Consider the following 144,179-nt stretch of genomic DNA (forward strand, 5'->3'; position numbering starts at 1 on the left):
GCAAATGAGGATGATAATATATTTGCCTCATCTTCTTAATGTGAGAAGTAAATATAGGAAGTAGATTAATGTCACCCATTCTTAGCAAAACACATAGGGATTGTCTAAAAAACTTTATTACTTTTCCTAGGCCTACCCATCTTTGTCCTTCATAGTAGCACTTTGTGAGTTGTAATTACTTTTGATTTCTTGATCTTCTCTCTCACCTAGGTCACTGTTTTCCTATGGTTTGTAGGAAAGCATTCCTCTCTCTAAGGCAATTTTATTCTTATAAGGCTGTCTGTATTTTAAAATTTATTAACCCTTACCAGAAGATTGTCTATGAAAAAAAATTTTTTTTCCAAGGAACTTATTTAATCTGACTTTTACAGAGCTCCAGAAATCTGCATTCTTAACAAGCCATTGATTAAAAGTATAGTTTGGGGAAGAGGAAAAAAATATATATATATATTTTGTTTGTTTGTTTAGTATTTTTATGTGGTGCTGGAGATCAAACCCAATACCTCACACACCTTAGGCAAGGTCTCTACCACTGAGCTACAACCCCAGCCCCCTGGGAAGTAATTTTAATCTTCCTATTGCTGAAAGCTCTGTCATTGTCCCTGATGCCAATCCAATAATGAGGACACGAGGACACGGTTTTGAGAAAAAGAAAAAAGAAGGATATTGCTTTGCTAGCAAAGGAGAAACACAGAGGGCTCTTATTCCAAAGGCTGTGATTCTGCCCATCTGCAGGAACAGGGGCTTTTATAGAAGTGATTCAGAAAAAATGAGATTAGGGAAGAGAGATCAGGAAGAAGATCAGGGAAAAGAAGAGATCAGGGAGGAGAAGTGTTGGGGAAAGAAGATTGGAAAAAAGAAAAAAACAGGTAAGCTTCAAAGCCACAAGGGATATAGTTCAAGCATCAAGTGAACCCCTGTTAAATTTCTTTTGTGTCAGACAGATTACATGATACAATAAAATTAAATTAAAAGACATAATTAACTGGGTGCATTGGCACACATCTAATTCCGGTAGGTCAGGAGGCTGAGGCAAGAGGATCACAAGTTCAAAGCCAGTTTCAGCAACTTAGCAAGGCCCTAAGTAACTTGGCAAGACCCTGTCTCAAAATAAGAAATAAAAAGAGCTGGGGAGGGATGGGGCTGTGGCTCAGTGGTACAGCATTTTGCCTAGCACGTATGAGGCACTAGGTTTGATCCTCAGCACCACATAAATAAATAAAGGTATTGTGTCCATCTACAACTAAAACAATATATTCTTATAAAAGGGCTGTGGATGTGGCTCAGTGGTTAAGCTCCCCTGTGTTCAATCCCTGGTACCAAAAAATAGTGATATAATTAACAAAAATTCTTTACGCAAATTATTAATAGATACCTAAATACAATCTGGTTTGGAAAATGAAATAAAATTAAATCATTTGTATATGGTTGTATTCATAACTTATGCTAAATCAGAAGCTATATAACAACAAGAAACATTAATGGGTCAAGTCCAAGTATAAATGAAGATACTCCTCTGAATTTCCATGTTTCATCAAGCATCAAAACCCACCAATATGGGGCAGTGGCTGTAGCTCAGAGGCAGAGTGCTTGCCTGGCATGTGTGAGGCACTGGGTTTGATACTTCGCGCTGCGTAAAAATAAACAAAGACATGCTGTCCATACACAACTACCAAACATAAATAAATAAATAAATAAATAGAAAACCCACCAATCTTTTAGTTCTTTTCTTGTACATTAGTTCGTATTCACATTCTCTGCTTCTGATTGGATTCCTGGATTTTATTTCATTTTTTGTGTGACATTCTCCATATACATATCATTGGCTGCTGCTTTTGGGGGTTGAATGTCCTTTTGGGTGTTCGCTGTTAGTACTTATACAGCACAGAGATGCTTCTCTGTATGTTTTTTATGAATTTTTTTTTTTAATTAGAAGGAAAGGGGAGCACATTTTCCAGTGCTCCCTGTTATGGGTTGAATTATTGTTTTTGCTACATTCCCTTATGTTGAACCCCTAACCTCCAGAATGTGAGAATATTGAGAGTAGGATCTTTAAAATGACCGTGAACACTAAACTAGGTCATTGGGGTGGGCCCTGATTCAATATAACTAGTGTCCTTATAAGAAGAGATTAGAATACCCACATGCACAGAAGGAAGATTGTGTGAAGACAGAGAAGAAAAAGCCATCTGAGCCAAGGATCGAGACCTCGAAAGAACCAACATTGCTGACAACTTGATCTAGGATTTCTAGCCTCTGCAACAGTGAGAAAAAGAATTTCTGTTGTGTAAGCCACCAGGCTGTGGTACTTTGTTATGGAAGCCCTAGAAAATTAATGTACTCCTTTACCCTTGTTATGGATCCTTTGTAGATTTAAGCTTTGAGCTTCTGGGACCAAATTCCAAATAACTTTCCTGAATTCCTTGTTCTGCTTTTTCATACTTATGGCAATTCCCAAAACTTAAGTTTATGGGCTCACAATTATGAGCCCATTGTAACTTATGGAATGAATTGAGCATCTACCCATGCATGGAATTTAATCATCATTATTACTTATGGATGATTATCATTACAGATTAGGAAGCTGAAGGTCATAGAGGTTATATATCTTAACTAAAGCAATCACTCATTCAACGATGTTTTTTTAAACATCTATGCCAATTATTTGTATGCCAGGCACTGTGATAGATGCTGCAGAAACCTCAATGTATCGAACTGACTTAGCTCTTGATTTCATAGACCTAAGAGTTTAGTGGGAAAACAGATGTTAAATAATTACAAATAATATAATTATGATAAATAATTGCAAATGTAATAACTTTTGAAGGAGCACAATGTACTAGTAGAAAAGCCAAATCAGTTTAGTTTCATTCAAAAAAATTTACTGAGAGTACATTATATGCCAATTGTTATGCTAAGTGATTGAGAAATGTCAGTGAACATGACAGATATGGAATCTATTCTCAGAGAATTTCCATGTCTAATGAGAAAAGAAGACATCAAACAATTTCCCAACGATAGAGCTATGTAATGAAAACCAGCTTCAAGATTAGGTGAGAGAATTTAGCAACGGCAAATAATTTAGCATCAGGAGTCAAGTTAGAGCATCTAGAGGAATCACCATGCATCCTGAGATCTGGAAAAGCAGGCAGCAGTGAGTAGGCAGAGGTCTTCTCCAGTCAGGCCATCTCCAGTTCAGACAGTGCCTCCTCCATGTGGCTCTCTCTGAAGGCATCTTTTCTTTGCCTGACCATAAACATGTCACTGGGCTCTAAACAGAGAGCCATTTCAACATTGAGTTGTCTGGAATAGGACATGACTTTTTATTAAAAAATTATTTATTTATTTTAATTAGGTATATGAGACAGCAGAATGCATTTTGATTCATTATACACAATTGCAGCACAACTTTTTATTTCTCTGGTTATACATGACGTAGTGTCATACCATGTGTGCAGTCATACATGTACCTAGGGTAATGATGGGACGTGACTTTTCTCTTAGGGGATAATCCTGGGAGCTTCCCACTTCAGTGGGTGACTTTAAGGTGTCTCTTCTCCCTTACAATTCTGTCCATGGCAAACACTGGGGGATGGCTTCTAAAGTCTTTTTCCTTATTGCCCTCTGCTACAGAAACTGTTTACCAAAATATGTGTCCTGACTTAAATGTCACCAGGGGTTACTAAATGGCTCACCTTCACCTGCCCCCTTCCCCCTGTTGTTTATTTGTAACTACACATATTCCTGTGTGGTTCATTCATTGCCCTACCTCCCTGGTAACAAAAAAACTGGAGATTGAATGATTGCATGTTAGCTTTGAAGGAGTGCAGATACTTTCTCTATTCTGTTTCATGTCAGGATGTTCTTGGTTAGAAAGCTCTAGGCATGGCTATAAACTCGAGCTTATGTTCAGGATTGCAGAACCAGCTAACTTTTGAAGTGCCATGATTTAAACACCTGGGGGCTCTCCTGTCCATGCTTCTTGTTGAAACAGGTAAAATGTATTCAGAAGAGTAGTTACTCTCCCAAGTCTGAACACAATAAAAAATGACTCAGATTAATTTAAAAACTTACAGCTAAAGAGAAATAGAAAAGGAAAATGTAAAGTGGCGGGGGGCAGGGGGATGGCAAAAGTACACAAACTGGTTTCAGGTGTTGTCAGATTGTACTTCCTTTGTCAGATATAAGTGAGTGGAAAACAGAGCCTCCTGAAGAAGAGCTTCCCTGAGATAGAAAGTCCCCCTGTCCTGTGTGACTCCCTCCTTCCCAACAGATGGCCTCGAGAGGGGTTTATAAAACAGATTTGACTCAGCAGCAGAATTTCAAAAGCATTCTCTTACTGAAAAAGCCCTTTTATTTGTAAGAATCGTTCCCCTTGGAACACAATCTTAGTGTTTGTAAAATAAAACTAAATGTTTACCTTATTAGGGAGTATATTCCCTGCGCCAGAATTTTTGATCTTTGTAAAACTGATCCTCAAAGAGCCAGATTAGTAGACACCTGGACTCAGTAGCTTGTCCTGCATGTCCCCTGCCTAACCAGTTGAATCAGAGAGATTGCAATGACTTGGGTTTATTGGCTTGGACAGAACCTCTCTGTGGGCAGAGAGGAAAATCAGAACAGCCACTTCTCATAGTCATTCACATATATTCCTGGTGAGTACCTGACATGGGCTAATGCTTTGGGTTAAGTCAGTAAAAAATCACTGCTTGATAAAGAGTAGAAAGGGTTCCTTGGTCTCCAGGAAAAGAGAGAGGCTGAAGGCTTCCAGGAGAGAAAAGATTATCATAGATGTACAAATGGCAGCCAGAAAGCTGATCAGTGTTGAGGCAGTTCCAGGGACTGGCTGTTCCTTTTGTTTCTCTCACGGCCAGTAAACTCTCCCTCTTGTCATCTCTCTGTTTTCTTTGTAATGTTCCACTCCCCCCCAATACTCCCTCACCCCCAACCCCTACCCCCACCCCTGCTCCAGTTTTGTTTTTGTTTTTTAATCAATAGGACTACTAATTCTTCAGTTCAAGTGCCAGAGAGAGGTAGTGTAAAGGACTTTGCTCATTGGCATTGCCTTTTGAGTAGAACTCTCTGCCCCAAGACATAGGCATAAGCATGAGCCAAACGATGAACAGACCACTTTGGGCCAGATATCTCTCTCTGGTCCACTCAGCAATTGCTTTTGCACAGATACTAGCCCAACCAAAATGACTTCCCTGATCCTGGATGTTATGGATATAGCAATTCGTACTAAAAGTGATTATCTTATAACACAGTCCCTGGGATGTGCATTTAGGCTGAGTCCCAGCACCATCACGTGCCTGATTTCCTTGACCAGTTGACAATCAAATTCCCTTATCTATACACAAAAATCACAATTAAAGCTATCTCATAGGATTGTGGTGAGGCTTTAGTAGGATAAGTGCAGAGGTAAAAGTGCTCTGTAAACTGTTTAATATTATACTAATGATATTGTTATCAAAAGGAATAACCTCCTGAGTCATTCTGAACAGTTCAGCTACTCGGAAAGGGCATCCATTCATCTAGAAAGGGAACAAGGACAGGATACAATGGGTGGGGGAGTGAGGTGAGCTGGAATCTCCTGTTATCCTGCATTAAGGGACATCCAGAGGTGGCTAGGTGGCTAACCAGGAGTCCTGGTCGCTAGGCTCTCACAAGGCTCTGAGTACTTGGTGTGTGTGTGTGTGTGTGTGTGTTTGTGTGTGTAAAACAAGTGACAGAATCGAGGAACCTTTTTCTATTTATTCAGAGCCTCTGCTCCCCTCCATGAGTGCCACCTCCTTCACTACATCTTCAAAATTTTTTAAAGACAAAGAGAAAAGCACACAGGAAGTAAGGAAATGAGAGCCGAAAAGAGAGAAGTGACAATGAATAGGCAGAAGTAATAAGATATTGGGTGTGAGTTCCCAGAAGGGCTGGGCAGTTCAGCCCACAGAATTAAACTCCTGGGGAATTTTGGCTCCTAACTAAACATCCTGCAGCTGCCGGTAAATATCAAGCCCTTTGTATGAAAAGTGGCCCTGACCTTGAGCAAAACTGCATCTGGCAACCCCTGGATCTTCTGACTCACTACAGAGGTAGCCAGTGAGGGTGAAGGCACTGACAAGGTTACATAGCAGCTTTGTTGTTGAGTTTACCAGGTCCTCTTATTTAATAAGGCAGAGAGGGGGAAGCTTGGCTGAACTAATACTTTAAAGCCTCCTGTCCCAAAGCCAAAAATAGGGTCCTGTCTGAATAGGCTCAGGTTGCCCACATTTAGTTTGTCATATAAAAATGAATTAATTAGTGTACAACCAGAGATATGAAAAGTTGTACTCTATATGTGTAATACGAATTGTAATGCATTCTGCTGTCATATATAACAAATTAAAAATTTTAAAAAAGGTTGTACAAGCCATCCAAATAGAAAAAAAAAATGAATTAATTAAAGTGTCCTGCAGAACTTTGTAGTTTTATCCATAGAAAGTAATTTTCAAAAACATACTGCAAACTGGAATGTCTTGGTCCAGTACAGACCATCTGCTGAATTCTGATGGTCAGGAAGGGCCTATGCAGAGCCATGTGGGATGGGAAGATTAAAAAGGAGGCGAAAAAAGTAGAAGCGAACTTTTGATATGTTCCTTTGAGAAGGATACAGAAAAGCTAAGCAAGGGGAGATAGGAAAGTGGAGAAGCAGATGAATCATTCTCCTCTATATTTGGCTAATTTGCTCATTGGCATTGGCTGATGTGACTGCTGGGATCCTGACTTTCTTCTTCTAGGGCTTTTCATTCTCTGTTAATTAGGACATTGGAAGAATTGTCATGATAATTATAGTGTCTAGACTTGGGAAACTATAGAAGGCAGTAAGAGAATATTTAATTGCAGAGTTGAGAAGACACATGAAGATGACAGGATTTTGAAAGTCCCTCCAGAGAATAATGCTATACTAAGCTGAGTTTCTCAGGATTGTCTTGACACCGTCTCTTATGCAAAGGGGCATCTTTGTGTTTTATCTGAACACTTGGAGTTCTCAAAATTCTCATTTCTGCTGGAGGTGATGCTTAGTGCTAGGACGCTTGCTACAGGCCCCGAGTTCAATCCCTAACCCTCTCCCCCATCACTGCCACATAAAATCTTATTTCTTCAAGAAGATTCTAAAGACTGGAGAGAAAACTGTGTTTCAATGCCCTGGTCTTTGTCAGTTTTGCCTTCAGGAAGTATCATTGAAAAGGATGTAGAGACAGATGCTCTCAGTTTTTAGACTAAAAGATATTAACTGTTTTTTAGAAAAAATAAGGAAAAGTGATTAGGCATGGAAGTCCCCTACCTTGCCAAGTCTAGTCATTATATTTTTCCCTTCCACAATTCCATTTCATGTTTTTTCAGCTGGTTGCTGGAAGAATTGAGCAGAATATTTTCTTATGCAACATCTAGTGAAGCCCTGTCTATTGGTATTTAATCAAATAGGAATCCCTGTTAATCAATATCTCTCCACTTGGAGATGACAAAATGATAGATGTTCATAATGATGCCTGGAGTGTGCAAAGCTATCCCTAATTATCTTTTAATTTTCCCAAATGAAAGTATCATTTGTTTCTGTTGATTATGTGTGTAAAACTAACTACCTTATTGTAAAAATTCAACATTGAAAAATGGAAAAGTTAAAAATCCCTTTGTAAATGGCTCACCTCATAGTTAAGCTCCCAATTATCAAATTTATAGATTAGTATAGATTCCCTGGAAAATATGATGCAAAATATGTTTATACAAATGAGATCATATTATTCATACTGTTACCTTTTTACTTTGTCATAAAGTTCCATTTCAAATAAACTTTGTAATGGTTACATTTTGTTCTATAGTATTGATTCATCATAAATAATTTCTCTAAGCATTCATTAATTATTATTAGGCTACTTCCTATTCTTTGCTATTATATTCAATTCTCCAGTGACATCTTCACAGTGCTCTAATTTTTTAAAATGATAAATTATATTCTTTTAAATTATTGAATACATAGCTTATGTACAATAAATTTAAATCTTTAGAAGTATACAATTTGATAAGTTTTGACAAATGTATCCACCATGCAACTACCACATAGAGCTATGGGAAGTTTCCATTACCTCAAAAAGTGCCCTCATGCCCCTTTGAAGTCAAAATCCATCTCTATTCCTGGCACCAGGTAACATTGCTCTGCTTTCTATTACTATAGGCTAGTTTATACATTCTAGAGTTTTATATATGGAGAATGTACATTTTTTGAGTCTGGCTTCTTTTACTTAGCATAATATTCTTCTCTTTTCTGTTTTTGTGATGCTAGAGATCAAATCCAGGGCCTTGTGCATGCTAAGCAAGCTCTATACCACTGAGCTACATCTCCAGCCCTAGAATAATGTTTTTAAGATTTATCTATGCTGGGGCTGGGTATATGGCTCAGTTGGTAAGTGCTTGCTTTGCATGCACAAGGCCCTGGGTTCAATCCCCAGCACAAACAAACAAACAAACAAAAAAATCATGCTGTTATGCTTGCTGTTGCCTTTATCAGTAGTTCATTTCTTTTTATTACTTAGTAGAATTTCATTGTGTGGATGCACTACAATTATTTATTCATTTGCTTGTTGATGGATATATGGAGTGCTTCCAATTTTTGCTACTATGAATAAACTTACTATGAACATTTGTGGAAAAGTCTCTGTATAGACATAGTTTTAATTTTTCTTACATATAAACTTCACAAAAAAATTTTCAAACTTTTTCAGAGGTCATGCCATTTTATTTTCCTATTATCAGTATTAGAGGTCCAGCTAGTCTATATATCTAATTTTAATTATTCTATATTGGATGCATAGTAATATATCATTATGACTTCAATTTGCATTTCCATGACTAAGGATGTTGAACATCTATCACAAGCATTTGACCATTGATATGCTTTATTATGCATCTGTTCAAATATGTTGCCCATTTAAAAAATTAGGTTGTTGGGACTGGGGATGTGGCTCAAGCGGTAGTGCGCTCACCTGGCGTACATGTGGCCTGGGTTTGATCCTCAGCACCACATACAAATAAATATGTTGTGTCCGCCGAAAACTAAAAAATAAATATTAAAAAATTCTCTCTCTCTCTGTAAAAAAAAAATTAGGTTGTTGTATCCTTATTCTTTTGTATTTTAGATACAAGTCTTTGTCAGATATATGCATTCCAAATATTTCTTCCAAAACTTGTGTTTTATTTTTTTAACAATGTGGAAAAGCAGTTAATTTAAATAAAGTCCATTATTTTTTTTTATTTTAAACATTTTATTTTATTTTAAATATTTTTTAAAACAGAGATAAAGATGGGGAGGGAGAAAGAGAGAGAGTATGTAAACAGTGGTCAGTATAGTTTTACTGATGAGTGCAGACACAATTTCAGTTACCTTGAAAATTGTCAACTATGAGTTAGAGTTTAAAAAGACACCTTGAAAAAATTGCCTTAGATAACAGAATTTGCTGTATTTATGTGTCCTCATGACTCTGAAATTTAAATGCCATCTTAAACCTTTGTTTTAAAATGTGACTTAAGTGGGAAATGTAGAGGAAAAGAAATATATTAGAACTTTACTGACCATTCATATTAGAATATCATTTACCAAAATGAGTAATCTACAAGAATGAAAACACAGGGCTGGGATTGTGGCTCAGTGGTACAGTGCTTGCCTGGCATGTGTGAGGCACTAGGTTCAATTCTCAGCACCACATATAAATAAATGAATAAAATAAAGATCCATCAACATCTAAAAAATATTTTTTTTTAAAAAAAAAAAGAATGAAAGCACAGTTCTTTCAGAAAGATCACACTCTCATGTGCAGGCACATTGCACACACACCTGCAAGACCCTTTGTAACTGTGATGTTGAGACTCCTAAAGAAGGCAAAGGAGGTTGTCTAAAGTCAGAATGATGATAAAAGCACTGAGTGCTAACTATATGTCAGGCACTATGCTAAATGGATTATTTCATTTAATCCTCACAACAATGGCCTATGAAACATACCATTATTATCCCCCTTTATAGATAAACTATCTCAGAATGAAACTTGTAAAAGTTCACTTTGGCAGAGATGGGATCCAAACCCTGGATGTACTTGTGTTCATGTGCTGTAGTGTCCATCCACTACTCATAAGTTTTTTGAGTTTCCATTGGTACATTGAGAAATATTGTATATCAATGACAAAATTAATCTAGAAATGTAAACTAAATTGTTGTACATAAAGATCATTTAACAGTCAAATCAATATTCTGATTTCCCAGCTTGTCCATCAATACTTTTGTTATACCAATGCTTCTATGCTATTAATAGATCTATACTAACCATCTATTATCTCTCTCTCTTTCTTTGTCTCGCTTTTCAATGTTGGGGACAGAACCCAGGTACTTGTGCATACTAGGCAAGTGTTCTACTACTGAGCTACAACCCCAATCTTATTCTTTATCTTTAAATATCTTTTCTATGACTATCTCATTATTCTTATTAGGCATTCATTTGTTGTGAGTATAAACTATTTTGAGATTTGTTTCATTGCTGTTGTTTTTATGTGTGTGCATTGGACGGTACAGGGTGTTTGTATTTGCTGGGGATGGAACAAAGGTCCTTGTCTGTGCAAACCAAGTACACATTCTACCATGGAGCTATGTCCCCAGTCCCATTTTGAGATTTTTGAATATTTCATTTCAGCCTCAAGAAGAATTTTTACAATTTGGAATTTAATTTTAAAGCTTACATTTGCCATTATTCTTAAGAAAAAAAAAAAAGAAGATCCTAGTATTGAACTTTCTAACTGATAAGGTATTAGGTCGATTTGAAGTGGCTAAGGGAACAAAGCACCATGTAACTGGCTCGTGGACGAAACAACAACCAATCAGGTGCCCACAAACAAGCAGTGATGGTGTCTCAACCACCTGTCAATCGGTGGGGTTCTCCTGATGAATCCTGGAAGGACATGGATCTCAGCAAGATCCCCCGACCAACCCCAGGAGGACAAGAGACTCTAAAAACCTCCCTTTCCTGTCCCAAACCCTCCCTTCCTGCTCCAAACTCAATAAAATTCCAATCCAGCTGAGCCTGGGTGTGATTCCCTAGTACCTGCTCTGTTGGACTGAAGGGTCTCTCCCAGAGCGAATCTCAATAAAGCCTTGTTCAGCAGCTTTTAACCTGCCTCCTTTTGATCACTGGTGCCTGACCTTATAGAAGGTACAGCTTACAAGACAAGAATCTGAAAGGATGGACAGAAATTGCTAAGGGAGATTAGGCTGTCCCTCATAAACAAGAAACTTTGCTGAGTCACAGCTAAAGATACTCAATGGAGGCATGCAGAAGTGAGCCCTCAGTGCCTCACAAAGCTGGTTACATTTTCAGATGGGACTCAGAGACAGTTACAGTTATAATACATTAGTGCCAAGGTTTTGAAGGTTGCCTATGAAGGGAAAGTGAGGAAGAGAGGCGGGTAAGCAAGAAATGAAAGATGAGACCAGGCAGAGATACACATGAGAGTTCATTTGTCAGAGCTGTTACAGATGGCCATTATAGGACGTGGAAGAGGACTTCTTCCTCATTACTTTGCATTTTTAAAACTACATGAATAGTCAAGTATACTCTTAACATTTTCCTTTCTGATTTCCTGAAGCAAACAGCAATAAACAAATTAAACAATAGAGAAAACATTTCTTTTGCTTCATTAGTGGACTAAACATCATAAAATTACGACCTTTCTCCCCTGGTAATTCATACCAATATGACAGGACATAAGAAGGCTCTGGGGAGAACAGTGTATTATGTAAACAGGAACATCTACTAACTTCTTTTGTAAAAGAGATCTCTCATTTCTAGGGCCAGGACACATGTTTGTCAAAAACAGCTGCCATCTGTATCAACTCTCTCTCAGGCAGCCTTGGGGTAAGGGTGGGGAGAGAGGAGAAAAGGGTAATTCCCAAAGTTACAAGTTTTGTTCACTGATCCCAGCCTTAGCAGGTAGATCCTGGAAAAAGCAGGTCTGACTCCATCCCAGCGGCAGTCCTCGTCTTCCCAGCCTACCCTCCTCTCTAGTTTTTCTTTTCATAATTCCTGAAAAGGATGTGGCTGGAGGAAGGTGATTGGAGTGAAGCAAAAGGAAAACAGCTTCTCAAGACTTAGGGTGGGGTATGTGTCAGAAGGCTATCGGGAGTAACCTGTGTGTGTTGGTGAGGGGTAGAAACCAACAGACCTGAGAGTTCCAAAAATTTCTGAAAGAGTGAAAGAGGAAAATGAATGGTTACAATGAGTAGGAAGGAGCCACATACTCCCATGCCTTAGGCATGTAATAAATTTTGTGTCCTTTTTCCTGTTAAAATAAAGTGTAATGGGCAGAAAATGCCACAGGCTGAAATATACACAATAAAATGACTTGTTTTCTTACACTAATGCTTTCACTTATTTGCTGAGTAATCTTGGACAAGTACCTTCAGTTTACCAGGTCTTCTTGTCCTCAGCTGAAAAGTTGGGAATAAAGGCAAATGATCCCCAAATACATTTCAAGACTTGACAACTTCACCTCCCCTCTGTGATTCTTTTAGTTCTGCCTGCCTCATTCAAGACAATGCTGAAAGCACAACATGTGCTTTAGGCAGGGATCTGTTAAAAATGATCAAGGGAAGTTTCTGTTAAATTTAATCATTTTCCTATAATCATGCAGTTCTTTTAAAACAAGGAAGAGAATTGTATCAATCTGAGCAATCTACTTTTAGAAATATTTGGTAGCAGGAAGCCACTGATAGATCAAAAGAATTGTTTCCTTCTCCTAAAGGAGCCAATGTAAGTTCAAAACCATAAGGCTCCAGATGCTCCCTCCCTACCCCCCACCCCACAGGGTTTTGCTATGTTGTCCAGATTGGCCTTTAACACCTGGGCTCAGGTGGTCTTCCCACCTGAGTAAGTAGCTGGGACTACAGGTTGTGTGCCTGGCTTTACTTTTCCATTTTTAAAGCTACTAATATACCCACTGTAAGGAATGATGATAAAACCATAGGAAAGGTGAAGTAAGTTTCCCTGTCAAGAGAGAAGAGGAAACCTAAAGGCAGTTATCTTCTACTGAGGCTCCACTGAAATACAAGTAGACATGTACAGAAAAAAAAAAAAATCACTATGGGGCTGGGGTTGTGGCTCAATGGTAGCACACTTGCCTGGCATGTGTGAGGCACTGGGTTCGATTCTCAGCACCACATATAAATAAATAAAATAGAAGTTTATCAACAACAAAAATAAGGGGCTGGGGATGTGGCTCAAGTGGTAGCGCGCTCGCCTGGCATCCGTGCAGCCCGGGTTCGATCCTCAGCACCACGTACAAACAAAGATACAAAGATGTTGTGTCTGCCGATAATTAAAAAATATTTAAAAAAAAAAATAATAATTTTTTTTTTAAAAAAATAGTATGTATTGGGGAGATATAGAAATAGAAACCAGCAGGCTGGTAATTTCAACCAATTTCTAAAAGAAAGTGAAAGTGGAAAGTGAATGGTTAAAGTGGACAGGAAGGAATCTAATACTCCTGTGTCTTAGGCATGTAATAAATTTCCTGTGTTCTTTTTCCTATTAAAATAGAATGGGCAGCCAGCTGGGTGTGGTGCACGACTGTAATCCCATTGATTTGGGAGGCTGAGGCAGAAGAAATGCAAGTTCAAGTCCAGCCTCAGCAACTTAGTGAGACCCCAAGCAACTCGGTGAGACCTTGTCTCCAATAAAATACAAAAAAGAGCTGGGGATGTGGTTCCGTGGTTAAGCAACCCTGGGTTCAATCCCTGATTAAAAAAAAAAAAAAAAGTGAGCAGAAAATACTACAAGCTGGAGTACACAAAATAAAATGACAATTAGAAACTTGAGGAAAAAAGTTTGAGCAATTAAGTCACAAACTGTACATGGAGCAAACTATGACCAGGAATAAAAATATCTCTTTCTTGAGGTTTATCTGACATTTTTTCTTACAATTGAGATGTGGTTATTGGTTCTCTAGTGAAGACCACAAAGGTAAAGTGCCATTTTCGTTACATTCGACCAAGAGTATATACTATACCTGACTTATCATTGTTGACGTTGACCTTGATCACCTTGTGTTTGCCAGGCATCTCTGATATAAAATCACTTCCTTCTCCTCCCTTGGCATAGTTTACTCTTGGAAGGAAATAGATAGTTTTTTAACTTCTAAAGTCAACCTAAAGATAAAGCAGAGAATGATTTTTTTTTTAATGGCTACAGCATACAATGCAAATGTTAACAATTTTGTTAGTGGCAAAGTGTAGCTGGAAAAAAATGAAAAGCAGAGGAAGAGTGGAGGAATGGGAAGAGGAACCACTACTTTTATTCTATAAAACAGAAATCCACAAATACTACATTAAAAGAAGTAGAAATTTGAATATTTATTTAAAAATATAAAAGTTTAGGCTAAGTGCGGTGGCACATGCCTGTAATCCCAACGTCTGGCATAGGGGAGCTGAGGCAGGAGGATCATGAGTTCAAAGCCAGGCTCAGCAATTTAGTGAGGTGCTAAACAACTCAGCCCAAAATAGGGCTGGGGATGTGGCTCAGTGGTCGAGTGCCCCTGAGTTCAATCCCCTGTACACCCCCCCAAATATAAATAAATATATATAAACATATATTATATGTACATATAATAGAGATATATACATATTATATATAATTATATAATATATGATATATAGACAATTATATAATATATAACACATAATGTATGCACACATTATATGTACATATGATATATATTATGTATACATATTATATATTTTATATGTCATATTTCCTATGGGGAAATAAAATACTATTGTTGCATTGAAAGCAGAGAGGAGGAAGGTAGGATGTGATGCATGTCCATTTTCATACTGTGGAATCTACTAATGCCAACTACATTGGTAAACCAAGAAGAAGAGATATAGAGTACGGTGGAAGTAAATACTATTATTATTATTATTATTATTATTATTATTTTAAGATAGATAGATAGAATTTTTTAATATTTATTTTTTAGTTTTCGGTGGACACAACATCTTTGTTTGTATGTGGTGCTGAGGATCCAACTCTGGCCGCACGCATGCCAGGCAAGCGCGCTACCGCTTGAGCCACATCCCTAGCCCGGAAGTAAATATTATTGATCTCACACCAGATAAAAAAGAGGTTTCCTTGCAGATAAGCTAAAACTGGACCAGGTGGGGGAAAACCAGCTACTTTTCACTGGAGCTCTTTCATTCTATGTGATTTTCCACCGAATGCACACAATTATTTGCTTTTAAACAAAAGATGAACTAGGCATAGTAGTGTGTGACTCAAGTCCCTGCTACTCAAGAGGCTGAGACAGGATTACTTGAGCTCATCCTGGGGAACATAGTGAATCCCTTATCTTAAAAAACAAGCAAACAAAAACACAAAACAACAACAAACAGCCCCAAAAGATGATGTCTGGGGTGTTTCTTCAGTTATACAAGCAAACCAGCCCACTGCCTAAACTACATCCACACAAACCACTTTATAATGTGGTGTTTTGTTAAGGCAGGCATCTCACTTCTATGAGAGTGAAAGATGTAATCTTCTTAGGTCTTTGATTTGAAGGAAAGTCATTTGAAAAATAACTCCTTTTGTTTCCCTTAGATGACAGATTAGAAAGATTTTAGGTGCAGAAGAGAAATTGACCAAAAGATTCATCAAATTGTCTCTGGTTGAGAAGTATTGGCAATCAGGGGAAATCCTTTGTGTATTTCCTGTGTTTAGCATTTATACAACATGTTTCAAGTTTAAAAGCCCTTTACTGTCATTAGCTAATTATCTCCCAAGGGCTGCAGGGTAGTTACAGGGAATCAAGCCAGCTTTTAGAGCTGCAGGATGTACACGTGTCTGTACCAGCCCTGACTCAGGGTGCAGTTGTTTTCCCATTTCTCAACAGATCAATCAGGGAATGTGTGGTTATTCAATCTTTTAACAGACTTGACATTTTCTCAAGTACAAGTTACTAAAACACAAAATAATTTATTTCAAATAGCACCTCTTAGAATGTCTTGAAAATAGTTAAACACTGATGACTGTGTTCAGAATCCTTGAAGTGTTCAGAATCCTTGAAGTGATGCTTGAGTATTGGTGCTTACTAAAAAATGCCCTGGATTCCACAGTGACTCAAATGGCCACTGGAACACCCCATCCCCCACCTTAACTATGTCTCCACAATAGTAAGTACAGTATTTGACTAAAGACAACTTTTAATAGATACTAGTCATTAATAAATACAGCATCTTATTTTATGTCAAATACATATTTTCTATTATCAAAGTGCTCAAGAAATTTGGAGAATGTAGAAGAATAAAACATGCCTGTGTATAGAAAAGGTCATTACAAATAGAATCACTATTCATGTTTTGGATTTTTTTTTCTATTTTATTTCTATACTTTATCTTTTAAAAAATTTTTAACATAGCAATGATCCAATTCCATATGCAATTCTGTATTTTCCTTTTCAAAATTTATCATTCTAATAAATAAGCATTTTGCATTGTTTCATGCTTTCAAAGTCATCTCTAAAAATGAAAGCTAATGAAGGCAAATGGGAACATTTATATTTATGATTACACTTTAATAGAAATACAGGTACCTGCAGAACATAGGCCCACATGAGTATTCTCTACCATGGTGTTTATTTGAGAACCTTGAGATCACCAGAATCTAGAACTTGTGCCCAAATTCTGTTGTCTACATTTGGTGTATGGTGCCCTCTACTGGCTATTCTAGGACTGTGCCCTTTTCTGTTGTAAACTATATCATCGGGAAGGACTCTACAAGTGGTTTAAATTGCATACCTTTGTGTTTAAATCTTATATGTCTGCATTTTTATTTCTAGATATTGCCTTAATGTATAATGGAACTATATAAATACAGGATCTGGCTGTAGGTCTTTTTATTTTTTATTTATTCAACACACATCAACAACCTACCATGTGCCAGATATGCTTCTAGGGGTCTGGCGATACGAAGATGAAATCTTTGCTTTCATGGGGATCATTATTTGCTGGGAAAAACAGGGCCAAGTGGGTTGACCTGTTCAACAAGACTGGGACATCCAAACGGAAGAACTTGATTTCTTGTAGACCCCAGTGCAGTTGACAGATGTCACAGCCAGCTTGCTTTCAATTTACTTGGACAATTAAAATTTGTGGCAGACTAAAACACATTAGTAGTATAAAACGAATGGCAGTAAATCATAGTTTTAACTGAATCCCTAAAAGAAAATTAACCTCATTTTCCAAAAAGAGCATACTTTATATAATATGTAGCTGAGACAGGAAAGTAACTGTTACATTTTGAAAGCACCTGTGCATTTGGAACTTCACCCTGCTTTCTTGGGAAGGAAATTCATACAAAGCTGTTTGGTTTTTCTAATTTGAGGAAGGCCTGGAGCATAGGGCAAAGCATTCATGATCACTTCTTTTCCTAAGTAGTTCTCTTTGACCACATTATGCAGAATGATGTGAAACCATCGGTCATTTCTTTTTTAAACCTAGGACTCTGATGATGATATTGGGTCTACAAGGTTGGCTTCACATACCAATAGACCTATGCCTGACTGTATAATATTTATCATGAATACGGAGCGTGTAACTGCTTGTTGTGTACTTTTGGGTAGATTATTTGACTTCTCTTCAGTTTTCCTCTTTTGAAAAAGGGTACAACCTACTTCATTGTAAAGATCAGAAATAAGGCACATAACAGGGTGTTCATCAAAATTTCTGGAACACAATTAGCTGCTCAGTAAAGCATAGTAAATACTTCAAAATGATAGATATACAAGTTTGGATTCTGGAACCAGCCTGGCTGGGCTGGAATCTCTGCTCTACCCTTTATCAGCTGTGTGACGTTGGGCAAGTAGCTTTACCTGTCTTGGTCTCAGTTTCCTCACTGGTAAGTTGGGGATGTTATTAGCCACTGCATCATAGGGTTTTTCAGGTGGCTAAAATGAGTTAATATATGTAAAGTGCCTTTAAAAGCATATTTATATTATAGGGCTTAATAATGGTTAATTATTTTTATTGCTATTCCTTTCAACTGGCAGAGATTCCCACACCTTTTTGAAGTTCTATATTAAAACCTGGGAGAAACACCTTGTCATATGTATAAAATACATTCCACCGCACACCATCATACTAGTTGATTTCAGTTTTCCATTGTATGGCCCTGTAACCAACTCTCCTTTGATAAGTCCTTCGAGTCTTCAGTGGGAATTACTTTTAAGTTTGACTGCTTTGCTGTAAGACAGTAATTCTTAAGTCTTGAGTTTATTCTTTAACTGTTTCTGGATTCCATAAAGAACATGGGAATAATAATTACTTGGAGGCAAAATAGGAAAGCATTGTGAAAACTGGTCTCAACTCTACTGTTACTCTCCAAAATAATTGTATAATGTAGTAGTTTCCTTTTTCCTTTCTTTTGCTTTTTGGTGGTGCTGGGGATTGAATCCAGGACCTATGTACATGTGACACAGGCACTCTACCAACTAAGCTATATCCCCAGCTCCAATGTAGTTTTGTGCAGATGAATCTCTGGGCAACCAATTTCAATCAAGTCTTTTTCTCAGTAGTGATTTAGCGAATGCTCCTCTCCCTCAACATATGTAGTGTCAGTGTGCTATGTATAGGCCACCTAAAGGGCACAAAGAAGGGTTTTCACATTCAAAAAGGATAAGCAAGGAGCTACAGAAAGATATAACTAGCTCACTCACTATAACAAGAATCCAACTGTGAAACTGCTAATAAGGTTACATAAAGTGAATGAGACTCTGATTGGGGAGAGGTTTAAAAAGAGGCCACATTTATAGTGAACCTAAAACACAGAAGGAAGCAGCAAGTTATCTCAGCAATAGCAGCAAGGTATAATTTGAGCAAAGGCACAGAAATGTGAAAATACAGAGTTTGTTCAGGGAACAGCTGATGGTGCTGGTTGTTGAAACAAAAGTTATATAGGCAGAAGGGTTAAGAGTTGAGGAACAAAGTTCTCTGTGTCCTCAAGGAGTCCATTCAGTGAGTTCTTTTCAGGTTCGGGGGTGGAGCTTCTCTGACAACTCCCTCAGGAACAGGTCCTACGTGGGACCTCTATTTCCTCCTTGTCCCTGCAGTTTGTTTTTGATCTCAGCCCCCATATCTTTTGCTACTCTGCAAAGTAAAAAACAAAACAAAACAAAAACCCTCTTTTATTTTTCCCATTAGACTTTGTTTCTCTGGGATTTATGAACCTGTTACTTGTTGTAATTTTGTATGTTTATGTCTTGGGCTGGGAATTGATCCCAGGGCCTTGTGCATGCTAGTCAAGTGCTCTACAACTGAGCCACACCTCCAGCTTCCACCTGTTGTAAATTATATGAAAAACAAAAGGGCATATGACTTTGTACAAAAGATTGAGATCTTAGGGTAAAAGTGTGTGAGTCTAGCAAAGTGGGAATCAGGTAGTCCCGTTTAGACTCTCCACAGTAGGGGTGGTAGGGGTGAACAATGACAATGAAGTGAGAAAATGATGCTTGGCATATAGGTGGTGCTCAATTAGTATTTGTTGAATAAGTGAGTCAAGGAAAAACTTGATGGCCTCTTGTGCATTAACTGCAAGGTATCTCTGGGGTATGACCATCTGTGAAAGAACATTTCCTATTTGGGAAAGAGGAAGAAAGGGGCAAAGAGCTATATGTATCCTGGCTGTCCATGTGATTATGGCCAGGCTTCCTCTGGAGTTAAGAATTCCTTGTCTGGCAGTTTTCTTTTTCAAGGGAGATGGGTATGTGTGTGTGTGTGTGTGTGTGTGTGTGTGTGTTACATAAAATATAGTGACCCAATGTTTATTTCCTTCTAGTCATGGTAAGATCTGAAGATTTTAGGTTATAAGACCATTCCTTTACCAGAGGAAGCTGTGGGTAAAAATGAAAACAAGAAAAAGATTTAAAAACAGGGAGTGGAGAGCTCAATTTTACTTGGCAAACATGTGTTTGGTACTAAGGATACAAGAAGACTTTTAGGGGGGTACTGGGGATTGAACTGAGGGTCTCATATGTGTTCATCCAGTGTTTTACCACTGAGCTATATCTCCAGCCCCAGAAGACTATTCTATAAATAAAGAGCTTTGATTGTGGAAAGTTGTAACACCAGAGTACTTGATGCATGGGAGACAATGCTGTAACAGAGAGCAAAGCCACCAGCAGCCGCCGCCCTTATAGGTTTGTTGGGAATGCATACTCTCTGACCTCATCTCAGACTGACTGAATGTGAATCTGTTTTAACAAGTCCGTAGGTGAATAACTTGCATAGTAATACTTGAAAGGTGCTGACCAAGAGGGCAGGGATGATGTCTGGAAATGTTTCCTAGAAAAGGTAAATCCTGAGCTGTGTTTTGAGGATGCCTTGATTTAACCAGGTGATGTTCCAAGGAGAGACAACAATGTGAGCAAAAGTTCAGTAGCATAAAAAAGCACAGGGATGTTTTGGAAGCCAGTAGTCTAAAACTGCTAATTAAAAGGAATAGTGTGGGAGAGAGAAGGGGGAAAATAAAGGGAGATAGTGGAGGTCAGGCTGTGGCCAGATCTTGCTGCACATGTTCTAGGTTAAGGAGCTTTGACTAGACTTAAGCCATGCTAGAGATGTGTAATGACATGTTCAGGTTTGCTTTTAGATCACTGCAGGCTGAGGAGGCTGAAAACAGGAGAGGCTGAAGGACAAAGAAATTAATTAGGAAGCTAAGGCAATAGATGCATACAGAGATAATGAGAGTTTTAACTCAAGTAATGGTAGTGGGGATGAAGAGGAGGGGACAGCTTTAAAAAACTTTAGGAGGTAATGAATAGATGAAAGACTTCAGTATGGATTGCAGGTGGGAGGCTGGGAGAAGACTGAGTGTTAACTGGATGACTCGCAGCCTTCTGGCAGGTATTAGTGGGTGGTTGCTCATGATGCCACTAGTAGATGAAAGAATAAAGGAGGATGAGCAGGTTTGAGGAGGGAAATTATGAGTTCAGTTTTAAACATGCTCAGCTCAGGTGAATAGAAAACATGTACAGGAGGGGTAAAAAGAAGAAAACAAATAATGGGTGGAGAACAGGATGAGTCAATCAAGGTGGAGAAGGAAAATGATGAGAAGGAAACAATGCTTTGTTCAGATATGGAGCTACAGTAATAATACATACCTGCGAATTTTCCTTCCAATTCACTTCCAGTTCAAAGGAGGCTGCCCGCTTTGACTAAAGCAAAGTCTCATTGGTGGTTTCCTATGTGGTGATGAATTCATTGTTGCCACCATTTGCTCTGTGGGGAAAAAAAGTTTCTAACGTGAGGTTCAAGACATTCCAGGGTCAGAATCACCAAAACAGCTGCCCCCCCCCCCCCCATATTGCCCCATGGGTAACTTTGCTTATGTCCCTAACACTGTTTCCAAAGTGGCAATAATACAATATGTGTGTGTGGGTTTGTGAGGGCCATTCAAGTTCTGAATTACTCGTGCCACAAATCTAACCCTGAGAACTTTTACAGTTCTTTTAATTGCACCTTAAAATTCAGAATCATTTGGACCATTTCCATAATTGTTTTCTGTTCAGTAATCTGTTCTTCTGCGCACGTTCCAGACTTCTGTGTCTCCAAGGCAGAAACTTGAGAAGTACTTAAAAATTTTTCTGATCGGTCATCACTAGCCAATAAAAAGCAGAAGGTTGGCGCGTGGTTTTATTAGTTCGGGCAGGAGGAAGATGTTCCCACCAGATCCTTTCGCTTTTGCCAGGTTCAAACATGGCGGGCCACAGCCAGCCCTTCCAGAACACTCAGCTCACTTTCCAGCAATCCCCTCCAGTCTTTGGAGCTCCTTTTTCACCTTCCGTCACACTCGGTAGCTCAGGGTGTTTAGAGCATGACAGCGACCCTGCTTCACGCCCCACGCAGAGGCCCGCCCATCACCCCGCGCCAACCAATCGCAGACCGCGCTGCTGCGGCAGGCAGCGCCGGCCCGCCCCGCCCCCAGCCTCGCAGTGGCCTGCGGCTTCCCCGTCCGGTAGCGCCGCTTTTGGTCGCGTGAACTGGTCTAGTGGGACGGTAGGTCGCGAGCTCTTGCTGCGGGCTGCAGCTCAACTATTCCCGCCGTGGTCGTCAGCCCGGAGCCTCCGCCATGGACTTCGAGGACGGTAAGCACCGCCTCGGGCTGGTGGTCGCGGCATGCGGGAGCGGGGTGGCCTGTGCTGGGGGTCTGTTTACCGTCTCAAGATGGCCGTGTGGGCTTTGTTCTGCCGGCCCGGAGGCCACCCGCCCTTCGCGGGCCCAGCGCCGGGACTTGGCCTCCTTGTCTACCCGCGCGCCGCTATTCGGTCCGCCGGGTGTCCACTGCTAGCGGGGATCTGAACGGTCCGTGCCGATCTCGGTGCCGAGAAGGAAGAGCACAGAGCCCTAGGGCCTCGGGGTTCGGGGCCCGGAATCGCCCTGCCTCCCTGGGCGTGCAGATTGCCTCCACTCCTCCAACTTCCCGGCCTCGGGCAGCAGGGCGAGCGGGCCGCCCCAGCGTGGCTCGGTTTGGCCCCAAGGGGCGGTGACCGAGATCGCCCGTTTAGTTAATCCTCAACCTGGGTGACTTCTTGCTAAATACAGTTTCCAGAAGCTTGTACGCGGTGTTGTTCCTGGTTGACTTAGTTCAAGATGAGTTTGAAGGGCGTCATATTTAGGTAGATATTTATACCTAACGAGAAGCAGTCTATTTCCTGGTTAGCAAACTGGGATATTTCATCCCCCTAAACTACCTAGACGTAAATACCTAATAGGCAGTAAATTTGTGAACCAAAGCACTTTTTTTTTTTTTTTTTTAAAGCTTGTGTTAAGTCAATCAGAATTCTGGCACAGGAAGCATAAGACGCCCTTCACATCAGTACACAGCAGCCTGTGTTGGATTTACTGATTAAATAAACGGGATTTTTACAAGACCTTTCAGTCATCTCTGACGCCAGTTCACAGGGTCACATAGTAGAATTATTGCGGTTGTCCTCAAATCTTGTCCAACTTTTATAGGACTTAGCATCAAGATAAAATGGTATGTAGTGACATCATTAAGGAGACATGGGAAAGAGTTTATATTATTACACGGAATTAATCCTGAGTAACCCGGCACTTATAAATAAAACCAAATCACTAGGAATTGTATGCATTCAATCCCACCAAAAACTGATCTTTAACATTGAATGAACTTTTGATCTTTTGTTTTCATACGACAGATAGTTAAAACTGCCAAATCTAAGTATGGGAAAAGTGATAGAATAACTCTTTTGTTATTGTTTATTTCTTTTCACCATATGCCTACAGTTATAAAGTGTTTGTAATTGCCCATCACTGCTCATCCTCAGCCACCTTGCTGTATTTACAAGATGGAATTTGAGTTAAAGGGTTTATCTGAATATAATCCTGTGTACTGTTGTAGTGTTCTTTTGTATCCAAATGACCCTTGAATTGAATTCTATTCTTTTCATCACTTGTAAACTTAAGTAAAGAATTTAACTTTGTGAAATTAGTTTTTGACAAAGAAATTGGCAATGTGGTTTTTTGTGATGGTACATCTTGGGTAGATGTAGCACAAACTCAAATATGCATTTCTCTGATAAAATCTTGAAATCTTTAGAGAGCAAATTAAGTGATAAAAGAAATATTAACTTTGAAAACAATTTGTTAACATAGAATCAATTCTCAGATGTATCTGATTTTTACATTTTTGTTACATAATATGTCTGCCCTTTTGTTACTTAATATAAATCAATACTGAATCCCCTCTTTTGACTGTTATCAGGTGTTACAAACTAATTTTTACATTGGCATAACTTGGATGATGAACCTGTCATTGGCTAGGTAGTGAAGAACATGAATACATGTTTTCCCAAATGGATATTGGTAATTATTTGTGCCCCAGCTGTTCAGATAATTGAGTCAATGGCATTTAAAAATCGTGTTAATAGATGGATTTATAAATTTGGGTTTTTGTAAATATTGCACTAATTCCTTTTTGTTAAATATGTCTTCATAGATTACACACACTCTGCTTGCAGGAATACTTATCAGGGCTTTAATGGTAAGTATTCTCTTTCATTTGCTATTAAAATTGTTGAGGGAATGCATTTCGTTTTTTTCTTTCATATCCATAAAAGTAAAGAGGCAATGGAAAAAGCCAGTCCCACCTTATTTCAAACATTGTTTTGGCTTGTGATTTATTAGGTTTCAGTGTTGTTATACTATCATTTAGGATCAGAAAAGGTTACTCAAATTGGTTTGAATTTTTGTCTTTTTATTTATATTATGATTATTTTAACTTATTTCAAAGACTACATTCTCAGTATAGTGGAGGTCTTTTTTTAAAATTGGTTTAAAAATAAATAAATAAGTGAATGAATGACAGTGGAATGCATTACAATTCATTATATTACACGTATATATGCATTACACATTAAATTACAATATATTACATATATCACAATTTTTCATATTTCTGTATATATAAAGTATTTTGACACCCCAATTTGTGTCTTAATACATGTACTTTGGATAATGATGTCCATCACATTCCACCATCCTTGTGGAGGTCTTTTTTTGATGTTTAGTAATATAGATTTAGTGGATTAATGGCGTGGTTCTGTATATCTTTACAGTAATGCATCTTGTTTTTGGTGGCTGGGGGAGGGTACCAGGGATTGAACTGAGGGGTGCTCAACTACTGTGCTACATCCCCAGCCATTTTTTGTATTTTATTCGGAGACAGGGTCTCACTGAGTTGTTTAGCGCCTGGCTAAATTGCTGAGGCTGGCTTTGAACTCAGGATCCTCCTGTTTCAGCCTCCCTCCTGTCTCAGCCTCCCCATCTGCTGGGATTACCGGTGTGTGCAGCTGCATCTTGTTTTTGAGGCCATTTTTTTCTCAGTGTGTTCAAATGTGTTAGTATATAAGAGCTGCCTGGAGAAGTACATGAAAAGACTGATTGTTCATTGACATAAGCATGATGTTAGGTGCTAGCTAGATAAAATCACAAGAGAGATGTAGAATAGAATTGAATGTTAATTTGATAGTTATTAGAGTTAAGTCCCTGCCAGGGAGGATAATAACACAAAAAAGAGCATAGAACAATTTAAAAAGATTAAAAAAGCATTATATGAAATACTTGAAGGAATGATATCCTGTCTGCCAGAGAAAGGCAAAATCCAGCTATGGTAGAGAATATAATGTGCTCACAAAATAAAACTTAAGTAGATGTACTACTAAGAAGACTGCCATTTTATAGAAATAATTACCATTCAGTTTTTATTTATTATCTCTAACGATTAAGAGAAACTTTGGATTTGATGTATAAAAAAGGCTCAACATGTAGGAAATAGTCAATATATATTAAATGAATGCTTAAGAATATGTTTTTGAGAGGAAAAGTGATGTACAATTACCAAAGGAAATTTAGTTTACTTCAACATAGCCACACATAGGTTAGATTGGGAACTGGAAAATTAGAAAACTTTACAAATTCAGATGCAGGGAATTTAAGACCTTAGACTTTTTTTTTTTTAATATTTATTTTTTAGTTGTAGTTGGACACAATACATTTATTTTTATGTGCTGCTGAGGATCGAACGTACTAGGTGAGCGTTCTACTACTGACTCCCAGCCCCAAGACCTTAGACTTTATTTTATTTTATTTTTAATATTTATTTTTTTGAAGTAGTTGGACACAATACCTTAATTTTGTTTATTTATTTTTATATGATGCTGAGGATCGAACCCAGGGCCTCGCATGTGCTCGACGAGCGCTTTACGCTGAGCCATAGTCCTAGCCCCAAGACCTTAGATTTTAAAGATGATGATGTTAAGAAAATTAATAGAACTTGTAAGCTGACTAATAATGGGTAAAAATTTGATAGGGTTGAGTAAAAATGAACTCAGGATTTTAAACTGAAGTGAGTAGGTCTTGTGCTTTTACCAAAGAGAGATTTGGAAAGACAGAATACCTGAAGAATTGGATTTACAATCTAAAGAAAGGAGTTGAAATGCAAAATCATTCAGGACCAGACATTTTTTTTTTCCTTATGAATGTACAATGTTACAAAAGAGATTTAATGCTGAATTTTTGTCTCTTTAATTTTAGTTCTAGTAGTGGTTCTCATCAGAGGGTGATTATTAGAGTCCTCTGGGGAGCTATTTCAAAGCATGTTTGTTCAAGTTATACCCTACACTTCATAAACTTAATTTTAGGGCAAGCTATCCCTGACTATATATGTGTTGCAAAAGTACCCTGAATGAATTATTTTGGCTTTCACCTCTGGTTAAAGACCACTAATTGAAAATACTTGAGGTCTTAGTTAATTACATATCACAGCGAGGAAGTTAACTAACTTTAGGAATTTGATTTGACTTCATTGGACAAATATTTATTTAGTGACTCCTGTGTATCAGATATTTTTCTAGGAGCTAGGACTGCAGCAGTGGAGAAAAAAAAAAAAGGATAAATATTCCTTCCTGTGTGGCACTTCAGTCAAATGGTATGAGATAGAAAACAAGATTAAAAAAGTAACAAATATTGTATGTTAAAATTGCTAGGTAAAAAATGCTAGGGAGAAAAATAAGGTAGGAAAGGGGGACAGGTGTGTATGTGTAAGTTGTGATTTTAAAGAATTTGGGGAAGGACTCACAAAACAGGTGACATTTAAGCTTAGACGCACCTTGAGGGCTATCTAGAGAAAGAACTTCAGGAAATAAAAGATATATAGGTACCCAATGAAACCAACAATATGCTTCATTGTTAGCACCATATTTTCTAGCTTTCTACTGAAATGAAGTATAAGGCATCAGAGAAAATGTCAAGATACTGATTTCCTCCATACTGTTTTTTGAAAGGAAGTTATATTTCCAGAGTTTCCATGCTTTCCGTTTTGTTCATAATAACTCTTTATATAAATAGCCAATAGAAAAAGGAAGAACTTTCCAGGTAGAGGGAAATGCATGAACAAAGATAGGAGTGAGTATACTGTGCTTCTCAGAGACTTAACTGGTTTGACCAGAATAGAATATTTTTGCTGACCAATCTTTAGACTAAGGCCAGAGAGGTGAGGTGTAGCCAGAAGGCATTGAAAATCAAAGGTAATTTACATATATATGGGAAGCTATAGAAAAGACCAGAAAGAGGTGAATAGTGCCAATAGGGGAAGAGTATTCCAGGCCTGGCAAGCTGCAAAGTGCACAAACTACCTGTTCTAGAAAACTACAAGGAGCCTAGTGTAGCTGGAATGCACTAGGGATGTTGAAGTGAAGAGGTAATGGGGCAGATCATATAGAGTAAATTTCCTCAACTTTGACACTGTTGACATTTTGAATTAGATAATTTTTTGTTGTGGGGCAATGTCTTGTTAGTTGAAAAGTGAACTCAGGATTTTAAACTGAAGTGAGTAGGTCTTGTGCTTTTACCAAAGAGAGATTTGGAAAGACAGAAGACCTGAAGAATTGGATTTACAGTCTAAAGAAAGGAGGTGAAATGCAAAACCATTCAGGGCCAGGCATTTTTTTCCTTATGAATGTACAGTGTTACAAAAGATATTTAATGCTGACTTCTTTTCTCTTAATTTTAGTTCCAGTAGTGGTTCTCATCAGAGGGTAATTATTAGAGTCCTCTGGGGAGCTATTTCAAAGTATGTTTGTTGAAGTTATACCCTACACTTGTTTAGTAGCATCCTTGTTCTCTGGCCCCAGTTGTAATAATCAAAAATGCTTTCAGACAGTGCCAGTGTCTCTGTGAGCCCCAAATTACCCCTGATTAAGAACCACTGATATATGACCTTTGGTTTTTTTTTTTTTTTTTAAGGGTTTGGCTTTTATTTGGAATAAGATGGAAGCTGTTGGAGGATATTGAGCATTGGACATGATATAACTTACATTTGCCAGAATTTTTCTGGCTTTTGTCTTCAGAATAAACAAAAAGCTAGTAAAAGTAGAGGTGGGAAAACCAGTTAGGAATCTATGATTGTGATCCAAGCAATAGCATGGATTTCATTCAAATTAATAGGTCCGTTTTATTAAGTCCTGAGTAAATTGGTCTTTTATCTAACACTAATAGTAAAGAGATAAAAGAAGTGTTATTTTTTTGTGTACTCTATAGTGCCTGACATAAAAGTGTTCAGTAAATGTTAGTTATTCTATGATAGCATAGTGAAATAAAATAAACAGAATTAAAGAAAAAGGAAATAACTAAAGGGTTTAGTACCCAGAGGCAGCCACTGCTAACTCAAAAATGGCAAAAACAACAAGATTTGTTGCTTTCTGTGTTTGACTAAACCTAGATTATATGTTTAAAAAAATTTTTTATGGACACAATACCTGTGTGTATTCAATTTAATTTATTTATTATTTTAATGTGGTGCTGATGATAGAACCCAGTGCCTCATATGTGCTAGGTAAGTACTGTATCATTGAGCTACAACCCCAGTCCTTAAGATTATATTTTAATGTGAGTCCTTAGAGGAAAACTTTTTTTATGTTAAACTTTATCTCAAAATTGTTATCTCTAGGAGAAAAACAGTTGTGTATTATACTACATACTTAAAACATTTAAGACAAATAATTGACTATTTTATTAATGTAGAAATGTGTTGCTCATACTGTGGTAGCCATTATCATAGGAAACTATTGAACACTTGAAATATGGGTAGTCTGAAATGAGAGGTTCCATGAATAAATTACGTACTGTATTTGAAGCCTTAGTATGAACAAACGATGTAAAAATCTCATTAGTGCTTTTTTATATTGCTAAATGTTTTGTACTCTGTTATATTAAAATCCATTGGTATGTCTTGTACTTTGAATGGACCTTTTTTACCATGTATGATTCTGTAATATTAGTTATTTATAAAATATTCATTTGCTGCATTATGCAGACAGGTTTTATTGTATGATATTTAAAAAACCACGTTAATACTAACAACAGTCTTATCAGAAAAACATTGAAGTATTGACACACTGTCAAACTGATAAAAATTTTTTTAATTCTAATTTTCACTTAAAGGTATGATTTTTATCATTGGCAACAAATAACATTTAGCTTTAGTTGTTTTCCTTGAAGCAACAATTACTTCGTTCATTTTTCAGAAAATGTTTGCTACATGCTCAAGTCTGAAAACCAGTTTTTGACTTTCAGTCTTTCTAGAAAAGAGCACTTTCCTAGTAAAAAGTGGCTAATTTAATTCATAAATGAAACACTTGAGGATGGCTTTTCTTGGAAGGATCTGGGATGTTTTGGTAGGTTGCAGAAATGGTTCATGTATACTTCCTCTTTCATTACATAGAATGTAAAAAAAATGTGGTTACATCAAAGATCATGATGTAATAAAAATAATTATTGCTTCATCAAGGGCACATTTAAGTGAAAGTAATATTTTTATTTATTTTTTTCATTGTGGGTGTGTGATATTAAGTCTGGTGCCAGCTACTGCCTTAATTTGTGGCTGAAATGCCACCAGTTTTACCCACCAGTACTTTGTACCTTCAATGTCAACACCCTGAAAAGGGCAAATAATGCCTTATTATTATTTATTAAAATATTTTTGACCTTGTGAATCCCTAGATTTGCTAACGGTCTTAGCGAATCCCAGGGATCAGCAGACCATTTCATGAGAATTATTCCTATAAGATATATAAAAAAATTAGTGGTCTCTCTCCTCTCTTAGAGGACCTGCCCGTCTCCCTTGAGAATGTTTCCCTTTTCCCTTTTTCTGTCTCTACTAATAAACTCATGCCTGTTTCTCTGAAACATAAGATTCTTAAAATATCAGATCCTTAGCACAAAACTGGTATTTAAGATAAGGCATGAACAATAGAATATAAGACTTAATATGATGGCACCACATAAGATATACAGGCTTTTGTAAATGGTAGAGAGACAATATCAGTAAATGTTTTATTGATCGATTATTTCAAGTAGACTTTAAAAATTAGAAGGTTTCACTAAGCAGGTGTTTGAGTGGTAGAAGAAAATGTTTCATATATAAGCAACAGTTTGAAGCTAGACAGGAGTATGCCTACGAGATTTGGGGGAAATCATTTCACATTTCTCAAATCTATAAAATGAGAAGATTAAATTTGATAGTTTAGGTTGCTTCCAGGTTTAAAATGACAAAACTCTCAATTTTTCAGTTCTTCTCATTATTAGAAATATTAAATTATTATAAGTAATGCTTTAAAAATATAAATTCAAGTATACAAATTCACTGTTTTACCTAAAATGTGGGGAGGGTAGTAATGAGGCATTTTAAGGGACTTTATAGGAAACATTTTAAATAGTAGTTTTAATTTTAAATTTTTATAGTTAATGTAAGTTAATTTTATTACCTCATTGTATTTATTTTTCATATCAGAGGTTATGATATAGGTAGAATTGCAGTGTATTAAAATATATCTAATACCCTTGTTGTGTCACAACTTTTTTTAGTGTTTGTATTGCTAGAATTCATATTCATTCCCTTTATTCAAGGGAATTTGAGTGTTTGTTGTTTGTTGAGTCATTATTTATAGACATGGTGCCAGTGATTGATCCCAGTCTGTGATTTTACTTTTTAAAATATCTGTTTCAGTTAATGTGAATGGAGCTAGTAAAAAATGTAGCTGCTTCTGAGTTTTTAGACATTTGAGGAGAATTACATGCAGAAGATTAAGTACAGTATGTTTATGTCACAGCATGCTTAGGACAAAAAATCATCTCTTTTCACTTTATTAAATGCTGATTTATCTTGAGAATAGGAATTGTGTATTATTAATTATATATGCTGTAATACCAAATATAAGACCTTATAGTAAACATAGTTTTTTTAGTCAAGTAAGTATTGGTTAAATTAAAAATAATTCTAATATAGAATTTTGTAGTTGATAATATGCTTTTCTTTGAAATACAAAGCTTTGTTAGCAAGTAGTTGTTTTGGTGTGTTCTCTTTCAATGTCTTATATTTGAGTTTAGCTTAATTAATGACAAAATTATTATCTCAGATGATTGATGTGAATATCTTGTTTTATGCCAAGTTTTCTGAAGAAAATGATATATTTTATTATTAAAGTTTCTTCATTGACTCTCTTTTAGGAATGGATCGTGATTATGGCCCTGGATCTTATGGAGGTCTGACATTCAAGGATATTTATCTAAAAATTCTTCTTTTGAGTGCCAATAAAGGTGAGCATCATTTAATTTTTTTCTTTTTAAACTCTTATAGGGATGGATCGTGACTATGGCCATGGATCCTATGGGGGTCAAAGATCCATGGATTCCTACCTAAACCAGTCATATGGCATGGACAATCACAGTGGTGGTGGTGGGGGTAGCAGGTAAATTGCTTAATCACTTGGCCAAATAATTAGACAACTATAAGATTCTGGATACATTATTTTAAGTATTCTTTAGGCATGTTATAATTCTTGAACTTTGTTGTTTAGAATTGAATAATCACCTTAAATATTTAAAGGTGTTAATGCTCATAAAAATTATCTCAGGAGCACTGCCAGACATTATTTTATGGAAAACTCAGCTAACTATTATCATTTCAATATAATAGAGTAAGATATTCTATCTTCAGCAGTGAATTCTTTTTTTTTTAACTTTTACTTTTAACTCCTTACCAAAGTGTCCTGAACAACTGATACGAAAATTTGTTTCTAAAAATATTACTTGTGAAGCTTAACAATTAAAGAAAAAATATCTTTTCAAATGTGGGGTGTTATGTAAAGTCGGAGAATGGGTTTAAATGAATCAGTTTAGCAACATTCAATTTCTATAAAAAACATTTCAGAAAGTTTTTTTTTTTTTAATTCTAAAGTAAGTTGTAAGAGCATATTGTGATAATAAGAGTGTTCTTTAAATCATATCCAGGTTATTTATTGGCAGTTACTGTTTACAAAACACTTGTTCTCCAGGTTAGGAGCACTGTATTAAAGCCTCATATACGGTACCTTCAATTACAGTCTAGATTGTATCTATATATCACGGTTGATACTTTGTAAAACTTAAGTTTATCTACACACTTCAGGATTGACTGAATTTCAGGAAAGGGGGGTCTACTTTTGAGGCACAAAGCTTCCTGCTGAATATTAAGTAAAACTAGTTAGGAGACATTTGAAATCATCGTTCCTTCTGCATAAATTGAAGTATCCGGATTCCTTAATGATGGACCGAATGATGCTTACTTTTCTTCTTTCTGCTTCAAGTGTGCCACTATGATTTATAGTAGAGAAAAATCAAGAAAATGAACAGTTAACTTTTTTCTTATGTGGAAGAAGTTTTGAAATACGTAGTTGAGAAGAAGAATAATTTTTATATGACTACTAGTATTTAAAAATGAATAGCATCTTCTATTTAGTGATCTGTAATTAATTGAAGTAATGTAACACATTTAAATGCTTGGAAATGTCAGTTATTGCCCTACTATGTTGTAAATGTAATGTGTGCATAGACTGTTTCTGTAGATGTTATCGTTTATCTCATGTAATTGTGGGCCTTTATAAAACTGTGTTGTAAGATAACAAGTAATTTTTGTAATCTATGTTTTAGTTTTGTGAGAAGTAAGATGACTTTTTTTTTTCTGTTGACTTAAAACATCAAGGAGACTGTGTGCTCTCCTTTTCTAGAGTAGTTTAATGTGATAATTTTCTGATAGGAAATAGTTTTTCAAATAATTGAAGACATTTTAAAATGTGTTCTTTCTCATCTGCCTTGAAAATTCATATGCAGAGGGTATATGTTGGTGATCTTTTACTTTTTATGTTTTAGTTTATGTGTTTATCCTTCTAGATTTGTTAGGTTTACTAGTCTACAAGTAAAAAGTGATTAGGGATTGATTATTCACCTTGGCCTAAGTTTGGCAGATTGTCAAAATTTTATAACCTGAGATAATTCCTTAAATTTTGATTATTACAGACACAAGAAGGCAGCTTTGTGATAATAGATTATTGGGGGTGCGAAAGGATCGCTCTCTGTCACAAATAGCCTACATCTATTTAGTCTTCAATTTGTGTCCCAATGGAAAGCCAAAACATTGTAAATGCTTTGTGATTTTCAATTTAGGGATGGTGTCAAAGAAAGTTTGAATAGTTTGTGAACTTTAGCAAATGACCTTTTCTAAGACTAGGGCTGGGCTTAAATAATCACAGACAAATCTTTTCTTCATCAAATTGAAATGCTGCTAAAAAGCAGATATTTAAGCTAAGGTATACTATTATCAATTCATATTTAGAAACTGACTCAGATAGCTTTCTATCTGGTGTCATGTTGAACTGCCCAGCCCTAATCAAGTGTGAACAAAAGTAGAACTGTGCAAATCAGTATGGTATAAATGAATTTTAGTTGATAAATGTCATCTGATAATTTGTCTTTTGAATTGTCTAACATTAGTAAGCTTACTTTTGTTTTTTCCCTTACTGTGCAACTTTTCCAGGTTTGGACCTTATGAGTCTTACGACTCCAGGTCTTCTCTGGGTGGGCGAGATCTGTACAGATCTGGCTATGGTTTTAATGAACCCGAACAAAGCCGCTTCGGAGGTAGTTATGGTGGTCGATTTGAGAGCTCCTACCGGAATAGCCTTGACTCTTTCGGAGGTAGAAACCAGGGCGGGTCTAGCTGGGAAGCACCTTACTCCCGTTCAAAATTGAGGCCTGGGTTTATGGAGGACAGAGGAAGAGAGAATTACTCTTCCTACAGCAGTTTTTCTTCACCCCATATGAAGCCTGCACCTGTAGGCTCTCGGGGGAGAGGAACGCCTGCTTATCCTGAAAGTACGTTTGGAAGCAGAAACTATGATGCTTTTGGAGGACCATCAACAGGCAGAGGCCGAGGCCGAGGAGTAAGTACAACAGAATCTTTTCAGATTCTTTTCACTAGTCAACTCTTTTAAACCCTTTCAAGACCATGGTTTTCAACTAGAATAAACACTGTTCATCCCAGTGTATTTTAAGCAAAAGCTGAGTCATAAACATAAGTTTTAGGTTGACTATAAAAGTTTTTCTAGCACCTCAGAAAATAGGTGGCAGTTTGAGATGAATGTTCATAAAATTATGCCATGTCTCCCTTTATTACAAAGGTGAGGATGTTAGGTTTGGTCTAAAAGGGGTTAAAAGGAGTTGCATTTTTCCTTGTAAACACTAGCAGTTTTGCTGGTGAGACAGTTCTTGGATTATTGTAAAAGGTAACTGAACCCTTTTTGAGCTTTTGAGTAGGTTAAAGGTGCAATGTATGATAAAATGTTTATTCTTTGTTACTAAACCCTAGCAGTTAGATTTTCTTTAGAGCTCTGTGTTTCACCTTAAACACAAGAGACTAAAAGTTGGTGATAAATCAGGAGAGCATGGTGAAGTCGATGTGTATAATAGATTGTAGAATGATTTGTGGTCAGTATAATTTTGATAACTTATTGTCTTACAATATGTCCTGTTGGTGGTTGCTTTATTTCCCCTTGTGTCTCTAGCTTTACTATTGAGAAATAATTTTCTACCTATAAAATGTAAGACATGTTTATGGCTCCTTCCTAGACAGTAATATTTTGTAAATAATTACTTAAATGAGTATATATATTAGTCCTCAGGTGTTTAATTTCAGGAAATATAGAGATTATATTTTATGTTTTTAGGTTATGGGATCGATATAAAATTTTACCTAGTAAGTGTATGTAGATTTTGGGATTATTTAGTTTGATCATATTAAAGACTATTGTATTTTTGCTATAATGTAAGAATTTCTTTGGAAGGCAATTGCTCTTAATATTCTCTTTGCAGAGGAAAGTACCTGTAATAAAAAATGTAGTAGAGCACATATTTTTGACTGTTCATTAGCCCTTGGTACGACAGTATAGTTTGTCATACTTGTGTAGAAATTTTGCAGTTTTAACAGTTACTCTTTACTTATGTAAAATGCATTGCACCTTTAATGGATAGTTAACAAAGATTTTTCTGATGTGACTACATAGATTACCAAAAAAGGTTAATATGAAACTACTAGGTTAGTTAGGTATACCTAAGCCATAATATACAAGTGTAAGCAACCGTGTTGCTCTTCCACCATATTTGATGATTGTAGGTTAATTGAAAGTAGTCAGAGTGGTAATAGACTTCCTTTGGGTTTTGAAATTGAAAATTCATTCCAGTTTGGAAATTGGAAAACACTTAACATTGTTAATATGTTAGGTGAAGGATTTTTTTTTCCTAATAAGAACCTCACATGTCAATTTTGTTTTCATGATAGTAAATCAAGTATTCCTGTACTTTGTATTTACATACATTCTAGTCTGAATGGACTTCTCTTTCTTTCCTCCTGTTAACCAAGTAGATGAGCCAAGTAGGATCTTCATTTTTAATCTTCACTTGTACAATTCCCATTGGGTCCTTCTCTTCAGATTACTCCTCAATCTTTACCTTCTAAAAGTAAGATTAGCAGAATAAATTTCTGTGTACATGTGACTTCTTGGTGTAGTGGAGTTTGCTAATGGTAAGAGAAGAGGAAGGGATATAAAGAGTCGTTTGGTGGCATGACTCTTCGTCTGTAAACTTTTGCTTCTTGGGCTTCTGGGTCAGAATGTTTCTCTAGGTAAGAATGTGAATGGAACGTCAGATGCAATTCTTTATCTGAAGTGTGTTTTGGAAGTTGATGCATGGTTATGCTTTAACTCTCCTATTTCATACTAATGTTCCATCTCGCCTTCTCATTCCCTTTTTCAACAGGGAGAAATCCTAAATGATTTCTGGATCTTTTTTACTTCAAACTACAAATATGATCTTCTTTGTGTATCTTAGCTTTTAGCCAGGTTTTAGTAAAATAAAGATTTCTTTTAAGGTCTTTTCATGGAAAAACATCAATTAGGAACTCTGAAGAGGAGTTGTCAGAGAGTTGTACAAGTGGTAACCTTCTGACAGGCACATATGTTGTTCATGATCTCAGATAATTTTGAATTGTAAAAATCAAAAAGTAGGAAATATTCACATTTGTTCTACTGGAAGTAAAAACACTAATTCACTGGATTCAAGTTCATGTAATACTTTACAAAGCTTTTTAATGTGTTTTTTCCAAGTGGACATGTAAAATTTAGTTACATTTCAGGGAATTTTCAGGTGAAAACTAGTAAATAGATAAAGTGAAAATTTTATATGAATTTATATTTTATCGTTGGACAAGATGCTGATATTTTTTGATTTCACAAATTTACAGCATATGGGTGATTTTGGAAGCATTCATAGACCTGGAATTGTTGTTGACTATCAAAACAAACCCACCAATGTGACAGTTGCTGCTGCAAGAGGAATAAAGAGAAAAATGATGCAGCCATTTAATAAGCCCGGTGGAACCTTTATCAAGAAACCTAAGCTAGCAAAACCTATGGAGAAGATGAGCCTCAGCAAATCGCCTAGTAAGTAAGAAAACATAATTGCTATGGTTTAGGATACTCTTTATTTTTTGAAATTTATTGCTTTAAGGTAATTTTTCAGTGTTTCAGTTTGGAAATTGGAAATATGCACATTAGATCTGTGAATCCCTAGTATAGTTACTAATTAGTTATGACTGCCCAGAAATACTTTTTAAATTTACACACCCTTGTCTAGATCTTTTTTCTGAGTAGTGTGAGGTGGGACCCGAACATCTGTATTTGTAAAAAGGTAATACACATAATTTTGATTCACACCCCTTAATTGGCTGTTATAGTTTTTGTTGAAGGCATTGTTAATGAAGAGTGGTTTGTTATGTCAGATAGAATCTCTTTGTGAGGACAAAGGAAAATTTTCCTGGTCCTTGATAATAGGGAAAACTGTTCTAGAAAACTCATTTGCTTTTAATCTTTTGGACATGATGACTCTTAGAGATATTTCTATTTATATATTGATGAGTGCAAATTTTTTTTTAAATTTTGAATTTGTCCTAATTAGTTACACATGACAGTAGAGTGCATCTTGACACATTATACACAAATGGAGCACAGCTTCTCTTTCTCTCTCTGAACATGATGTAGAGTCATACAGATAGTGCAATTCTACATGTATCTAGGGTAATAATATTTGTCTCATTCCACTGTCTGTCCCATCCCCAACATCCTCTCCTCTCCCCTCACTCCCCTCTGCACAATCCAAAGTTCCTTCCTCCCCCACTCCCACCCCATTATGGATTAGCATCTGCTTATCAGAGATAACATTCAGCCTTTGGTTTTCTTGGGTTTGACTTATTTTGCGCTTAGCATGATATTCTTCAACTCCATCCATTTACCTGCAAATGCCATAATTTCATTGACCAGTGCAAAATTTTGAGCCAAACTAAAAATGGAATTAAAGTTTTACTCATAATAGCATCAAGCCAGGCAGGGGGACGTGATCTGTAGTTCCAGCTACTTGGGAGGCTGTAGTCATAGCATCACTTAAACCTAGGAATTTGAGAAAAGCCTTGGCTACATAGTAAGACCTTATCTCAAAAAAAAAAAAAAAAAGGCATCAAGAATAATACATTACTTGGGAATACATTTTTAAAAAAAGCAAAACTAAATTTTGAAAATTATACAACGTTGTAAGATATTCAATCTAAACAAATGGAAAAACTAAACTAGGTTAGAAGACAAAATTGTCAGAATGACATTACTTTCTAAACTGATCTATAGATTCATCACAATCTCTATCAAAATTCCAATTGTGTAAATACTTACACCTCATGATTTCAAAACTTACCACAAAGTGATGGTAATCAAGACAGTGTATTTAGATCAGTGGAGTAGAGTTGAAAGTCTAGAAATAAACCCGGACATTTGTGGAGAACTGGTTTATAACAAGGGCATCAAGATTTTTCAATGGAGAGAGAATAGTTGTTTTTTTTTTTTTCTTATTTGTTATGTATGACAGCAGAATGCATTACAGTTCATATTACATATATAGAGCACAATTTTTAATATTTCTGGTTGTATACAAAGTATATTCACACTACTAGTGTCTTCATGCATGTACTTAGGTAATGAAGTTCATCTCATTCCACCATCTTTCCTACCCCCATGCCCCCCTTGCCCTCTCACCCCTTTGCTCTATCTAGAGTTCATCTGATCCTCCTTTGCTCCCCCTCCCAACCCCACTATGAATCAGCCTCCTTGCATCGGAGGAAACATTTGGCATTTGGATTTTTGGGATTGGCTTGCTTCACTTAGCATTATATTCTCCAACTCGATTCATTTATCTGCAAATGCCAAGATTTTATTCTCTTTTATTGCTGAGCAATATTCCATTGTGTATATATATATATACCACATTTGATTTATCCATTCATCTACTGAAGGACATCTAGGTTGGTTCCACAGTTTAGCTATTGTGAACTGTGCTCCTATAAACATTGATGTGGCTGTGTCCCTGTTTTGTGCTGTTTTTAAGTCCTCTGGGTATAGACTGAGGAGTAGGATAACTGGGTCAAAAGATGGTTCCATTCCCAGTTTTCCAAGGAATCTCCATACTGCTTTCCATAGTGGCTGCACTAATTTGCAGTCCCACCTGCAATGTATGAGTGTACTTTCCCCCCACATTCTCACCAACACTTATTGTTGTTTGTGTTCTTAATATCGCCATTCTGATTGGAGTGAGATGAAATCTTAGAGTGAGTTTTGATTTGCATTTTTCTAATTGCTAGAGATGTTGAACATCTTTTTCATGTATTTGTTGATTTATTGTATATCCTCTTCTGAGAAGTGTCAGTTCAGTTCTTGGCCCATTTATTGATTGGGTTATTTGTTTTTTTCATGTTTAGCATTTTGAGTTCTTTATATACCCTAGAGATTAGTGCCCTATCTGTTGTGCAAGTGGTAAAAATTTGCTCCCAAGATGCAGGCTCTCTATTCACCTCACTGATTGTTTCTTTTGCTGAGAAGAAGCTTTTTAGTTTGAATACATCCCATTTATTAATTCTTGATTTTAATTCTTGCACTATAGGAATCTTATTAAGGAAGTAGGGGCCTAATCCAACATGATGGAGATTTGGGCCTACTTTTTCTTGTATTAGATACAAGGTCTGTGGTTTAATTCCTAGATTCTTGGTCCACTTTGAGTTGAGTTTTGTCCATGGTGAGAGATAAGGGTATAATTTCATTTTGTTGCATATGGATTTCCATTTTTTCCAGCACCATTTGTTGAGGAGGCTATCTTTTCTCCAGTGTATGTTTTTGGTGCTTCACTCTTTTTGCAAAGGATTGCTTTAGCTATTCTGGGTGTCTTATTTTTACAGATGAATTTCATGACTGCTTTTTCTATTTCTATGAGGAATGTCATTGGGATTTTGATTGGAGTTGCACTAAATCTGTATAATGCTTTTGGTAGTATGGTCATTTTGACAATATAAATTCTGCCTATCTAAGAACAAGGGAGGGCTGGGGTTGTGGCTCAGCGATAGAGCGCTCGCCTCGCACGTGCGAGACCCTGGGTTCGATCCTCAGCACCACATACAAAAATAAACAAGTGAAATAAAAGTGTTGTGTCCAACTACAACCAAAAAAATAAACGTGTAATAAAAAAAAAAAGAACAACGGAGATAGGGAGATCTTTTCATCTTCCAAGGTATTCTTTAATTTCAGTGTTCAGTAGTTTTCATTGTAGAGGTGAAAATAGTATTTTTGATAACTGGCTAGCCACATGCCAAAGCTAAAATGCAAGACCTACTTGGAAGATCTAAAACTATAAAACTCTTAGAAGAAAATATAGGGATAAATTTTCATGATTTTGGATTTGGCAAGGAATTTGTAAGACAAGATGAACAACAAAAAATAGGTAAATTGTCTTTATCAAAATTAAAACTTTGTGCTTCAAAGAACACCATCAATAGAAAATGAAAAAACAACTTATATAATAGGAGAAAATTATTTCTGTATGTCGTGCATCTGGAAAGCACTTGAATCCAGAATGTATAAAGAATTGTTAGAACTCAGTAACAAAACGACAACTCAAAAGTGGGTAAAGAATCCGAACAGACATTTGTTTCAAAAAAGATATATAAGTGGCCAATAAGCATATAAAAAGGTACTCAATAATTAGGTATCAGATAATGCAAATCAAGACTGCAATCACATACATGGTTAGAATAAAAAAGATACTAAGTTTTAACAAGGATCTGGAAAAATTAGAACCTTTGTACACTTTTAGTGGGAATGTAAAATGGGGAAGCCACTTTGGAAAATAGTCTGGCAATTCTTGAAATGAATAAACAGAATCATCAAATGACCCAGCAATTCCACTTCTATGTTTATATCAAACATAAATGAAAATATCAGTTCAAACATAAACATACAGTCATATACTTCATAAAGATGTTTTGGTCAATGATAAGTACATATAGAATGATATATATCATATATTTTAGATGTGTAGTATACTATACCATCTAAGTTTGTGTAAATACACTCTGTGATGTTCACATAACAAAATAGACTAATGATGCATTTCTCAGAACATAGCCTGGTTGTTTAGCAACGTATGACTGTATATGGATGTTTATAGCAGCATTATTTATAGTAGCTAACTGGATAAAAATCCAGATATCATTATGAGATGAATGGATAAACAAAATAGGGTCTTTCCATATAGCAGAGTGCTATTTGGTTATAAAATGGAATGAAATACTGATCCTGCTATAACTTGAATGAACCTTGAAAGGATTATGGTAGTTAAATGAAGCCAGTCATAAAAGTCCATATATTATATGATTTATTCATACGGACATTTAAAATAGGGAAATCCTTTAGAGATAGAGAATAGAAAATGATTATTTTGGGCAGTAGGGTGAGGAGTTGGGTATTACCTGAAGAATATCCAGTTTCTTTTTTGAGTTGATAAAAATGTTCTAAAATTGATTGTGATAATGGTTGCATGTATCTGTGAATACATTGAAAACTATTGGATCGTATAGTTTAGAAGGAATTATATTCCATAAAGCTCTTTTTTTTTTAAAGCATAGAACCAAATTACTCTTTTTTTCTCATTACTTTTATTTATGTTTCTCTGTTACTTTTGTTGTTTAACATTGTGACGTATCTCTAAATGGGGGCAAGTATATCTGAACAAATTATAATAAGCCAAGGATATAAATAAAAAAGCTAAGGAAATATATTTATCAGCATTCTGTGAAAACATAATAGTAAAATTGTATACAGTAAATGTTTTGCCTGTGCATTGAATTACTTTTATTTTTCAAATTTTTGCCTTGATTACTAAAGTATTTTGTCTTTCTTAAGTAGGTGGTATTGCAAAGGTGCAAAAGTTACTCTCTTCAGGATTAATAATTAATTACATAACTCATTTGGAGCTGAAGAAGGTTTAGATAATTGTAATAAATGAATCTTTTCAAGTTCTGGTGAAAGTTTTTGATGTTTTTACACTTAGTTTTAAAAATAAGATGTAGTGAGGATTACAGTGAATGTTTTAGAGTGTGTTTTTTGCTGTCAGAATTGCTAAGAAAGTGGTGGATAGCCTTTAAGTAATTTCCCCAAAAAGGGAAGAGGGAGAAAAGCATGAAGACCTAAGTAAGTCCAGATTTTTTAAAAACTTGTGTTTATATTATATATTTTTGAAATACAGTATGTTTGTTTTTAAAATTTTGTCTCCATTTAAGTTGCTTAAGGATTGATAAATATCTTTATTAAAAATGGGATTTTAGTAATTGCTAATAATAGTAAGCTGGCACTAATTGAATGCTTATTGGACTTCAGACACTGTTAGAGAGCATAGTGTACATTACTTTTATAATTCTCACGTGAACTTGCTCAGGTATGGGTGTGGGTATCAGACCTCTCTACAGCTGACGCAGCAGGAATAGAACAGATAAATAATTTGCCACCTAGTTTAGATAATCAGTAAATGGCTAAAATCCAGGATTTGTTTCAGGGCAAGTTTTGGTTCACAGAAACCCTGCTCTTAAGCTTCCAAATGTTTATAACGGAAATTTATATTTCCTTTTATTTATTTATTTTTATATTTATATTTTAGTTTTAGGTAGAAACAATATCTTTATTTTTTATTTTTAATGTGTTGCTGAGGATCAAACCCAGTGCCTCATGCATGGTAGGTGAGCCCTCTACCACTGAGGCACATTAAGTAATACTTAATGCTACTAGATTGGACACTCCAGCCCTCTTTTTATTTTAAACAACTTTTTTTTTCCTAATTATGACATTATAGACATTTTGATTTTATATTTTTAAGATTGAAGTTACAATATTAGATTCTTTCCTCAAAATTTATGAACTATAATGTGAAACTTAGGATGAGGATTAAATACTATACTTTAATCTACTTTCCTGTTATGATACCTACATTATTTAATGAGAAATAACATTCTGGGACTAGAGATGTAGCTCTGTGGTAGAGCACTAGCCTAACATGCATGAGACCTGGTTTAATCCCCAGCACTGCCAGAAATATATTTTGACAATCTGATACCAAGTTAGTGGAGTACCTTTTTTTATACCAGAGATTGAACCCAGAGGTGCTTTACCACTGAGCCATAACTCCAGCCCTTTTTATTTTTTTATTTTGAGACAGAGTCTTGCTGAGTTGCTTAGGGCCCTGCTAAGTAGCTGAGGCTGGCTTTGAACTTGGTATCCTTCTGCCTCAGCCTCCCAGGTCACCAGGATTACAGGTGTGCGCCATTATGCCCAGCTGGGGGGTACCTTTTATAGTGTGTTCTTTGATAGATATTTATTTACCATGTAAGAAATTTTCCCTGGTATTAGTAGAATAAGATAATTCAGCTAATTGGTCTTCTTGGAACAGATTTGAAAGATGCATTTTACAATTACAATTACAGTTATGTAAATATTGCAAAGTTTGTTATAGAAACTGACTTACCATTAAGGCAGATATATGTCCTTTCCCTCTTATCCTTTTTTTCTTCTTAATAAAACTTGAGAGTAGTACAGGGGTAGCTAAGAGTGAAGCCAGAATTCTTTAGTTAAATCAAGCCTTCTCTTCAGGTATGCCTTCTCTTTTCAGGCATGAAATGGATAACTTAAAGGATATGTACTGAATTTTCCAGTATATGAGTTCTTCCTATGTTACAGTAGTATAGACTGTATGTTTGATAGAAAATTAATAAAAAAGGAACCATATTCTTTAATTTGCCTGGAGGTAAAAAAAAAATCAATATTTTTAGCATAGGAAGGGAAATTTAATTCTTGTTTGAAGTAATATATAAATGAACTTTACGTTGAGGGTGTGAGGGAAATCTGTGAATCATGAGGGTATTGAAAAATGGTTAAAAAACATACATTTAAGCTCTAATAAATCATGAAAAATTAGATATTAAATTTTAAGACATTGATTTTGTATAATTTTAAAACATCCCATTGTGTACTTAGCAAGTGTTTAAAATGTGTTTATTGTTAAGCTGAAAGGAAAAGTGTAAGGGCAAATGGGTTAGGATTTTTTTTTAGATTTTAGGTTTAATGTATTTTAAGAGAGTCTGCTTACAATGAGATACTACTCCATACCCACTATGGTGGTCCTAATTTAAAAAAAAAGTAACAAATATTGGAAAGGATATGGAGAAACTGGAATGCTCATACACTACTGGTAGAAATATAAAGTGGTATAGCCACTCTGGGAAACAGATGAGTGGTTCCTCAAACTGAATGGACCCGATAATTCCACTTGTAGGGGTAAATATCCTAAGAAATTAAAAAGAGGTGTTCAAACAAAGATTTGTAGAATAATATTTGTAGCAGTATAGTTCAGTAGCAGAAAGATGGAAATAATCTAAAATTTCATCAAGCAGGTGAATAGATTTTTAAAAAAACAGTATACATTATAACATAGTATAGCATGGATAACCTTTGAAAACATGTTAAATAAGAGAAGCTAAATAGAAAAAGGCAAGACAATGCTGTTTCTATTTAAGTGAAATAACCAGAAAACAGAAAGTAGATTAGTAGATACTAGAACTTTAGAGTAGGGTTGAAATAGGGAATAACTGCTTAATAGCTACTAAGGTTTTTTCGGACTGATGAAAAAGTTCTGGAACTAGATAGTGGTGATGGTTGTATAACATGTGCATGTACTTAAAGCTACTGGATTGGACACTTCAGAATGGTGGTTAAATGGTAAATTTTATGTTTTGTACATATTATCACAAAATTAGAAACATTTTGCAATTTTGGGCATGCTCTTATAATAAGAATATGAATTCTTGCATCTAGGACTTTCTGGTGTTCATTGGACTTCTATTTTCATTCTGGGTCAATTTCTTCAGTGTTAAATATATGTGATTTGCAAGATAATTTAAGGTAACAAGGATATTATTGCTTAGAGTAAGGATAAGAAAAAAATGAACAGATTTACTAGACGAGAAGCAAATATTGCAAGATTATGATCCTTAAAGCAAATGAAATTTATTCAGTGCAGTTTCTGAAATTGTGGGTAGTCTCAACTCTTAAATTTTTCTGATGAATTCAATTTAGATTGTGATCACTAAGGAATCTTTGTCATGTCTATACTTTATTATAATCTGGTACTTGAAAATGGAAAATGAAAAAAATGATTTTTAGTTCTGACTCTTTGTTTGATATCCTAGCAAAAACTGATCCTAAAAGTGAAGAAGAAGAAAAGAGGCGGATTGAGGCTCGGCGAGAGAAACAAAGGCGCAGAAGAGAAAAAAACAGTGAGAAATATGGAGATGGATACAGGTTTGTTTTTTTGTTTTCTTTTGGTACCAGGGATTGAACTCAGGGGCACTTGACCACTGAGCCACATTCCCAGACCTATTTTGTATTTTACTTAGAGACAGGGTTTCACTGAGTTGCTTAGCGCCTCACCATTGCTGAGGCTGGCTTTGAACTAGCGATCCTCCTATCTCAGCCTCCCCAGGCGCTGGGATTTCAGGCCTGTGGGTTTGTTTTTAGTAGAGTTACAAAAATAAAAAATGGGCTTATTGAAAAATAGTTTCCTGGTTAAGGCAAGTTTATGAATTGGAATATGAAAAAATTCTTAAAAGTCAAGTGAAAAAGTTTGATCAAAGATATATAGAATTTTTTGCTTTTTAATATTTATATGTAATCACCTATTAGTATAAGAAAAAAGATCCAATTCATAATGGTAACCCAAAAATATAAAATATATAGAAATAACTATTTTTAAAAAGAAATACTTGTTATAGAATTATTTAATAAATACTTATTACAGAAGAAAACTATGAAGTTTTGAATTTTGGCTATATGGAGACATAATGATATTTTTGGATAGAAAATCTGATTATTACTGATATTTTTGGATCAGAGAGCTGATCCTGTTCTTAGCTGGGTGTGGTGGCATAGCCTGTAATCCCAGTGACTCAGGAGTATGAGGATGACGCAGGAGGATCACAAGTTTGAGGTCAGCCGAGACAACTTAGTGAGACCTTCTCAAAAATGAAAAGGACCTGGGATATAAAAGGCACCTGAGTTCAAGTTCCAGTACCACCACCCCCACAACAAAATGAACCCAAATAATATGTTTTTTTCTATCTAGATCCCAAAACAGATTCTGAAAAAGAAGAATAAATGAGTAGATATTGGCTTTTTTAGATATTGAGACTATTAAAAGGCTATAGTAGTTTAAAATATGTGGTAAGGCTGGGAATGTAGCCCAGTGCTGGAGTGCTTCCCTAGCATATGTGAGGCTCTGGATTCAATCTCTGGCGCCACACACACACACAAGTGGTAATAGGCTAATCAATATAACAATTAGTAGCCTGTAAACAGATTCCCTTATATGTAGGAATGTAAACTTGTAATAAAAACAAAAGGATTTGGTTAAGCAGCAAAATAATAAGGAAAAAAATCAGTTTAGATTCTCGTTTACCGTTTGGAATAAATCCAAATAGATTACTAAAAATAATGGAAAATTACAGGAAAATAATTGGAGTACTTTAATCTCTTCAAGTATAAATTTTTTTCCCCTAATAAGTTTGTTACTGAATAAGTTAATAAATGAGATAATGAACAAATTTGGCTAAATACAGACTTGCAAAACAAGCAAACAATCTTGAAAATATAATCTTGGGAAATGTCTTATGTCTAAATTAGATAAAAATCATCCGATTTTTCTTTGGTAAAGATGTCTTCCTGTGTTGCCCAGGCTGGTCTTAAAATCTTGGGCTCAAGTTGATCCTCCCACTTCAGCCTCCCAAGTAGCTGAGTTCAAACTTTTTTTTAAAAAAGTATGAGAACTAAGATGTCCAGTACTTAACGTGGTCAAGGAACAACAGTAGTTAATAACTTGTGGAGAAATGTTGAGACAGTAATCCAAGGAACCAGAAAATGCAAATAATAATATGCTATTTTATTAGTGAAGAGAACGTATTTATTTGTGAACTAAGGTACAGTCGAAAGACACTTAAAATTCTGCTGCCGCCAGGTGTATTGGCACAGCGCTATAATCCCAGCTACTGAGGCAGAGAGATCACAAATTTGAGGTTAGTTTCAGCAACTTAGTGAAATCCTGTCTCAAAGTAAACTAAAAAGGGCAGGAGGTAGTTCAGTGACAGAATGCTTGCCTAACATGTACAAGATTCTGGGTTCATTACCCAGTATTGGGAAAAAAAAAAAAATCTGTATAATATTGTTACCATTGGAAAGCAATTAGCAGTTTCCTTCCTTCCTTCCTCCTTCTCTCCTTTCCTTCCTTCCCCTTTCTCTCTTCCCCTCCCTTTCCATTTTTCTTTGTTTCTTTCGTCGTAAATTTCTCTGTACCCATTAACCTTTCCAAGAAAATAATATAAAAACATAGAGAGTGTAGTCTAAACATATATGCCCATTGCAACATTTTTTTGTAATAGCTCTAAACAGGAAATAAAACCAACTATAGAAAGTGAGCAAGTAGATGGAAGTTTTGACACATTCCTTTAGGGTTTTTAGGTTGTTGTTAAAAATGAAGATGATAAAATTTATGATAGCATGGAGAAAAATGCAGGCAAAATAGAAAAATATATATATAAAATGCAAATTATGCATTGGAGAAAAGGACTAGTAGAAGTTTTTATTTATTTTTTTTTTTACCAAGTATAAAGGACTTATTTAATGACGTGGAATAACACTGAGGGTGCATGGAGCGGGCCACCTCCAAGAGAGAAAATGGGGCCTAGAAATTATTTCAAAAAGACTATCATTGATATTTTTTCCATCATTTTCTTGCAGTCTTCTCATAAGGTTCTACTTATGCTAGGATATAAAATTTACAATGGAAATTCAGTAAATTTCCCATTTAGAATATGCATTTGTTCTTTAAATGTTAACTTATTGGTGTAGCAAGAAGAGAAAGAAGTGTTTCACATAATTTTGTAAGTAACCAAAATTTCCTCTAAAAGAATTTAGAATTTGAAAAACTTTTAATATTAAGAGATCCTTTTTTAAAGAGTGAGTTTCTTCGATATTAAATAGGTAACTTTTTGTTAATCCTTGGTAATTATATAGGTATTAGTTTTATTTATGTAAAATGTGGAAAAGAAAATTCAGTTATATCTGAAGACCCAGATTATTTTGTATTTGTTTTTTATTTTAGTCTGTTAATTATACTTGTATAATATTTGTATCTAGCATTAATAACCTATTCTTTTTTGATTTGTTGTTCCTGGGATTTGTTATTGGAATTTGAGTAATAATAAGATTAACCTTATTAAGAATTGATCCATAAAAAGCAGTTTTAGTTTTAAGAGGACTGCTGTTTTTGGTATTTATGAATATCTTTTCCACTTCTCATTTCTTATAATTCCTTCTTGTGACAGAGGTAATGGGCATAGTTATTAATATGGAAATGAATTAAAGTCAATACTTTGTATCAAATGTTTAGGAGTCAAAAGATGAATTAGCATTTTAAGATTAATTTTTATGTTTAATTAACCTAGGAGTATTTTCCCCATTAAATTATAGATTTGAATATGACATTCATGTTAATATAATAAATATTGTGATTTGGAGAAAATCAAAGAACTCAACTTTCATTTAGCTGTTTTCTTCATAACTATAAATAAAAACCTGATGATATAACCAATAGAATGTCAGTTCAATTAAGTTGTCATATTAGGATAAGAACCCTTTAAAATAACCCCAAATTATTTTAATTTACCAGAGCAGTTTTTCTCTGAGTTAGAAGTATTAGAGATTGACTGTAAATGACTACTATTCTTGTGATATGTTCCTTTGATTACTTGAATGTTCTTAATATAAAGAAGATGGAAACGTAACTGTGTATATGTGTTTAAGTGAAACTAGGAAGAAAGGGATAGATGTGTGTGAGATGTATACAAATAACAGTATATGGTAAAGAGTGCAAGAAGACGTACAAGGTAGTTTTATGAGCAAGAACTTGTAAATAAGAGTGCAGGTAAATCAGGGAAGGGTACTTTATGAAAGTGGTATTTGTACTAATCTAGAAATGGTAGGATTGCAGGAGCTGTGAGAGGCAGTGTAGGTGGAGTGCTTGGCTTGAGATAAAAGCAAAGAAATGTGTGGGTTTTTTTTTTTTTTATATTCAGAAAATGAAAAGCTATATAGATTAAAGTGAGTGCAGTAGGGCAAAAGGTATAATGTAATTTAAACATTTAATAAAGACATACTGTGTCCTAGATTCCATTAAAGGTATTGGTATGTAAAGTCAAAAGAGGAGAGATTAGGCAGCTGAAAGCATTTTTGACTTTGTTTTTTGATGGACAAGGAGTCATTCAAGCATTTGAGCAGTAATTGTGGTATTATCCAGATTAGGAAGTAATAATAATTAATTGAACAATTGCTGTTTTAAGGACTTTATATGTAATAATTTTTCTTTTTTTAATCCTTATGGCATCTCTATGAGAAATCTCATTTCATAAAGATAAGAAAACTGAGCCAGAGTTAAATCATTTGCTCAATCTCACATAAGGGAGCCAGGATATAAACCCAGCATTTGACTCTAGAGCCCATAGTATGAACCAGGAAAATAAATCCAATAGCAGTGTGGGGAATTAATTGGAAAATGAAGATTGTGGTCAGAAACCATTTTGGAGACTATTGACATAATTCAAGGAAAAAGAAATGATATATTATGATAAAGTAGAAACAATGGGGAAATTCATTCTGATATGGCTCTTCAGCTTACAAATATATGCATTTGTCTAGGTTAGGCCTATTATTTTCCCTGAAATGTCGTATAGTGAGTAGAACTTTTGATCATCCAAGAGTTACGTTGTTTGGTTTGCTACCTGCTTTGTTGATGATACAAATGTAAAATAAGTTGTAGAACTTTGGAATTTAATAGTCCTCTGTTTGCTTTGGCCCTTTAATTGTATTAATTCCAAGGTGGGCCAGAAATGAAAAATGGTATAATAACAGTGCTGTTCAAATAGACTATATTTTTCTGACTTAAGTTAAATTAAAATAAGTCATAAAATGGAAAAAAGAAATGATTTATGTGGTAAAATTAGTTTCATTGGTGTATTCTCTAAGAGGAAATGGTAATATTTAAAGTAAAACTTTTTTTCTTCATAGAATGGCATTCACATGCTCATTTTGCAAATTTCGAACCTTTGAAGAAAAAGATATCGAACTGCATCTAGAAAGTTCTTCACACCAAGAAACATTAGATCATATTCAGAAACAAACCAAATTTGACAAAGTTGTTATGGAGTTTTTGCATGTAAGTAGCTGCTTTTGAGGTGATAAGCACTTTTATCTGATCTGAATTATCTTATTTCTTTTTTTATAGTTTCCCACCTTTTCTGTTCTATGTTTCTGAAAATTTAATAATTAACTTTATTGAGAGAAAGCTATTAAAATTAACCCAGACTTAGATGTGAATTCTTCTGTAATAGAGTTTGGATTTGGTATTTGGAAAACCATTTTACATTTCTCACAGAAATGGCAGAAATGTCAGAAAAGTAATTCCTTTACACTGTTTGTTCATGTAGTTTCAGCTGTCATCCACTGTGTATACATGTGGTTGCCACTTTAATTCATTATTTCAGTTGAACCTTATAGCAATTCATTTTTATCATAATTGTAAGATCATGCTCAGAGCAGCTAAAGATCCTGTCAGAGGCGAAGAACCTGGTTGTTTTAGTCAGCTTTTTTACTGCTATGACCAGAAGTCCTGACAAGAACAATTAGAGGAGGAAAAGTTTATTTTGGGGTTCCCAGTTTCAGAGGTCTCAATCCATAGACAGCTGGCTCCATTCCTTGAGGCTCCATGTGAGGCAGAACATTGTGGCAGCAAAAGAGCTTGGCAGAGGAAAGCAGCTCAGGACACTGGGAAGTAGAGAGAGAGCTCCACTCAGCAAGGACAAAATATATTACCCCAAAGGCATGTCCCCAGTGACCTATCTCCTCCAGCCAAACTTTACCTGCCTACGGTTAACACCCAGTTAATCCCTATCAGGGAATCAATACTCTAATCTGATTAGGTCAAGACTCATAACCGAATTATTTCCTCTAAACTTTCTTGCATTGTCTCACACATGAGCTTTTGGGGGACAACTCATATCCAAACCATCATCCTTTATATTATCAGTATGTGGTCATGCATTTTTTGTTTGTTTTTTTAATTTCTATGGAAGATGTTGTCAGGCACTGAAGACTATAGATACCACTCTTAATGCACCAATAATAAAACATATTGACAGATAAACAGATGATACATTTAAGAATAAATGGCAATAGTTCAGAAGTACAGTAAGGGCTTGGGCAAGAGAAAAGTTGTTGGGACCAGGAATGCAGGAAGAAGAGGCTTGAGCTGAACTGGTAATTGTACAGAAAATAGATTTAGACAGGAGTGATAAAAATTATTAGAGGGTCAGAAATACAGTGATCATTCAGACCTTGCAGAATTGTATCCCTTAATTACAATTTCTTTCTGAGGGGCTGGGGATATAACTCATTTGGTAGAGTGCTTGCCTCACATGCACAAGGCCCTGGGTTCAAACCCCAGCACCACAAACAAACAACAACAAAAAAAATCTTTTTGTAATTTCTTTCCTCAGTGGGTTGCTATGTGTCACTTATGACTTAAATATGCATTTACCTAAGAAGCCCTCTTGACTATTTCAGCTGTCTTTGATTTTTTTCTCTGTGTGTAAAATACATTTTGAAAAGTCAATACTTTTTGTAATTTTCTAGTATTTTATGATAGCCTACTCACCTAAATTGTAAGCTGCTTTTGAACAGATATTAATTCTTATAGAGCAGGTATTGTGTCTTCAATAAGATGAGCATGGTGCTAAGCATATACTGAAGTGCTTATTGAGAACTGTTTGGATTCTTTTTTATTTTCTAGGAATGCATGGTGAATAAATTTAAGAAAACATCTATTCGTAAACAACAGACAAATAATCAAACAGAGGTTGTCAAAATAATTGAAAAAGATGTTATGGAAGGTAAGTGGGCAAATTGTTTTAGGAAATTTACATGTATATTTAACATAACTTTTTTATCATAAATGATAGCTTTCTTGTTCTCCCCTACAAAGTGATATAGCACATAATTAAATATTTGCTTGCCTTTGTGGGTTAACAGAAGTGAATTTTGATTTCCTTTTTCAGTGCTTACAAATTTATTATTACCTACTGTTGCCTCCTTCATGTGAGTTTATAAGAAAATTCATCTTTTCCTGTAATTCCTTCTGAACTCCAGTCTTATTTGTCCAACTGCCTACAGACATCTCTTCATCAGTTAGACAAAATCAATATATCCAAAACAGTTTTATCATTTATTTCAGCATATGCCCCCTGCAGAGAAAACAAAACAAAAACCCACTAATATCTCCTTCATTTATCTTGAAAAGTAGTCCCACCATCTACCAAAACCAGAAGTATGGAGTTAATTTAAGATACCTCTTCCTTTCTGTGTTTGTAGCATTATTTCTTATAGGTTCTATCTTAAATATTTACTAAGTCTGTTCCTTAACCTCTCCTTTAGATTTTGCTTTTATTGAAATCCTTACCTGTTCTCTTGATAGTTGTAGTGTTTTCCTAACTAGTTTTCTTACTTCCAGTCTTTCTTATTTCTAATTCTGTGTAATCTTATTATTTCAGAAAATTGCAGTGGTTCTCCATTCTCTGCACTTTAAAGTTCAAATTCCTAGACATGGCACACAAAGATCTTTTAAACCTAGGCCCTTTTTAGTTTTTCTGTTCTCATCTTTTGTCCCTTAATTATAGTCTGTGCCCTAGTCATACTAAATTGCTTGCAATTCTTAGAAAATCTGTGCTATTTTCTCTATGGTTAGCAGAGAGAGACCCCAGTGCTCAGACCCTGCTTGTGATTTTGTTTATGACTTATGTTCTCTTTTCTACTTGTTTGTAATCCCTGACAAAATCAGATTTGATGGTGGGGCCAAAAAGGCAAATAGTATTTACATAACATTGTTATTAAAGTAGTAAGTTTTAAAATTTTAGTAAAAATAATTAAAAATGTATCTTGAGCATACACACAAAATATCCCTTGCATATATTTATACCTTTCCTTGAAATAAATTCTAATCATTTTCAAGATCTAAAAAAATATTTTTCCCCTTAAGAATCAAATGTTGACATCCTTTTTCCTCTCCCTACCCACCCATATTTATAATCATAAAAAATTCTTATTTTATTACAATATCAACTTTGTTTTCGTTTATATTTTGGGGAAGATAGATTTATAGGCCTCAGAGTATGAGTGTATAACATGATTAGGAAGTACAATGTAATTACACCTTGTAATTTTAACCAGTTATCTACATACCTAAAAAATCTGTGTAGATTTATGAGATGTGTTAAAAATCTCAACATAAACCTATATACTCTTATCCTTCTTGTGGTAAAAGGGGTACAAATGGTTATGAAAACTAAGCAGTAGAGTCTTGATTTGTCAGAAAAAAGAATATATTAGTTTTTTAATGATAGGATTTGTTTTGTAGGTGTTACTGCAGATGACCACATGATGAAAGTAGAGACTGTTCACTGCAGTGCTTGCAGTGTGTATATTCCTGCTTTACATAGTTCAGTTCAGCAACACTTAAAATCTCCTGATCATATCAAAGGGAAACAGGTAAGTTTTGATCTATCTTGAAATCCTTGAAATTTCTCAGTCCTTTATTATTTTTTGGCCATTGTTTTGTAACTATCTTCCTATATATAATACTATTAATCTCAAATGAGAATAATTAAAACTAGAAGCAGCATTTTATATTGGTTAAGACTGTGGGCTCTGGAACAAGACTTTCAGGGTTTAAATCCTCGATCAGTATGTAACAAGTAAATTAATCTTTCTAAGTTTCCTTATATATAAGGAAATAGGAGGGATAATGATTCTCTCTAATAAGATTATTTAAGGATTAAATAAATTAAAACATCTAAGGTAATTAAAATGGTGTCTGGTTATAGTAAGCATTGAGAAAATCAATTGTTGAACTATTTTTTTTATAGTTGATGCAAAATGGTTTGTGAGAGTAGGCATGTGTTTTAGAATAAAAATGAGTAAAGATTATAACTGATACATTTTTCTGGTGGTTATGAAAAATAAATTTTAAAATTAAGATGATCAGTTACTGTCTACTGTTCTTTTTTTTTTTTGAGAAGAATATCCTGGAAAATTTTTAGCTTATTTCTTCTGCATATTGGCTGTTGTTTTTGGGGTCAGATTTACTTCAAACAACACAAATGTTAATGTAGTAGGAAATTAACTCACTTGAGAACTAGATTTAAAGATTCATATATTAAAGCTCTTAAGTTTTAAATAGAGGATACCTGTCTCTTAAGTTCATATTTTGTATTGAAGTGAACTTCATTTAACTCAGACTTCTATATGCAGTTTGAGCACATAATAGTGTTTTCTTAATCTTTGCCCTTTCCCCCGCCCTTGATAATTCTTTGATGTTTTTTGCAGCCAAACATTTTATATTATTACCTTTTCTTCTCTGCTTAATACATTATTGTGATACCTGTAGCCTAGAGGAAGACTAATTAGTTACTCTTGTGGTATGAAAAATATTCTTTCACAAGATGTGGGGGGCGGGGAGGGAGGAGTAGGAGGTTCACTAGATTGGATAAGGAGGTTTGGGGAATGTGAGGGGGAGGGAATGGGAGAGATAGTTAATGAATTGGGCATAACTTTCCTATGTTCATATATGAATATACAATCAGTATAACTCCACATTATGTTCAACCACAGTAATGGGAAGTTATACTCCATTTGTGTATGATATATCAGAATACATTCTACTGTCATGTATAACTAAAAAGAACAAATACAGAATTAAAAAGCATATTCATTAATAAAAAATTATATTCATTGAGATAGCATGAAAATTAGTATTTGGGCTGAGAGATGACTTAGAGAGGAGAGAAAGCAACTGTCTAGTACATCTAGATTTATAGTGTTTAGGGATTTATTGTTTTTATTGAAACTAATTGGCTTATGAATCTTCATTGTTTTAAGTTCATAATCCATTAAATCGGTTAATGTTTAGTCCATATTAATCTTTATTATTTAATTTAGATTATGATCCCAATAGCTATTGCTCTATAGTTTTATTTGCCATAAGAGAAATCATTTAAATTTAAGGATTTGAGCATAAAATGTTTTTAGTTATACAAGCACTTTTTATGGCATGACATTCTAACCTTCAAATATATTCTGTTTTCCATAGGCTTATAAGGAACAAATAAAAAGAGAGAGTGTCTTGACTGCCACAAGCATTTTAAATAATCCAATAGTGAAGGCACGCTACGAACGATTTGTTAAGGTAAGATTTGGGGGCAAAAGTTTTTTAGGAAATACTGTCGTATAGTAGTAATTAAAAGTGACACCATAGTAACTTTTTGTGATATTTAAATACAGTACAAATTGGGTACCCTGGCCCACTTTACTACTCAGGGTTTTCGTCATATGTTACTGCTTGACTCCTTCTTTACACAGAATTTCTTCAAATAGTTTTTGTACAAACATGAACTCACACACACTGTTTTTTAGGAAATTAATAAACAAATTTTACAGGTTAGTTTTTGAGTATTTACAAAATATTTAAAATCATTCTGCACTAATGAGACCTGTTATATTGAAGATTTACAAAAGTCTGTTATTTGCATTTAGTAAATCTTTATAGAATAAAGAAGTTTATTTTGGCTTTTGTGGTGATTCACAGTTCACTACTCTTGTGAAAAAGCCTGATATATTTAATGGCTATTAACTATTATCAAGCAACTTCCAAGCTGAATAATCTCAGTTCTTTTGATTTATTCCTCAAGGGTCATTTTCTAATTCTAATTAATTGTGCTTGTTGCTGTTCACTACTTTCTTGACACTATTAAAAAAAAAAGACAGCTGTGAATTGAAATGTTAATTTTTGGGGGAGGTGTGGCATCAAAAAGACAGAAGCTTAAAAAGATAATAGCTAAATGAGGAAAAATTAGATTTTTATCCTTGCTTTATCACAAAGTTTCAAGACGTTAGTGATTTCTGTTGTTGAATGAAAGTAATTTCTAATGAAGAAAATATAAATTAGGAGTTTCTACATAGGGTTTTCAGGCTATCCAATTGAGTCTCATCATGGAATGGGAGACATCACTGGTGGAAGTGTTTTGCTTATGTGCATATTGTGGAGAAAACACCTGAACTGAAGAGATCTCTAGAACTTCAAATATGTTCTCTAGATCAGCATTCTAGACATCACCTTGGAGCTCATTAGAAATTCAGAATTTTAAATCTTATTATGCCTACAGAGTAAGGAGTAAGAATCTTCATTTAGCATGAACCCATTTGATTCATATGCATGTTAAAATTCAAGAAGCACTAGAATCACATTCCTCATTGATTTGCCTTTGTTCAGCATTTCTGTCTGTGATGTTCCTTGTCATTCCTGAGAACATCCTCTGCTCTTAATAGCTTTTGTCATGGCTTAAACCTCTTTTACCTTCAGTTGCTTTCACCCTGAGAAAAACACCTTTTTAAATCTTTGATCCCATCAAGATAATCAATTCATCAGTTTATTTTCCAGTTATATCATTATGTTCTACCTTTACTTCCTTCCTTGGTCATTCATGGTTAACCATTTCAACAAGCAATAGTGTTCTACAATTGCTTATTTGTTCTTCAACTGCTTACCAGTTCCCAGCATTTAGCTACCTCTAGTTAGCTAAACTATGTATCATGGAGCTGGGTACAGTTGCATGGGATCTGTACTCGCAACTACTCAGGAAGTTGAGGCTGGAGGATCATTTGAACCCAGGTGTACAAGGCCATCCTGGGCAATACAACAAGTCTCTGCCTAAAAAATGAAGAGAAAAGAAAAGAAAAAAAACTATGTTATTGTGTCAATCCTGTTTGCCAGTTTTTCACTCAATAATTTTACTTATTAATTATCAATATTGTATCTTCTGTAGTGAACATTCTAAACCCTTTTTCATTCTTCATATGTTCTATATTTCATCTTTATTTTCCTCACTTCCATGTTCTTTTCTCTTTTGTTAGGGAGATTAAGATTATTAGAAATGAGTTTATGCCTTAGATTTATGTACCTTTTCTTTTTATCTTTCTTGTTATCAGTAAGGAAAATATTCTTTTTTGACCTTCATCTATGTTCTTATTTTACCATTATCTCTTTTCTCATTTTACCCATTATCTCTTATTTTACCCATTATCTCTTGTTTTACGTTGCTTGCATCTGATTTTTACTTTGCTTATTATTTATTTTCTGTTTTTATAAGCAGACATGCTTATGAGTTCTCCAAACTAAAAATGACTTTATTTTTCCTGAATTTTGGCCCTCCCCATATTAGTGTTTCTTCTCATCTGACTGTACTTGAAAATATTGTTTTGTGGTGCTTTTTACTTTTTATTATTCACTCTTTAACTGAGTAGTTCTCACCAGGAGGAATGAAATCAGAATCACCTATGAGGCTATGATCAAGTAAAAAGTTTCAAGGCCTTTTTTTCAGATCTTCTGAATTAAGGTTTCCTCAAGCTTTTCATATTAACATTTTATGAAATGCTGCTCAAATATACAGGTTACCTTCTACCCTGGAAATTTTGATTCAGGAGGTCTGAAACTGATTCAGAAATTAGTGTTTTTAGTAAGATCTCTACTACTTGTCAATTAAAATATTGAGTGTGGACCAAGGCCTCTGGATTTTGTGAATTTCACAGGGAATTATGAAGATGGATTCTTTGAAAACTTGCTGTTCAAACTCGTGTGTGTGAGTGTGTGTATGTTTTGTGTATTTTTTTTTCCTTTTGTTTTGGTGGTGCTGGGGATTGAACCTGGGGCCTTGTGCATGCTAGGTAGTGAGCCACATCCCAGCCCTGTGTTACACTTTTGAAACTGCTTCTCCTAAGATTACCAGTGACCCAATTATTAAATCCAGTGGCCTTTAAAAAATTAACATACTATGGTTTATTTAACATGGAAAAGTAAACAGTTGGGAACCCTTATTCAGCTTTAATAAGTGATTGGCTTTCATGACATTTTTCAGTCCTTTTGTACTTTTATTTGTGTTCTTTTTTGACACTGCTGATTAATCACCATTTTTCTTGAAACTCTTTTGGCAGACAATATTTTACTATCATGAGTTCTTCTGTACTGAACAGTTCCTCTCTTCTGACCTGTACCCCCCACATATAGGCATTTTCATACGTTCTCTCTCAAATTTTGAGTTGCAAGTTCACAACTGCTTGCACCCAGTTCTCCTCTCCCTGCTCTAATTTACCTATTTTTTTAATGTTGTCACATCTTTTATGTTGTCCTTTTCTGGATTATTAGTGTAGCCCCCTCATTAGTATTTCTTTTTCACTTTTCTTTTATTCTCCTTTTTTGACAGTGGATATTGAACATAAGGCCTCCTAAGCACATGCTGTACTACTGAGCTACACTCACAGCCTGAGTATTTCTTCTATTCCTTTCTGGGCATCAGTCCTAATATTTTCCTGTTTAATAACTTTTACTGTCTCTCTATTTCTTACTACATTAATATATGGTCTTGTGATATGGTCCAACTTATATGAAGTTTGACTCAGGTATATAATTGCTAAAATTATTCCTATGAATGTTTACTGAATTAAAGACTTGTCTATTTTTAATTTATTATTATTATTTTTAATGACCTATGCTCATTTTTGCTTTTGTTCATTTATTTGAGTTAATTTTTCATTGGTGCATTGTAACTATACACAATAGTGGGTGTCTCTTTTTTAAAGTGGACAGAAATCATGGTATCTGGTAGGTAAAACAAGGTACCCAGTTTTCATTTCAGCTTTAAAAAGACCCTACAATAATAGTAGGTGATTAGTTATTTAAGATGCACAACTGTGTATTCTCTGTTTCTACCAAAACCTGCATATTTGCCTTTGTCTTTCACGTATAATTTTAGAAATTCAGTTAAGAAGAAAATATGATTTTGGGGCTGGGTTTGTAGCTCAGTGGTAGAGCACTCGCTCCCTACATGTGAGGCACTGGGTTCAATCCTCAGCACCACATAAAAATAAAATAAAGGTATGTGTCCATCTACAACTAAAAAAAATATTTAAAAAAGAAAATATGACTTTTAAGTATTCTAGTTTGCGGAGTGCAAAGCAGTGACTTAAGTATGGAGTTCTGAAATAGATATGAACATAGATTTAATGGACTTTTCATAAGTGAAAAAAACTACAGATAGTATTTTTCATGATACAGCAAATAAAAATTTCACTGGAAAAAATAAGTGTGCTGATTTTAAAAGGCATTACTCATGTTTTTAGGGTGAGAATCCTTTTGAAATTCAAGATCATTCTCAGGAGCAGCAAATAGAAGGAGATGAAGAGGATGAAGAAAAGATTGATGAACCCATTGAAGAAGAGGAGGATGAAGAGGAGGAAGAAGAAGCAGAAGAAGTGGGGGAAGCAGAGGAAGTGGAAGAAGTAGAGGATGTGGGAGAAGTTGGAGGAATAGAGGGAGAGGGGGATGTAGAGGGAGGGGAGGAAATAGGGCCAGTGGGGGAAGATGGGGCAGTAGGGGAAGTAGAGGGAGCCGCAGAAGCAGAAGAAGTGGAGGAAGAGTCAAAGGAAGAACCTGTTGACTTCCCTGTTGAGCAACCTGAAGAAAATTAAATATAAGGTAGTAGATTTAAAAGAAGCTTTAAATTTTTGTCCTAATGTGGAAAAGGGTAAGAATTTTAATAGCTTAAAATATGAATTAACATACATGTTGCATGCATTCCAACCCATTAAAATTTGTTTTATATAATTTGTACACGTTTGGTATTTGTTTAATAAAATGAAGGTAAGACTAATTTAGTTTTTATAGCTATCAAACTTAGATCTGATAAATTGTATAATTTTTAAGCTTAATTTTTATTACTTTATTATTGGTGTTAAGGATAATAGATGTGTATTATTAGTATATCTATTCTAATCATTTGAACTTAAAAGCTGCTCTTGGGAGTGAATTTTCAAGTGTGCATTGATTTTTTTGAATACTTACCCTAGAAGAGATAAATTGGGCAAGTATTTTGTGCTCTGTGTATTTTTTTACTGCATTGGACATTGACTAGTAATTTGCGTTAAGATAGCTTAAAAGCTTTTTGTGTACATGTTTCCCTTTGTAGTAATAAAATGTTTTTGTTTTTTTTTTTTTTTTACAAAATCTTTATCCTTGGATTAGCAATTTAAATGAATTGGTTTATTATTGAAATTAGTATCTAAAATCAGTATTTGCTCTAATGTATGAGTTCAGCTTGCAAGGATTTCAAGATGATTGAGAAGACTTGAATTAAAGAAAAATATTTCTCAGTCATATTTTTAAAAAGTGTGACTAAAGTATATTTTTAAGCATATTTCAAAGAGAGGTCAGTGTGTAACTGACTTTGTTTATACTTGTTTTAGTTTTTTCCTTTTGTTTCTGCCTGTGTCAAATCTTGAAATCTTCCTGAAAATACATTTGAATGCAAGTTAAGTGTGCCAGTTTTAGTTCTTTTTTCTTTTTTTTTTTTTAACTTTATTTTATTTATTTATTTTTTTTATGTGGTGCTGAGGATCGAACCCAGTGCCTCAACCGTGCTAGGCAAGTGCTCCACCACTGAGCTACAGCCCCAGCCCCAGTTTTAGTTCTTTTATCGTGGCTGTTTTTGCCTAAAGAACCAAGAAGCAACCTTTTTTTAAAAAATTCTTTCTCTTTCATATATTCTCTTTTTAACTTATGTTTTATATACCTATATATTCTACAAGAGAACATAAAACTGGTAGATATCTACTCTTCAGTCATTTATTTTCAAATGACAGTGTGTATGTCTCACTGAAAATCAGTGCTCTTACAAATCTTATATGAATCTTTTTGTGAACATGAATTGAAAGAGCAGCATCTTTAAATCTTTATTCTGGGTTCAATTTTAGTGAAATTAGCTTTTCAAAAATTTGAGGCAATTGTATAAGTGTACCATGTATTAGATAATAAGGCATTAAGTGGATGAATGTATGGGCATTTGTAGAATTTCACAGATAATTTCTCTTTGTATAAAACAAGGCTTTTAAAACTAGATTTTTCTGGACCATTGTGATTTTTTCTAAATGGTGAACTAGATTTGCTTACCTTTAAGTTGGAAAAATTCAATATTAGATATTAAATATTTGGAGCCAATTAAGAGAAGGGAATTCATATTTACTTAGTGGAAAACCTGTTTTGCTCAGGAGTTCATATTTTAACGTAATAGGACTTGATCAACCTTCTTAATTCTTTATTTCACAATAATTGTGTAAAGGCTAAGATAAAAGAATAATAGATTTCTCTGGGTTATTATTAGTATTTAGTTCTTTTGACACTAAATTGGGATTTTAAAATGTCATGTCTCTAATCAGATTAAGATACGAAACTTTTTTAGAAGAGTCCTCTATAATAAGAATTCAGTGTAACAACTTTCAGGTTAATGTTTTAGAGTGAGAGGAGGCAGGAGTTAAGTAGTAATTTTTATGGATGGCTTGAGGCTTTATACAGAATAGCTTATTTACAAAGTATTAATAAAATATATCTTGTTATTATACTTAATTGAGAAATTCAAGTTCATGTATTTTCCAGTGGATAATTTGTAGATTTGTAGTTTAGTTTGCAGGCAGATTAATTTTTGTGATCCCCTTAGTGTTTATATCTTCGTTGCTTTTATAAAAAAGATTTGTTTAAGAACTTTAACAATCTTTCAACTTCTGTTTTCTAAGCATTACTTGTTTTCTTTTTTTTTTTTTTGAAGAGAGAGAGAGTATTTTTTTTTTTTTTTTAATATTTATTTTTTAGTTTTCGGCGGACACAACATCTTTGTATGTGGTGCTGAGGATCGAACCCGGGCTGCACGCATGCCAGGTGAACGTGCCACCGATTGAGCCACATCCCCAGCCCCTGCATTACTTGTTTTCTTGATTAAAAAAGAAAGTAGTGGGCTGGGATTGTGGCTCAGTGGTAGAATGCTTGCCTAGCATGTGTGGGGCACTGGGTTTGATTCTCAGCACCACATATAAGTAAGTAAATAAAGGTCAATCAACAACTAAAAAAAAAATGTAGTTCTAATAACCAAAGAAATTAACTTATGTTCCATATAATTGTATAAATTATGTTGCTAGGGACCATCCTGTAGTCTTCTATTTTTATTGTTTTCTACGTCTGATCTATCAGGTAGTCTTGTCTGTTCTACTTCCAGAATTTATCTGCATGCTTTTTTTTAAATCTCTGCTGCTATTACCCAATTGAAATCATCATCGTCTTTGCTGGATAGCCAAAATAGCTTATAACTAATCTTGTTTCCACTCTTAACTCTGTTAGACTTAGTTTCCTACCACAGATTAAAAGTATAATTTTTTATTTTATTTATTTTTTGTAGAGGGGATTGAACCCAGGGGCACTTAACCACTGAGCCACACCCCAAGCCCTTTAGCACCTTGCTAAATTACTCAGGTTGACTTTGAACAGCCACTGGGATTACAGGTGTGTGTGCCACTGTGCCCAGCCACACAAAGTATAATCTTTTAAAAACATAATTCAGGGGGCTGGGGATGTGGCTAAAGCGGTAAGCGCGCTCGCCTGGCATGCATGCGGCCCGGGTTCGATCGTCAGCACCACGTACAAGATGTTGTGTCCGCTGAGAACTAAAAAATAAATATTAAAAAATTCTCTCTCTCTCTCTCTCTCTATCTCTCTCTCTCTCTCTCTCTCCCTATCTCTCTCTCTCTCTCTCTCCCTCCCTCCCTTCCCCCCACTCTCTCTTTAAAAAAAAAAAAAAAAAGACATAATTCAGGTAGTGTAGTCTCTTCTGTTTGGACCTGTGCAATCCAAACTCCTTATGGTGATCAGTCCTGGCCTAGGTTTCTAGCTTCATATTATGCCATTCTTCTCACCAGCCATGACGGCCTTCTGTTTCTTTTCGATGAAGCTCTTCTCTTCAGAGACCTTTCACATTTTTTTGTAGCCTTTACCTGACAGCTCTCTTTGGCTGACTCTTCCTCCTTAACATCACCTAAAATGTTAGAAAGGGGCAGTAGTTCTTAAAATTTTTGTAAAGTTAAGGATTTGGAGTGCCACCCCAGAATGACTAAAGAGTATTTTCTTTGGAAGTAATGTTTTTGTTTTTGTTTGCAGGGGGAGTACCAGGGATTGAACTCAGGGGCACTCAACCCCTGAGCCACATCCTCATCCCTATTCTGTATTTTATTTAGAGACAGGGTCTGATTGAGTTGTTGAATGCCTTCCCATTGCTGAGACTGGCTTTGAAGTCCCAATCCTCCTATCTCAGCCTCCTGAGCTGCTGGGATTATAGGTGTGCACCACAGCACCCAGCTGGAAGCTATGTATTTTTAATAAGTATTCCATGCGATTCTGAAGGTAGTGGCAAGTGATTGCAATTTTAGAATATTAATAGGGCCCTCAAGTAAATTTCTGGTACCTATGACTCTCATATCAAAGCAGGAGCTTTGGTCCTTTTGTAAATATGCATAGGTTTGGGGATTCTTCATAATAGTTTACAAAAGCATTGGAATGATCCGTAACAGACCTGTAGGAGTCAGAACTCTATCCCCCCTTTAAATTTAATCCATCATATTGTAAAGTCAGTAGTAGGACTAGTAGTTTTTTCCATGTAACAAGATCTCTCTTGTATACATGACAGAAAAAAGAACTACAAAGGCAATATTAGTATATATTAAAACATTTGAATGAGAGGGAGTGGTTATAGTGTGGTAACCAGATTTTTAAAGGACTAGTTAATTACTCTAGTTACTGGCTCAGAGCTGCTAGTCTACAGAATCCCTCCAAGGTAAAGGCATAACATTTCTTGCTGTTTACCAAATAAACTGAGACACAGAGCATATATGGAGAGAGTGAGTGGGTATGTGTGTGTGTGTATCAGAGTATGCCAGTTCCCCTGGTGTTTTGTGAATACTAGAGGGCTTTGATTCCTCATATTTCCACAAACAGCCAACCTGCTAGCTGTCTATTTTCCAGTTTTTCTACTGACTATTCTTACTTCCTTGCAAAATTAAAATGCTAGATTTCTTGCAATAAAAACCTGCCGGGGAATTTTTTCACTCAAGCTGGGAAAAATTAGGTAATGCTGAAAAAAATATAGTGGTTAGAAAACTACCATTTGCAGGCCTTCAACTGCCTGTATTTGTATAGATTTTTATATCCGGAAAGGGCTGGATAAAACCAAAACAAAGAACATGTGAATCATACCGTATGTGGATCTCTAGCCTAATCTTTACAGTAAAGATTTACTGATCAGTAAAGTGTCTTGCAAATAGAGACACACAACCAAGAAACAACACTTAGGAAGGAGCAACATGAAAGATAGGTGACATACATAAGCAGAGTGAATTCTTGGGGAAACAATGCAGGGAAAAAAAGTATAATTAGTATTATATGAAATAATTAGTACTAATTATAATTTTGAACTAAAGGAATCTTACAAGAAAAGATTAAATAAATGAAAATTATGAGAAAAGATAGGGAAGATGATGGAAAACACTATCTACTTAAAATTAAACTTTCAGAAATTAGGAACATGGAATTTAGCATTGAAGATCTTGATTACATCACAGTGCCAGGCACATGGTAAGTGTACAGTAAGTATTTTTGGACAAATGGATGTGTGTATGTTTATATAGGAGTTTCAAATGGTGAAAAAAAAAAACAGAAAAAAATTTTGGTAAAAGAAAAAAAAAGGCTGAAGGTGAGCAAAAATAATGAAAATGGAGTCATATAGGATAAATCCTGTTAAAATTTCTGTAATCTCAGGATAAAGAGAAAAATCTCAGTGTCTAAAGAGAAACAATTTTTCATTCTCAGACTTCTGTGTGTTGGGATGCTGAAGGATACTGCTATTTTTAAGGTTACGAAGGAAAATTATTTTAAATTTAGAAATCAACCTTAGGTCAAACTACCAACTGAGAATGAGGACACAAGAAGGACATTTTAGCAGTTGTAGAGTGTGTGAGAATTCCAGAAATAACTGTCAAAACCTATTTGCTAAATAACATCAAATTATATAAAGAGAATTTTGGATAAACAAGGAGATACTGACATTTGCCGTCATAGCTAAATAGTTGAACATAGCTCTAAGAAGTTGTCAGTTCAAAATTGAGGAAACAGAATTTTGAATGTAAATTTTAGTAGTTCTAGACTATATATTTCTTTTCAAACACCTTGAAAAAATGATCATGAAAGTGGGCCACAAAAAGAATTTTTGTTAGGTAAAATCAGGTTTCATCCTGTCATTACAGTGCAATAAAATGATCAACAACTGGGTATCAAATTAGCTGATTATCAAATCCAGTCAGTCATAAAAGTGTCCTTGCAGTGCTCATATTTAAAAGGAAATAAAAACTTAGAAAGATTTTTAAAAATTTAAGTCTAGATTATACAAGATCTTGAAACGCCTCAGTTTAGTCTCAGAAACTAACATGTTCTTATTCCAGGATAATATTCATTAAAGAAACTATACACCAGTCTTTCTTAGGAACAGATAGAATCATTGGAAAACATTACCAATTAAAGAATTGTGTCAAGGCAAAGAAAGCAACATAAAATGACAGTCCTTTAGAAAACATAGTACTATAATTTAAAAAACATAAAGTAGGGAAAAATAATGACTATTTTGATGGATGATGAAAAAACACATTTAACACTTAAATTTTGATTCATTTTTTTTTTCCAGGATAGGTTTCCTTTAAACCTTTTTAATATGGATAAGTAGGTCTATCAGAAAGCTTCAGCAAACATTCAAGTTCATGGCAGGATCAAAACAGTGAAGGCTGTTAGCAATATGAAGATCGTTTAACCCTAAGAAACATTAGGAAGAGACATCACAGTCACTGTTTCAGGCGGGTGACTGGAGACAGAACATCCAAGGGAATCAGTTGAAAAAGTATAGAATAACAAAAGGTAGTTTTGTGTGATAATTCAACAAATAAAACTCTGTTGCTTTTTATAGACTAGCATTGACCGTTGGAAGTATAATTTAAAATATCTCATTTCCAAAAACATAAAATCCTGAACTATGTATGATCTAGGAATAAAAAGGGAGAAAGGCAGTATCCATATGAGGAAACTATACATTTTAATGAAGGATGTAAAATGCCTGAATATTAGAGAACAGGTTTATGTGTAGATAGAACTGTCTATATTCCTGTCTATAAAAATATTACTTACATGTCAGTTATCTTCAGGTGATTCAGTTAATTTATCATTCTAGCTATTTAGGATTCATTAGAGCTGTGAAAATTAAAAATCACTGGTTTAAGGAAGATTGGGATTCTCATAAAAGTTCAGGTAGACAGTGGAGGGCCAGTGGAACTCCTCAAAGTGTCAGAGACTGAAGCCCTTTTGGTCTTGGCCTGCCATCTTAAAAACCTCTCCAATTCAGTTCATATTCTGTGCAATGAGAGGGCGAAAAGAAAGATATGCACCTTCACTTTAAGAACTGTTCCCAGAAATTCTGCCTATTTATCTACATTAATACTATTGCCTAAAATAGTTACATCAACACACCTGGCTTCGAGCAAGGCTAGAAATTATTCTCTTAAGATCATGTTTCCAGCTGTAAAAGTAGGGGTTCTAATATAGGAAAAGGTGAGAATGGATATTAGGATACTACTAGTAGTATTATGCTACTTAAGCTGATTCAGAACTTCCTGTGCCAATAAAAGAAAATAGAATCATGGCATTTGCAGGTAAATGGATGGAGTGGGAGAATATAATGCTAAGTGAAGTTAACCAATCCCCCAAAAACAAATGTGGAATGTATTCTCTGATATAAGGAGGCTGATTCATAGTGGGAGAGGGAGGGGGAGGGAGCATGGGAGGAATAGATGAACTCTAGATAGGGCAGAGGGGTGGGAGGAGAAGGGAGGGGGCATGGGGTTAGAAATGATGGAGGAATGTGATGGACATTATTATCCAAAGTAGATGTATGAAGACACGAATTGGTGCGAATATACTTTGTATACATCCAAAGATATAAAAAATTGTGCTCTGTGTGTAATATGAATTGTAATGCATTCTGCTGCCATATAATAACAAATTAGAGTAAAAAAATAATAAAAGAACTTCCCATGCCAAAAAAAAAAAAAAAACCAAGAAAAAATAAAGAACAATGAGGAAAATTTGATTTACATCTCTTGCTGGAAATGTATAACAAAACTACAGAGGTAAGTTATGAAGATAAATAGATCAAAAAAACATTAAAGAAATAGACACATGTAGCTGGGTGCAGTGGCGCCTGCCTGTTATCCCCAGCAACTTGGGAGGCTGAGACAGGAGAATCAGTTCAAAGTCAGCCTCAGCCAGGTGAAGTATTAAACAACTCAGTGAGACCCTGTCTCTAAATAAAAATACAAAATAGGGCTGGGGATGTGGCTCAGTGATTGAGAGTCCTAGAGTTCAATCCCTGGTACCAAAAAAAAAAGACACATGTAATATATTGATATACAGTGTTGGTACTAAGGAAAAATTTAACAACCCTTTAGCTTCACTTGTTTTTAATTGGGTTAAAAAGTCACTAATTTGGAGGTCACAGAGCTGGGCAATAATAATAGTCTCCTACTAGCTTTACTGTAGATTATACCTCTGATGTATAGGTTATGAAGATAATGGTTACCTGTGTTATTCTTCAGGGACCTGAAGGTAGTTTTTGCTGAAAACATGTTGAACTCTTCGTTTGGGCCTGTGGATGACTAGAATGGAATGAAAGGCTTCCTACTTCTTGCTTTCATATTGTGTCCTCTTTTGTTGCCTTAACCTTTGGGTCAGATTCTGTTCAGCTTTGTTTACACATAGACCTGTTGAACATTTGAGAAATAATTTGTCCAAAATTATAATATAGGGTCAACTTGAACTAGACCTGCCTCAACTCTTCCCACCCCAAGGCTAAAGACACCTAATAGCTACCATGAGTAAACACCAAACCACGAAAGGAATGACAACCAGCAGCACCTGAGTTCTTTGGAGATCTCCACTGATTCTCAGAAATTCAGAAAATTCATTATTATTGCTTGCCTTTATTAGCCTGTCTCCCTCATCATTCCTACCCTAAATCTGTAGTCTCTTAATCACTTGGATTAGAGAAGCTGATTTGTGAGCAGAGCTACATTTTCTCCATTATTTGGCCACTGAATAAAATTTTCCTTTATTCCCAATACTAATCCCTCAGACTTTTTTTTTTTTTTTTGGTAGGATTCGCATCTGAATTTGTATATGCTAAAAACAAGGGTAAGAAAGCCTATGGATGATTTAGAGACAGAATAGCCACATTGGAAGAGGACAGATATTACCTATACCACACTACACAAAAATAAGTGGATTAAAGAAAGGTTAAAATTCCACAAGTACTACGTAATGCTGAAGTAATAGACAGGAAAAAGTCATTTATTATTTTGTAATAGATGTGTCTCTAAGCAAGATGTAAACTGCAAAAGTCCTAAGGAAAAAGTATGATGAATATGGTAAATAAATAAAAGAAAATACTGCAGGGTGAATGACACCATGAACAAAAGTAACAAGGAGAGAAAATATCTATCATATATAAGAGACTAAAGAATAAAGTTGGTTTCTTCAATTTAGCAACTCTTATGTTGGTAAATATTTGGAAATTTATAATAACTATTTTAAGATGAAAATAAGCCCTTTCCAAGATTGATGGCTGTATAGATTGCTTCCCTATTTTGAGGGCAAATTGGGTACATCTAGCAAAATTTAAAATGCACATAAATGTCCATCAATCTCACCTATAAATAGCCATGTATTTGCCTGAAATTGTAAATGCCTGGAAGTATATATGAATGGAAGATACCTAGCTAATCTAAAAGGTATTGAGGTTAGGGGTTTTTTTATTCTTACAGGAAAATGTAAAAATAAACAAAAACTTAGACAGCAAATCCATCTGGCTGGCCTGGCTGACAGTAATGGTAACTTGCCATCAGCATGATAAGATGCATCCAAGCATCAGAAATGACAAAATATAGGGGATTTACTTTTTGTCTAAGAATTAATAAAACCGAGTATATAAGAATGGTCTTTGCACCATTATTTGTAGTGATGAAAAATTGAAAATATCCTGAATATTCAGCAGTAAAGGGAATAATTAAATTATGGTATAGGTTTCACAATTGAATATTGTTAGTAATGATGAGAAACCTGAATGTTTTGGCTTGGAAAAATCTCCAATATATGTTGTTAAAGAGGAAAAAGCAAGTTACAATATAATGCATATATTTGAATTCCACTTAGGAAAAGCTATATATATGTAAATATACAAATTCCAAGCTATCTATTTGTACAGCAATGTGTAAAAATATGTTGACCAAAAAAACAAAAAACAAACAAAAATACAAAAAACTGAGCAGATATACAAATAGTGTTTACCTGTGAAGAGAGAAGTCTCATTGAAAGGTATGGGTTGCTGTTTTTTATTTTTATTTTCAACACAATAAGAATATTTAGTATGGGTCATATTATAGTGCAAATGTTTTAAAAAGTCTTGGAAATACAGAGAAATTTAAAGAATAAAATAAAAATTAGAATCCAATCATCCAGATAATAATGCTAACATTTTTTGTTTCCTTATCTTTTGTATATTTCCTTAGTCTATGCAATGTTGACCCTGTTTCTTCAGGAAAGAACAATGAGAAGAAGAGCCAAGTTTAGGTGACGAAGATGATAATTTGATTTTGGGGCATAAGTTGGTGCTGTCTGTGGGACACTTAAATGGTATTATCAAGTAAACAATTGGATGTATGAGTATATTAATCCGAGGGAGGGAGCTCATGATCAACTTATAGTATTAATGCTTTCTCTTACAAGTGATGAATTTTAGTATTTTTGTGTCTGACATAAAAAATGTAATTTCTCATGGCAATATAGTATAAAATAATTTATTAGCCTTGGGATTTAGTAGATGTTCCTTTCTTGCTATTCCCCAGCCATACCATTTTTTTTTATTTTGTCCACCTTAAGAAAAACATTTAAATAAAGAAAAGCCTCAGTTTTGTCATCTATAAATGAAGATAGTTACTTTCTTTCTAAAGTTGTTATAAAGATTAAACAAATGTAAGTAAGCAGGTAGTACTGTCTGAGGTGCTTAGCTGGCTTTCAACATTTAATTTTTAGTTTTCCTACTGTTACCTAAAAATCAGAACTTCTTTATTTTTAATTAGAGATAAAAAAAAAACAATATTGGCTTGGTAAGTCATTATGTAAAGCTTCAGGAAAATGTAAAAAACAAAAATTTTTAAAATTTTTAAATATTCATTTTGACTCAGTTTTGGTTTTCATGACTTATTTTGAAGATTACCATCAACTCATTTCTCTTTAAGGTTTACATAGGGTTTTGGTCAAAATTAGCAAAACTTAGACCCGATGATTTAATATAGTTGAAGGGAAATAATTCACAAATGTCTCACATAAGAGAATTCATCATTAACGATTTTTTTCCCCTTTGGCATCAAAGGTCCTCAACTGACAAGAATATATCAATAAACTGCTAATCTTAGAGCTCCCAAATTAGTCACCCCCAAAGGGTTAAGTCACTCTACTCAACTGGGATTTGAATTGTTGTCAGTGCTGAGGTCACTGTTAAATGACAGATGTTTTCCTGCAAATCCTTTGTATCCCTTCTGCTGAAATAAAGTTCAGTGTCTGAAACAACAGGGTGGTATTCTTTAATAACTGTTAAATTTATTCTTCAGAGATTTTACAAAAGATGTCCTATTGCTTCTGGAGGACTCCCTTGACACCCTACTCTGCATTTTCTTTTTGCATAATGCCTACAATTTAAAGCCACCAGGCTCCCTGTTGTATAGCTCTTGTATCCTTGGTTCAGTATAACCAAAATACTCATAAATCTCCTTTTCTTCCAGTAGCTTTCTGCAGCAGCTGGGGTACGACAGTGATGTCCCTGATCTATAATTCCAGACAGCCCTGGGGTGAACAGATAGACCAATGGAAAGCCACTACGTCAGATAAAGTGATGTTGTTTGCACAACTCAGTGTCCTCAAGAGGTAGTCATGTAATACTCCCAATTTGTATTCTGCATAAAACTCCTTTTACAAGTTATAAACTTCCTATAGGGAACGAATGTATCCAGCTACAGGATGCTGACCATATGACTATGTAATGTAATTTTAAACTCAGAAAGAATGGTCTAAGCCTTTTCTATACCACAAGCTGAAAGCTATAAAAAAAACCTCACAATTTCTATTTAAGTATGATATTTTTCAGTTTGGAATTCTAATGAAGCAATGTTTTCCTGAGACACTGGGTTTGATATGTAATGTTATAAATATGACTGATTAATGTATTTGAATTGTACATACCATGAAATTTAAATGTTTTTCATAGTCATCACAAAATTTTAATTGATTATTTTATTGGTATTTAAATTGACTTATAGTTGAGGCAGCTAATTAAACAATTACTGTGATCATGTTAATTTCATTACAGAAATTCTTTCCTAAACAATGTATTTGTGTTTATATTTATATGGTACTTCATAATACTTTCATTCTGGATGAGGAATTCTTTGGCTTGACAGACTGTTGATACTTTGTTGTAGGAGGCTGTACTGCGCATTATAGGATGTTTAGCAACATCCCTAGCCCCTATTGCATAGAGTCAGTAGCATGTAGACAGTTGTGACAATCAAAAATATTTCTAGACATTGCCAAATATTCCCTGGGAGGTAAAATCACTCTTAGTAGAAATTAGGTGTGAAATTTCATTTCTAAAGGTATTAGGGTTTACCTGTAACAAAACAAAACCAAAAAATTGCTTAGATTAGGCTGTACTAGGAAGCATTCCTGGGTTTTTTTGATCTTCTTTCCCGCTATGCACCAATAACTTCCCAAGACCTCACAACCTGATTTATCAGAGCATGCGCAAAAATTCTGTAGAAACTTCTGTACTCTACAGTATTTCTCTGCTTCCCAGAAAGATCAGTATCTTCTTCTTTTTTTAAATTTGGAATTCCAATCAAGCAGTGTTTTCCTGAGACCCTGGGTTTGATGTATAATGTTAGGAATATGGATGATTTAACAGATTTGAATTGTGTATACCATGTGCTTCTTGCACAATGAATTTGTTGGATCAATAAGTATTATAATTATTTTTTTCTTAGATATAAATTTACAGACCTTAAAGAATGTGTAGCTATTGTCTTTTGCTTTGTAAATCCTTGTTCTTTGGAATCTTAAAGAAAATTAAGAGGCAATTATAATTTTAGAAATGACCTACATACCCAGATTTGTCAGGTAACGCTGGTGTCCAAACCAGCCTGCCTCTAGATACATAACATTAAGAAAAAATGCCCTGTAGTCCTCATAGGTTGCCCTCTGCTTCAGAGACCCCCATTGCTTTAGCAGTGATGCTGGTGTAATCATTAAGAAGAAGGAGGAGGAGATGCTCTGTTTTCAGTTTTTTTTCCCTATCAAGATAACTTCCAGCAATCTAGAGAAACAACATTCTAGGAAAGCAGATGATTGTGAGAAAAAAAGAAATGTTGAAAGGCTTCCTCCTTTCTCCTTCAATTAGAAATGTACCTCTAAATTTCATTAGAATCAATTAGCTGTCTCCAAGTATTGTCCGTGGATATAGTAACAAAAATAGGTCAAATTCTCATTCTTATCTCTGGCTGCTCACTGATTTACTCTCCAGTTTCTTGAAACAGCACTCCACACACACCTGCTTTCCACATACACCAGGAAGTGTCCCACATATGCTCATCAATATTTGCTCACAATTCAGGTGATCACTGACAGGTCCCCCACTGCATGACATCTCTAAAAACTTCTGGTGAGTTTAGATTTGGTATCATGCCAGCAATATCAAATGTAATCCTACCACTGCCTTTCTAACTTCATCTCCTACTGTGCTTCGCCTTACTCTGGGCTCAAGAGGACTGGCTTTCTTTCTGTTTCTCTGATACATCACATTTGCTTCTGCCTCATAGCCATTGTGTTTATTGTTTTCTCTGCCCAGAACGTTCTTAACCTTTGCATGACTGGTTCTGTTTTTATCATTCACCAAGGTTAAACTGCAGCTTCCTCAGAGAGGACATCTCACAATCACGCTCTGTCTCATTACTATGTTACCATGTACCACTGTTTGAAATTTTATTTCCTTGTTTACCATCTGTATCCTTCACTAGAATGCCAGCCCCATGCCTTTTTTTTTTTTTTTTTTTTTGCTTTTTGGTACTAGGGATTGAACCCGGGGTGTTTTACCACTGAGCTGCATCACCCGTAATTTTTGTTTTAAATTTTTGAGACAGGTTCTCACTAAGTTGGCAAGAGTTGATACATTGCTGAGGCTGGCATTGAACTTGCAATCTTCCTGCCCCAGCATCCTGAGTTGCTGAGATTACAGGCATGCACCACTGTGTCTGGCCAGTTTATTTACCTTTTAATTTAGCACTGGATCCTTAGTGAATTATGGAGCACAAAAATGAATTAAGTGTACATAAGTACAAAATTTCATAGTGCACTTATGAAATTTTGAAATAAAATTTTTAGTCTATAAGGAAAAGTGTAGTTTGGGTGCAGTGATGCACACCTGTAATCCCAGCAATTTTGGAGGCTGAGGCAGGAGGATCACAAGTTCAAGGCCAGTCTCAGCCATTAGCAAGATCCTGTCTCAAAAAATAAAAAGGACTGGCGATGTAGCTCAGTATTAAACAATTACTGTGATCATGTTAATTTCATTACAGAAATTCTTTCCTAAACAATGTATTTGTGTTTATATTTGTATGGTACTTCATAATACTTTCATTCTGGATGAGGAATTCTTTGGCATGACAGACTATTGATACTTTGTTTTAGGAGGCATCCTTGGATTTGATGTCCAGTGCCAAAATATAAAAACAAATAATTAGAAGGGAAAGTATGATTTATGCATAAAGAATCCCCCTTGGTGTCCATGGGGGATTGGTTCCAGAGAACATCAAAATCTGAGAATTAAAATGGCATAGTACTTGCATATATTCACATTTTTCCATATATATTAAATGATCTCTATAATATCTAATACAAGGTAAATAGCTGTTATACTGTATTTTTTAGGGAATAATGACAAGGAAAAAGGTTTAGTACATGTTCAGTACACATGTAAGTTTTTTTTCCAAATATTTTTGATTCATGGTAGGTTGAATATGTGAATGCAGAATACATGGATACGGGAGATTGACTGTACAAGTTGGAAAATGATTCATATTAGATTGTTAAATACACAAAGATAGGTATCTTGTCTGTTTTATTTATTTATTTTATTTTTTGTCCATTGTGTTCAGACCTGGTATATTCATATATATGATAGGAATTCAACATATGTTTACTCATTTGAAATACAGAGAGGAACAAATAGCGTGTGATTAGGTGTTAGAGAAAGATTTATTCCAATTGAAGGAATTAAGGAAGATTTTATTGAAGAAATGGTATTTGACCTACAACTTAAAAAAAATGCATGTGATTTGGATAAAAAGAACAGGTTAGTGGGAGCGGTGAAGGAAAAGACTTCAAGGAAGAAGTATCAGCAGGAACAAGGCACAGAAGAAAATAATCGACTAATCTAGGGAAGAGCATGTGCTTCATGAGGCTGCAGTTTGGGTCACTTAAACACAGTAGAACTGGTGCCAGATTAAGAGGTTTAGATTTTATTTTGAGGCAAGAGGGAGATTGACATGTGCAGAGGTATACTTAAAAAAAGATAAACCTGCCAACAATTATCAAATGCACTGAAGTGAATACAAGCTATATGAAGAAGCAATTGTAGTTTGAAGACTAGTGTAACATTCCAGAAAGAAATAGCAAGGGACCGGTGAAGAGCTATACCTGGGTCATAATGGAGAGGAGGCAATAGGTTTGGAAGATATTCATAGAATAAGATGGTGCCTGAAATTTATGTGATGCAGAAAGCCAGAGAAAGGAAAAATAAAAGCCCACAAATAAGCTTTTTTAACTTGAGTGATTATTAGTGATATCACTAAAAAAAAGTCAAGTTTCCTGAAGGCAGTGGTCATGTTGGCTGGTTAATGAGGAAAACTCTTGAGTTTGATTTTGGTCATTTTGAGTTTGAAGACTTTGTTGAGTATCTAGGTATGAGCAAAGCTTGGGTGATGAGGGTTGGAGATACCTTGTCAGTGTGGAAGAGATGGCTGAAGTCACAGATGTATTCCTGGAAGAGCATTGGCAGGAGCAGACTCTGGGAGATAGATCCATAGTGCCTTCATTCCATATGCTGAATGAAGCCTTGCTGGGCCCTAATGATGGATAATAATGGGGTTCAGATAGTAGAGGATATTTTGGAACCCCTAAGCTAGAGTAACATCAGTGGGCTTTGCTTTGGTGTGTGTGTGTGTGTATGTGTGGGCAGAATTGGGGGTGCATTTACTGTAATGATTTAGTGATTTCCATTTCTACCAAATGCAATTTTTGTAATGGACAGCAGGGGGCAGCAGAGCCCCACTTTTCAAAGGCTCAGACTGAAATTTCAGCAGAAAGACCACCCTCTGCCTTTCTGTGTATATATTTTTGGTTCTTGTTGTTGTTAAGGAAGTTATATTCCCCTTTTAAAGTTAAAGAAAATAATTTCTTTCCTAAGTTGCTGTCTTTGGGCACAGTGTATGGATTGAATCTTAGGGGGCCTGTGTCTCTAATCTGATTATGGTGATCTCTTTTATAAAAAGGAGTTAAGAATTTGTTTACTGGTGATGGTCTGATGCTGTTTCACTGGAGAAGGTAGGAGTGTGAACTGCAATTGGGAATTTTTAGCCTGAACGCTAATTCCATCCTGAAGACTCAGGTTTGTATTTAAAGAACAAAAATTATGGAGATGAGGCTGTACCCTACAACACACAAGGCAGCACACAGGATTGATCCCCAACACTGAAAAAACAAACAAACCCCAAAATAAACCCTATCATTGCTGTTAGACTTTAAAGATTTGTTTGTTATTATACAATCCATGTTGACTATAGTCTATTGTCCTTGTTGTTGCTATTGGCTGAGTTTCCTGAAATCAGGTTGACCTGGGATAGGGTATGAAATTAAGCCACAATAAACTAGACTTCTAACCTAACTTACTACTGCAGGACTTCCAGTTCTTTGCAATCTGTCATTTTACCTGTCTTTCCTACTGTCTAGATTGCCCACGGAGCCAGTGGCATGAGGTCTCTTGTTTCTAGTGCTTTGCTCTCTGTGTCAGGTGATGTGATGTCATTGCTGACCCCTGAGTGGTGGGTCTTAATGTTGTCCTTCAGTGTTCCAGAGCCATGCTGGGCCCCATGCAGGGATGAAGGGCTGCCTTTTCCCTTTTCTGGTTTGCTTTGTTAATGAAGAACAGCCTATCTATCATATATGTTATCATATCTGTAGCCTCCTTTGCAATAGGGTTTGATAATTTTTATTTTTTGTGTGTTGGTGAATTGGTATCAAAGCATTTTTAGCACAATGTCTTATGGAATTTTAATTTTTGTGTGTAGTGTTGGGGATCAAAACCAGAGCCTCATGTACACTGGGCAAGTAAATGGTCTGCAACGAGTTATATCTCTACTCCTATCTCTACATCCTTAACAGTGCTCTTTCTTCTGGTCACCCCACAATATCACAGCTTCTTTGATTATGCATTCCCCTTAAACTTGGCGGCATCTGTTCATACTATTTTTTTCCATTCAAATGTTCTTCATCTTTTCGTTTCATGAATTTCTCTTTCCTGCCCTACTTTTCTTTTTTCCCCCATATCATTTGCAATTTTCTAATAAGTTATATAATTTATTATGTATGCTCAGTAGTCTTCCTTCTTCCTCCTAGAACCCCACAAGATCAGGGATTTTTGTTTTGTTCACTGGATATATCCAGCACCTAGAATACTGCTGAGACCCCAACAGGTACTTAATAAATGTTTTTAACAATGTTTAAGTGAACAAGTGGATCCTTGAAAGCTCAACTCAAATGTCATCACCTCAATGAAGACTTCCATTCTGGCTTCTACTCCCAATTCTGGATAAAATTTGTTTATTTTTCTTGTATTTTACCATATCAATTTGTTTATATTTGCATTATAGTGCTTATTCCACTGTTTGAGAGCTGTTTCCTAGTTCATACAAGTGATAAATAATACAACATAATATTAACTTGGTAGTTGTTAGAGTCTGTAAACAAGTCAAGATGGCGCCTGGCATTTTGCAGAGGGAGTGGTTTGTGAAGTAACGCCAGTGAGCCATTAAGTGGGGAGATTCCTTATTGGTTGATTGCTGTATCTAGTTTATGTTAATTAAGATAAGCTGTGTGTAATGTATATATACCCCTCCGGTCCTACAATAAACGGCTCCCACTCCTGCTGTATCAATGTACACAAGTTGCTCATCACACACCCCCCCCCCCCCCCCCGTTATTTTGCTGCAGCCGGACTGCGGCAGGTAGTTTTGACTAAAACATTAAGTTGTAATAAATATGGAATTCCAAAGTGAGATGCTGTCTATTGATGCCCATTTTCATGAACTTCTTGACTCTTAAAAAACTCCAACCACATGGTGAATGTTAAGAGGTCAAGAAAGGGGAGATGAAGTGACACAGGAGGCTGAGTCAGGAGGATCGAGAGTTTAAAGTAAGCCTCAGCAATTTAGTGAGGCCCTTTAGCAACTGAGTAAGACCCTGTCTCTAATAAAATATGACAAAGGCCAGGAATGTGGCTTAGTGGTTAAGTGCCCCTGGGTTCAATCACCAGTAACAAAAAGAAAAGGGTGAGGGGCGGGGAGATGAGAGGTGGGATGAGGATTTCTCTTGGGAATGCTGGGCTGGGTGCTGCCCCCATGAGAGGGAGTGTGGAGAGTGCTTTTACCTTCAAGTCAAGAGAGGTTCCTAAGGGACCCTGGCTGTTGGGAGGCACAGCGGCTTCCTGAATCTTGCCTAGAATTTATAAAAGGCAAAGGGACAGATTGGTCAGTTCTCTAGTGGTAGAAGCCAGGGGTCACTCCCACAGTTAGCTGGTGAGAATTTTCTTGGAGTGAGTGTGAACCACTTGGGAGACTCACCTAGTTTGGAGTCATTTAAAATCCTTCCCAAGATTGCTGTTGGAAGGGGAGATAGGAGACCACCGGAAAAGATGGTGGCCAGGCAGAGTAGGATGCATTACTTTCTGTCAGGTGAAGAACAGTAGAATATTCCTAGGTTTTTGGAGGGGACTCTAAAGAACCCATAAAATTATTATTCATCTTTAAATACCCATTAGGCCCCCAAAGCAAGAAGCTGGCCCAGAAGTGAATCAGTCAAAAGAAGAATTTTCTGTCCCCCTTTGCCCCTCCTCCACCCAACTTTGTTTGCCTCTGGCAGGGTCATTAACCTGGTCAGCAACTGCTGGGAGAGCAGACAGGCCCAGGGCTGGAGAGAGAATGTGGGGTAGGGAGAGGATGAGACTCTTCTCCACTAAATGCTGTCAGCCTTGGGCACAATCTTCCCCAGAGGTGATTTAACATTAAATCGGATTAAAAGTTAAACTTCTTATGTGAACTGGACTTTCTGATTTTTGAATTAAGATAGTTTTTATGGCTTAAAGTGACTTGAACACTTTTCCTAGCACTATGCTGTTAATGAATTTGCCATTTTTCTGTGAAACAACTGTATTAGGGAGGAACTCCCATTCGACTTTACATTTAAGAAACTGAAGTGAAAGACATTGAATCAGTTTTCTGAGGTTTATACACTATTAGAAGTAGAATTAGCATCTGAATTAGCATCACACTAAACTCATTCACAGGTAATCTTCCTATCCTTTACTCTTTATTGGATTCACCTTTCTTCAAGAATTTATGTTCATATTCCCTAAGGCACCATAGGGCCTGGCATTTAGTCTCAACAAAATTTTAATTAGTGACTAGTACATAGTATGGTTGGTAATATTTCTTAGTAACACATGCAAAATTCAGGAAATACAGCAACAAGCAGCTTAGGCTTTGGAGTGTGGGTGGCCTTGAGTTCTGGGCCCACCTCTTCATAGTTGTTCTTCTTTAGGAAATTATTTAACCTGTCTGTACTCCAGTTTCCTCATTTGTAAAATGGAATAATAATACTTATATCAGCATTATGGTGAGGACCAAGTAAGATAATAAACATAAAGCACCTGATAGTACCTGGAAATTAACATATTAAAAGTACTTGGTGTATAGCTCAAAAATGTGATGATATATATTTTTTTGAATTTTGTTTTATTTTGTGTTTCTGAATTAGCAGAGGTAGATTTTGATAGTGGTATACAGTTACAAACAACCCTAATCCAAATTGTGAAGAACAACTGAAGCTTTCGAGCAACTCAGATGTATCTCTCCCACAGTCCTCTTTTGTTTTTAATTTTATTTTTTAATTTATATATGACAGTAGAATGCATTACAATTCTTATTACACAAATAGAGCACAATTTTTCATATTTCTGGTTGTACACAAAGTATATTCACACCAATTCGTGTCTTCATACATGTACTTTCCCACAGTCCTCTTGACTAATGTGATGCCCTTGCTGACTGACTGTTCCTGTTAGGTGGCTGTTCTCCCTCATTCCCATGTGTTTCTGTTCCTTTGTGAGGTATGCTTCTGGTGGGTCACTGTACTTGTTCTTAAATCTACTTTCTTATAAGTACATAAGTTAATTAAATATTATTTAAATGAAGTGTGAATGTGAAGACTTTATAGTTATCTCCTTAGCTTGCCTTTTCTCTCCAAGGGGACAGTCTGTCCTCATGATTCTTTCCCTTGTTTAGGAGAAAAAACTGACTAAACTCATTCACACTAAAGCATAAATGACTCTGTCCCTCTCAGTTGCAGTTGCATTTTAATAGGATTGAATGCTCTAGCCAAAGGAAGAAGGCTCTATTTGAGAGTTGGACAGGGTGACTGTTTTATCCTATTTAAAACCATGTCATAAATCCTCCTTGATCCCTGCATGCTTTGAAGTATAGAATTGTTTCTGTTATAATTGTGCATGTCTGTGAGGAATTATTAATAACATCTGGAATATAATAAGCACTCAATAGGTGTTGGAATTTCTCTTTATATTTATTAATTCATTTCATTCTCACAACAACCCTACAACGGGGCTGAGGATGTAGCCTCAGTGGTAAAGCACTTGTCCAGCATGTGTGAGGACCTGGATTTCATCCACAGCACCAAACTCACTAAGAGAGTTGGGTGTTATAGTGTGCACTGTCGGTCCCAGCTACTTGGGAGGCTGAGGCAGGGGCATCACTTGAGTGCAGGAGTTCAAAGCCAGCCCTAGGAATGGAACATGACATCATCTTTTAAAGAAGCTGTGACAGAAACATGAAGGGGCCAGTGGTGCAGAGCAGTTGTAGAGCACCTGCTTAGCACATGCGAGGTTGGATTCAAAAGGAACAATAAACAAACAAAAATGAAAAAAGGGAAAATATGAAAGTTATTAAATCTGTGAGGACATAAAAATTGTGACAAATCCCTAAGGACAGAAAAGGTTGATGAGCCCCTTTATAGGAAATCGATGGAGGTGCAGAGCAGAAGTAGGCTGTATGTCAAGTATAGGGAATAGACAAAGAAATTATGTGTGTCATTTTTCACCCCCATCTTCATATTGTCCTAAATAGGCCACGACCTGCACTGTCTGTTATCAGAAAAATTGTAGACTAGCCCACAACTGGTGGGAGAAGGGGAGTAACATGAGAGTTGTACTGAGTCAGGTGAGGGGGCCGTAAGCAGATAAAACCCAGAAGTATTCACACTGCCCTACCTACCCCTACTTATACCACAAAGGGTAAATAATAAGGAAGACCAGGGTGGCAGTTCTCTGAGAGGCATAGTTTTTTGGTGAATGAAATGCCAGTGGGACATAGTCAAATCTAGATTACAATACCAGACACACCACTCAAAGGCAATTTCCCCCTCTTTCACTCTCTAAATTCATAAAACAAGGAGTAAGTTAGGACTGGACTGTAGCTTTTCTCTTTCAGGTATACAATACTGGCCAGTGTTCTCTAGAAGGTTGGTTTCCTATGGGAATATGAAGAAAATACCAAAGAACAGAAAGATTACACTGTAATAGAAAATAAACTGAAAAGTATATGCTGGGTAAAGCAGAATAATGAAACTAACAGAATAAGAACTTAAAAATATGCATAATAAGTACCCTTAAATAGATAGGATTATATTGGAGCCATGAAGCAGTAAGAAGAACATAGTGCAAACACTGGGTATAAAATTATAATTGCCAAATAAGAATTAAGAAATTGAGTAGAATGAAAATAACCGAAGAATGAATTAGTGAATTTTATGATTAGTACAAGAAATTCTTTTGGAAGGCATGAAGAAGTATAAAGAGAAGGTATAAAAAAATGTTAAGAGATATGGAAGATTGGTGAAGAAATTTCTGTATCAGTCAGCATCCCCACAGGGGACAGGAGATGTACTAATCTGGAATATTAAAGAGAACTTAGTGAAAGCACTATTTAAGTAATTAAATTTAAGGTGAAAAAATGTAAACAGAATTGAAGAGGATATTGCATACTGACCAATAAATCAAGAAGATATAAAAAATTGACACACACATGGAGAAAAATGGATAAATCTAAAATTATAATTGTAAAGGAAGAAAATGATAAATCCTTTTAACTTATGAACATGATTTAAAATTATGAAGAAAATTCTAACTGAAAAATGAGTTAACAAAAACCTGACAGACTATGAAATGATACATTAAAACCAAGTAGAGATTATCTTTGAAATGCAAATATTTAGTATGTAAAAATTTATCAGAATTAATTACTACACTAAGAGACTAAAAGAGGGTTGGGGTTGTGGCTCAGTGGCAGAGTGCTTGCCTAGCATGTGTGAGGCACTGGGTTTGATTCTCAGCACGGGATACAAATAAATAAAAGTTGATTGACAACTAAAAAAATTTAAAAAAAAATAAAAGACTAAAGGAGAAAAATCACACGATAACTTCCTTGCAGAAAAAAATTTGATGCAGCTTAATACATGCTTAACCTAGCCTCCCTCCAAATATTGACAACAGAAAGGGTATTACACAGAAAAGAGCATATTTCAACAATCTTTTTGCTGTTTCACCAGCAACCAAGATATAATATTCCTTTTGAAATTCGGGAACATACAAGAATGCCCTTTATTACTGTTTTAATAGTGACTGACTATTGTTTTGGAGATTTAGTCAATATAACAAGAAAAAAGAAAAGATATAGAAGCTGGAAGGGAAGAGACATAAACCCCATCATTTGTACATGATATAATTATCAACCCAAAAAATCTTGCAGGGATTTCAGCAATTAGAGTTGATATGAAAGTTCAACAATACAAGTGATATACAATCAAGTTACAAAAATCAATGATGTCGAGCTATAAAATGATGGAAACAAAGATATTATTCAATAGTAACAAAAACCATGATATATCTACGAATAAAAGTATCAAATTCTTCCCCTCATTGTTTGTACAGTTTATGCAATTCCAAAAAAAGTTCTAATAGAATCCCCCCCTCCCCCCCCCCGCTAGGAGGAAGCTGTTTTATAGTAAACCATAGGGTACACCCCCTATAAGAACAAATAGAAAAAAGAAACAATGTATACAGATCCATGGATATGTGGTGACAAAATTATTTTTAGCCAAGAAGAATAGAACATCAGCTTACTAGTAAATCATATCTAATTAAATCATTTTATTTTACTGAAAAAGGTTATTTTATCAGTTCCTTAGAAGAAAATCATAATGTCTGAATGCTAAGAAAAACATTTGATTTAATTTCTCAAGTATTATTCCCTTTCCCTATATCCATTTTTTCTATACACATCATTCCACTACTCTTTCCACTACTTTTAATGGAGTCCCCCATTGCATGTATCTCTGAAATCTGAATACTACTTGCCTTTCTAATTTGTCTCATGAATAACAGCATTCCCCTCAGCCAGTTTTCCCCCCAACTTGAGAAAATTAGTTTCATTATACTTTATACATTTCAGTATATGTTTTTGGTATTTGACCAAGAATATCTTTGTTGCTGTTTCACCAAACCTTTTTTTTAATATTTGTTTTTTAGTTTTAGGTGGACACAATATTTTATTTCTATGTGATGCTGAGGATCGAACCCAGTGCCTCATGCATGCTAGGCGAGCACTCTACCAATGAGCCACAACTCCAGCCCATTATCAAACCTTTTCATTAAGAACTTTTTCTTCTTTAAAATAGCTCATGAGACACCATACATTTGTACTCTGATGTTTAGCACAATACCAAACTCATAGAGCTCAACAAATGTTAGTTGAATGAATGAATGATAAAACTTAAAAATATTTTCAAGACAATCCTGAACAGGCATTAGTAAAATTTGTTAGTTTTGAAATGGATTGCCAAATAATTAAGAGGAAAAATAAAACTGCTTTCATCAATTTTTGAGCTCATATTACATTTAAAACTATATATCATTGAAAACACAGCTAGAATTTTGACAGAAATATCAAAAATGTCCTATTACTATAAAGTGTAAAACATTGCTTTTTTTGTGTGTGTGGCAGGAGAAGTCTGTAGTAAGGGTAGTGAAAAACAGATTGACATTTGGTCATTATTTCTTATCAAGGGTGTTTTACTTGTAATGCTATTTGACAGCTATATTCTAGGTCTGACAGCATTGAACCAGCTTAATTCCCACTGAACTGCTCTAAATAGGCAGTATTGCAATCAGTTTAACAACCCCTGGAGGCAATAAAATCTCTCCTTTGAACAAATACTCAAGGGGAAGAAATCTAAGATTTATAAAGGGCAGCAAGTATTCAAGAAAGGGGCAAAGTTTATGTGTGAGCCTATAATTGATGTTTCCTTTGTTGGAAAAGAAAGCTTGAGGATGCTTTAAGAATTAATCTTTAACAAGTTCTAATTTGCACTAACAAGTATGTTCAAGATGAGTGAAAGACATATGTGATTCTGAGAGTTGTGTTGCTTCCAGCCAACTAAGAAAATTTGGAGGGGTCATGAAATATGAGAAAGAAACTTGAAAATGAAACTGGAAGACTTTAGCCATGCTTTTTTGATGTCTATGCCAGAGGGTCACCATCACTACAAACGGTGCTGATTAGGCTTTATGGTGGGCTAGTGGTTTGTACTTGCTTAATATGTATGTACTTGCATGAAGAAAATTTCAGTCAAATACCATATCATTTTCTTTCTAAATGAATGTGGCAGTTCTACTTCTGTTGGCAGTAATTTAGTTAAACACAGTTTAATCAGGATTTAAATTAATAGTCCTAGGTTTATATTGCTGTTCCCACTACTATTACCTGTGTATCCTTGGGGATATTACACCATCATTCAGTTTTCTGATCTATAAAATGGGGATGATAGTTTTTACTAACTAGGGAAATTTGAAAATATAAGGTTTAAGAAGAATGTTTAATTCAATTTCGGCTGAAGAATGATAAATTTGGGCTGAAGAGTGATAAGTGAACATAATCAAGATCTTATTGTGTGCTAAACAACGGTGCTAAAGCTTCAAATTTGATACAGTATAATACAGAAAAGGCTCTGAGCGTGGGAATGTTAGGAGAATAGGGAAGGATACATAATCAACCAATCTCTCTTGGATTAAGTTGCTGGAAAAATAACTTTGTCCCTGTAAATGGATTCCAAGGAGCTTGATCCTGAATCTATGGAATTCTTCAGCACATCAGGGTGTTCTTTTCCCTAGAGAGTAGTTCAGGCAGGCACTACCATTAAACTTCAGGGATATCTATTTGTACCTCTCCATTTTTTTGTATATATGCATATGTATATGTATGTATATGTACACATGTATATAAATGTGTGTATATGTGTGTGTATTTATATATATATATAAATATAAATTTTTTATTATATATATATATATATATATATATATATATATATATATAAATTTTTGGGTTTTTTTGCAGTGCTAATTATTGAACTCTGGGACTTTGGCTTGTTAGAAAGTGTTCTACCATTGAGCTACATCTCCAGCCCCTGATATATGTAAATATATATTTGCATACACATATATGTATATGTTTGCATGTTTGTATAATGTATATAGACTTATTACTAATTCTTAGAGCTCTGATGCTTTATTTTACTATTTATTTACTATTTTAGTTTTATTTCACTTTTGTTTGACACAGATTGTTCATATTTTGGGGTATATGCCTCATCCTTTAAACCAGTGTTGTTTGCTGTGACCTCCATAGCACCAATGGGAACCAGGTGGGGTAAATTCCTCCTGCTTTCTTAAACTTTCCCTTTAATGAGGACCCTTACCTTTCAGCATCTATTTAATTTATTGAATTCTACTCATCTTTTGGGTCTCAGATTAGACCCAAAGCCCTCCTTGACTCTCCTCTTATGTGCTTGGATGATACTCTGCCACATGCCATTTTGTCGGTCTTCCTGCACTCTCACTGTGCTGGGTATTGTTACTGTTTAGATGGTTCTGTTTCTATGCTTCTGAAAATACAAGAGGACTGTGCCTTCTTACCTTCCTGAATGTAGGTGTGGCCATATGGTTTGATTTAGCTGATGACTATGAGCAGAATTGATGTGCATTATTTCTGCGCTCAAACCACTCTCTCTCTTCCTCTGCCTTGGTAAATCTGAAAGTGTGTGTGGGCTCAGAGGTGCAACCATAAACCATCTTGTGGGGGGCAGCTGCCATGCAGAGTTACCAAACCGTGCAACAGGCTTTGCCCATGTGACATGTATACCTTTGTTGCTGTTTAACCACAGAGTTGTTGGTTACTACAATGTACCCTGACTGATACAGTTGTTGCTGAGCCTTTGTCTTGCTTTCTCACCTGGCTGTAGATCTAACTGAAGGAAGCAATTGTCTTGTTCATCATTCTCTCCCCAGAGTCTTGTTACAGGACTGCCTGACATATGGACAGCAACTAATAAATCATTCATGGAATGAAATAATGATTCTATATCAAGGAAGGATATATTTGAAGATTTAATTTCTACAGTGACCAAACACTTGGTGTGGTTCTGATGTAAGGAAAAGTAAAAAATACTATCTGAGGGGAAAAACAATGATCATGGATCCATATCTAAAGCTTTAGAAAATAATTTCTTTAGAAAAAAAAAAGAAAGAAAAAGAGAATTATGTATAGACAAGAAATACAATGCAACTTCTGCTTGTTTATGGACAAATAACAGCAGTGAAATATTCTAAGAACTGAAGAAAAAGGCTTGTGATATGAACTCACATTAGAACAGTTATTATGAAGCATTTATTCACTTAATGTTGTGTGTGACTGACCTGCGTGTGCTGTAACGGGTGAGGAGAGTAAACTGGTACTTATCCCTGAAGAGCTCACGGTCAAGTAAAGATAAACAGAGACCAAGATAAATAGAATACAGTGAAATAAGGGTAATGAAAGCAGTGGTCTTGAGAAGGAATACAGAAGAAGTCTGTAATACTTCTGAGATGACAGATCATCAATTCACAAAAGTCACATTTTAATTGGACCCCTCTGCATATACAAACTAACCTTTTATTTCCAATGACAGTCACCTGTATTCAGCTTCCTACCATGGCCATATAATGGCCTTTGATATTATCCAGACTGTACTGACTGTGATATGATGAAGTCCATGACCTCACTCTGACCAAACCCACCAGTCTTCTCGGTTTATTTATTAAGTTATGGTCGCTACAGCAGTTCCTGCAAACTTACTGAGACTTTCCCTCTCAGACACCTCCTCTTCAAACTTGTCTTTTCTCAGTGTAGACCTCCATGCATCAACACTCTGGCCTGTCTCTTGTTGTTATCTTTTATTCTTTTACTCCTTTATTGTCCTTTTGAGGGTTTTTGGAAAATCCTACCTTGGATTGAATCATTTGTGGCCTTTCAGGTTTACATTTAGATTGCTGGAGGTAATTTCAGGCAAATTGGGGACATCTAAAAATCATCATTCCCAACTTTATCTAGGACCTCAACATTTCCCATGATTCCTTTTATTGTTTTCTACTTAATGCTCTTTCTAATCCTTTGTGATGACTCCTTAAAACCTTTTTTGTCTTTCCTAATATTCTTGAACTCTACCATTTTCTACCACAAGTTCAGCAGAAAAAAAAAAAAAAACAGTTCTTTTTTTTTTTTTTTAGAGGAAAAATAAGCCATCAGACTGGTGTTCTCCCCTCATCCCTATACCAAGGATTGGATCCACGGGCAGTTTACCACTGAGATGCATTCCTAGCCCTTTATATCTTTAATTTTGAGACAGGGTCTCAGTAAGTTGCCAAGGCTGTCCTCAAACTTGAGATCTTCCTGCTTCAGCCTCCTGAGTCACTTGAATTACAGTCATGTGCCATCAGATGGGCCTGGTACTCTTTTAACTCTGACAGTCATAGTCATCCAATTCTTCTATCCTGCCAAAATGAAAGAATTGAACTTCTGTCTATCTTAGGCTAATAACTTGGGTATGGATTAAAAATACCAGGTGGAGGAAGGAGAGTGGATATATTTGTACAAAATGGCCTAAAAAAGAATTCTGAGGACTAGCAATAGAGAGGGGGGAGGTAAAATAAAGAACGTGTGAAGTTAAGGGTGACAAAAGAAGAGTACATTTCAAGCAAGAGAGAGAATTGACATTTCCAATCTGTAAAACCTGGAGAAGTTAGGCGAGATGAAAGCTGAGATATATCTTTTGGATTCAGCAAAAATAGTCTACTAAGGACCATGGTGAGAGTGCTTCAGGGGAAAGATAGGAGCAGGTGAAGAGGAAATGGAGATTGCAAGTATAGACTTTTAGCATTTTCAGCTCTGAAGGGGAGGAGGTAAACAAGACTATAACTGCAGAGAATTATGGAGTATACGAAAGCTACTTATTTTTTTGATGATAGAGGCTTAGTTTATTACAATGCCTCTGGAAAAGAATAAGTAGAAAAACAGAGGTTAAAGAAGCAAGTAAGAGAAGGTAGGATATTAGATGGAATAAGGTCCACGTGAAAGCAGGAAAGAACAGAATCCAAAGCTTTTCGCAGCTTCATCTTTTTCTACCTGTGCTAGACTCTTTTCTTTTCACTCTATATAACCCTTTTATGCTTTCAAGTATTATCTATGATAATGATAATGACTTCCAAATCTGTAGCTTTATGCAAAATCAGTCTCTTGAGCTCCAGGTCCTTTTATCCAGCTGCCTATTGGACAGTTCTGCCTGGCTATCCCCAGGCACCTTAGGCTCGTCACATTCAAAACAGAATTTATTATTGCTTCTTTCAAACATGAGTTCTTTTCAATGTTTCTTATGCCAGGAAAATGAACTACTGTTCAACCAAAATCCTAGTGGGCACCTTTGACTTTCCTTTATCTTCTTGTTGTCTCCTCCCACTTTCTTTCCTTGGTTAATTCCAATGCTTGACTCAGTTTTCCTCTTCACCCAGAGGCCTTCCTCTGTAGGCTCCACAAGTTAGGGCTAGGTGTTTTCCCCACATGTCTTCATTGTATAATGTACCTTCTGTTTTAGCACTTACCACTTATTCTGTAATTACCTTTTTACTAGACTCTAAACTCTATGCTGATAGGCAGGGACATTGTCTATTTCCCATTTGCATGTCCAGTGCCTTGAACACAGTGAGTGTTGAATATGTATCAGTGGAATGAATGAATATTTATGATTACTAATATTTGTATACCACTTTAAGGCATTTATACAATTTGTTATATAATTTAATCTTCATATACAAGCATGAGAGGTAAGTGTTATTTTCCCTATTTTACCAGTGAAGAGAAATGAGGCTTAGCGAGTTTGGGTAACTTTACCCAAGATCTTTCACCCCTAAGTGGTAGTTTTTGATTTGCTCTCACAGGACATTGTCTCTTGAAGGTCAGGAGGTCTGATTTGGATCAACACTGACTTGAGGCTGCAGGTTCTCCATGTGGACTGCTAGACACTGTCTGATTTTACTCCTGCTGGTACTTTATGATTCCAAGTTCCTAGTGTGATGGTAAATAGAGGGATGCTGGAATCATGCTGCATGTTTGGGAACCCTGGATGCTACCTTTTGTGGTACAGGGCAAGTGCTGCAACTTCTCCCAGGCTCAGTATTCTTAAAGGTAAAATGGGAAAAGCAAAAACTATCTCCTAGGTCTCTTGAAGAAAGCCTTAACAGAGAGCTTAACCTAATTTTGGGGATAAATCAGTGGTACTTGTTATTATCACAAACACAGTTGTGTTGTGCAGGCAAGGTGACAGACTCAGGAGTTCCTGTTTCCTGGGGACAAGTAAACAATGTCACTTGCCCCCAGCCCATGGCAGTTTGGTTAACATGTGCAGACTGATCTTGAGTTCCAGACCACTCAGGTTCTCTTATGCAGGATGGCATTCTGAGGAGGAATCCAGACTCACAGGAATCTCATAACCCTGGGGCAGCTCTAGGGAGGCCAGACTGGGTAGGATTGGAGCCTGCCAGTTGGAAGTACAGCCCAGAACCTGAATATGTAGACTTGGGGAAGGGTCAGAAGGAAATGTATTTTGCTTAGAGAGAAAAACAAAGGTAGAGTTTCCCAAAGGAAAGGAGGAGTTAGACCTGAGTATAGCCAGAAAAAATTTTAGAAAGGTAACTGTTATTGATTGTTATAATTGTTATCGATTGCATGGTATACATCTGGTACTTAAATCTATAACTTATTTAATTCTTATTACAACCTAGTCAATTGTGATACTATCACTATTCTTCAGTTGAGGAAACTGTTAGAGTCTGTAAACAAGTCAAGATGGCACCTGGCATTTTACAGAGGGAGTGGTTTGTGAAGTAACACCAGCGAGCCATTAAGTGTAGAGATTCCTTATTGGCTGACTGCTGTATCTAGTTTATGTTAATTAAGATAAGCTGTGTGTAATGTATATATACCCCTCCGGTCCTACAATAAACAGCTCCCACTCCTGCTGTATCAATGTACACAAGTTGCTCGTCACCCCCCCCCCCCCCCCCAGCCAGCTGGGCTGCGGCAGATGGTGGCCCGTACCGGGAGCCCCGGGACACTCGATAGGACGGAAGCAAATCTGCTTGTCCCTAGATAGGGCGAGAGGAAAAATGGCCATTTTGAGAAAATGGAGAAGATTGATACAGTATGTTTGTGTCTTGTTTTGTCTTGAAATGTTGTATTGTCTTTATGTCGAAAATATGGAAGGGGTGTTAAGTAAATTATTAAGGGAAGAAGGCACCCCAATGGAACCAAGAATAGGGCATGTGTTGATGGAAGCCCAGGAGCTCTAGTCAGAAAGAAGAAAGTTCAGAGGAGGAAGGATTATCAGGAAAAAAGTTGCAGCAAAAGGCTATTACTGAATATTTTTCATTACCGTAGGGTGCATGAATCTGTGCGGCGGCTGCCACGTGAGCGAGCCGGTCATGGCGCAGCAAGGACCAAGGACTTTCCAAGGGGTGGCAGCCAGCTCTTCCCCGCCCCCCCGCCCGGGGAGTGGGACGCCACTGCGAGAGCCCCAATCCAGACCTGACCCGGAGGCACAGTCTCGCAGGCTCTTGCTCCCTGTGCCCAGTGGCAGTTTGAGTCTGGAACACTCCCTGGACTCTCCCCGGGGCCATCTGGACGCTGCAGGCGAAGATGGCCCCGAGTCCCTGAAGTTTGATCTTTTCCAAGGCCAGTAACTACAATGGTTCTCCCACACCTGGAAGCTAATGAGTAATGAGCACCATTAAGGCCTATTTCAAATGTAAAAAACCTTGAGATAATGTACTAAATTGTTCAGAAGGTTGTTTTCTTAGCGCCTGCTGGAATACTACAGGATTTTCTTTAGCCAGCATTGCCGGAGTTCCTGCCTTCGTCCCAGTGCCGGTGAAAACGAGGGTGGAAGAATTTCCAGTGTTGCTGAGAACCGGACGAGACTTCAGATCTGCCTGCAGAACTTACCTGGACTGTGATTTAAGCTAGCTGCCTGCAGAACTTACCTGGACTGTGATTTACCTGGACTGTGAGTTAATCTATTGAGACACTGCTTTACCTGGACTGAGACAACAAACTGTAATCTACAACAAATTGTAACTCGGTATCTTTGCTAACGGTGTCATTGCTGGTATAATTTTTCCAAGGGCTTCTTGCATGGAGCCATCAATTGGCTTGGTATTGTGGCATTTTGTATCCTCCCCTTCTGCTTGTAGCAGATTATTAATGGTGTTTGTGTAAAAACCACTATGGTCGTTATTTAAATTAAACAAAAGGGGGAAATGTTAGTCTGTAAACAAGTCAAGATGGCACCTGGCATTTTGCAGAGGGAGTGGTTTGTGAAGTAACGCCAGGGAGCCATTAAGTGTGGAGATTCCTTATTGGTTGACTGCTGTATCTAGTTTATGTTAATTAAGATAAGCTGTGTGTAATGTATATATACCCCTCCTGTCCTACAATAAACGGTTCCCACTCCTGCTGTATCAGTGTACACAAGTTGCTCGTCAAACCCCGCCCCCCCCCCCAGCAGGAAACCAAGACTCAGAAAGGCTAAATAACTTGCCCAAGGTCTTGCAGATGAAACCAAAAGAAGACATCAGGAGAGCAGGGCCAGCATTGCATCTGGAGGTGATAAGGGTGTGTGAGCATGGTGCTCTGGTCAGTGCCCACCAGCAAGCTGCATTTGTTTCTGTGGGTTGTGTGATGAACTTTTTGTGCCTTTTCCCACTCAGGTTACCCCTGAAAGAAGCTGGCAAACTTGGCGTTCCCCTGAGGGATTGTTAAATTGACAGATTCCCTGGTCGCCCTCCCCGAGGTGCATATTTGGGTCTTAGGAGGTCCATCAATATCTTCTCCCCACTGCCTGATTTCTTTTAACTGAGTAATTAATTTTTGTCATATCTCTGATGACCACCCCAGAAAATTCAGAAATACCTGGTACCTGGCAGATATAAAAAACACTACTTTAAAGCCACTGACCCCAGCTGGAGGTGGAATGTGGTTTTCAGGCAGGCCTGCCTCCCACCAGTTAGTCATGGCGGCTTTAGCTGGAGTATATTGATGACTAAGCTCTGACTGGAGAAGGGTTGGAACTATGCCAAGAAATTCTCTTGGCTCCTGAATTCCAGGCTTTATAATGAAACCTGGATTTATAGGCTGCACATGTAGAATACAACATGGCAGTAATTTGGGCAGTGATGTGTGTTTCTGTTAAACCAACTTTATTTTCATAGAGGCTGCTGGTCTGTGAGGTTAGCTTACAATCCTGCATATCAGGTTTGAGTTTCACAGCAATCATTTGTGTTCTACATGAGTAAAGAAGCAATAAGCATTTTGTCTGCAGCAAGCTAAATCATCCTGAGGGAGCCGTTTACATCATTAGGATGTAATGAAATAAGTTGTCACCAGCAGCTGCCAACAATATTTCTGGTGACTTAGAAAAAGGTTATGTTTAGCACATATTTTCTGAGTCATATTTACTTTTGTTCATGGATGGTTCAGGGTAGGCTGGCAGAGTGATTTTCTTTCTAATTTCATGTACTTTTAATAATGCTTTGTCTAGGTAAGTATGGGCAAATCAAGTATAAAATATAAGTACTTGATGAAATACTTGATGTCAAAGCAATAATTTAATGCTTTACTAGGAGTCTTTCAAGAGTCTGGCCTCCTCAAAGAAGAAGTGGGTAGCATGCTAAATGCTACTCATCACCAAAATTTCTTTTCTTATTTCAGACACAGCAGTGAAACCCCTGACTAGGGGGGCCAATGCCTACCAAGTCTATATTTCCTTCATCTCCAAGGTCAAGTCCTCACCTGGATTACAGCAATACATTCTGCACTGGTCTCGTCTCCCTTCTTGCTTCTCTATACCCAGTTCTCCACTCAGTAGACCAGTAGCCAGACCAACTGTGCACATATATGTATATGTGTGTGTGTGTGTGCGCGCGAGTGCGAGAGAGAGAGAGAGAGAGAGAGAGAGAGAGAGAGAGAGAGAGTGTATCTCATCATGGTTAGTTATTTCTCCAGCATTTAGAACAGTCTTTGGCATGTAGTAAATGCTCAGTAATTATTTGTTTAAATGGATGAATAGCTGTTACTCTTCTGCTAAAACTTTTCAGATTCTCCTTTTGCCTTTAGGCTATAGACCAAAGTTCTTAACGGGGGCTATAAGGCCCCTGACTACCTACCATTCCTTGCTTACTCTGCTCTACTCTAGACCAGCATCAGCTCCTCCAGTTACCATCTCTTGTTTCTCAGCCTCCATACCTGCTATTCTCTCTGCTCACCTTCTCCCAACTGCCTGATTTCTTTTAACCGAGTAATTCATTTTTGTTCTTTGGATCTCAGCTTAAATGTCACCTCTTCCCACAAGTTCTCTGATCCTGCTATGATTGAATAACCTGAACCTTATTTGTGATCCATTAGCTCCTGAGCTCCCCACTCTGGCTGCACTGTGCTGCAATTGCTGATTTGCTTGTCTCTACATTCCACGAGGCCATGAGCTTCTGAGTGCAGTGATACAGTGTACAGGTCCGAGTACTGAGCATGGGTTAAGGTTAGGGTTAGGGTTAGGCATGTATTCAATAAATATTATTGTCTGATGTTGGGTGGATGAGTCAGATTGAAAATAACAGCCTTAAGTGACAAAGGCACATTCTTGATTTTTCCTCTCAGCTTGAGTTGGTTAGAAGGTCCTTCAGATGAATTCACAGGCTCTCAGTGGACTGTTTATTTCAACTCCCTCATTTGACATTGGGTCACCATCCTGACTCAAGCTATTAGTCATGGCCCGGGTTATCACTTTAGACCTCAAACTGATCTCCCTTTCTCTCTCTTTGCCCTTTATACACAGCTCTCTCCACTTAGCAGGCAGAGAAATTGAAGCCCAGACTTGATCAAGGTCTTACAATAGCCTAGCAGCAGAACAGAGTGAGGAACCACATTTTAGGAATGACTTTCTTCTTTCAGATGGGCTCTAGGCCCATCCATGCCACCTAAGGAAATCTAATTTGACTTGGACATTCCCCCTTTTAATCTCTGTTGCATTTTCCTTGAGGCCTTTGAAGAAATCCAAACCAAACCAAAAACCCACAAAATCATTATTTCTTTTATTTTATTAAATTATTTTTTTCAATTCAGCGAATATCTACTTTTTTTCATAAGCAACACCTGGCCCTTTGTTTAGTAAAATTTTCAGAGAGAGAGATTGATTTCATATGCAGAAAAATATACAATAAGTCTTAAATCTTGAGAGTACATATCAAGGATTAATGCCTCAAAAAGTCTTTATTCTCAGTGAACATATCTATGTGTGTATAACATACACATATATACTCTATCTGAATGCTATTTTTGCAATTTTTCTTTAAATCTGAAATTATTTCAAAGTAAAACAAAATCAAATGAAATGCATATCTTTTTATATATAACAAAAATGTAAAATAAAATTATTTACATATATAAATAATTTTTATTTATATATATATGTTTTATTTATATATGTGTCTGAAGACACAGATGGAAAAGGAGGGGCTGAGAATTGTTCAATTCCCAAAGTCTGTACTCTCTCTTTATAATTTGTTCTGTAGTGTTTGTTTCAGGGATCCCAGTGTCAAAGCTTTTCCCCTCTCTTTCTTTTTTTCATTCATTTTCTTAGTCAGTCCATATAGCTGCCATCTTGTTTTCTTTGTGGCCATTTTCCTGCTGCAACCTGTGATTGCTGTGATAGGGCACATTATAAAATATAATGGGTTTTGTAAGGGAGAGTAAGTTTTGTTCTAAAAGACCAAAAGACTCAAAGATTTTTCCCCTTCTTCTCTCTAGCAGTGACGCTGAAATCTTTGATCTATGATTACTTGCAATTTTGAATAACTCTATTTACTGTCTCCCAGTGGTAGCACCTGGGTTTTGCAATGAGCTGCTGCTGTCACATGGTGTACTGTACAGACCTCTAAGCAACTCCTCTTTGAAGAAGGTGTGGAGTTGTTTCTAGGGCTCAGGTCTTGTGAGCAGCTCTCAGACCTGGGCTTTGGCAGGAGCATAGGAGGGAGGATCAAGAGGAAGATGACTTGAGGAACCATGCAGTTTGACTGCCTTCAAGTAAATAGTTGGCAACACATAACAGGAGAATCTAACTGAAAAGTCCTGTCGGTGTTTAGATAAGTAAGCACACACATCTCAGGGCTTCTTCCCAGTGTATTTTCTTCCTAGCCCATACACTTTATCTGTCTTTTTTAAAAAAATATTTATTTTTAGCTATCAATGAATCTTTATATGTGGTGTTGAGAATTGAACCCAGTGCCTTACACATGCTAAGCAAGTGCTCCACCCCTATGCTATTGTGGTGTGAACTGATCAATGTAATCAATAAGTCATAGACATAAGTTATAGATTATGGGAATAAGATAAGATAACATAGATAAGCAACAGTAAGACATAAGTTTATAGATAAGTTCATCAGGAGTAAGCCTAAGTAATAGTAATAAAATCATGTAACTATAAGACGTAGGATTTAAGCCATAGGAAAAATATATGGAACAGTGAAAGGTGATAAGTCAGTATGCCAGTATAGTTACAGATAAATATAGGTTGATAGCTTTTTATAGATATACACAAGGTTAAATCAATATAGTTGTGAACAATTGTATTAGCTTGATTATGTAGACATAAGGCTTATAGATATCAGTAGTAAAATGATGAGTGAGATAACTGCAAGCATCAGATAAGTTACTAGTACTAGGGTAGTGGTAATGGAGTCACTGTGGCTATAAGAACAAAAAGTGTGGCCATAGGGACGCCATCTTAGCTGTTCTAGACTTCATCTTAGTTTTTCTGTTATTGCTCCTCTCTCTCAGAGAGAGACGGAGATTGATTTCATATGCAGAAAAATATATAATGTCTTAAATCTTGAGAGTACATATCAAGGATTAATGCCTCAAAAAGTCTTTTATTTTTTTAAAGAGGGAACTACATGACCCATTTCTGAGAAACAGAAACAAAAGCTGTCTTCTTTAAAAAAAAATTGTTTTTCTGTACTTTGTTCTGCACAGAATGTACCCAACTCAGGATATGGTGGTGGTCATGGTCAGCTACACCCTGGGTTTGAGTACATTTATGGGTCTACATGACTTTGAAATAGATTATCGCCCCCACTCAGCTGAAACTCAGGATAGAGTTGTCTAACACTCGTTAGGACCTGAGATATGGTTAAGCTAACTGCTTTTTTTAGCTTCTGTAACTTGCTTGCTTGCTAACTGGAAAATTCCAGTTCTGTTTAGGTCCTTCTAATTAGTATTTTACATTCTGTGATTGGCTTGCTTACATGACACTAAACAAGCCACTGAGTTGTGTTTTTCATCCTTAAATTCCCAAGACACAGGCCAGGAAATTGCTGTTATCCCACAGAGCATCAGTCTCTATGGGTGGGTGACAATTTCTGGCCAAGTAAATAAAGCTCTCTTTTGTTTGAATTTGGACATAGAGTTTTTCTGAGGTGGCTCCCCATGACACTATGACCTCAGTGCCTCTCTTTTCTTTTTAATTTTTAAGTAATTTCAGATTTACAGAAAATTACAAAAATAGTACATCCTTACGCCTTTCCTCTAGATTCTTCAAATGTTAACTTTTTACTATATATGCCTTAATATTCTCTTTCCACATACATATATGCACATATAAAAATGTATTTCTTCTGAGTCATTTAATAATAAGTCACAGACATACAACTTTATCCCTGTATTCAGTGTATATTTCCTAAAAACAATGACTCTGTCTTCCATAACTATAGTAAGTGTAACTATCATAATCAGGAAATTAATATGGATACAGTGGGGGTTTTTTTTGTTTGTTTTTTTTGGTTTTTTTTTTTTTTTTTTTTTTGGTGTGTGTGTGCCTGAATGGATTGAACCCAGAGCCTTGTCTATGCTAGGTGAACCCTCCACTGAGCTACATCCCCAGATTGGATACTGTGTTAATTAAAAAAAATTTTTTTAATTAAAAAATGTTTTTTAAATTAAAAAATATTTTAAATAAAGGTTCAATGAACCTTTATTGTATTTATTTATCTGTGGTGCTGAGAATTGAACCCAGGGCCTTACACATGATAGACAAGCACTCTACCCCTGAGTCACAATCTCAGTCCCTGTGTTAATTATTAGTTAATCTATAAACCTTACTTGAATTTTGCCAATTATTCTGAATGTTCTTTAGCACAAAAGGAAAAGAATTTCCTGTTTAAGATACAATCTATGATGTCTCTGTATTACATTTAATTGTTACATTTAGTTGTTATGTCTTTTAGTCTTCTTTAATCTGGGACAGTCCCTTAGTTTTTCTTTGTCTGTCATGACCTTGATATATTTGAAGAATAGAGGCTAGTCATTTTTTAGAAAGTCCCTCAGTTTGCATTTGTCTAATATTTCCTCATGATTAGATTCAGACTATACATTTTGGCAGAGAAATCACAGAAGTGATGTTGTGTCCCACTCAGTTCCTCACATCAGGAGGCATATGATGTCAATATGTCTCCTTAATGGTCATGTTGGCTTTGATCACTTGGGCAACATGGTACATGGCATATTTCTCCACTAGAAAGTCACCTTTGGTAATTAATAAATATTTCATGGACAGATACTTGGAGACAAATGCAAATATCTTATTTCTCACCAAGGTATATATCCATAATGATTTTTGTCTCAAACGGTAATTACTGTGGTAATTGTAAAATGGTGATTTTGAGTTTCATGATTGCTTTTGATTCATCAGTTGGCATTTTACTTTAAGCAAAAGCTAGATTTCCTTCCTCTCTCCCTTTTTTCTTCCCTCCCTCCCTCCTTCCCTCCTCCCTTCTTTCTTTCCTTTTCTTTCTAACTGTATGGGTTCACAGAATTTTATCATATTCTGTGAGTTGTAATTTGTTACTACAATTCATACTCAGAATGACCCGGATTTTTCTAGTGGGGAGTTTTTTGAAATTGGCTTATGTCTGACATGTTCCCATCAGTCTTTGAATACTTCCTTCTTCTCTGGTATAGTAAGATGTTCTAGAATCACCTTGTATGTATTCCACCACAGCCCTGGAACCAGTCTTTTCATCTTGGAATCGTAATTCCCTCTGGTGAAGAATGGCATTTAGAAGTCAAGATCTGAATGTTAGGTGTGCTCATCAGTAACGAGATATCATCTTTCTTAGCAGATGCAGCTAAAGAACACACACACACCTGCACACATCCATATGTACCTATCTATACATGATTAAGGCAATGGGATATAATTTTTTACTTTGTGTTTGGGTAGTACTTTAAAAAAATTCTATGTCTCATATTCTCATCAAGTTTAAAATGGATCATTGTTTTCTCCCCAATTTTGGCACACATTTCCTTCATCTCTTTAAAATTGCAAATTCTAACACACGTGCTATACATGCACAAAACAAAACCAACCAACCAAACAAACAGCCCCCCCCCCCCCAAACAACAACAACAACAACCAATATAGACCAATGCAAGTGGGCAGAAACAATAGAAGGAAAGCCTTACTGCATTTCAATGCTACCTGCAGAAAGTTATGAAGGTAAGTCCATGTCTCTGCTAGGGCATGCGAACTTATTCCTCCAATGAGGCAGGTAAAATTGGAAAAGTTCATTTATTTGGACCAATGTAATCAACAATGCTCTAGGAAAAACAAGAACCAGTGTTGTATTTATATTTAATTATTATACTAGTATAGTCTGAGATTGTTGGCTAATATGTTGGTATTCAATGAAAGAATTTTTTTTTAAATGAAATATGTAGAATATTTAATATGCTAACGGTTTTTATGACTCTTCAAAAAGAGCATATGGTATAAAGTTTCCCAAAGTTTCTTGTCCATGGAATCCCATTTTTATGGAGCATCTAGATGACTTTATGTTCCATTAAATTTACTCTGAGGAATGTTGTTACACATACATTCACTCATATGATAAATGGCCTAGAGTCATACTGTTATAAAGGCCCCAGAAAACATGATTAGCTCTGAGCCCTAGACTCTGCTGGATGAGGTCCTAACGGAGCTTTCTCTCTGCCCTGTTTTTTTTTTAATATTTTTTTTTAGTTATACATGGACACAATATCTTTATTTTGTTTATTTTCATGTGGTGCTGAGGATCAAACCCAGTGCCTCACATGTACGAGGCAAGTGCTCTGCCACTGAGCCATAAACCAAGCCCATCTCTCTGCCCTATTTTGTCTGATCAGCTTTTTATGTGTCCCTCATCAAATGTATGATTTTCATATTCCTCTATCAATGAGATCTTGGAGATGTTTAAAAATTAGCAAATGTGCTAATTAGTTTGAGTATTTATTTCTGGTAGTTATATCTCTAGTGTGCTCTCATTCCCTCTTGGTTCTTGCCCCATCCTCCACCAAAGTCTGCCATGATCCTGCCCCCGAAGTGAATTTTGAACACTTTGGCACTTGCAAATAAGTGAGAGGGGTGACTCTCACGTAAGTAAATGTTAAATGCTTCCTCTACATCTTACATTCCCACCTGTATTCCTTTTTAAAAAATATTTTTATATTTTTAATTATAGATGGACATAATACCTTTATTTTAGGTATTTATTTTCATGTGGTGCTGAGGATCAAACCCAGTGCCTCACAAGTGCCAGGCAAGAGCTCTACCACTGAGCCACAACCCCAGCCCCTCCATCTGTATACCTTTTAATAAAATCTTATTTATTCCGGGTAATAAATTGATCACTTCAAGATTTTACTTTTCATCGATTTCATTTTTCTATAAACCCACAGAAAATGCAAGTTAAGATAGTTTTTCCAAATAGATTACATTATACAAATATTTTAGTATTCTGTGCATTTAGAATAATGTAATTGACTATCAAATCATTTTTATACTCACATTTTTCACTGATTGACAGATATTTACTAATGCTACTAAATACATTCCCCCAATATTTAAAAAAAATCATGGACAAAACATTTTGGGTCCCAGAATGGGCTTTAGATCTGTAAATCAATCCCATGGATCGTTTTAAATTACTAATCATAAGCAAATAGATAAGCAAAAATGACTATAAATTGGGTTAATTACTGTAGCTCAAGTTTTAGCTCATAATTTTGACTTTCAAAGGCTACACAAACCAATTTTGTACTCTTAGATTATAATGAGCAGTCTTTATTCTTTAATCAGCTCGCCCCGTATCTAGCTGTCTAATGTAACATTCCTTTGAAGTCTAGAAAGATCTAACATAATTGAAGAAATGTCGAACTACTTGACTCTTTTTTTTAATATAAAGGAATTAAACATTAATCAGGTTTGTGCATCTCAATTAAGCCAATTAAAATTATCACAGAACGTAGTGCATATCGCAAGAGGTAGCTTTAATGCTTGAATACATTATCAACTTGCCCCTAATATTCCCATTTTCATTATGTTTATTACACAAAAAGTAAATACAGACCTGAAGTCCATATTAGAAAGCCCACCAGTTCATATGGTCTGGCTAAGCACTGGTGAAAGCAGCTCTTATTGTTTATGATGTTTATTCTATGACTGCTGCTAGTGCTGGAACCTACCTTAAATCTTGCTGCCAAAGAAGGAATTCTGTAATTACGGTGATGACTGGAGCCTTCATCCAAATAGCCCATTAACTATTCAATTTGCTTCCCTAACAACTGGGAAATGCAGTTTTGGTCTTGTAGGCTATAGAATATACACAAAGTCCATATAATTACTAATAATTTGTAACAAGTGTTAATTGATAAACAGCTCCCTCTGGTAGCTTAATTAAAGCTGTAGGATAGCTAGGCGATTTACAACTGGGATTGATCTCAATTAGTCAACAAAATCTGTGTAGTCTGTTCAAAGAAGAGTAAGGAAATTTAGCCTAGTGAGGCTTTGGGGATTTTGTCTTGTCTTCTGTTTCTTTTTCCTTCAAGGAGAGAAATACAATCAGAAGAGCTGCCTTGCTTTGTCAGGAGCGATCTACCCAGCTTATTCGGTGCATTACTTGCAGGCTCTTTAGCATTTGTTCTTCCATTTGTTTATTCTCTGTCAGGTTACTGAAAAATATTCAAGCATTTGCTTTTATTGCACCCGGTGGTACACATTGCTGAATACCAACCCGGAGGGACCTAAAAGTAGAAGGGGAAAACAATTTTTAAAACGTCAGGTTTTCATCTTGCAGATCTGTTTGTAAACTGGCATTTTGGGGCCATAATTAAAAGGAAGCCCAAGAAAGGTGGCATGGGGGAATCACCAGAGAATTGGTGGCCTGGGGATCTTGTAAAGCCATCTTGGCTGCTTCAGGACTCGACTTATTTTATCATGTGGGCTAATAGAATAAAAACCTAATCTGAGCATTGCTGAAACTGCCCCTATGGAATAGAAGAAGAAAAAGTGTCATCTGTGCTCCGTGAGATCACAGACTGGCTGCAAACAGCTGCTGAAACATTAATTAATCTGTTTGCAAATAAATTGTGGATCTGTGCTAGCTGAAATTGCTGTTATAAACAAGTTGGGATGCTGTACTTCCCAGGTTTGCCTGTATTTTAGGATTGTTTTTTCCCGATGCTGTAAAATCACCAGGGCCTTGATCTTGTGTATTTTTCTTCTGGAAGTTCTGAGTGTGTATACCCAGCTTGGGGGCAGTTTGTACCAGTCTGTACCAGTTGTGGTACTTTTGAAGGTTGTACAATACTGTGTCAAAGGGTCCGCATCTCATTTAAGTCAGATTTGTTAATCAAAGAGAATGAAATATTCTACAGAGTAAATGGATATGGATTTAGTAATTTTGTAGTTTTTAAACATTGCATAAGTGTCACAGCTGCTTAATTTGTTCTAACTAGGCTATGGAAAATTCTTGTTGCTGTGACATTTAGGAGATTAATGTTGATTTCCAGTGTTTACTCATTTTTATGAAAGTGACAGTATCTGTAGCTGGAACAGGAAACCTAAAAGAGTTTGTCTTGCCAAAGTTAGAAGTTCTGATGTTCTCTGTTCCCTGTTTTTTTCCCCCATTTTTCTTGAAGATGATTTTAATCTGATAAACACTCATGTGTTTTTGTTTATTTAACATACATGTATTGAATGCCAAGTATGAACCAATTACTCTGCTATGTGCTGGGTTACAGAAGATACCAAGAATATAATTCTCATTCTCAAGGAATTTATGGGGTTGACAAACTTTTTCTTAAAGGATTACATAGTAAATATGGACCTCTTTGGGGTCCAGAGAGCCTCTGTTACAACTACTAGATTCTGTTGTACCTTAAAAGAACCAGTAACAATGTGTAAGTGAATGATCATACCTATATTCCAAAAAAACTTTTATTTACCAAAACTTGGTATCAGTCTGGATTTAGCACTTGAGCTAGAGTTTGCCAATCCCTGGTCCAGTGGGAAAGGTCAAGTATAAAGCCAAACTGCAATCCAGTGTGACCATGATCTCTTATGGCTAATAGATTAAGTGGGACATATTGAGGAGAACTTTATGCAGATTTGCTGGTGGTGGTGACTATAGGCTACAGTACACCTAGCTTTAGAGGAGCTGTAAGTGGGAAGGAGGAGCTCCAACTGAGATGAAGCTATTCAAATGAAGGGACAATGTGGGCAGGATGTCCTGAGCAGAGGTGACAAATGGATCAATGTCCATGGTGTGATATGGCATGGCGCATATGGTGATGAACACAAATTAAGATGTTCATCATTCTTATTTTCCTTCTTTCAACTGCACTGTAGGATCACACTTTTTAAATCTGCCCTAAAAGTAAGCATGGCCACATGACTTGTTTGGACAATGAAATATGACAGGAAGTGTCATGGTTACCTCTGGGTGGAAGTCAGTGTTCAATCTCCACATTCCCATCCTTTGCTGGAGGGATCACAGAAACTCGTATTAAGATAGAAACTCTATTGACCTGGTTCCTGAGAGATTATGGTGGTTCCCCCTGTCTCTCCTAACTTCCACTGGACATTTAGTGTGAGATTCTGATGAACTTTTGTTGGTTAAAATCAATGAATTTCTTTTTTTTTTTTTTTAAATTTCAAAATAGCCTAGTCTATTCTGTTGCAATGTGTTCCTGAGACTAAAACTGTTTGTGGAAGGCTTTGTCCCCAGTACTGGGATAAAGACAAGGACATCAAGGAGTTTACAATCTCCTGACACTCAATTATGACACAAAGGCAAAGTGTGGTAGGACCTTTGAAAGAAGTAAAAATGCCAGAGTATAGTAGAAAAAAGGCATCTCCTAGAATCTACTGAAAAAGATTCGTTAAAAAACTGTCTGAGCTAGGTTCAGTGGTGCATTCCTATAATTCCAACAACTCAGGAGGCTAAGGTAGGAGGATCACAAATTCAAAGCCATGCTCAGCAACTTAGACCCTGTTTCAAAATAAAACATAAAAAGGTCTGGGGATGGGACTCAGTGGTTAAGTGCCCCTGGGTTCAATCCCTGGTACCCCCTCCCCCTAAAGCTGTCATTTGAATTGAGTTATAAAGATCAGCTAGTTTTATCAGACAGTTATATACAATAAGGAGGAAAAAAATATAGGTAGTTAGAAGAGAATGACGCATGGTATGAAAGCCAAACATTACAACTTATTATTAATTTGTCAGTCAGAAAAGACAATTGAGGTCAATCAATAGGGATTCTTACCGAGGAGTTTGAACTTAGGTATAATGGGTAGAAAAATGGATGGAGAATACGAAGATATGGTTTTTGATCCTTTTTGTACTGGTGACCAGCTGGGAAGCAAAAGGTTGTCTGTCTTCACCGCCCTCTGCATTATATCCAAGAAGCTACTAACTGGGCTTGTGCTGAAATTCTGCTCTCAGGCTGATCTAGTTTAGATTAAAGTCAGACCGGGGATGGTTGGAGGAACATCTGCCCATGAGAGCAAAGGAATTATGATATACATCTCATCTTGGTTCATGGTAGTCAAAATGAAGATATAAATAAAAATCCGTAATTCCCACAGACTGCAGTCTTATGCTTCTGTTACTATCCATTTATGGGATTAAACTTCTTTTGTTGTTAGTTTGTTTTTGTGGTGCTGGGAATCAAACTCAGGGCCTCACACATACCAAGCAAGTACTCCACCACTGGCTTACGTCCCTGGCCCCTATGATACTTGATATTTTGCATATATTTTCAGAAACTTATTTATAGTTATGTCATACCCGTTTTAGTGCCAATACAATATTCTAGGAGCAATGAGTTTTCAAAGTTTTACCAATGGCTATTTGTTTCAGAGGGTATAAGGTGTGGAATATCATAACAGTTATCAGACTACATGGGTTTAGTCTAGGTTCCAAAACTTGTCAACTTGAATATTTTTGTAAAGACTCAATCTTTTAAAAAAATTTTCTCATCTGAATCCTTGAATGGGCTTAAGAAACTGCTGTCAAATATTTGTAAATCAAAAATATTATTTTTGCTGCTGTCAATTTTAAGAAGTGTTTCCAAGTTCAACTTGGAAGAGATGCTTCTCTGAGATGCTGGCATTACCTGTTTAGGATGGTGGGCCTGGGTTAGGCCATTTCACTTTTCTTGGGAAGTCTCCTATCATCTTCAGTGTGAAGACAACTACATCCTTTATGCCTCCACAAGATCTTACTTTTTGCTAAGGGTCTGTTACATATGTGTTCTTCTCTGACACTTATGAGAGCTCCGCAAGAAATATGTCTTACTAATCTTTGGGTCTTCACATAGTGAAGTCATACCTATCTAGATGTATGTAGTTGGGTGGAGTCAGAAGAGGAAAGAGAGGGAAAGAGGGAGAAAGATTTGACAAGGGCAAGGAAATGATGCTAGTCACCAATGCATTTAATGGGCTCCTTGTCCTGAATCAGCAGGGAGATCATTATCTATCCTCCTTCCTCTCATCCAGATCCAGTTTCCCTGAGCCTCTTGTGTTGTGAGCATATTGATGTTCTGGTGGTGATTCTCCTGTTAAAGATATGTATTTTTCCTACAACACAGCCTCTTCAACAAATGGTGCTGGGAAAACTAGAAATCCATATACAACAAAATGAAATTAAACCCCTATCTCTCACCATGAACAAAACTCAACTCAAACTGTATCAAGGACCTAGGAATTAAACCAGAGACCCTGCATCTAATAGAAGAAAAAGTAGGCCCAAATCTTCATCATATTGAATTAGGCCCCTACTTCCTTAATGAGACTCCTATAGTGCAAGAATTAAAATCAAGAATTAATAAATGGGATGGATTCAAACTAAAAAGCTTCTTCTCAGCAAAAGAAACAATCAGTGAAGTGAATAGAGAACCTACATCTTGGGAGCAAATTTTTACCACTTGCATATCATATAGAGTACTAATCTCTAGGGTACATAAAGAACTTAAAAAGCTAAACACCATAAAAACAAATACCCCAATCCATAACTAGGTCAAGGAACTGAACAAATACTTCTCAGAAGGTGATATATAATCAATCAACAAATATATGAGAGAATGTTCAACATCTCTAGCTATTGGAGAAATGCAAATCAAAACTACTCTTCACTTTTGTCTACACAAGCCTTCATGTTTACACATAATGCCAGCACCTTAGGGCATTGCCAACATCCCCAAAGAATTGTCCTAGACACAGCTCTGACTCAGGGGGTACTAGAGAGTCTTTGCAGTTCAGCATCTTGGCTGAAATCTAATGTACCAGCTGTCTATTCTGGAAGACCATTTCCATTCTCTAAAAGGGACTTTCTTGTTGCTCTTTCCTCACTTGGCTTAAGAATGGTCACCCCTGAGGAACATTAAGGAAGTGATGCAGTACTGCTGACTCTGTCAACAGCTTTAAACTTCAATAAGTCTCTGAATCTTCCTTTAAAATAATATGTGTTTTCTTATAAGCTTGGAGTGAGTCATGGTACCAGTTTTTCCATTGTGTGGTCTTTCCAGGATGTACATTGCTTTTGCATTGGCTGTATGAATATATGTTATCAATTATGTTCCTCTTTGGACCTTAGTTTAAATTTAAAGATGACCAGAAAGTCCCTTTCAACATTTGATCCAATAACATTTGGATTTTTTTTTGCCTTGCACAGTGATTTTAAGAGCCAAATTTCCATGTCTATGATTTTACCATATATGTTTATGTTTAATACATATGTGAAAAATAAACTCAGCCTGTATCCATTCTTGGGGTCATGCCAAGGGAAATCATGTGGCCTCAGAAAATCCTTCACTGGTTTGAGATTGACTTTTAAAACAAGAATTATCCCTTTTGCTAATTTTTAGAAAAGACTGCAAGCATAACAGTAATTCTAATATCTGTTAGCATAAAAAATGCATAAACTTTTCTAATGGATTAAAAACACTTTCCTAAGTAGAACATGGCAAATGGAATCCAAAGCAACAATAGAATACATTTAAATGAGTTCATTTTAAGAATGCTAGTTTTTTATAAGGTGATCTATTGACATAATTTGTTATATAAATAAGTCAAAGGAGAAAAGAGTCTCATCAAATAGTGAAAGAAAATTTGAAAATTTAAGCTTCTATGCCTGAATTAAACTCTTTTTTGTGGTAAAAATACATGGATCCTTCCTTAACATGATAAAAAATGTTTAACTTTAAAATCCAGCATTATTTTCATTAACTAAATGCTAGAAATTTTTATTAAAATCAGGAACAGGTTGCCAATAATCACTATTATTGCTTAACATTGTTTAAAAATATTAGCCCATGCAATAAGAAAAGAAAAAGAATTAATATACAAATGTAATAGGAAAAATCATTATTTCTTCTTGATATCATTATATATCAGGAAAATCCAAGAAAAGCAACTAGGGGGAAAAACCCCTATAGAGACAAGAGAATCCAGTAAATAGCTGGTATGTAATTAATTAAAAAAATCAATAATAGCTATCACAGAAATATAACAAGTTAGAAAATATGATGGGATAAGACATTCCATTTGCCTAAGATACAGATGTGATTACTTAGAAATAAATTCAACAAGATGCAAGACAAATATGAAGAGAACTTCAGGTAAGCTTCCTTGAGGGAGAACATGATCCTAGTTTGTAATAACTGAGAATTACTCTTCTTAACTCTTAACCTCTGAAGTACAAAACTACAATTTCGCCAAATAAACTTTGTTGAGGGACACAAAACAAGACCAATAAATGGCAAAATATATTGATCTTGAATAGGGAGAAATGAATATGGTAAGCATGCCAGTTCTCCCTAAATTAACCCAAATATTCAAGTAATTCTCATAAAAATACCAACTTCATTTCAATCTTTTTTTTTTGTGTGTGTGTGTGTGTGTGGGGGGGGTAGTAACAGGAATTGACCCTAGGAGCACTTAACTACTAAGCTACATCCCCAGCCCTTTTTCATATTTTATTTAGAGACAGGGTCTTGCTGAGTTGCTTAAGACCTCACTAAGTTACTGAGGCTGGCTTTGAACTCACGATTCTCCCAAATTGCTGAGATTATAGGCATGTGCTACCACATCTGGCTCTTTATTTAATCTTGCCAGAGTATTACTATAATTTTTTTGGAGAATAAACATGAAAAATTCAAGAGATTAAAGAGAGAGGACAAGCCTGGCTAGATAATAAACTGTATTACAAATCTATAAATAAAAAAGATTTTCCAAATAAATATTGGAAAAATTGAGTACTTATTTAAAGACTTAGTTGGAGGCAAGTGAGTAACCATTTGGAAAAAAAAATATTCTAACCAAATTTCTACTTCATATCTTATACTAAAGACTAGATAACTTGAAGACCTAAAATAAAAATCACATTATAAATGTTCTCTAAAAATAATTCGGTTTTAATGTTTTTGAATAGAGAGCATTCTAAGGATGAGCATTCCAGAAATCATTAAAAATTGGTAATTTTTATAACATAAATGTTGAATACTTTTTTTAAAAAAACTTTTTTTTTTTAGTTGTAGATGGACACAATATCTTTATTTATTTATTTAATGTTATGTGGTACTGAGGTTTGAACCCAGTGCTTCACATGTGCAAGTGCTCTACCACTGAGCTATAGCTTCAGCCCTTAGATGTTGAATACTTTTACAGAGCAGAGAAAAAGTTATAAACAACAATATAATACAATACACAAATTGAGAAAGTATTTGCTTATAAAGAGTGCATTTGAAATATAACAAAATATTTCTAATATACAGTGCATTAGAAAGTTGGATGTGAAGACACAAAGAAATATGGTTGAATAACTTCATTGATAATAACACACACACACACACACACACAACAATGATATACCATTTTAACCTATTAATTTGCCTAAAATTAAAGAGAGATTATTTCCAGGAAAATAAGTATGTGCACTTGTGCACTGTTGGTAGAAATATAAATTGGAGTAGTGTAGTTTAGAGATTACTTTTGGCATGATTAAACAAATTTTAAAATGTGCATATTCTTCGAATATTTCTACTTGTAGAATTAGGTGTATACTTCCTATATATACATATATGTAATGTTCATCGTTGTCTGCAGGTTCTATATCTATGTTGTAGATGATGTTGCCGCATTGTCTGTCACAGCATAAAGGTTGGAAAAATACTTAAATGTTACAAGTGGTAATAGGCCAAAGGAATTATGATATGTTCCAACTAGTATCCTTTAAAAAGTTTGAGGCATATGTAGAAGTATTGATATGCACAGATGTCCATGATATATTATGCAAAACAAGAAAGCAATAGAAAATTATGTCAAGTATGACTTCATTTATGTGGCAGTAAAAGGATGTCCAACCAAGGTGTGTGTGTGTGTGTGTGTGTGTGTGTGTTTATGCCAAGGTTTTATAGAGAGTCACAAGAAACTAAAAAGTGATTAGCTCTGAGTAAAAAATATTTGTGCTTTTCTATACTGTTTACATTTGTTGTTATTTTACATGAGTCATTTTACTTGTATAACTTAAAACCTAGCTATAAAGTTTCAAAATTAATAGAAACCTAAGGTCTATGGCAGAGGCTGTGAGTCTCTTCCCATCTCTCCTTTCCCACTTCAGTGCTTGATGCCTGGCTTCCAACTTCCAGCATCACATTTTTTTCTGAGGACTTTCTGTGGCTCCTGAAGCCCTCTGCCTACCCATACAATAGGCTGGAAATGCCAAGGAATTAATGTCCCTCAGGACCAGTCTCAATCAATGACTATTAGGAGAGTATGTGCATACTTCAACTCCCTTACTCCTTGAGGGGGCAGTCTTAAAGTTTGTGTTCTATTCTGGATCTGGGTATCCAGCGGGATTAAGTTCCACATACCAGAGGTGATAATTAGCTTGATAAATGCACCTTTACTGGATGCCTTTTTTTTCCCCTCTGTGTTACTCTCTTATCAGTGTTTTCTTCTTCCAAATATACTACTAGTACCAAATCCTTGTCTTAGGTCTGCTTCTGCAGGAACCCAGACCAGGATATGGCCTCAATATTGTTACAGTGCAGAGAGAGATGTGCTCAATTATGGAACTCAGTGGTTGAGCAGATCTGGCCAGGACCATTTTGTGAAGATATTACCCAGGTATGAGCATCTATAAATCAATGAAAGGAGTTTTGGTTTGTGGATATGACATCCTTCATTCATTAAACCCAAAGCTACTCAGACTGCCATGCTGATGATCAAGTGTGGGCTCCTTTGATTTCTCCTATGTCTTTTGGGAAGCAGAGGAGAGCTCAGGGACTGAATAACTAGACTAAAGGCTTCAGAGAGCTCATCTGCAGGGCTTGTTGGCATCTCCCATTTCCCTAAGCACATGTATTTACTCCACACAGGATGGTTGGAAGTGTGTTGTGTGGGGGAGGGGTCTGGTTGCACAATCTGAGGATCTTTTCCACAGCCTGTCGTGGAGGTGTTTGTCCCAGGCCCTCAGTGTCCCAATCACAATTCGGTTTTACCCACACTTGTGTTCCACCAGGATTTATAGAGCTGTCAGCTTATAATTGGACTGAAGGGCTGAGTTCAGTTATGGAAAGAGAATTTTTTTTTTTTTTTTGGTTCTTATGTTTTGAACAGTTGAGCATTTTACAGCTGGGTTGGTGAAAGGTTTTTATGCTACTGGTGTCATGAAACATTTTATAGGGAAGGATAATTGAGTTTTTATTTTTACTAGAAAATAATGCTATCAGCCTGGCTTTGGGGACCAAAGTAGAGAAGAGCTCAATTAAGGACTGGAATTCAGAGAGGCCCAGTAATTATGAAAAATACATAGAGACAATGCAGGAAAACAACAAGACCAGAGGAAGCACAAACTAATTTTGATTCATCTGTAAGATTCTGACCAGAACAATGAAACAGTCAAGGACACTATAAATCCATTCATTTATTTCAAAATTTGCAAAACAAATCCCTTCTTACACATAGTATTTGTACAACATGAAATTATTATTCAATAAGTTGACATTTTAAACCTATTACTGCCTAAACCCATCTATTACTGAGCTATTCAGAGCACTAAGTTAACATTTACCAGAACATTCATCCTCACATCATGGGGAGATCAAGCTGAAATCCTTTATTTCATATTCAGATCTTGCCGGGTCAGGATTGAAATCGGCTACCTTTCTGATACTTTACTGAAAAGCCACTGTGAAATCCACAAAAGAATTATTATCAAGTTACTGCAGTTATTCAGCTAGATGTTGACTTTGATATGTCAAATCTCTGATCTTTAATAGAAAATTGATGGTCGTGCCCTGAGGGTCAGTCATATGCATGACCAGGATAGGCCAAGGTTTGCATTAAATTACATCCAGTCTTGTGGTCTCATTCCCTGGCAGCCAAAGTCAAACAAAGCAAATGGATCCCTTGCTAGTTGGGTCTCTTCATTGTTTTGTGTTGGCATATGGATTTAATTCTGTAATGGAGGACTGCTGGGCACAATCTGCCTTATTGATTTTCTGGAGAGAGTTTTTTTCTTAGAGCACCCGGAAGTGCAATAAAAGAAAAGCAACTGGTGCAATTTTTCTTTTTCTCTGCCTTGGACAGCGGTGTTAGCAGCAGATTGATTCTGCCACTAGAAATCTTATGAAGATATTAAATTATATCATCAATCAATTTGTTTTTAGAGGTTTGGCTTTCTCTGTGTTAGCAGGTTAGAGAAAAGGAAACAGTAATTCCCTTACGTCTCAATCTCGGGGCAAGTTATTTGGCCATTGTGTTCCCTGAATTTGAGCTGTGCTAAAATGGACTCTTTCAGTAATGGTAATGGCTGACATGCTCCCATTGCCAGTGCTGGAGGTGGGAAGGCTGGGAGAAATTGGAGAGGAAGAATATTCTCTAAGGTTTGCAGTTTTCACAGAGATCCGAGTGTCAGCAGAGGGATGGAGACGGACAGCTCAGACCTCTTGACATGGATCATAGACCATATTGCTAGAGTGGAGCAGCACATCTACTACCCCCACCAAGGGATGAGAAATTTGAGACCTGGAGAAGTTGAGGGATACAGAGCCTCAGAGACTCTGAGTGTCCTTGTTGAGTCCAACAGGTTACTAACTGGCAGTAAATTTCATTTTCCTTATTTTACATCTCAATTTTTTAACCTGTAAATTATAGTCATTTTGAGGAGTACATGAGAGGGCCTGGTTTCTAGTAGGTATGGTTAAATTTTAGCAGCTGGTGTTTGGTAGCTTCTCCTGGGATGGAGCCTACTAGAGATGGACCCTTGGCAGAGGAGGACTGTGGCCTTTGTGGGATGGGCTTGGGTCTGGGGCCTCATCTCCCCTCTGCCTGCTCAGAAGGAGTGGTCTTTATGCTGTACTGAACTGAGTTGAAATCTATGAGGAAATGGGCACAGCACTGTAAATCTGTTTAACCGGCTTATCATTTGCCAGGTTAAAATAGGCAGGCCCCACTTTGGCTGTATCCTTGGTTTGCCAAATCCAGGTCAAGTTGTATTGCTAATAATGAAGAAAAGGAGGGCTTACCTCTAATTAGAGAACAATTATATGTGCTGGGAACAACAGCATATTATCAGACCAGAGGAGGCCAGAAGGTTACATCATTCACATCACTATGGGGATTCAGTTTCAAATTGTATCAATCACTATTTCTAAAATTCCCTTCTGATGACTCCATGTCGTAATTTGTTTTGGAGGCAATATTAATCATAGCAATATTGCTAACAATAAGAGTTATTTTTTTTTGGAAAGTTTTACTGTTTGCCAAACACCGTGCTAGGCACTTTTTATGGACTTTTCTTACCCTAGAGAGGAAGTTCTTTTTTTAACACCCATTCTGCAGATGGGGAAAATAAAGCTTAGGATAGGGAAATAAGTTGCCCAGAGGCCTATGGTATGTGGCTACGTAGTGTTCACTTCTAAGTGTGTCTGATTCCAAAGTACCAGCTCTCTTCAACTATGCCTGGCCACGCTGCTTGCTAGTACAGGAGGCAAGTGGGGGGTAGACACAGACTTTTGCTTTCTTTGTGCAGCATACCTCCGAAACTTTGGATGGAGCTACTGAGAATAAATTGGTATCCATCCTGTCATTTCCTGGGGTCATTCATTCACTCAACAAACATTTGTGAAGACTTTGGTTTATGTTGCAAACCCTGTGCTTGTGGCTGGGGAAAGAAAGATGAAGACTTGTTTCTTGTTTAATTAATACAAAGTGCAGGCTTGGTAACATGGCCTGATATGGCTATGGATGGGGTTAAAAGCTGAAATTTTGCCATAGATCAGAATATGAAGAAATTGGGTTGGGTTCTGTAGGGGCACCTTTTTCCCTTTCATTCCTGATCATTAACGTTCTTCAAGACAAATATTCAGCCTTTACCTCTGGGGGAAGAAAACACCGTGAGGATCTTAAAAATGTACTTTATAGGAAGGTCTTCTTCCAGGTTTGTGGTGGTGAGCCCTGGAAATGACATTCATCTGTGTCCAAGTAAATACTCATTAAGTCATTTCAAAATAAGCCATGGGAGGCTCTTTTAAATCCAAGGTCAACTGAAGCCACCCAAATTTACACCTGGCGTTATCCCTCCCACCCCCCCCCCCCCCCCAAATCCGGAGTGTGTTTTAATGAAAGAGGAACACTAAATGTTTTCGCTGCATTTGAAGGCATCCAACTCTGAGGCTGCGGAGTTCTGCCTCACAGCCAGAGCTGGCCCCGTCCTCACCCTGCCCCTTTCATCTCCCTTTGTTCCGTGTCTACGCTGAGGCTGAGATTTCCCCACCTCTCCCTGTCTTACTGTGGCTCTGAAAGATGATTGCCTTCTGGTGAAGCCCTTTCCCCTTCTTCTGTACCCAAGCTCCGTGTTCAATGAACATCAAAAAGCCTTATCATACCCTGATGGTTTAAATCTTTAAACAGAGCGTAACAGCCGGAGTACATCCAGACCGCTCACATCCCAGAGCCTTGTCACTCTGCGTTCCTGCAACAATTACCAGGAGAGGGAGGCTGCGGAGTGAATCAAGTAGCGCGTGTTGTCTCCCCGGACTCCATGCTGATGCTCTGATCAGGACTTCAGCAAAATTCTGTTTGAAATGAGAATAGACTAATTTTCATCCGACTCTTCTCAGAGGAATCCCATGTGGTCCAACACGCCAAGGGTCATCATTAGAAAACCGCCTTCAAAAGAGCGGAGGCTTCTTGTGGCAAAGCTCTCTCCCTTTGTTAAATTTATAAACATTTATGTAAAAATGTATACATTAATTGTTCAGGCTCTTCTTAGCCTGGAAAGCTATGCCCAGGAATGTACTTGGGGGAAATAAACTCATAAAAATACCCCAAGTCAGAATGAAAATGGCCTCGTTTTGACTGAAAATTCAGAAGAATTCAGTGATCAAAGGCAATTCTTACTCCCAGCTGTTCAAAGGGACTTATATTAAAAAAAAATCAGATGTGACCAAGAATAGAAAAGAACTCATTAAGAGCTTAATGAGACGGTGACAGGTGAAGTCATCAGTTTGCTTAAACACTGTAATTTTTTTTTCCTTCCATAGGCGTTACTCATTTGTTTTGCTGGATTCAGTTTAGATTTTTCTATAAATCATTATAAAACATAGAAGAGTTCATCAAAGGAGGAACATCTTTCAGTCTCGAGTCACTGGCCATCTATGTAATTAAGATGTCATCTGCCCCACTTGCCCTGTACCTCCATGGAGATGTTTGCAAACACATCCAGGGAAACAAAATATTGAATGTTACTACTTTCCTCTCTTCATCTGTTTCCTGGGGAGGGAGAACCCATAGGAGTGAGCAAGTATGCCAGAAAATGCCTGATTGGAGGAAGTTTAACAATAAGCCCCTTAACTCAAAAGAGAAGGTAAGTTTTTGGTTTCCTCAGAAGCCAAAAAAGAAAGAACTCTAGAGGTTTATGATTGGATTTTTTTTAGCCAGTTTTGTTTTGCTACTCTGGTGTTTATAAAATATCCAAACAAAGCAAAAATTTTTCTTTCAATTTTTTTCCCTTCTAATTCTCCTAAGCAGCTTAAATCCCCTTTCGCTTTCCCCAGGCAAGACCGGATTCTCTTGCACGTTTCCAGGCTCTGACCTTCCTGGCGTTGGTCTCCCCACACTAGTAACCAGTTTTTTTTATTCTTTAAGTGCTAGAGGAATCATGAAAAATTCAGACACTGGGTTTCCCTGAGACCAATCTGGTGGCTTTTTCTTTGTGCTAACTGCTGCTTTCTATGCATCATTCAAAAGGTACATACCAAGTCGTCAGCCCCTGAACTGCTACTTGGTGTTAAACATGAATATTTGTAGCTTAGCAAGGGACTAAATTTAAAAAAAATTAATATTTGACAAGCCCAAAGAAAGGCATAACAGGTCCAGAAGTATCCATTTGAAAGGTTTTTTATTTGTAAAAAGGCAAAACTTTTTGTACAACTGGGGTGATTCTGAGCCACAAAAGATTCACTTTGAAAAAGCCCTGATTACTAGACTTCTTTTAGGAACATCGATTATGATTACACCACCACAAATGCACAGCAAAGTTTTTTTTTTTTTTTATGTAGATGGCTGGAGGAATATTCATTCCATGCATATGCCGCTAATCTCATATGACCAGGAAGCTGAGCAGGATGATCTAAGACTTATTCCAGTTGCACATCAACTATACCTACAATGGCAAAATTGCCTTTTCCCACATTTCTTAATTAGAATTAGAATCAGCTTAGAACTAATAGAATCTCTTATTAGTAACAAAAAGAATGGCTGGCTCTCCAGTTCAAGTGGCATATCTGCATAACTTATAGCCTTAAGAGCTTACAGTCCCTGGTACTCTTGGCTGACTGCCTTTAACTCTCTCATATTAATGAGTTGTTCTAAATTTAGTCTGCTGTGACAAACTAATATTAATACAGTATTTTATGGCCCAGAGCATTGTTAATACATAGGAATGAAAGCCAGAGTCAAAGGAAGGGGGAGAGATAGTGAGATTACTTTGTGTGATTGTCAAGATATAAGATAATCCAAGTATGTAGATATTAAGACTTAAATATAATACACTGCTTATGGATTTATATTATGTGAAACATTTTCTATTATTTTAAATCCTAGCTGCATTAGTTTCCTATTTTCAGGGGTTTATAACTTGGCCATACAAATTCACTCTGGGCTGAAACTTGGAATGCAGGGTCTTAACCTGGGGACAGTTTATTTATTTATTTATTTTTTGCTTAACCAAATTAAAAGTCAGTTTGGACATTTTTAACCCAGGCATGTAGCAAAGGAGGAGCACAGGTTTAGAATACGATTTTGTACACAGAGCTCCAGTTTATTTCAAAAAATGAAGATCAGAAAAGAAAACAATAAGTGAGAGATGGGGGGAATTTTCTAAAAAGGAAAATGAAAGCTACGAATGCAGCCAATAAACATAATGAAGGGACTTTTTTTCCCTTAAGTGCAGATTGTACTCTTAAAGCACTTGCTTGGAGTAGCAGTTGGTGTATGGGTGTTGGTTTGGGTTGCCACCATGGGTAGACAGCAAATATACAGAATTTGCAGGACGTGTAGGTGTGTGTGTGTGTGTGTGTGTGTGTGTGTAAATATAACAAGTAATAGAAACATTCAGTGTGGGAGTGGGATCAGCCCACTCACTAGCAAGATGCAGTGCTTTCTTTTTAATGAATCCACAACTTCAGAAGAAGAAAAGCGAGTGTCACAGTTATTATCATAGGCAGCTCCAGGCTGCCAGACGCATCAGTTGGGGGAAATGGTGAGGTACATGTGAGGAAGCTCACATGTAGGGTGGGAGCTCCTGTCAAAGGTTAGTTGTGAAACTCATTCTTAAAGTCCTGAAGGAGAGAGAAAACAGTCCAAATGAAGCAGCATTTTCAACCCAACTAAAAGCACTAAAAGCTTACAGCAAAGCTAGTTCCATAGGTACCTCTCAAGATGTGTGGGTGTCTGTTAGGCAGGTGTTTTAAAGAAGTCTCTTCATGTCTTTTAAAGGGAAGCCTGTGTGGGAAACTGTCTTTGTATTTCCAGGATCTTATATCTTTTTGTTTATAGAAAAATGTTCACTGACTATAAATTGAGACCTTTCCTTTTTTCTCTCTTCTTTTTCTTTTACATATATTTAATTCTATGACACTGAGGCCACTTGGTAACATTTTTTGCTTTTCCTGTAAATGTCCATTCTGTTAGGTCAATATGATTAATCCATAGAGCATTCCTTTTCGACATCAAGCTTCCCAGGGACACTCTGGAGAGTTCTTTTTTTTTTTTCCTGGAATTTCAGTAAGAAAATTTCATCATAAGGGAAATGGAAACTGTTGGCTCTTCAGAGAAAAAGAAAAACCCAAATGCTCCAACCCAGCAAGAGATTGTCAAATGGCTTCCCAGAGTAGAAATAGCTGAGCAGCCCCTGTGCAGAGAGGCTGGGAGACCCTCTGGAACCAAGAAGCTGCACTCATAATCATTGGCCTCCTGTAGTGGACCATGATATATTAATGGGTGGCAGTGTATCTGAAGAAACTGAAAATAGCAACAATAAGAAAGACAGAATATTTAGACATCTCAAAGTTATTGATTTCTTTCTTTAAAAATGTAGTCAAATATCACTGAAAGCCAGAAACATTTACTTTGAGGTTTCCAGTTGAAGGTGTCTTCTTGTAAAATTCTTAACCTCATAGCACTCTTTCTGCTAATTGGTTAAAATAAAGCATAAACCAATAATCAGATGCAAATTAGTGGTAACTATCTGCTAAGGTGAGCAGCTTCCCTCAGGGCTGCTTATGATAACATTTCAATCCCTGTTGCTTCATGACGCCCAGTTATAAGGCTTAAGCTTTGAATATGTTGGATTTCACCTACTTGAGATGTGCAGCTCATGTTGTTTAGATTTAGCTGTTGATTCTACATTACAGAGGTTGATATGTTTTTGAGCTAAGAAGATGAATTTTTATTTTGTCAAAAGAGAAAATAAATTCTGCATTTTATGTTATACCTGCAGAATTTAACAAAGTGAGAATCAGGTAAGGAAAGAAACCAATAGATTTTTAAGCTTTGTTACAAATTTGAATGGGAGTTTCATTCAGCAGAGGTTGGTCGAGCATATTAAATTTGGCTTGATTTTAAGAAAATCTGGGTTTATTTTGATATGGAGGATTCAGGTGGGATAAACTGTTAGAACTGACAAAATGATTCTGTGCTTGGAGGAATTTTTTCCTCCTCTATCTTCCTTGGAATGTAATTCCTCTTTCCATGTCTTTTTATTTTATTTTATTAAAAATTTTTTTTGAAGGGGGAGTGGTAACAGGGTGGTTTCTCTTTACATTTACTAAAACAATCTGTTAAAATTTAGGATATCTTTCAAAGGTTTCCCACCATTATAACTAAAATTATGTAGACAGTTATATTTTAATTTAATTTTCAAAAGGAAGTAGCACAGTCACAGTCTCAAAATTCAAAATACAGTATACAGGAGAAAATCTACCTTTTAATGCTATTCTCCAGATACCTACCCTGTTTTCCTCAGAATCACTGCAACTATAATTTCTAGTCTCTCCTTTTAGAAATATCTGATGCCCATCTTGCCCTTTCTTTTCATATAAATTGTAGTGTCCTCCCACACTGCTCTGCACATTGGTTCTTTCTCTTTATAATTGACTTTGAAGATTTTTCCATATCAAATCACAAGAATTTACTCATGCTTTTTTTGGAAGGGCAGCACTATTTTCCATTTTATAATTCTATTATAATTAGGTAGTCTTTAACTGATGGAAATTTAAGGTCTTTCCAATATCTTGCAATTAAAACCTGTAGCAAGCATAGCCTTATATATGTCACATGCAAAAATATCTATAGGATAAATTCCTAGAAATGTAATTACTGATTAAAGGAAACTTACACTTGTAATTATATTGTGTAAGGTTTGTTATCAATTTCCAATTCCTTCAATATTGGATGAGGGTGCTTGACTTCCTACAGCCTGGTCATCCAGTAAGTGGCCTTTTCAAACTTAATTATCTTTATTAATTAATCTGACAGGTTAGAAAAGAAGATACTTTAGTATAATTTTAAAAATTTTCATCATTGGTTCTTCTTAATTATATGACAATAGGATTCATGTAGACATAATCATAAAAGCATGGAATATAACTTGTTCTAATTCAGTCCCTTCTTCTCCTTTCTTTACCCTCCTCCCTCCTCCCTCTCACCTTCATTCCCTTCCCTCTGCTTATCTTTCTGCTATTTACTTATATGTATATATATTTTTAATTAGTGTATTGTGGATGTACATGATGGTGGGATTCACTGTGGTATATTCATATATGTATATAAGAAAGTTAGGTAAGATTCATTCCACTGTCTTTCCATATCCTATACCTCCTTCCTTTCCTTTATTCCCCTTTGTCTTCAGTATAATTTTAAACTTCATTTCTCCTATTATAAATTGAGGTAAGTTAAATATATTTGAAAATAAATTTAACAACTATTTATTTTTAAGCTTCTGTGAATCATTTGCTTATATTTTAAATCACTTCGATTGAATAAATCAAATCCCATATTTTCCTACTTGATTTTGAAGGATTGTGAATCTGGAATTTGAAATTATAAATTTGTCTATTTCTAATTAGAAATACTGGGAGGAACATCTGGGGCCGATATCAACATGAAGAACATGATAGGGTTTGGCTGACCGCCTCCTCTTTAAAAAATTGTAAAAGTTCTGATATAATTTGAAGACTTTATGATAGATCAGGAAAGAATCTTTGGTGTTAAGTTTGAAAAAAATGTTCAGGTTGTCTGGAATTGAAATTTGGGCACCTAAGAAAATTTTCTTTTAGTAGGATGCATCTCTATATTTACACTCCAGTTTGCCATCATCTCTTGTTCAATATAGACTGATCCTGTAGTCAGATGATCTCATATGTTGACCAGCAGGTAAAGATCATAAAACAAAGATTGGAAGGAGCTAGTCATGCACCAGCCCTATCTTTTTAATTTAAAATATTAAAAAATGAAACCTAAAAGTTTTTTTTTTTTAAAAAAAGATATTCCCAATGAATAAGGAGAGTACACCCTCATTCCCATTACTCACAATGAATGGTTAACTTTGTCATACTCACTTCCAGTCTTACAACAATTCATAATTAGCTGAAAACCTCTTTAATCTTGAGTTTCATTTCTTTTCCTCCACTGAAGGACAACCACTGTCCATTTTTTTAAAAATTCATAGGTATACATATGTAACATACATTATAACACACACACATTTAAATAATCCTTAAGCAACATTTAGTATTATTTTGGGCACTTCTAAAAATTGTAAGTAGTTCAATGACAATATCATCTTGTATTTGTATTTTTAATTCTACATTACAGTTTTTTGAGATTTATCTACGTGTGTGTATATGTATATGTATATGTATGTATTATAAAGTATATATTTCTATCTCCAGGCTCTTCTTTTTATTTATTTTTTTTGTGGTATTTCATTATATTAGAGTCTCAGATCTTGTTTGTCCTCTTCTCCATTGATGGATGTTTAGGTTGTTGCCAATTTACTGTCATTTTCAATGTCCATTCATAAAAATTAGCTCATGGGATCAATGTGTAAACTCAGGGACACATGTGAGATGGGAAAAATGAGGGAATTCAAACACAGAGACATTAAGTGATTCAGCAAAGGTTTGTTAAGCTCTCAAATACAAACCAGGTTTCCTGATTCTTCATGTAAGGATCTTGGTGTGACTTTACACAACTCTCTACTCCTTAAAGCTTGGGGTGACATTTAAAAGTTGTAACTGAGCCTAATTACACAGTTTGGGTTGGGAATAGCCCATATTTTACTCTGTGTGGCTCTGTTTTAAAATTCTTTTTTTTGCACTCAAATTGATTTCAAGACATTTGTCAAGAAATAACTGTTCATAAAATGGGTGTTTTAATATACAACAAAAATCTCAACAAATTTTTCCTCATGCGTGTTTAAGTTTTGTGAAAATGTTATAAGGAACAAAAAAGTCTTTCACAGCAATTTTTCCCAACTTAATTATTCTTATAGAAATATATTCTTGAAATATTGCTGACATTTTTATACAGAACCAGGACTTTAGTAGATTCCCCCTGCAACTTCAATATCTATTTCCTTTTTCAATGACTAAAATTTTGATGAGAAAGGATAAGATTAAATCTTTCTCAATCAGGAATTTTTCTCCTACATACTATGAAGGTGATTAGAGGCTGAGAAGTTGAAAGTTGTTGAACAGTTCCCAATGAATGTAATTTTTTAGAACAAAGGGCATATTTTACATATGGTGCTGCTTATAGACTTACAGAACATTCTGGCTGAAAGGATCTTATACCATAAAAGCATGACTTGCTCAAGATTACACAGGATGCTAGCAGTTACATCAGAGCACAGGAGGACCATGTAATTACAAAACAATGTAATTTTAGCTTTCTTCTATTTCTCAGAAAAAGACGGGGCGTAATATTCTATAGATATGTTTAAAATTTAAAAAAGGAACAAAAGTTTCTGTTAAGTAAATATATCAAAATAGGAATATTTTACTCTATATTTTTGGAGTTTAACTCAAGTACCTGTGTGATTGGTGCTGCGTTTGGAACCTCCATCACTGAATATCTAATTGCAAATGATATATTGATGAATGCACCATGTCATAGTCTTGGTGGAATTATTTCTGTGGAAGGAAATTGGTCTTTCTGGCTAGTATCAGCTTTGGAGGGTTTCAGTGGCTGTAGGGCCCTGGGGAAGCTCCAATTCAACTCCCTTGGGGAGCCAAGTGTACTTGCCTTCGCAGTATTGGATTAGGTGCCCTTCCTATGTTCTCTTAGAGAGCCCCTTGTTTGTCCATTTGTGACAGTGTTTCGTAATTACCTGATTGCATGGTCTGTCTTCCTCACTTGGCAGTCTCTGCTGTAGGGTACTTATATTTTGGAATTGATTCCATATTTTTCACCATTACATTCCATGTGACTAGCAGAGTATGGGGTTAGAGTAGGAAATCTTTAGGGTTCATAAAAGTTGTAAAACGTGCATAAATGTTCTAATGGGAAGATTGTTCTAATGGGAAGAAATGTGTACATTAGGATTTACAAAGTTTAGCATACAAGTTAAAACATGCTAAATACCTGTCACTGTTAAATGAGTAAAATTAATTAAAATTCTGTGAAGAGGTTCGAAAGGACAGAACTTCCCTTTTTACCTTTGCTAAAAAGTGACTAGTTCCATTTTCTATTTCTATTGTTTAATACTCTTGTAGTAAGAACATTATCATTCTTGATTTTTACAGCAAAGTAAGTCTCTGGAAGTAAATTGTTGCTTATTATCACAAACATTCTGTGGTATATCCATCACTTCGTATGTTTTTTTAGTTGACAGAGCGGGGATCCACATCATTGCCTGTAATGGTTTAGTTTTGAGGGTTGCCCAAAAACTTTTGTGTAAGACAATGCAGAAATGTTTAGAGGTGAAATGGTTAGACTCTGAAAGCTGTAACCTAATCAGTAGGTTAATCCATTTGATGGGCTAATAATTTTAAAGTACTGGGTGGTGACTATAAGCAGATAGGAGGTAGCTAGAAAAAGTATATTTAGCTGTACCACTAGCCTAAAGAAATAAATACGTCAAATCTCAATATTAATTAATATTATTAGATTATCAAATGTAAAAATCTAAAAATACCTAAATGTTCCATGAGTAAATATTACACAATAATATTTTACCTGTTAGAACATTAAAATATCGAGATATTAATATTAAATATTAAAATACTTCTTTCTAAAACATTTTAGAAAGAAAATATTGGCATTATCAACAAGGTAAAAATGAAATAAATATCTTAATATGGAACAACTGTGGTTTCTGCTTGCAGGTTCTACCTGATTATATCCAGGTGTCTGTCTTTTCTTCGAAGCCCATGAATAGCTCTGTAATCCCAGGGCCTTGAGTAGCCTTTTAGAGTTTCCTCACTAGAGGGCAGCATTTGACCAAATGTCCAAATAGGTTTCCAGGCAAACTGGGAATATCATGCAGATCACTTTAATAACTCAGTTAGCAGTCTTACATGGATTTCTAATTCGATTTGTTGGGCTGGGACCCAATTTGGTTTGATAAGCCTTTATAAAAGAATTTTAGGGATTTATTCCACTAATAAATATGAATTGTTTTTAGATGGGTTTCATATCAAGTTTGTGAAAGTCATGCTTACCCTAGACCTTCTATTACCTAGGCTTTTAAATGCACATAAATTATTATATTAAATTATTTATTATTGTAACCGAATAAAACATAAGTGGTGTTACCACTTTAGCAGCTCTCTGTTTTTTTAACCTCTCCAATGGCATCTATTTCCCAGTTAGTCTTTTCTGTGTTGTTTTGCTTAGAATTCTGATTTTTCAACATGGCCTGCAGAAGTGTTGCTGATGCCTGCAAAGGCAGCTGATAGAGGTTCACCCTTGTAGAAGGTGCTCTTTTGCTGATCTGGGCCTTGAGAATGACAATATGTTCCACCCCCTGGAGAGCATGCTCAAAGGCTGTCCCATGGAGTGAGGTGTAGGACCTCAAAAGAGTCTCATCATGATTTTATGGGGCAAGGAGAGTAATTTCTTGGTACTCATCATTTATTTTGGTGTTGTTGTTGGGGGGATAAAACCTTTTCTCTTATTTTCTAATACAGAGTTGAATGTATAGTGAAATTATCTGGTGTATTAATCAGCTTTATGTTATTGTTACAAATACTTGGGATAATAAACTTGTGAAGAGATAAATTTTATTTTGGCTCATGGTTTTGGAGGTTCCAGTCCATGACTGGTGGACATATTGCGTTTAGGCCTCCATTTGGCCATCAGCACATTGTGGTGGGAGCGTGTACCAGGGCAAAACCAATCACCCCAAGGCTGGGAAGTGAAAAAAGAAGAAAGAGAAAGGGGCTGGGGTCCAGATATCCCTTTCAAGGGCATGCTTTCAATGACTGGAAGATCTCCCACCTTTTAAGTCTACCTCTCGAGAGCACCAAGATGGGGACCAAGTCTTAATGCATGGACATTCGGGGGACATTTAAAAGCCAAATGATAGTATCTGGGATATACAATTCTTTATGGAAACTGTATATGACAGCTAATTACTAACTACATCCCACGATTTGTTAATAGGAACATTGCTACAGAAGCCAGTGTCAGAAAAAAAGGCATATCTTAAATAACCATTTAAATAGTCTTTCTTTTCACTATGCTTTATTGCTCAAAGAAACCGTTCAAATTGTCTAAGCAGAAATTTGCATCTGCAAACATACATACATAGGTATATGTTCATTTATGCATATATTGTGCCATTGATTTGTATCTTTGAGTTTTGGTACAAACTTATTTTGGTGGTGACATATTTTCTTGGTGTAAGTGATAATCATATTTGGCTCCCTACAGCATTGAAAAGAGGTAGTTTTCCTATTCTACTTTTTATTTAGCTGAATTATCAAAAAATTGCCTTAAAAAGACTCTTGAGGTGTTAAACTGAGCTTCTAATGACTATGTAAGCAGAACTAAATTTCTTGAACATTGTGATTGTTAGATAAGGCAGTTTAGGAGCAAATATTTTTCTCAGAAAGGTCAGAGAAAAATTTGAAAGCAGAAATGCTACTGCATGAGGTGCACAAGATAAATTTTTTCATTTTTATGTTCTTCAACCCTCCTGCCCATATTCAATAATAACTACCAGAGCCCGCCCAATTTCTTCTTCATGTTAGGAGATCAATTCAGGAGAAATAGACCACTTCCATTCCATTTTATGTGTTTCCAAGAGCTTGACTAATTAGCATACTTTTGCAAAAAAATGTATAATTTAAACAGTTTATCCAGTTGCTCCAGGGCCAATCCCATTTTATTTGGTATTCAGAACATATTTGAGGTTAATATTTACATATTTTTTTTAGAATTAGAATTCAGTCCTCTAACTAGTAAAGAACATTATCTCTCTTTTACAAAAGATCAATTGGAAATAATCTAACCAATTAGATCTGGTGAATAACAACTCTTAGATGTAGGTAATGGACCAAATGCTAACTTTCCATTCAGATTTACTACTTTTAATGAATGTTTTTTTTTTTTTGCAATCTCAGAGAATTTAAGGAACTGGTAAACCAAAATGATCCATTTCCATACCATTTCCTGAGTATCTGAGGTTTATTTTTGATCCTTCCAACAGCTTTTTCTGCCTCTCTGTACAGACACTGAATGTCTATGGATGAAGTGAGAGAAACAGAAGTTGGAGGGCAGATATAGACCTTCCAAACCTTTGTTTGTTCATGGAATAAATGTATATAGAGTCCTGCTCCATGACAGACACAGTGCCAGCTACTGATGATACAGTGATGCATAGGAGACAATCCCTGCTCATATTTAAGTACAGGTAACAAAGAAAGCGATCAATTATTGTGGTCCAGTGTGTCAAAAATTGCCTGTATATTATGGGAAGGATGGTGAATGGTCATCTAATCTCTAAGGATCAGGGAAGACCTGCTTAGTAAAAGAATGCACGAAAGAACTGATTGGAGTTAAAAGGAAGAGGGAGATAATGAGGGGGGCAGAGAAGAAAGTTTCAGACACAGAGAAGCATGTGTGATGCAATGGTAGCAGGAGACAGGATCAGAGATTTAAGGATATGGAGCAGTCACATTAGAAAGAAGAAAAAGAAAAAAATGTAGTCACCTTTGTTTGGAGCAAAGGGATTTTGTGGAGTTGTGGATGGTGAAGAGTTAGGCAGGAGCTGCATCATGAAGTGCTTTGCTAAAGACTTTAACACTCTTTTTCTTCTCTACAACTGTCCTGGTTATTACCACGTAGGGGTAGTGATTTGGGCTCCCAACATGTTACTTTGGGGAAAGACTGTTGACACCATAGTTTTTTTCCTAAGAGTTCCAAGAGAAAAGTCAGCAATGGGGAGGGGGAGAAATCATACTTGGAGTAGTGACTAAAAGTATGAAATTTGCCTAAGTTCAAATCTTACCTGTCACATACTGTCTGTGTCACCTTGGAAAGTTGTTTAGCTTCTCTATAACCCAGTATCCTTATCTGTAAAAACGGGGCTAAAAATGATGCCCACCTTCATAAGATTATTACGAGTATCAAATGAACTTTTGATAAAGTTGTAAAGCTATTAGCACCCTCACTTATTAGTGTATCAACGAACATGCTTATAAATAAAATAATGAGTGCTTTCTGTGAACCTGGCTTTTGCATAATGTCACTTCAGTTTGGTCTTTAGCTCTTGTGAGTAACTATTATTCACCTGTGTCATAGATTTACACAACTCAAGTTGAAAAGGAATTGATAAATGGCTGAAGAGCACATGAGGGTAAACCAGGTCAGAGCCCATGCTACCATGGTCCTTTTCTGTGGAAAAAAATAGGTAAGTGTTATGTTAAACACAGCCACTATGGTACACATGGGAGGCCCACTCCTGACCATGAGCCTCTCAGGATTTGGCCAAACTCCTTGGAGAGCTGGAGCCCACATCTGTGGTGAAGGAGATGCCAGGATTCTGAATCTGATTCTTGCTCCTCATGGTTCTGTGGGGTCCTCACCTCAGGAGACCTGAGCCCTCATCTCAGAGAAAATCTGCCCTTGAGTGTGGGCTCCCAAGCCCCTTAGTCGGAAATGTGCTACAGAAGCTGTGGTTCAAGGGTAAAGCCTCCTTTAGGAAAGACCATGGAAAACCTAAAATGTTCCTTGCTATTGAGCCAGTCCTGGCTTTTGTTTTCTTTGTGTTTTTTTCAGGTCTATGTTTGATTGGCATCACAGAGATGGAGTTAAGAGCTTTGGAGTGAGTCTATGATATTCAATACTGTTATTAATACCCGACACTGGACAAGTATGCAGTGAATGCATACCAGGTACTGGGCAAGGCCCTGCACACCACTTGCCCTTGTTAATCCTCACTGTAATTCTAAGAGGTACTGTTATCATCTCTGCTTCCCATCTGAAGAAGCCAAGGCTCAGCTGTATAAGTCATTGTCCACAGATAATAGCATGATAGCGTTGGGTGCTGGCTGCAGCATCAGTTTGCCCAATGATTTATCGTGAAATATCTTACAGTCTGCACAAAGTATGGGGGCAACAGAACCTCTTGAAGCTTGAGTTTCCTTATCTGTAAAGCAGAAAACAAAAAGTTATTTCTCAGGTTGCTAGGACACTAAATGAAAGAGCATATGTGTGGCAGCTTCCCGAGCAGTAGGCGGGGAAAGAGGTAAGCTGCTGGCTGACTGTCCCCCTATGCCCCTGCTTGTGGTCAGGAGCACTCATCTTGGTGTCTGCTTAGATCAGTGTCTCATGTACTTGCTTTCTCCTCATGATCTTCATCATTGTTCAGTGAGCTTCTACTAGGTGCTAGGCAGAGCTGGGAAAACCAGACGTACTATGCATGAAGCTGATAATGTGTTACAGAAAGTCAGAGAGCAGTTGCACCATCCTGGTATGGAGTAGGCTGGGAATACTTCATGGAGGGCAATAATAATGGTTAATACTTATGTGGCACTTCCTATTTGCCAGATCTGGCATGCATTTTATTTTTTATTTATTTATTTATTTTTAAAAACTGTCTTTTATTAATAAGGTTAAAACATTAGATGAAGATTTTTTTAAAGCATGTATAATATCCAAAGTATTTTAGCAAATGATATTTTTTTTTCTTTTTTTTTATTGGTTGTTCAAAACATTATAAAGCTATTGACATATCATATTTCATACATTAGATTCAAGTTGGTTATGAACTCCCAATTTTGCCCCAAATACAGATTGCAGAATCACATCGGTTACACATCCACATTTTTACATAATGCCCTATTAGTAACTGTTGTATTCTGCTACCTTTCCTATCCTCTACTATCCCCCCTCCCTCCCCTCCCATCTTCTCTCACTACCCCATCCACTGTAATTCATTTCTCTCCTTGTTTATTTTCCCATTCCCCTCACAACCTCTTATATGTAATTTTGTATAACAATGAGGGTCTCCCTCCATTACCATGCGATTTCCCTTTCTCTCCCTTTCCATCCCACCTCATGTATCTGTTTAATGTTAATCTTTTCTTCCTGCTCTTCCTCCCTGCTCTGTTCTTAGTTGCTCTCATTATATCAAAGAAGACATTTGGTATTTGTTTTTTAGGGATTGGCTAGCTTCACTAAGCATAATCTGCTCTAGCGCCATCCATTTCCCTGCAAATTCTATGATTTTGTCATTTTTTAGTGCTGCGTAATACTCCATTGTGTATAAATGCCACATTTTTTTTATCCATTCATCTATTGAAGGGCATCTGGGTTGGTTCCACAGTCTAGCAATTGTGGATTGTGCTGCTATGAACATCGATGTAGCAGTATCCCTGTAGTACGCTCTTTTAAGGTCTTCAGGGAATAGTCCAAGAAGGGCAATAGCTGGGTCAAATGGTGGTTCCATTCCCAGCTTTCCCAGGAATCTCCATACTGCTTTCCAGATTGGCCGCACCAGTTTGCAGTCCCACCAGCAATGTACAAGAGTACCCTTTTCCCCACATCCTCTCCAGCACTTGTTGTTGTTTGACTTCCTAATGGCTGCCAATCTTACTGGAGTGAGATGGTATCTTAGGGTGGTTTTGATTTGCATTTCTCTGACTGCTAGAGATGGTGAGCATTTTTTCATGTACTTGTTGATTGATTGTATGTCCTCCTCTGAGAAGTGTCTGTTCAGGTCTTTGGCCCATTTGTTGATTGGGTTATTTGTTTTCTTATTGTTTAATTTTTTGAGTTCTTTGTATACTCTGGATATTAGGGCTCTATCTGAAGTGTGAGGAGTAAAAATTTGTTCCCATGATGTAGGCTCCCTATTTACCTCTTTTATTGTTTCTCTTGCTGAGAGAAAACTTTTCAGTTTAAGTAAGTCCCATTTGTTGATTCTTGTTAACAACTTTTGTGCTATGGGTGTCCTATTAAGGAATTTGGAGCCCGACCCTACAATATGTAGATCGGCGCCAACTTTTTCTTCTATCAGACGCAGAGTCTCTGATTTGATATCTAGGTCCTTGATCCATTTTGAGTTAACTTTTGTGCATGGCGAGAGGAGGGGATTCAGTTTCATTTTGTTGCATATGGATTTCCAGTTTTCCCAGCACCATTTGTTGAAGATGCTATCCTCCCTCCATTGCATGCTTTTAGCTCGTTTATCAAATATAAGATAGTTGTAGCTTTGTGGATTAGTCTCTGTGTCCTCTATTCTGTACCATTGGTCCACCCTCCTGTTTTGGTACCAGTACCATGCTGTTTTTGTTACTATTGCTCTGTAATATAGTTTTAAGTCTGGTATCGCTATACCGCCTGATTCGCACTTCCTGCTTAGAATTGCTTTTGCTATTCTGGGTCTTTTATTTTTCCATATGAATTTCATGATTGCTTTATCCATTTCTACAAGAAATGCCGTTGGGATTTTGATTGGCATTGCATTAAACCTATAGAGAACTTTTGGTAATATCGCCATTTTGATGATGTTAGTTCTGCCTATCCATGAACAGGGTATATTTTTCCATCTTCTAAGATCTTCTTCTACTTCTCTTTTTAGGGTTTTGTAGTTTTCATTGTATAAATCTTTCACCTCTTTTGTTAGGTTGATTCCCAAGTATTTTATGTTTTTTGGAGGATATTGTGAATGGAGTGTTTTTCCTCATTTCCGTTTCCGAGGTTTTGTCGCTGATATACAGAAATGCCTTTGATTTATGCGTGTTGATTTTATATCCTGCCACTTTGCTGAATTCATTTATTAGTTCTAGTAGTTTTTTTGTAGACCCTTTTGGGTCTTCTAGGTATAGAATCATGTCATCTGCAAATAGTGATAATTTAAGTTCTTCCTTTCCTATTTTTATGCCTTTAATTTCTTTTGTCTGTCTAATTGCTCTGGCCAGTGTTTCGAGAACTATATTGAATAGAAGTGGTGATAGAGGGCATCCCTGTCTTGTTCCAGATTTTAGGGGGAATGCCTTCAATTTTTCTCCATTGAGAATGATGCTAGCCTGAGGCTTAGCATAGATAGCTTTTACAGTGTCGAGGTAAGTTCCTGTTATCCCTAGTTTTTCTAATGTTTTGAACATAAAGGGATGCTGTACTTTGTCGAATGCTTTTTCTGCATCTATTGAGATGATCATATGGTTCTTATTTTTAAGTCTATTGATGTGGTGAATAACATTTATTGATTTCCGTATATTGAACCATCCTTGCATCCCAGGGATGAATCCTACTTGATCATGGTGCACAATTTTTTTGATGTGCCTTTGTATCCGATTCGCCAGAATTTTATTGAGGATTTTTGCATCTAGGTTCATCAGAGATATTGGTCTGTAGTTTTCTTTCTTTGAGGTGTCTTTGTCTGGTTTCGGAATCAGGGTGATGTTGGCCTCATAGAATGAATTTGGTAGAGCTCCTTCTTTTTCTATTTCCTGAAATAACTTGAAAAGTATTGGTATTAATTCTTCCTTAAAGGTTTTGTAAAACTCCGCTGTATACCCATCCGGTCCTGGGCTTTTCTTGGTTGGAAGTCTTTTGATTGCTTCTTCTATTTCATCTATTGTTATTGGTCTGTTTAAGTTGTGAGTATCCTCCTGACTCAGTCTGGGCAAATCATATGACTTAAGGAATTTATCGATGTCTTCACTATTTTCTATTTTATTGGAATATAGGTTTTCAAAATAATTTCTAATTGTCTTCTGTATTTCTGTAGCATCTGTTGTGATATTGCCTTTTTCATCCCGTATGTTAGTTGGCATGCATTTTATATCTGAGATCATTGAGGCACAGCTAAACAGAATAACTTGCCAAGGTCCTACAACTTACAAAAGAATGACCCAGGATTCAAAATTGGGAAGTCAACTCCTGCATTCCTTTGCTTGTGAGCTGGTGGTGAATGACAGTAATTATGATATCAACAACAGTAGTAACAGTAACTTATTACTTTTGAGTAACTACCATGTTACCATGCCAGGAAATTTGCTTTAGTATGTCATCATTTTAATTCTTACAATAACTCTGTGTAGCAGGATCATGATTCAGGCTTTGAAGATGAGAAAAGAAAACTTAGAATTGCCATCTAAGACATGATGGAGAGAATTGCCCAAGGATTTGCAGTTAGTAAGTAGCAAACATGGATTCAAATTGAGGTTGAACTGCCTCTGAAAGTGAGGTGACTGTTCTTTTCCCTTAAAGTCCTTGTCTCACTTGAATGAATACAAGTGAAGAAGAAAACCATTCTAGGTAGCTGTGGAGATTGGGCTGCATAGGGGGTTACAGCTACCAGTAGGCTGGAGGTGAGCGGTGTGTGTGTGTGTAGAGGCATGATGGAAGAAAAAGTTTGAGAAAAGGCTTTAAGTGCTACTGGCATTTAAAGCAAGACTCAACTATTAATGTCCTTCAATAATCCAAGGCAGTTCATGCACAGGTAAGAGGGTGTTTTCAGATAAGGGGTGATTTCTTCAACCACTCCGAGTCTATTTCTATTGACTGTCCTACTCTTATTCCAAATCTCTTCAATTTACTTCCTTGTCTCTTATTTTCAGCTTGGTCTAAGAGTAGCATTACCAGATTTAGTAAATAAAAACATAGGATCCTATCAATTAAATTAGAATTTCAGATAAGCAACACATTATTTTTCAGTACAACTATGTCTCATGTAATTACATATATGCAACCACATCTAGGAGGCCCATGGAAAGGCACATTTCTCAACTGTGAAGCTCGGACAGCCCTGGTGACAGCTTAATAAACTGCTACCTACATATTTCACAGAGGGCTCTTCCATAAATGGTGCTATCGTCTGTCCTATGTGTGGTCACCCAGAAAAAGTCCTGTCAACTAGGCTTTACCTCCTCTACATTCAAAATACCATATCTGGTGACCAATTAGAAAAAGGGATTCAGAATGAAAACTGGGCTTAAAGATACTGTGCCAGCCACCGCCAGTAGATGTGTTGCCTTGTAATGCAACCGTGTGTTCCTAATTCAGCTTTGTTTGCTACCGGAAGGTCTTCTTGCAAATAAGGCATCATTGCATTTGCTGAGCTTACTCTTGAAAACTCTCCTTGGTTGCTATCCACACACCCCAACCCCCATTTGATCATGGCACACCACCTCTGATGTGGGCACACTGCCAGCAGAGCAGATGGCTGTGAACCTTGGCATGCCAGGAAACCATTAGGTTCATCAGTGTGAGCAACAGGGGGCAAGTTTCTATCTGCAAATGTGAAACTAACAGCCCTGCAGGACCAAGGGGCAGAAGCCCTCTTGATCTAGGGGGCTGACCTTTCAGTCCCAGGTACTGTCTCTGCAGAACTGCAAGTTTAGAGCTCTGCAGGAAGGAATGGCCTCAGGAGAGACTGAGCAGGAGAGGAGGAGGCTGCTGAAATCGACAAAAAGCTCCATTTCTACTTGGCTAGAGGGCACTGAGGGCCCGGGCTGCTTGTGGGTGACAGCAAGTGGATTCAGCAGGAGTCTGCTTCCCATTTCTGGTGAGTAATCCCCTGTAGAGAAGCAGAAGTCCGCCAAAGGACAGGCTGTGCTCTAGTTTCTTACCCTGGTGGTGGTGGTGGGGTGTCACATTGTTTCCCCTAAAACCAAGATTCTTCTCATTTACTGGTCAAACTAACACAGATAGGTAAAATAAAAACATCTGCCTTTAAACAGGAGCTGAATATTTAGGAAAGCAGCAGAGAAAGGGTAATTATTAGAAAGATAGGTAGGTGTACACTTTGTTTTCTTTTAATTGATTTTTTTTTCTGTTTAAAAATACTTTATCATTAGAAAAACCTCAACTCCTATAAAAATGTACGAGAAAAAGGATGTGCCTTCTTACCCATGGGCCTAAAAGATACTTAGTATTAGTAATTTGCTGTATATTCATGAAAATATTTTTTCTTGAGTAGTAGATGCCCATTTTGAAATCATAGTTTTCTTTTGATGAAACAATCTAGTTTTCTCCCTCATCATTGAAATATTCTTGAGGTATAAGTCAATAAAATACATATAGTTGATGTTAATACTGCCAGACTCAAATCATTTATTTATTGTTAATGCTATTGAAACTGTTATTGTTGAGTGTTAATAAAATTGCTGAGCTCTCTTATTTCTAGTTCTAATGATCACATTATCAATTTCATGCTATTCATAGTAAATGGTTCCTTATTTACAAATATTAATGTGGTTGATGTATCATTCAATTTTCTTGTGTAAGTAGTGTCCTACTTACACAATCTGTTGCTCAGATTTTTTCTTGGCCCACTGTTCTAGAAATAATTTCTTTTCTGACTTCTGATCCATTTATTCAAATGCATGCAGACATTAATACTTAGATATTTTACATGCACCTTGAATCCTGTACCTCCCCAGTTGGTGCCCATCCATTAACATTAAATATACCATCATCCATCAGATCATTGATATCGGAAATCTGGTCTTTATTCACTTTCTCTTCATATTCAATCAAATGCCAAAAGATTTTATTACCTAAATGTTTCTCAATTCTTTGTTTTCAAAGATATCCATACTGCCTAAATTCACTCCCTGAAAATAGACCCCAGTTGCTTCTTGCCAAAATGCAATTTCAGTAAAACCATTTTGCTGTAGTCAAAAGAAACAAATGCTGTCCAAGTACCCAGTTCTCTGTGACCTGGCTTAACCCAGTAGTAGAATTTAGAGATCCTGGAGAGATGGATCAACTCTTTCCTCTAGGAAAGGCTTCTAAATGTCATTCCTTTCAGCTGAGGATTTGCTGAGATGTACTCCCTGAAAAGTATCTCAGCACAGCTGGTATACGGTGCCACGTAAATAGTTATGTCTCTTTTAACAGACAATTAAGCAAGGGTTAAGGTTGAGATTCCCTGTGGAAGTTGAACAAGGAAGGCTGCCTGGAGAGAAGGGCTGTCTCTGCTTTAGATGAGCAGCCAAGAGAGTATCTGTAGGTAGGTCAAGATTTCAACTCAGAAAAGAGTTTTTAATCTGTTCTAATGTCAAAACAAACGTGTGATCAAGGGTCCAAAGTTGTACTCCATATAATAATGCTAATCTGGAAAAATGGTAAAATAGATGTAGCTAGATTCTTGACTTCATCGTAAAACAAAACTCAAAACCTTCAACAGCTGCAGCATGTTCAGCTTTAGCAAATCCTGAGTCCTGATATGTCATAACCTCCAAGGTGAACTGTGATGATATGTGAACCAAGGTAAATGAATGTAGCTGCTTGGTCCCTGCAATGATTATTTATGAATCAGTTAAGAGCTGGGTCTGTACTACAAAATGTAATATCTGTAGATTTAGAATATCCTTTCTGACAACCAGGACCAATTATCTAAGGCAACATCTAAGTTTAAAAAAATTGCTTGTCTTTTGTTGCTCTAAATACCAGCAGGCAGAGATGCTAGTGGCAGCAGGGCAAGTCTCCATTCCTTTGGTTTAAGTGCCCCATATTGTTCTTTTCCCATCTGAAAAGCAGCTATTGTAAAAGAACAGTTTTCAATGATTATCAAAAAATTGGAAAGTGGAAAGTGGGCCGGTGGTATGCTATTGCAATAACAGATTATTTTTTTATATTGGGGACTGAATCCAAGATCTTGAGCATGCCAGGCAAGTTCTCTGCCTCTGATCTGCAGCTCTGACCCTAAAAATAGTCTTTTGAAAAAAGCCAAGATCAGAACCATTTGATGGCCTCAGATGGATAATAAACTAATTATTCTCCAGAGTTGTCTATATTTGGTTTTGAGTAGATTTTGGTCTTAAAAACAACATGATTTGGAATGGTAATCCTGGAGGGGGATGAGTGGTGAATGGCCATGCTTGGACTATGCTAGAACCATTGTCCACTGAAATCCTGAGCTCAGCAAAACCTACGCAGCCTCCTTGTTGCATCTTTCTAAGGCCTTTGGTTTCTCCAGGGTTTAAATAATAGGTAGCTATGTGATGGTGAATGACAGGTCTGCCCTGGAAACACTCACTGTGTGAATCACCTGATATACAGACCAAAAAGATGGAAGAGTGATGTTCCTTTTGAGTAAACTGAGTCACTGTTCACCAAGTTATGGCTGTACATTTATAACCTAGGAAGTGGCTCTATTTCCTTGGTGTTTAGTATTAGACTTTGGCTTGAGGACATACACTTATTATTTATCTTTGTGTTCATCACAATATTGACATAGAGCTGATGTTCAATAAACTTTGGGAGAATGGATGGTGGAGATGAGGACATGCCCATAAAATCCCCCAGGTGGTGTAAAATGCACACCATTAATACAGCAGTGGAGAGAGGCAGACGGATTGAGGTTTCCTCTGAGATGCTTATTTGTATTAAAGAAGCTTTCTTACCTGAAGAAGGAAAGAAGAGAGACAGTAAAGAATCAACTGTGGTTAAATAAGAGTTACTGCACCAGCTTTGCTGTCAGCACCAATGAGGAAATTGCCTATGAACAGGTGGACTCTATCGCCTCTGTGATGCGAAATATGCAAGTTAGCCTAAAAATCCAAAGTCTCATTTAAAATAAAAAAGCTAATGCAGATAACAATCAATTTGCCTTAGGTTAGCTCTGTATCACATTTTACCAAGGTTCTAAGTGTGAGATCAAACAGGACATGGTATCTTAGGTTAGCCACAATTGTTATGCAGTGAGGCTGGCTGCATTCCCACACTCATGGCTTTCCCAAGGGAGGGGAAATACCAAATTGTCCAAACCAAAGCAAAAAATTTGCAATATTTAATTCTGTCATATCAGCTTCTTTAATGTGAAAATGCAATGTTCATGATTTTTCAACTTTCCTTAAGTTTTATGAATTCCTGAGTAGTCCTAAGGACAACTTTTCTTTTTTTATTATACTTCTAAGTAAACCAAGTAGTTTGCTCTTATACGAAGAGTTTATCATGCATTTGACAAGAGTTGGAGACCAAAGTAGACCCAACTTCAGCAGAGAGGTTGGAAGGAAACCTTAGACTATGACACGGTACAGGAAGTCTGGGAGATTGTAACCTCTCTGTCATGAAGTAGTGTGAAGTACTGCTTTCATTCTGCATGTGGGGCAATAAGTGATGTTGCCATGGAACAGCATATTTGCCACCTCCCATACTTAAGCAGACTGAACCCATCACAGATATTTCAGCATAGCTTTGCTTTTGTTCTTTCAGATCAAAACTGCCTTTTCTTAAGCCTGGTATTTCAGGTGGTAAAATGTGAAATGGATTTTTGAAGGAAAAATGTTTATTTGGTTTATCACTTGTTTATGTCCTTGAACTTTCTTACAAAAGCAGAGTCAGAATACATACAAACCATCAGTTGGATTTCTGGTTTGGAAGAGTATAGCAAACAAATCTTTTGTTTCGCTGCATCATAAAAATTCTCCTATTTGACATAATTAACCACTGCAGCCAGTGTTCAAGACCTTTTATTAAGAGTGTAACTATAAAACAAAACTTCTGTTTTTATTTCTTTTTAAATATTTGTTTTGTACTCCAAAGAATCCTTGCCAATAGTCAGTGATCCATTTGTAATAAAATTTGATACTGTATTTTTAAAAGAGCCTTATTAAAAACGTGGTCATCTGGCATGCAATGATAATAACACCAGGTCCAGAACTGATTGGGTGCAGAGTCAATGCCAAGCAGATTTTTGTAGAATAAAGAATGTGCTTTGATTCTTTGAGGTTCGATCTAAGTGGTAATTAACATTAAATAATGTTTTCTGCAGCTGCTTCTGGGATTAATGCTTTCTTAAATATATACACATTTTATTTATTTATTTTTTATTTTTTAGATGAATTCTAGATAGGACAGAGGGGTGGGAGGCAAAGAGAAGGGGTATGGGGTTAGAGACGATGGTGAAATATGATGGACATTATTATCCAAAGTACATGTGTGAAGACACGAATTGGTGTGAAAATACTTTGTATACAACCAGAGATATGAAAATGCATTCTGCTGTCATATGTAACAAATTAGAATAAAAAATTTTTAATTAATTTTTTTATTTATATATGACAGTGGAATGCATTACAATTCTTATTGCATATATAGAGCACAATTTTTCATATCTGTTTGTATACAAAGTATATTCACACTAATTCGGGTCTTCTTCATACATGTACTTAGGATAGTGATATATGCACATTTTATATAAAGAAAACAGTGTGTGCAAATTTCTTTCCTAAACCCCAGCTAAACTTCACCTCTTTGCTTTTGCCATGAGGAGAGAGCAAAACTGGACTATGCTTTAGCTTTAGCAAGACAGAATCTAGTCAGAGACAATGAAGAAGCCCCCAGTAAAATTTATTAAATCCTGTACTGAGTGACTGGTGATGAATCACATGTACAGAAAGGATCAGAAAAAATCGCCAAAATTCCCTCTCTGGATTGGCATCAATCAGATCTTGACTGCAGGCAGGGATGAAAATAAATGGTAAGAAGACCACCTATATCTCTCTGAGACCATGTCTGTTCATTTCTTTGTGGAAACCTGGTCATTGGAGAAGTAGCAGTGCTGGGTGCTGGGTGTCGGGGGTGGGCCATCTCCACACCACTCTGGGCTGGCTTCTCAGCTCCATGTCCACCTCTCTCAAGCAGCCCAACACTCTGGCTCTTCTCCTGTCCCTGAGATCTCCAGGGAGGGAGCGTTTCCTGTTGCCAGTGTGTTGCTGCGTGAAGATTTCCCAGGATTTAAGTGTAATCCCCAAGGTGGTGTTAAACACACAGCATTAAGTGCAGCAGCGGAGGGAGGTAGAAGGATTGAGGTTTCCTCTGAGACATTCACTTTTATTAAAGGAGCTCTCTTACCCAAAGAAGGAAAGAAGAGAAACAGTAAAGAACCAACTGTGGTTAAATAAGAGTTACTGCACAGGCTGTTTGCCAAGAAGAGTTAGAGAAATATCAGGAAATAACACTGGGCGCAAGGGGAACAGGTCAAGTAATTAACAGCTCAGGTTTGTGATGCCATGTTTAATGTGGTCCTTTGGGGCCACTTTTCTCTAGAACTCTTGGATTGAATTATCTACATGATATGTCATTTCAGGAACACAAGTTAACATACAGATTAAAATGTCCTTATATACCATTAGACTTATAACAAGCAATATCTAGTGACTGCCCTGGAGTAGCAGAGTTGTGGTGCCATGTTTGGTGTGGAGAGATATTCATATTTCATTAAATAAGATTCTAGATGGCTAGGGTGGATGGAATAAGTCTATATATTGGTCCAAGTGATCCTGATGCAGGGGTGAGAAAATTAATAGAGACACAAAGGTTAACATTCTCCAATTTTGAGGCAGTAGGATTGACATGAACTCATCAACGAATCCTGAAAAATAGGACTAGTTGGCCCATTCCTTGAACTAGAAATAAAATAAATTTCAGTTGAATGAGAAGTTTAAACATCGAATTTCCAATTCTAGGAAGTAAAAATAAGAGACAACTTCTTGAAAAGGTAAAAGACAAATTCATGAATATTAGGTTCATGAAAGCTAATTAAAAGAAATATTGCTGTTGAAGAGGTTATTCTTAAACCTCAGGATGATGTTGGAAAGATAGTCTTCATTTCTTTGAACTAGACCTTCATTGCCATAATTTGAGATTTTTTTATTCCTTAAATAAAAAATTATTTTCTTTTCACTTTGGTTGATGAACTCTTATTCATACTTCACAACCCATCTCAGTTTGTCTTTGTGAAACTATCTGAGTCTTCCTATCCATCCTTCCTTTTCTCAAGTATACTTTATGTACAAACCTCAGTGGTGGCATACACACTGCATTTTGATAATTTTTTTTTTTAACTTTTCTCCTCTCTTCCTTGCTTGACTGCAGGGCCCCCATCTGCTGTCAGCATTGAGCATGTTCTAGAAAAGAAGCCCAGTGTTTACAACATTTTAAAAGCTAAATGGCTAAAATTCTCTTTCACATTTCAAAATTTATTACCTAGAAAATCCATTTGTTCTTCTTCTAATTAGAAAAAATAAATAAATAAAATCTCATGGATTTATTGACTTAGGCCTTCAGCAAAATATTCCAAATGATCCCTCTAGTAGTCCCTTCTTCCTCAATATCCTTGAAAATATTCTTTCAAAATCTGGGTGGAATTATGTCATCCATTTTCCCAAATATCCGGAGCTCCCCATTATCAGTAAAGTCAAACTCTTCAGCATGGTACCCAATCTCCACAGGGCATGGCCCCCTCATAACCTTTCACACTTGTTTTCCTGCCACATCTTCTGTTCTCACTGTTCCTTTGTCAGATCTCTCAAAATACCCCTTTGCTCTCTTGCCTTTGGTTTTCCTCCATTGTCTGCCTAGTTTTCCTTCTCTCACCTTCCCTTATAACTAAGTGCAAGTACCCCTCAGTTGGTCTCCCATATCTTTCTGCCTCAGTGGTGACTGTATCTCTACTCAGCACTTATTTCTTAAATAACTTTTATGTCTTCTTCCTCACCAGACAGAGTTCATTGAGCCTTTGAAATCCTGAGCAAAGAACCCAGCACCAGGTTGACAAACAATACAGTAGTTGTTGTTATTATCCCTGGCCCTTGAGATATTTTCCAAGGATGTGGGGCCAAGAGTTCCAAATATTGAGAGGAAGAGGTTAAAAATATTAGGCTGAAAACTGAATATCCTTCTAGTTCATGTTCCCTCAAGAGTGAAGGTGAAACAGATGGAAATGTCTGTATTTAAAGGATGTTTCCATAAATTACTCTGTGTAAAAGACACCTAGGAGCCCACTCAGTCAGGAGAACTCAGGCCATTCTGCCTTTGTTTTCATTGATTTTTCGGTTATCTTGTCACAGCCAGGCACAAAATAATGCTAATTGGATGAGGCTTATCTAAGGACACCTTATTAAGAAACTAAAAAGGATCTGGGAAAGTATAGTGGTGATGCCGAAGCCTCAGGAAAGGGAGAGATAAAGTATTATATGTTTGTCAGAAGAGAGAGTTGAACCAGGTCTTAAGCACCTGAAAACAAAACACAGGGCGATATTTATCTTCCAAGATGGCACAGCCTCTGGGATCTACGTCCTCTATCGATATTCAAGTCACTTTCAGTAAGAAGGATATAAAGCTTCCCTTGTGCTTGCCACCCTACCAGGGGCTGGGGAAGCCAACAGTATCCTCAGGGGTCATGTGTCTAGCTGAAGGGGCAGACGTGTGAAGTTACAATCCTAGAGTGAATGTGAGAGAAGCATAGAGTAAAAGAGGGCAGCCCACCTCTGGGTGAGTGGGGCCAAGGGGGCTTCATGCACAGGCTTGAGTTGTGTCTTGGAGGATGACATGCAAAGTCACAGTGGAATGAAATCTCAAGATGGCTTGCATCAGGTATGACATTTTCCAGAGCATAAACTTTGTGATCTGGTCCCTTTCATTGGGGAGTTACTGGGTTGGAAGTGCCTATGAATCTAATTGTATCTTAACTTTGCAGCTGTGGAAGCTGCTAAACTGTTTTTCACTCCTTCTTTTGGAGCAGTTGCCCTTTCCTTATCAATGTTTGAACTTTCTTAGATGTTCCCATTCTTACGAATCAGCATTCTTGTAGGCAGAAATGGGCTGCCAAATAGTGGGCTGATTTGCACCCTCTCTGATGTTCCCTGGGTGAGCCCAGTCATTGGGAAATGTCCGAGGGTTAGTGAGGTGAGGACGCGGAAGCTGTGTGTAGTTGGTCTGCTTGAGAGCCCTTCTGGACCTGGCCAAGGAAGTTTTGTTAACTGTTTTCATTCTGTAGGTGCTCTCCAGATCTCTAGTTCTGCACACTTGGGGGATATCCTAGGGGACTTTTGATCGGTGCTGGGGACTTTGATCCTGCTGTTCAGCTGTGATTCTATCAAACTATGTTCCTTTGAATAGGGAGAGTCAGCATTAGAGAATTGGAATTTTTTCACTGAGTCCAAACAGAGCTAGAAAAGAGTTGCAAGAGAGAAAGGGGAACGGACTCCAAAGGTTACTGTATATTTCCTCATTGCTGTGTCTCATTTTCTCTTTTCTTTTAAGCATTCCTTTTTTTCTGGTGCAGCACGTCAGTATCACAGTCAGTTAATTATGAAAAGCCAAAAGGGCCTTTTGTCTTGTTCTTTTCACATTTGTTTAAGACATCCTATTAATGACTATATAACATCATTTCACATGGATCTAGCAACAATAATCTGTCATATCTGGAATTAATTTTGACTCATGGCCAAGTGCCCTAATAAATTTGCTGATGAAATGTTCCTGATGTTCTGAGCTCTTTGTGGGCTGGTTGTATGTGTGCTCATTGACTGCTGCTATGAATTCTATAACCAGCACAGCCTGCGAATCTGGCTTAATCTGTAAAATAAGCAGGGAACCAGATTCTCAGACCAGCAGGGCTAGAAATGACAAGGCCACTGCATATGATCTTGCAGTGGCACTGCAAGACTCTAGGGGGAGCCATTCACACATGTTATGATGTCAGTGGTGCCCACTAGGGTTAATTAAATTGCAATCTTCTCTTCTGAGTCTAAGAGTTTTTGGACCACCTTTTGAGTCACATCTTCCCTGGCTTTTATTTTTCCCATCCTTCTTCATCCATTCCTGTGGCCAGCTGGGGGTTTTACGTGTTTGTACTTGGCTGTTGGCATTATATAGTGTTGTGTTCGTCAGGATGGGCTAGGTTATGCGGCACTAACCAACCTCCTCAGAATCTCAGAGGTGTAAATAACAAAGGTTTATTTCTTTCTCACTCTCCAGATCCAGTATTAGGATCGTGGGCTGTGCTCTAAGTCATCCTTAGGTCCAGACTGAGAATGACACCCATTATTCCATGTAGGGGACCAGGGAACCACAGTTTCTTTTAAAGCTTCAGTTTGCATTTTACTGGTCAAACAAGTTTTCATGATTGTGCTCACTTAAGAGAGGGCAAGGAAACCAAACCTTATCATATGCCTCAAAAGAGGAGCCCCAGATCACCTGTGAGAAGTCCTCATGACTGCCACAGGTGTTATAGAGAAGGATGGGATCATGGATTTTGAGTTCAGTGAGACAGAGGTTCTAATCCTACCTTGGCCTTATTAGATGCTTAATAACCCACCAGCATGTCATATAATTTCTCTGTGCCCCAGTTTCATAATACAATTTTTTGGGGGTGGGTGATGGTTACAGATTGTCAGTTCTGTGCTAGGAGACCCCCCAAATTTCTTTTGTCTTATGTCCCCACTGCCCCACTCTCCATGTGGAGTCCCCCACAGTGCCAAGACTGTATCATTCTGTTGACTAAGGGGAGGAACTGCCCTTGTCTCCCAGCCAACAAACAAGAAAGCCCTGGTGACATTTGCCAAAGCTCATGAAAATAACTATTAGGAAGGCAAACTGTGCTTAGAAAAATATTAATTGGACTTTAAGCTCATTAGGAATTAAAAACAGCAACAAAAATTTCACCTTTAGCATAAGAGAAAAAAGCTCCTTGAGAGCCACATTGCTTCCCCCTAAAATGCATAGCTGCTGACCCTCTGTAAATGCCCAGAGGATTCTCTCTGCCTGGCTACAGAGGTTCAGGATAACCTAGCAGATGCGAGTGACTTCAGGATACCTTTCATGCTTGGCAGGCGTCCCCATTTTATTTATGATATCAAAGCTGCAATGCTGTGTTCTCTTCTGCCTAAGACATAAAAGAGATTCAGAAGTCATCCAAATCATCTTGTAATTAATGTTACCACGCACGCCCAGGACATTAAAATGTTAACAGTGTTAGAATCGTGTGCTTTGGAATACCGAGTGAGGGCTTTATTAGAGAGAAATGCTCAGCAGATGTCATCCACCCTAATTGAGGACATCAGGGTGCCTGCTGCTTGTTCTTATCAGTGGTGCAGAGTGTTTTTTTTTTTTTTTTAATTTATTCATTTTCTTTACTGCTAGAATCTGCTCTCATTATTAGACTATCTTGTCACTCATTTGCATTTCAAGTGCTGGGACTGGGGGGGGGGTAGCTGCTATCTGCCTTAGAAGAACACTTCAAGGGTTACTCTATCAAATAGCAGCACAGTAGCACAGTGAATCTGACATCTGGGTTATCTTATTCCCAGATGCTCTGTGGTGTCATTAGCAGGATTAATCTTAGCTTTAATTTCATAATGATTCTTATTCTAATATATGTGAATGAACACAAAGTCTCTTGACTCATTATCACCAATTTACCCAAGATATGTAATCAGGCTCTTACATTCACCAACATTTATTTTTGCTAATACATTTAAAATTGTAGATTAAGCAAATACAGTTAGTTCCAGCTGAGTGAATGCCTACCGAGGTAGCACTGTAGTATTTATGTTTTAATTAAGTACATTAATGGTGTTGTTTTAAAATATGTACTGACCAAAAATGTGTTTGCGGGGAATAGTGAAGTCATTGTTTGAGCAGCGTCCAGCTGTAAAATTAGTCACAGCAGCATTACATGAGAAGCCATCACCTACTTCTTTTGCAAATTATTGAAATTCCCTCTGCTAATTATGTTTTTAACCTTTATAAGCAAGATGGAGGTACATGGCTTCAATTCCAAACAACCCTGCTCCCCTAAGGAAACAGAACAGCAAGTCCTTAATGGTGAGCATAATTGTAATAAGCCTTGTTGTTTTCATTCCCATTCAAGGTTAACATGTCACATCAAATATTGTCACTTAGAGTTTATGATCCAGAGTAGGCAACAGACCGTTTTCCCTCTCATTTGACACTAAGTTTAGTAATATACCGGTGGGGGAGGAGGAGACAGGAGGAGGTGATGCAGTCGCACATTCCAAGTCCCTCTTCACTAACTTCCACACTGGACTGACTTCTTTCATTTACCAGATGTTGTCACCCAGCAGCATGTAGTGCTTTATTATTGATGGATAAAATGTTCAAACATTTAAAGAAATGAAAGTCAGCTTTGCATTTTTAATTAATTAATTAAAAGTACTGTAAATGCCAGCTTGTTAATTGCTTTGCACCTGCAAGCCAACACAGGTTTTGTGCACTCTTTCTTTGAATATTAAATTTTTTCTCGCATGTCTTTATAATGCTTGGGAAGTCTCTCCAGCAAACATATTAGTAAAGAGTAAATATTGAATCTTAGACAAAACTCATGGCTTCATCTTTCACTGTACCCAGAATAGGATTTAAAGGAGGATTTAGATTTCCAAGGATTCTAATTAAGTAGTGATAATCAGGCTTTCTGCTGAGGGTCACTTCCTGGGAGTAATTTGAGTTATTAAAATGCATGTTTTTGTTTGTTCTGCTTTGTGAGCTAAAACTGATCCCTTTTAATATAGCAGCAAATATGCAAATTGGTGTTTCATTATATTGTGCAATTTATGGCAATCTTCTCTAATTTACTGAAAGGTCAGGAGCCTGACCTTGTCATTCAAAAAAATTTTTTTTCTCGTAAAGCTAAACTAATTATGTGGATTTTTTTTTAATTTTATGAAACTCTGAAAGTGTGCAGCATGGTAAAGAATGTGACAAATTTAACTTCCATTTAGCTCTTATATTCATCAAGATAGCCTGCAGTTTTGCATGGATCTCGGTAGCATAGAGCAGGTGATTTCAACTGTGATTTAGGAGTCAGTTGGTTTTAAGTACTGCATAGAAAAAAAAAATAGAATGTAAAAAAAAAATTCCTTCTATCTCAGATAAATGTGACAACTAGAATAGCCTAGCTTTACTGAAATAATTAGCATGAGCATACTTTAAACTGTCATTGGCCAGAAAATGTTAAAAAGAATCATCACAGGCTGAATAGTAAGTTTTTTGCTCAGAAGATTTACCAAACTTTCTTTATATTATTTTTGTTCTTTGTGGATGTCAAATACACTTTGTTAATCTTTTTCATTGCTTTATAAGGTTTTTAACTGTTATGGTTTAGACCTAAAAAATGTTTACCAAAGAGCTCATGTGTTAGGCAATGTAGTTCACAGGTATAACATTGGATTATGAGAGGTGTAACCACATCGGTGGACTAATCCCCATAATGGGCGAATAATTTGAAAGAACTACTGAATGGTAACCATAGGCAGTGGGGTGTGCCTGAAGGAAATAGGCCACTGGGGACATGCCCTTGGGGACTATATCTTGTCCTTGGTTCCTCTTCTTCTTTCTTTGCTTCCCAGTTGCCATAAGCTGAGCAGCTTTCTTCTGCCATAACCTTCTGCCATGATATTCTGCCTCACCTCAGGCATGGGACAATGGAGTTAGACAAACATGGACTGAATCTTTGAAACTCTGAGACCAAAATAAATGTTTTCGAAGTTTTTTTTTTTTTTTTTTTTTTTGTTAGGGCTTTTGGTCACAGCAATGAAAAACTAACACATCAACTTTGACCAGGAGAATTTCTG

At 36.4% G+C, this 144,179-nt stretch overlaps 1 protein-coding gene and 1 long non-coding RNA gene across 15 annotated transcripts; one reads left to right on the plus strand and one right to left on the minus strand.

Annotated features, from left to right (window-relative positions):
* Positions 1-2,860: 2,860 nt before the first annotated feature.
* LOC124104527 (uncharacterized) lies at positions 2,861-22,599 on the minus strand. 2 transcript variants are annotated; one of them, XR_006855459.2, is made up of 4 exons: positions 22,274-22,599; positions 21,220-21,337; positions 14,080-14,218; positions 2,861-3,303 (listed from the first exon to the last, which is right to left on the minus strand). It is a non-coding gene; the product is annotated as an uncharacterized LOC124104527 (long non-coding RNA). The 2 variants fall into 2 exon arrangements; XR_006855458.2 differs by lacking the exon at positions 22,274-22,599 and adding an exon at positions 21,578-22,041.
* On the plus strand, positions 22,039-59,236 carry Znf326 (zinc finger protein 326). 13 transcript variants are annotated; one of them, XM_058585079.1, is made up of 13 exons: positions 22,054-22,203; positions 22,878-23,096; positions 24,078-24,122; positions 31,145-31,180; positions 31,275-31,386; positions 33,489-33,894; positions 36,249-36,447; positions 44,610-44,721; positions 49,534-49,681; positions 51,314-51,413; positions 52,934-53,064; positions 54,665-54,760; positions 58,747-59,236. In XM_058585079.1, exons 4-13 carry the CDS (start codon positions 31,147-31,149, stop codon positions 59,092-59,094), a joined length of 1,686 nt encoding a protein of 561 aa, XP_058441062.1. In that variant the 5' UTR covers positions 22,054-22,203; positions 22,878-23,096; positions 24,078-24,122; positions 31,145-31,146; the 3' UTR covers positions 59,095-59,236. The 13 variants fall into 13 exon arrangements, with proteins under 13 accessions (XP_058441068.1, XP_046317445.1, XP_058441062.1 ...); XM_058585081.1 differs by lacking the exon at positions 22,878-23,096 and adding an exon at positions 25,614-25,670; XM_058585092.1 differs by lacking the exon at positions 22,054-22,203 and having other exon boundaries at positions 22,437-23,096; positions 33,489-33,649; positions 33,778-33,894.
* The last annotated feature ends 84,943 nt before the right edge of the window (positions 59,237-144,179 follow it).

This window comes from Marmota monax, unplaced genomic scaffold (assembly GCF_021218885.2).
Source record: "Marmota monax isolate L192 unplaced genomic scaffold, Marmota_monax_Labrador192_F-V1.1 WCK01_AAM20220418_F8-fsc00070, whole genome shotgun sequence".
In the NCBI taxonomy this organism is placed as follows: domain Eukaryota; kingdom Metazoa; phylum Chordata; class Mammalia; order Rodentia; family Sciuridae; genus Marmota; species Marmota monax.

What these genes read in the sequence shown, in the direction of transcription:
- Znf326 (XM_046461489.2), top strand. An exon ending in TACTTATCAGGGCTTTAATG is followed by an intron (nt 24,123 to 31,144) that starts GTAAGTATTCTC and finishes ACTCTCTTTTAG; the next exon opens with GAATGGATCGTGATTATGGC. An exon ending in ATCATATCAAAGGGAAACAG is followed by an intron (nt 53,065 to 54,664) that starts GTAAGTTTTGAT and finishes TGTTTTCCATAG; the next exon opens with GCTTATAAGGAACAAATAAA.